Source organism: Podarcis gaigeae (genome assembly GCF_964106915.1).
Source record: "Podarcis gaigeae genome assembly, chromosome: 5".
Taxonomy (NCBI): Eukaryota; Metazoa; Chordata; class Lepidosauria; order Squamata; family Lacertidae; genus Podarcis; species Podarcis gaigeae.
In genome coordinates this window covers 4,155,374-4,298,312 of record NC_139681.1, presented here as the reverse complement: position 1 = coordinate 4,298,312, position 142,939 = coordinate 4,155,374, and the positions used below count along the sequence as shown (strand labels likewise).

Here is a 142,939-nt window from a genome sequence, read left to right as displayed (position 1 = left end):
AGGCATTACATATACGTCTGTAAAACAAGAAATTCTTTAATTAAAACAACAACAACAACAACCAACAACAGTGGAACAAACTCCCTTGGGAAGTGGTAGATTTGCCCTCCCTGGAGGTTTTAAGCAGAGGTTGGGGGCTCCTCTGCCATGGGTGCTTTAGTTGAGATTCCTGCATTGCAAGGGTTGGACTGGATGACCCTTGGGGTCCCTTCCATCTCTACGATTATATTCCATGATCTCCCATTCCAGTTTGTGTGGTCCTCTTTCTTGCTGGCTCATGTCCTCTTTTGGTATTAATATTAGTATGTGCACATTTTAAGGAAATCCAACAACAAACTATATTCCAAAATTTGGGGGGAGATTTACCTTTTGCAAAAGAAAAAAATCCTGAGCTTTTGCACTTGTATTCCTCTTAAAATTATCCTTCACCCCCAACAAAAAGTAAAGGTACCTGTATTGACCAATAAGAAAAACACCCACCCCAAGTTCCCTGTTAGGGCAATATATTTATCAGACCAATCAAAAATTCACAAACTGGTGTGCCAGCTTTCAGGTTCTTCAGAACACTTCATCAGGCTGGATAGAAAACAAAAGTTAATATTTAGTTTTTGTATCTCCAGAGATGGGGAGTCAGGCAACACATTTGAATTTTTGTTTTTCCTTCTATGGACATGCAGAAAAAGGCATGGCGGAACTTCAGTCAAACTTGACACTTCTAATTGCGATGTCTCCCTCCACTGAGAATATTTTTGCAGAATTTACCCCAAGGCAATTAGGGAACTTGACCAGTCTCCCCCTCCCCCTCCCCCGGGGCTCCCCACATCACCTGCCTTTACATGGCAACAAAGGAATTATCTCTTCAGGAGCTGATGGCGTAAGTTCCCTAGCTTGGATTTCTCATTCCTTGGGTAAAAATCCCTTTGCCTGTGTCTGTCAAGGCTCATGGGAGAGAGTCGGCAGGCAGACCCAATGTTGCTGCCTTTTGTTCCTTGCACAATTCCAAAGAATGGCCTCTTTTAAAAAGTAGGGGCTGACCAGTGTTAGAAACTGAGATGTGAAAGTGAGGAGCTAAATGGCACCGTAAACCTAGGTTATGGGCGCAGCAAGGGCATGTCTAGGCACATTTTTTATAACAAGAATACAAAGCTGAAAATGAATGAACTGCAGCTAAAATATTATGTTCGTTTTTCACGTGGTCTGGTCCGTCCCCTCCCCACCCCCTAATATTCTTAAGAGGATCTCTTCTCCAGTCTTCACAGTGTAGCTGAAGAAGAAGAAGAAGAAGAGTTTGGATTTGATATCCCGCCTTTCACTCCCCTTCAAGAGTCTCAAAGCGGTTGACATTCTCCTTTCCCTTCCTCCCGCACAACAAACACTCTGTGAGGTGAGTGGGGCTGAGAGACTTCAGAGAAGTGTGACTGGCCCAAGGTCACCCAGCAGCTGCATGTGGAGGAGCGGAGACGCAAACCCGGTTCCCCAGATTACAAGACTACCGCTCTTAACCACTACACCACACTGGCTCTCAAGCTGGAAGTGGGAAGGCAGAAAAAGGTCCTCCTTTCCTTCCACTCTGCAGTTTTAATCTGAAATCTTCAGCGCAGTACTGCGCCCAGAGCTCAGAAACTGCTTGTGCTAATGAAATGCCCTGTCGCAAAATGTGCCTAGAACAAGGGGTTTGGCAGAAGAACCCTCCCCCGTATGGACTGTGCATGCGCGGAAGCCCCTACAATCACCGTGCGCAAGAGTGGCAGCCTGTATGGATGGCACGCAAGAGGCGCCCATACGGATTGCGGGCGCCCTCAGCCGCTCTACAGCTGGGGAGAGGCAGGGGCCATCTTGTCACCCCTCCCAGAATGGCACCCGGGGTGGCCCTCCCCCTCTGCCCCCGCTTCCTACGCCACTGGCTCCAGTCACTATAAAAATTGATAGTTGTGGACACATCTTCCCATATACAGTCAAACCTCAGGTTACAGATGCTTCAGGTTGTGCGATTTCGGGTTGTGCACTGCGCCGATTCCAGATTTCGGCGCATGTGCAGAAGCACTAAATTGCGCTTTGCGCATGTGCAGAAGACCGAATCGCGACCCGCGCATGTGCAGACATGGCGCTGTGGGTTGCGAACGTTTCAGGTTGCGAACATGATCCGTGCGGGAAGCACGTTTGCGACCTGAAACGTTCGCAACCCACAGCGCCATGTCTGCACATGCGCGGGTCGCGATTCGGTCTTCCACTGTACTGTGGAAGAGTTTCTTCCCATTTTACTGATAGGAAATTTCAATGTAGTTAGCAACAGTTGCTATACTGTTTTAGATGCTAACATTTACAATAACTGCATCAGAAAGGCTCAGGCTCAGAATGAAGACAGACATATAATTTCCAGTGCTGGAAGTGGTTTTAGAGGAGAATAGGACATTATTTTGCAACCTGGGGTGACCTCTGGGGGAAAAAAGGGCCCTGTAGGTTTCCATCATGGATTTTAGCATCAGGACACAATTATGTAGGGCAATTATGCTGCCTCTTAACACAACTGCAGTAGCTAAAGTGAAATCTACACATATACCACAGTGACTTCATGTTTGTCAATGTATATATTGATTATATTAATATTAACGACAGATCTGCATTATTCAGTTCCAGGGTCAGAAGGTGTTCCTCTACCATTCCATTGTTTAATTTGTTTGCTTTGCATTGCCAGGAACCTTTCAGATTTATGTTGTTCCCTTTCCGGAAAACAGCAAGGCATGTGTGCTGGTGCCAATGTCAGGTCTTGTAGTTGCTAGAAGGATCAGGATTCTCAAACAATTGTAATAACATGGTCAGGGAGATGCACAATGGCTGAAGTAAAACATAGGCGAATCAGCTAAATGTGACCACAGCTTCTGGTTCTAAGCCGGAGTCAACATGAGAAAGCTCACTTGAAGGAACGGTGCCAGTGTCAGTATAATGGATATATAGTGTCAGGCTGGGATCAAGGAGGCCTGAGTTCAAATCACCGCTAATGGGTGAACTTGGGCCGATCGTTTCCTCTCTCTCAACCTTACCTGCTTCAGATTCCTCATGAGCACAAAACAGATAACTCAGGGATAGTCAATGTGGTTTCCTCCAGAGGTTGCTGGACTCCAGCTCCCATCATCCCGTGACCATTAGCCACCTGCTGTCTGGGGCTGATGGAAGATGGAGTCCAACAGCCTCTGGAGGAACCAGGCACCTGGGATAATGGCATGTAGGCTGGCCCTACTTCCCTAAGGGAACGCAGAATAATTAGTAGTAGCAATAAGGGGGGGGCGCATATGGAATCTACCAGGTACAGATGAACTAACTGAACTAAATTGTGGAAAAATTTGGAATCACAAAAAGAGTTAATTAATATGACAGGTCAGTTAGTATGACAGGTAAATAACTTCTGGTTTTAATGGTTTTAGAAATGGTTTTAATTACTTGATTTTATCTGGTTTATCAGTAACTCATAGTATTTCTTGTAAACTGCTTAAAGGTTTTCTTACAGTCAAGTAGAATGTACATTTTGTTAAATAAAAACAAAACCTAAAGATATCAGTTTTTAAAACATCAGTGTTATGAATGAAACTCTAATCTTGAATGTACCTCAGGAAACCATCACTAACTAGCAGAAAATGGTCATAATTTTTTTTATGGGCAGGAACAAAACCTGAAGTGGCTTGAAACATACCCTTTAAGACCAGTAAAAGATGGAGGACTATCCCTCCCTTGTGTTATTAAAAAGTATTACAAAGCAGCTGTGTGAGCTCATTTGAGGGTCTGGTTAAAATACAAAACAACATCAGTAATTGAGTAATAGAGTAAAGCAACAGATTTTTTTAAAAATATACTATGGTATTGTATCAGAATGAACTCCGCTAGATCCATTAATAATTTTATTTGGATATATTAAGCATAGTGTTACCAGACCTGGTAATAAAGATGCTAACAGCTACATTTATATACCCAGATCCTTGATAACATCCAGATAACCACCCTATTCCATTAGCCTGACAGTATGCTTTTTAATTAGGAATGAAATGCCTCCTTTTTCTATCTTTTTTTGCTTATTCTAGGCTTTCTTTTGCTTATATTCTGTACTATACAAACTTATTTAAAAGACATTGCCAGGTTAATATTTTTCTCTCTGTTGACACAACTGGAATACGCTGTAGTAAAAAAATATTACCTTGGGAACAATATTCATTTTTATTGCAGATATATGTGCTGAAAAAGATAATTAAAACCTTCTATATTTATATTTATGTGTGTGTCTTATTTACCGGTATTTATCTTTCTAGATTCCTTTGTTATCTTTGTAAATCAATTTTTAAAACCAACAAAAGCTGTATACTAGATAAAAAAATTACAGGGGCAGGAAACAAAGAACAAAAATCCCCAGTAATTATAGGACAAACAATTGTGAGCTGTTAAAACAAACAAACAAGAAGAAATATTTTACTGTAGCATTTTGGCAATGTAAGTGCCTGAAATTTGGCATGATTGTGGCAGACGCCGAGATACTCCAAGCCCCTAATTCTATGCAGTTTGTACAAATGGTCTGGATTGTATTAGTATCTAGAACCGCCATATTGGCTGCCATCATAGAGTTGAGGCAGAATCCCACTGTTAATGGATGAGCTGAGCAGGTTTCCCAGAAGATGTTGGACTCATCATCCCTATAGAATTCTCATCATCCCTGATCATTGGCCCTGGCTAGGGATGATGGGAGTTCTATTCAAAAAAAATATCTGGGGACCAAAATTTGAAGAACACTAGCTTAAAAGGTAAAGGTAAAGGACCCCTGACAGTTAAGTCCAGTCGCGAACGACTCTGGGATTGCGGTGCTCATCTCCCTTTTCTGGCTGAGGGAGCGTCTGTAAGTCACTAGCTTTCAGACCCCAAAATAGATAAATTCAGAATAACTGGACTCCAACTGCCAGAAACAAGAAATATTTTGACTTGCCTACAGAATGGCGAGGTCATATTTTGCCTTCAGATAGAGCGAGGAAGCACAGCACATGCAAACACCGCCAGGTTCAGTCCCTCCAGGTAGGGATGGGAAATTCTCCTTTCTGATACTTTGCAGAATCGCTGGCAGTCATTGTACATCAGCCTTCCCCAACCGGGGAACCTTGGATGTTTTGGACTGCAACTCCCATCAGCTGTGACCACCATGGTAAATGGTCAGGGTGATGGAGGTTGTAGTACACAGCATAACATTGGAGGAAGGCTGGTGGAGAACATTGAACCACCTGGACCCCTTATATGGCTAAGACAGCTTCCTCTGTTCTGGCTTGCCAGAATGAGGCGGCTCAGGGGCTATATGCAAATGTGGGACGTCACCACTTAACAAATAGTTGTCTATATCCACCCTTATGTATCACTTTTGTGAACCTCCAGCGTACTCTTGCCTGACGGTTATGTCATTTTTTTTCTTTTAATAAGTTAAGCCTGGACTCTGGGCTTAAGTAATGAATTGGTGTATTTACTGCCACAAGCTACATCTGTAATGCCGCTCAATCACTTCATGGCGGCAGCAGCCAGAGGCACTTGAGAAAGTGAGAACAGCAGGCCAGCTGTAGTTTGCATCAGCCCCGGAGATGCTTGCTTGCTGCTGACAGCTGATTCTTCCACAGACCAAAATCTAGCAAATAACATGTGCAGTGCCACTGAGAGAATGATGGCTTCATTTTGAACAGCTCTGCTGTGTCAAGCTGCCAGATTTGCAAGATGAAAAAAGCAGTACAATAATTTACAGCGTTGTCTCCAGGAATAAAACACATTCATATGTGGCAACCCTATGCAACTGCAGAAACATATAGTGGCAAATCTTTGCAGTTCATAGTGGCCCTAAACAAACAGGCTTAATTTTAAGGTATTTATATTATCCTGTTTCTGCAGTGAACTGTGGCTGGCATCTGTTTTAATGAGGTCAGATATTAATTTTTATTTATACAAATATTTATATACAGTTATGCCATTAAACAAAATCAAAGTGGTTTACAACAATGATATCTATATGCAATAGAAATGTTATGTTTGGCACCATGGCTGACACTGCCACAATCATAGTATCTAAATCACTGGAGCCAATCAATTTTACCCTCTAAGTGAGTGACCAACCTCCAGACCACATAGCATTGCTCCTCTGGGCAACTCCTGGAGGATGCAACAGAGACAACAAAGAATGATCTCTTCACTGCTCCCTCAGCCACACATTAGTCTGAGTGTGCTCCGTCAGCAATAATCCCAAAATTTTCAGCCCTATACTTGCTTCTCAATAGGCAAAGCAGGACTGGGGGCACATGTAAGGGGAAAGTGATGGGTTTGCCAAAGGGTGGTGCTGAGCCCTTCTCTCCTTGCAACTTCTACTGCTGCACTGGCCTCCTTTATTTTAGAAACCACATTCACCTCCACTTATGTGGTTACAGGGAAACAAAAAGTGTAGGTTTCTTTTTGGGAATAATATCTGCAAAGCTACTTTTGGAGAGATGTGCAAGTTTCTGAATGCAGAATGAATTTGTGCATGTCCGTCATGCAAGTCCCACCAGCAGCTTGAAAATAGGAAGAGCAAGCGCCATGTGCTTTTTGTTCTCTGCAAGTGAATAGAGTCTGAAGGAGATTAATGCTCAAGAGAGTGGTGTTTATAACATGTGCCTGGAGATAGCAAATTAGAAGAATTTTCGGGGGGAAGTCTCCATGTAATTATGCAAGGAAAAGTTGAAAGTGTCGGTGGAAGAAGATTGGAAAAAACTTAAAGACTATTTACAGAAACACTGTAAAATTAATGAATGTTAGAAGGATGCTGGAATGAAGTTATATGGCTTTAGCAGAATGTTATAAAGAATTAAGTAAAAATAGATTGTTAATGGGCCAAAGGGGAAAAAGTAAGGTTAGATTGTGTTAAGATAAATTATAGGACAAAAACTGAGAAAGATGGAAAGGATTTGCTGAAATAGCTAACTGAACTAGAATACAAAAAAGGGAGGTGTGAGGAGGTCGTGGAAACAAGTAAATGAAAGATAAGATATGGAAATATTGGATGTGTTTTTAATTGTTTCTGTTTTTGTTTCTGTTTTGTTAAGATAAATAGTGTTTTTTGTTTTTCATGTATTGTATTGTATTGTTTTGCTTTGTTTAACTTTTTTTCTTCTTTTTGTAATCTTTAAACTCTTAATAAATATTACTTTAAAAAAAAAGGAAAAGTTGAAAGTGGAAAAGTTGACAGCATTTCCCTTTCATCCAGCAAATAAAAACATCCTGGTACATACATGTAACAATTCAAAAAGTGCAACTAGAGCTAATGCTTACAAGGCCTAAATCAATTTTAAATTACGTAACCTCAACTGGGGTCTGTTCTGCTGTAATATCCAATCTACACAAGCACTAGAATCACAAATGTTACCACTTTTCTTGTTTTCCTTTGCGGACAAGAGAATCCCATCTTTGAATATTTCCCCAGGTCAAAAACACCTTGCGTCTGCTTATGGTGTGGTTAAGAGACACATTCTTAGCATACTTGCAAGGAATCAAGCCTTAAGAAAAATAACAATTAAGCAAAGGCTGCAACAGATATGAATCTAGTGCAGGATTCATAAAAGAGAAATGTTTTAAAAGACTTGGGAGGGGGAAGGAATCAAGTAGAGCTTTTAGTGCTTTGCTTCCTGCATGCCATAAATATTTCAGATGTACAGCAAAAGAAAGCAATAAAGATGTAGCCAGCCAATTCTAATGTGGCATTCGCACGCTACTGCTGCATCGGTGCAGTCTACCACATTCAATTGAACATTTCCCAGGACATGGCAGAATCCTTAACAGTAAAAATGATGACTGAATACTGTAATAAGCAGGTGTAAATAAATACTTCATTCAGGTGTGTGCCCTCTTCTCCTGAAGCTCTCCTACATTGTGCAACAAAGATATTATTTGTCCAGGGTGGTATCTCCTGCACCTTGAATCCATCTATAAGAAGCGGGGTGGGGTGGGGGCAAATTACCTGAACCTGAATCTGGAAACGGCAGCTGGAGGTTTTCAGAGGGGGAGTTTTGGCCTTCCAGCCACTCAATACATTTTCCACTCCAGTGTTGCAGGCTGTTTTAATTGGTGAATTAAGGCAAAGATAAAGGTTTAGGGAACCCTGACTTAGGTCCAGTCGCGGACAACTCTGGGGTTGCGGCGCTCATCTCGCTTTACTGGCCGAGGGAGCTGGCGTACAGCTTCCGGGTCATGTGGCCAGCATGACTAAGCCGCTTCTGGTAAACCAGAGCAGCGCAAGGAAACACCATTTACCTTCCCGCCGGAGCGGTACCTATTTATCTACCTACACTTTGACATGCTTTCGAACTGCTAGGTTGACAGGAGCAGGGACCAAGCAACAGGAGCTCACCCCATCGCAGGGATTCGAACTGCCGACCTTCTGATCGGCAAACCCTAGGCTAAGTGGTTTAGACCACAGCGCCACCTGCGTCCCTGGTGAATTAAACCCAGCTGAAATATGGGTCAGGAATCAATGCTGGGAGATGAAGCAGCCCACCAAAGCAATAGAGAAGAGGACCTCCTAATCTGCATTATGTGCCTGCCTTGCAATGGGTGCTTTCAACCAGGAGCTGGGAGTGGAGGGCTTGTGTGACTCTAGCCTTTTTCTGTCCACACTCAAAATGTCCTGTTCTTCTTGGGAGCAGGACAACATTCTTCCCTAGTAGAAACCAATCATCTGTCTGTAATCAAATCTTTCTGGTTCCAAGAGTCACATGTGGCTTCCATTCCAAGCCTCCTGGTTGAAAGCTTCCATTAAAGCTCATGCTGTTCTAGAATGGCACGTGCTTCTGGTCACTCTGTGCTCAAATATGGTTCCTGCCATCAGATCTTGCCTTGCTGCAGCCTTGTGAAAAGCCATTCTTGATGGCTGGGAGGACCTACAGAATGGCATGGAACGCGGAAAGAGGAGGAGGAGTTGCTGCAGGAATGGATAAATTATCATGTGCACTTTTACCACCTTGCATCAGCCAAAGTACCTTCACTTACAAAACAGCAGTTGTTGATTCAAGGCTGCAGACCAGGGCTTGATCTATACTGATTAAAAAAAACACTATATAGGAGGGGGGAAACTATAAAAGCCCTCAATGCAAAATCCCACTGGCAACAGATCACTGCTCTACAGTGCCATCTGCTGTCACGTGTTTATAAAGCAGTTATAACAGTATAATTGTCTAGTGTAGATGAGTCCCAGGTGTGAGGAACCAGAAACCTGTGACCCAAATTCAAACTGCAGCCTTCCAGACCTCTGTATGGCACATCACATGTTGGTTTCACTAGATCAGGGGTGGGAAACCTTTGGTTCTCCTGACGTGGGTGGACTCCAGCAGTCAGTACCTGCCCTGCCCTGCTCTGCCCTGCCCTGTCCACCCACAACAGTTCAGGATGATAAAAGCTGCTATTGTTGGCATCTGTCTATCTCAAGAGACAATGGAGTAATGTTATCACCTTCAGCATTGCTCCACTCTCACTCCAATTTATTGGCTAAAGCTTGCTGAGTGAGTGGGGAAATGCTGAATGCAACCAAGTCACATCATGGGATAGCTCAGTTGGTAGAGAACATGGGATTCTTAATCTCTGGCTCATGAGTTTGAGCCCCACGTTGGGCAAAAGATTCCTGCATTTCAGGGATTGGACTAGATGTCCCTCCTGGTCCCTTCCAGCTCTACAATTCTATGATTCTATGGGTTCCTTTTACTAGTATGGTGCTGGAGGAGACTCTTGAGAGTCCCATGGACTGCAAAAAGATCAAGCCTATCCATTCTGAAGGAAATCAGCCCTGAGTGCTCACTGGAAGGACAGATCCTGAAGCTGAGGCTCCAATACTTTGGCCACCTCACGAGAAGAGAAAACCTCCTGGAAAAGACCCTGATGTCGGGAAAGATTGAGGGCACAAGGAGAAGGGGACGACAGAGGACGAGATGGTTGGATGGTGTTCTCGAAGCTACGAACATGAGTCTGACCAAACTGCGGGAGGCAGTGGAAGACAGGGGAAAACAGGAGTGCCTGGCATGCTCTGGTCCATGGGGTCACGAAGAGTCGGACACAGCTAAACAACAACAGGGTTACAAAGTCAGTGGGAGCCATGCATCAGCCCTTCATGACATCCAGTGAAGTCCTCATTTCTCTGAAGAAAATACAGTGCATTCTCAACATATTTTTGATGGGGGATGGGAACAGCGCTAGGTTGACAGCGCACTGATCCTATCCATACATTTGGGTGGACAAAATACACTTGCTACAAAAGGTATAGCATGATCACAAGTTACTAATGTGATAGATGTCTAGAAGCTGCACTCCCATGCCCACTTTTGGGCTCTAAGCACATGTAAATTACAGAAGCAAGCTCTGGAAAATAATAAGGAACTGCCTGATTCAGCATACCTGAAACTGCCTTCTTCATGCACAGCCTACATGGTTGCAGATGTGTGTCAATATCTGCATCTATATTTCAATACTTATCTGGGCCTCACTGAATAATAATAATAATAATAATAATAATAATAATTTATTATATATACCCTGCCCATCTGGCTGGGTCCCGCCAGCCACTCTGGGCGGCTTCCAACAAAACACTAAAATACAGGTTAGATTTGTCTTTCAATATGTTGCTGAGTGAGATTAAGGTAAAGGTAAAGGTACCCCTGCCCATACGGGCCAGTCGTGTCCGACTCTGGGGTTGCGCGCCCATCTCGCTTAAGAGGCCGGGGGCCAGCGCTGTCCGAAGACACTTTCGGGTCACGTGGCCAGCATGACAAGCTGCATCTGGCGAGCCAGCGCAGCACACGGAACGCCGTTTACTTTCCCGCTAGTAAGCAGTCCCTATTTATCTACTTGCACCCGGTGGTGCTTTTGAACTGCTAGGTTGGCAGGCGCTGGGACCGAGCAACGGGAGTGCAACCCGCCGTGGGGATTCGAACCTGCCGACCTGACGATCAGCAAGTCCTAGGCGCTGAGGTTTTACCCACAGCGCCACGTGGAACTAGAGTCAAACCTGGGCCTACAGCTTCAAACAGATGAAGTAACAGAGAGCCTTCTGCACACACTAAGTATTTTTGAGAAACGTGCTTTGGTGCCATTCCTTCAAGATAATCCTGCCCATCGTAATCAGATTCCCCTTAAGTGAGTAGGATACGGGGCTAACTATCTACTTTTACCATAGGGGCTAGCCAATGGCAAGGGAAAAGGTATTTAATGGTTTCGCCTCCTAAAATACAGTGGTTCTGCTGCTTACTTTGCATATCAATCACAACCTTATGCAAATTTGGGGGCAGCACATAAATAAATAAATACATACATAGATACTGTATTTTTCGCTCTATAGGACGCACTTTTCCCCCTCCAAAAGTTAAGGGGAAATGTGTGTGCGTCCTATGGAGCAAATGCAGGCTCTTTGGCTTCAGTGATAGCAACGCAAAGTCTCCGAAGCTCAGAGGGAGAGCTCCCTCCGCGCTCCAGAGGCTTCGCGTTGCTTACGCTGAAGCCTGGAGAGCGAGAGGGGTCGGTGCGTTGAAGCCAGGAGAGCAAGACTCTCCTGGCGTCAGCAGAGAGGGAGAGCTGCACAGCACCCCTTCAGCGAAGTGGGAGGAGAAATGGAAGGGGCTCTGTTTCTCCTGCTGCTTCGCTGAAGGGGCGCTGAGCAGAGAGGGGGAGAATTCCCCCCCCTTGTTCTCCCCCTCTAAAACAAGGTGCGTCCTATGGTCGGTTGCGTCCTATAGAGCGAAAAATACGGGTAAATAAATATCAAGGAAGCCCCTCCATACCCTGCTTTCCATTTCTTTATTCCCTCCACTCCCCCACCACACACCCAGTGGGTCTTCCTTGCTTACAGGGCTCTGGGAGTATCCCAAGGAGCCCGCCACTTCGTGGGGGAGGGGCGCACGGTTCTGACATTGCTGAATTTTGCTTTTGCATGCGGATGCCCAGAATCAAACCCTTGTATAATTGGCGGGCCCTCTGTAGACCTGTTAGCAGAGCCATATTTGCAGTCAGGGTGGCCTACCCTTCTCCCAAGGAGACTCACTGGAGACAGTGAACATAGGAACACAACCGCGCCTTGCTGGATCCGACTATCCAGTCCAATATCCTATTTCCCAAAGCAATCTTCCTGTGCCTTCTGGTGCTTGTGAGCAGAGGGTGGTCTACACCATTTTGTTTTATTTTTTGTCCTTGGTACCTGGAATTCGATGGCTCCATTTAACTAGCGTGCCTTTCTTGATGGCACCTCTCGTGTTGCGGAAGTCGCCAAAAACGTGTGGTACTGAATCCTTTCAGGTCCATGCAATCACTTATGTCGTGGGAGGGGAGATTGTCAATAAAGATAGGTAATAGGTAATCTATTCTGCAATCAGTCAATACATACTGGGAAACTTGCAAGTCTCTTTCCTCCTCCTTGGCCACAACCTTAAATTAAAATTGGTCTCAGAGCCTCTGGGTTGCATAGTATCAAGCTTTCTCAGATTATTAAGCAGAGTGAGATGATCTGCCTCAGGCAAAGTGTCCAGAGGGACAGCTGATCCCAAAGTAGATATTAATTTTACCCCCCCCTTCCTGTTGTTCTTTTTTTTGGGGGGGGCTGCCATTTTGTGTTCACCTCAGGTGCCAACATGTCTTGGGCCTGTCCTGTGGGTGAGTATCCTTTGGGATTTCTGATTCAGGTCCCCAGATGCCTTGGGCCATTTCTGCTAGGATGCCAACTGCACTGCACTCAGGAGGACTTACTTCCGAGTAAACACATTGCAAATAAACAGAAACCAGGCGTCCAATCTTGCTGTTCGTTATTGCTCCACATATAAGGCATTGCAGGGAATCAAATTAAAAGGCAGCTGAGACACTTTAGACCTGAGAAAATTAATCCACCTATGCACACACACACACACACACACACACACACACACACACACCCTCGTTTTGGCACACACATTTGCAGCACTGAATGTACCTGCTCTATATTAAAACCAAGATAATGAGATAGCAAGGTATAAAAATGTGATTTACGTCATGCGCTTCTGTAGTAGGCCAGTTACAGCCCAACATTACATAGCATCCATTTGTTAGGAGTCAGAAAAAAAAACAATGCTCATTGCATGAACTTGTATTTTTTTTGGGGGGGTGACAGGTGAAATCTGGGAGGGAAAACAACCCATCCCTTAAATGCGGTGTGTGTAGGGGGGGGTGGAGAGAATGCGTGACCCCTCCCTTCCTTCTCAGCCCCTCTCCACCCAGCTCAGCCCTGCCCCTTACCTGATTTGGGATAGGTAACAATCCAGACATCATTGTCCCTGACGGGGAAATTGGCGATTTCTTCCATCTTCCCCCTGCAGAAAGGGGGCAGGCGCACCCCATTGTACTCGAAGTATTTGCTCTCAAACTCCCCGGGCGTGCTGGGGGTCTCGCACTCGCTCTCCGCCATCCTCGCTCCTCCCTGCAGCCCAGCCGAGGCCAAGGCGCATCAAGGATGCTCCGGGCGCCCCGCGCTCCCTGCCCACCTCTCTCTCTCTCGCCCCCGAAGCGGGCACGCCCGACGAGGAAGCCCGGCTCGAGCCCTGCAGGCTGGGGAGAAGGGCAGGCGGGAGGGGGCCGAGAGAGCGAGAGAGAGCGAGAGACCGGCCTTCAGCGAATGGGCTGTGGAGGTGGTGATGTAATGCAGGACCGCTCGCTAGGCAGGCAAGAATGGATCCTGCAACAACAAGACGGAGAGGCAAGCCTGCTCGGGGATTAACCCTCTGCCTGCCTCGCAGCTCTCAGGGTGCCACTATTCTGCAAACTCCCCTTTTCCTCCTTTGAGGGTTGGAAATACCTGTTTTTATTTATACTTATCAAAAGATATACAAGAGTTCATACCCAGGACAATGTCTCTTTCTGGAATACACCAGATTAAAGGAAATACTTTAAAAATCTAATCTAAGGAGGAACAGGAGCGAAAAGAAGAAGAGAAGAAGAAAAAAAGAGAAGAGAATGGAAAAAAGACTTCTGGTTCTCTCTCAGTTGAATATAGTATTCACTCGTTAACATCCAGTGATTCTGTTTTCTACAAGCCAATATTTGTTCAGTCTTCAAATCCAAATAATTTGCAAACTTCCCAAAATGTTATAAGAAACTGGCGCAACCATTGTTCCCATTAAATTGGGGGGGGGGGTGCCATTTCTTACAAATCCAATATTGTATGCTCCTTGGGGCAGAACCTTTCTCTTTCCCCCCTAGTCACGCCCCCCACTGTTTAGTTTGGGGAGTGTTTTGATGTTGCATGCATATGCATAGAATCCTAAACTGAACCCGGAATCCAGTTTTCTTGCATTGGTTTGCAAAGTGCCGCCACGTAACAAAAAATGGTGCGGCAATAAAACTGCTACAATATTTGCAAAGCTAAGCAGGGTGTGGTATGGTTTCAAATTGGATGGGCATGTGGAAAATGTGTGTTCAAATTCCTGTATTAGGTAAAAGTAAATAGATAAGGGACCCCTGGACGGTTAAGTCCAGTCAAAGGCGACTATGGGGTGCGGTGCTCATCTCGCTTCAGGCCGAGGGAGCCGACGTTTGTCCACAGACAGCTTTCTGGGTCATGTGGCCAGCAGGACTAAACCGCTTCTGGTGCAACAGAACATCGTGAAGAGAGCCAGAGTGCACGGAAATGCTGTTTACCTTCCCACCAGAGCAGTACCTGTTTATCTACTTGCACTGGTTTGCTTTTGAACTGCTAGGTTGGCAGAAACTGGGACAGAGCAACGGGAGCTCACACTGTTGTGCAGATTCAAACTGTTAACCTTCCAATCGGCAAGCCTAAGAGGCTTTTTTGCATTACAAGGGGTTGGACTAGATGACCCTCGGGGTCCTTCCAATCCAACAAATTATGATAAATTTAGGTTTGCAGAATCGAATTTCTATGTAGGTCTGGTACAGATCTCTGTCTGGAAGCCTGGAGAGCCACTGCCTGTCCAAGCTGGATTTAAGGTGGTGAGGGGGTTCCTCTGCACAGCTTGCCAAGCTGAGGGGGTGCAAAATGCTAATACTAAAAATTTATTTTTAAACCCCTATATTTATACAGGTACCTACTGAGAAGATCCATTAAAAAAGCAACTGTACTAAAAGGTGTCATTGTGAAAATAAATATTTGGGGTGGGTGGGTGTGCCAATTTTTGTTCTCTCTCGGGGCACCATATTACCAAATCTGTGCCTGTTGTCAGATCCAGCTATTATGTAATTTATACCAAAGTCTGCTCCTCCTTGGTCTATTCATCAATAGCCACAACTTCATGTGGCACAAAATAGTGCTAGAAATTTCGCAAGTGCTTTCCACTGTCTTTTGTGAAGCCTACTTCAGACAAAATGGAATCAGATTTGTACATGTGGACAAAGAGTTCGCCACTGGCTCCAAAGTGCTTTTTAGTGTTCTGTGTAAACAGGGTCATAGGGGAATCTTACTAGGCCCTGATTTGAGACTTACTCTGTGTACACGGCATTGTTTAGTCTGGTTCCAGGATGCTCACACTGCTGGTGTTTAAAGCCAAGAACACGTGATGTTAGCCGCAATCCTGAACTATCCTCAAACCAGCTTCTGCTGAATTTAAAAATGTAAGTCACTATTAAGCTGAGGTGTATACATTTGAGCTAGCTGTTGCAAATACACAGATGCCAAAAACAAATCCTGTAATGCATATTGGGAGAAGACACAATCCCATCCTCTCTCTGGTGTGTCCAGCAACGTACCAAAAAAAGCAACATTGATGAAAAAGCTGCTCCTTTCTAAATGTGTGTTTTATATTGCCCACCTGATGACCAAACACCTTCAGGTAATAGGTCACCATGTTCTACTACACAATCAGCTTCCTCTTTAAAAACAAATCTGCTTTAATAGATCTATCTCTGGTATCTCACTGAAAGGGCTCATTTGGACAGAACTTATTAAACTATTAGGCATTAGGCTTTTATTCTAATTGGTGGCGTTAACTTTTGTGTAATGATTATAAATTATATATATATGTTTTATTTGTTATTCCAGTGCATTAAAAAGAGCATTTCTGACTTTGAATGCATCTGCATAAATTCTGTATCATAATATTCTGTATCATATCATGCTGAAAACTCACACATCTTTCTGGTTTATGATTTGCTGTATGTGAGCTATTGCACTCCCAGCCTTTTTAGGCACAAATTATAGCCTGTGCACTGTTTGCGAGGGGGGCCTCCATGTTGGGATGCAGACATACTATTATAGAATATCTTATAAGGGTTCAACCTTGTTTTATAAAGGGTTCCTTCCAGCATGCAAGGTTCAGTTTAGTTCAAATACGGTGTGTTGCCATGACGACTTATAAATGCTTACCCTTATTACATACAGTATTTCTCAGGCTCATTTTAAAGTGTTCAGAACATTGTATACCTCAGCAATACTTGGAACAGTCCTGTCTTGTAAGGTAGGTCAGTATAGTAATTTAATTCACTGAAATTGTAAATGCTTAGATTACTAAGTGTTTAAAATTGGTTGGTAACTGAATTCTAGTAGTTCTCATGAGACTGGCTAACATTGGTCACATGGGAGATATCTAGTGAAGGAGAAACTCTTTTATGTGAAGCAAGAGGACTGTGTTTTAGAATCCACTGTGAATACTGCTAAGTTGAATAGAGTGTTGGAATGCTGCTTCTCTGCTGGGAAGAAAGAGAACCACCTGTCTCCTTGACCCTTGCCCATCCTGGCTGATAAAAGCGAGCCGGGAAGGGCTGGGCGATGGGCTTTGCGGGGTGGTGAATGCTTCTCTCCGTGAGGGAGCCTTCCCAGACCCGCTGAAAGAGGCGGTCATTAAACCGCTTCTTAAAAAAACATCTTTAGACCCGGTCAATTTGGCCAACTATCGCCCAGTCTCAAATCTGCCATTCTTGGGCAAGGTGATTGAGCGGGTGGTTGCTGAACAACTCCAAGCACGCCTGGAGGAAACGGACCATTTGGATCCCTTCCAATCGGGATTCAGGCCTCATCATGGGACTGAAACTGCCTTGGTCGCGCTGGTTGATGATCTCCAGCGGGCTAGGGACAAAGGTGAGAGCTGTTTCCTAGTTCTGCTGGATCTCTCAACGGCCTTTGACACCATCAACCATAACATCCTTCTGGACCGTCTTGAGGGGCTGGGAGCTGGGGGCACTGTTATACGGTGGTTCCACTCCTTCTTCCTGGGCCGTGTTCAGAAAGTGGTAAGGGGGATGAGTGTTCACACCCTTGGGCTCTCACTTGTGGGGTGTCTCAGGGTTCTGTCCTCTCCCCCATGCTTTTTAATATCTATATGAAGCCTCTGGGAGAGATCATCAGGGGGTTTGGACTGGGTGTTCATCAGTATGCAGATGACACCCAGCTCTACCTCTTCTTTAAATCAGAACCAGTGAAGGCGGTGAAGGTCCTGTGTGAGTTTCTGGAGGTGGTTGGAGGATGGATGGCGGCTAACAGATTGAGGCTGAATCCTGACAAGACAGAAGTACTGTTTTTGGAGGACAGGAGGCGGGCAGGTGTGGAGGATTCCCTGGTCCTGAATGGGGTAACTGTGCCCCTGAAGGACCAGGTGCGCAGCCTGGGAGTCATTTTGGACTCACAGCTGTCCATGGAGGCGCAGGTTAACTCTGTGTCCAGGGCAGCTGTCTACCAGCTCCACCTGGTACGCAGGCTAAGACCCTACCTCCCCGCGGACTGTCTCGCCAGAGTGGTGCATGCTCTAGTTATCTCACGCTTGGACTACTGCAACGCGCTCTACGTGGGGCTACCTTTGAAGGTGACCCGGAAACTGCAATTAATCCAGAATGCGGCAGCTAGACTGGTGACTGGGAGTGGCTGCCGGGACCACATAACACCGGTTCTGAGAGATCTGCACTGGCTCCCAGTACGTTTCCGAGCACGATTCAAAGTGTTGGTGCTGACCTTTAAAGCCCTAAACGGCCTCGGTCCTGTATACCTGAAGGAGTGTCTCCACCCCCATCGTTCAGCCCGGACACTGAGATCCAGCGCCGAGGGCCTTCTGGCGGTTCCCTCATTGTGAGAAGTGAGGCTACAGGGAACCAGACAGAGGGCCTTCTCGGTAGTGGAACGCCCTCCCATCAGATGTCAAAGAGATAAAGAATTACCTGACGTTCAGAAGACATCTTAAGGCAGCCCTGTTCAGTGAAGTTTTTAATATGTAATGCTGTACTGTTTTTAACACTGATTGGGAGCTGCCCAGAGTGGCTGGGGAAGCTCAGCCAGATGGGCGGGGTATAAATAATAAATAAATTATTATTATTATTATTATTATTATTATTATTATTATTATTATTATTATAGAGCAAAGCGGCAGGAGAAGGTGAAAGTGGAAGTTTCTCCTAGGACCTGCAAGGCACGGCCTAACTGAGATACAGAAGGCTGCAAAGAGCAGAAAATACATCAGTTTGGAAGCTAGAAGAAGAGACTGTAAGTCCATGCTTGCGGAAGCATGTGGCTTTAAATACTATGTTTTAATTCATCTATAAGTTTCTGCAAGTAAACTTTTTTTTGAATGTTAAAGTCTGGACGTTGCTTTAATTTCCAAAGAAGAGTATCAGTCATATATACATAATCTGAGCTTCTTAGCTGCATTTTCGCTACCCGGACTTCCACGAGTACATCTGTCTCTTGAACTGCAGAATGGGGTGGGGGAATGCGGCTAATAATAGCTTGGCCTGGCACCATCTAATGTGTCCATCGCTGCCACTGGGTTGAATGATGGACTTCTTGCCTCACAGCTCACTCTCTTCGCTACTAGACTGCCCTCAGGGAATAATTTCGACACTGACTTGTCTGTGAAATAAGCTAGTCATTGACCACAGAATCACTGGGTGTTTCTGGGAATTCTGGGCACACACAGCATCTGCATGAGGAAAGCGTGATGTCTGGATGGTTGGCATACTATATTATGTGAAAGGAAGGTAGCTGTAGAATGTGCTGCAAACTCCCCTGCGTTTCAAAGGAAATTTGGTCATAGTGGAAAAGCGATATTTTGGCTGTTTGTCTGCCCTAACTGATTTTTCTTATCACAAGTTGATAAGTTATGAGAAGCTCCAGAGTGGCTGAGGAAACCCAGCCAGATGGATGGGGTACAAATAAATTAATAATAATAATAATAATAATAATAATAATAATAATAATAATTCATAGGAACAAAGCCCCGAATGCCAATGAACTCATACCCTCTAAGTGTCCCTATTTTCCAGGGATAGTCCTGGAATTACAGAAACTGTCCCCCTCCTGCCACTGGAACTATAATCACCCCACTGCCACTTCCAGGGACAGATGCAGGCAGAAGTTGCAGATCCATTCCAGATCCATTCTAGCCTTTTATTCTGCCTGCAACTCTTTCTGTCTGCTTCCATTGATCCCCTGTTTGTTTGTTGGTTGGTTGGTTGGTTGGTTGCTTTAACATTAGGGTGTGCCTGGTACCTGGTCAGTGCTTCTTATGAGTAAACAGACGCTCCCACTTCCTCTTAAGTCTTTCAGACCAATTTCCCTTCATGTGCTGAAAAGACTGAAGAGGAAGCGGGGAGATCTGTTTACTCATGAGAAGCACATACTGGGCAACAGTTGTCATTGTCACACGGTGCAAGCTGAGTAATATTTCCATGAGTAAGAATCTTCACAAGAATCTTTCAAAATACAGCCACTTGCAGAAATGGAAGAAAATGACATAGATCTGGAAAGACAAGTTCTGCTACTTAGGTTGTAAACATATTTCATTGGTGAGGGAGTATGCTAAATGGTTAGTTCAGGGATGCTTTAGTTGAGATTCCTGCATTGCAATTCTATGATTCCATGATTCAGCCCTTCAAGTGTTGCTAGACTCCAGCTCCCATCATTCTTGATCATGCTGTGATCAAACAGGTGGGGCTTACCTGGGCCCCCCATATTTTATTCAAGTTGGCACTGCTGGGGAGCAAGATCTCTTTGTGTGTTAATGCTGTGAGTCCTTCCATCTTTTGCTCAGCTGAGGTCTAATCCACCTATGAGGCAAGGTGAGGTGACCACCTTGGAGATATGAGAGCCCTTTTCAAGGGCTCTCAAGGGCTGTCATATTGGAGAGGGAACAAGCTTGTTTTCTCCTGCTCTGGAGGGCAGGAATCGAACCAATGACATCAAGTTACAAGAAAGATTCCAACTAAACATCAGGAATAGCTTTCTGACTGAAAGAGCTGTTTGACAGCTCTTTGGAAGTTTTTAAGCAGAGGTTGGATGGCCATCTGTCATGGATGCTTTAGCTGAGATTCCTGCATTGTAGGGGGTTGGACTAGATGACCCTTGGGGTCCCTTCCATTTCCATAATTCTATGATTCTATGACCACTTCAGATGGCAGGATTCACAGGAGCAGCAGATCCAGCCCCCAAGGAATGCAGAGCCTGTGGATCTTTATTCCCTGCTCGTTTCTGATGTATATTTTCTGTCCTCCCTTGTTTCTGATGTAGAGCTTCACTCACCCCTTCTTCCCTGGGGAGGGCACCATTCTGTGGTTCACCTCAGGTGTCAAAATGTCTTGGGCCGGCCCTGGCTCAGCCTGGATAGATGTGTAAATAAAACTATATATCACCAACACCATTGTCTCCAGTGATCTTCGTTCAAAAGAAACAAAAGCTGAGGCATGTCTCGGCACCCCTGAAGTCACTCACCACTCAGAGATTTGGGTATGAATAATAATATTGCGGTGTTGTCATTTCCCATTCCCTTTTATTAGTAAGGCAGCAAAATTAAATCAGCTCTTCCAACTCTCTTCCAACTGACCCCTGCCAATTATATGACTGTATGACAGTCCAATGCATATTTGCTCAGGAACAAGCTTCAGTAAACATAGTAGAACTTACAACAAACATGCCTAGGACCATGATTTTTTTCTTTAAAAAATGTTTAGGGGTACTCTCATTTTCCTACGCATATTGTAATATTGCCCCTCAATGAGGCCAAACTTAGATTCACAAAATGTTTAGGGGTATGCGTACCCCTGCGTACCCCCAGGAAAAAAGCACTGCGTAGGACCAAGGTCTAATTAACTGAATGACCAATAAAGCAATTAATACTTTCTACCCTACAGGATACAGAAATGTCACTCACTTGTCATTAATAGCAACTTTCATTGCAACAGTTGAACCAGCTCCAGTTGTGATCTATTGTTTTGCTGGGCATTTGTTGCTTTTGAACCACACCTATTTAAAAGTCATTGGTTTTTTCCTGAAATTGCTGTAAGTCCTGCTTATTCACAGCAATTGGTTAAACCCCGGACAGGACTATATTGAGAGCCAGTCCTGTATGTGGCTGTGTGCTGCAAAACATTGCTTCTTTTGTTCCAGAGCTCATCATGTATGCATTGAGGAAATATTAATCCTCATCTGTTTGGGAACACAGAAATGAACCATGAGTATCTGGCACCAAATCAAAAAACATGATCTACCAACTCAATGTGTTTATCAGTAAGAACTCTAAGTTATTTCTAATCACAATGGGAGTTTTTGTAGAACCACCCAGACTCCTGATGTTGCCAATATTGGCACAAGGAGTCCCATTGACTTCCCTGTTTGAATGTGTCTATTGACAACACAGGAATTGAAGAATGGGTACATAAACACGTGCAGAAACTGGCACATGGAATAAGTATAAAGGACATAAGAGAAACAGAGAGCCCTTGAACAAAGCACTTTTTAAGCAGAAGGCCAGCAACGGTGCGAAAACATGACAAGGAAAGGATCTTTATTAAGGCAGAGTAACAGTACAGACTCAGCAGCAGAGCGCTAATCCAGTCCCAGAGCTCTAACAAGGTGAAGGCCTAACAATAGGGCTGGCCCACCAATGAGGCAAAATGAGGCAACCACCTTGGGTGGCAGGATCTACAGGGGCAGCAGATCTGGCCTCCCAGGAATGCATCACCCACTGCTGTTGCTGGTTCCACAGTGGCAGCAATGGCTGTGGCGCACTCCTTGGAGGCAAGATCTGCTCCCTCCTTGCCAGTTCCCTCCATGCCGCCTCTACAACCTTGTTCCCAATGTAGATCTTCACTTCTCCATGTAGATCTTTATTCCCCACCTTATTCCTGATATAGCTCTTCACTCACCCCTTCTTCCCTGGCACGTGGAGTGGCAATTTGTGGTTTGCCTCAGGTGCCAAAATAGCTTTGTCCAGCCCTAGTTGATGTGGTTGGGCCCAGTCTAGGAGCAAGAGCCAAGCTTCATGGCTTTGGGGTAGTTTTAAGATGTTCAAGGCTGTACAACAGGTGGTAAGTTGTCCCATTAGGTTTACCACACCCACCTGCCAAGCTGCAAAGGGCAGGTGGGCACAACCCTTACTCGTGAGAGTCTCTATTCCAGCATGAGCAGCTGGCTTGCAAGGGGCATCTGGCCCCTCCTCAAGTGGCGCTGCTGGGAGAGAGCCCCAGCCCTCCTTTGTCCCCCTCCTGCTTGGCCACCCCATGCTCAGAGGCCTCCCCAGATTCTGACAATGCTTTCTACCTTTGGGAGAAGTGGGAATAGGAAGTCCTGCCTCCACACTAGGGCGAGAGGGGATTGCGGGGAGGGGGGGACTTGCATCTGCCTCCCTTTCCCTCCATAGTTTGCCATTCCAGGTCTGAGCCCGAAGATGCCAAGGGAGTAATGACAAACTGGAAGTATAGCTGGTGTCATAGGAGGAGAGGGAATGCCAACCCAGAAAATGACCTGGCCTAGGCAACCCCTCATGAACCTCACCAGAGTGCAGTTCCCTGCCATGGTGCTTATTGCCTGGAGATGCATGTTGATTCTGGATTAGTGGTTTTCATGCATGCAAGATTTTTGCAGTATCCGCACAATCTTGTGGTCATCAGAATGCCAACCTATATCCCTCACCTGATTTATTCTCTCTGGGGGAAATCTTGTAAGTGAAAAACAATCTGTTGCTAACTACCCATTTGCAATCTTTCTGTCACTGCTTGCAATATTAAGCCCTTGTCTGGAACCATCCTCTGGCAGAGGGGACTACCTGGTTTGTGAGCAAACCCTTTGGTAATAAACCACTTTGTACCTTTGCCTGAATTCCAGCCAGTCAAGATGGGTTCTTTCAGCTGCTGTTTTGACTTGGACAGATACTATTAATTACTTCCTCATAAAACTTTTGAAACATTATTCCTGGATGTGGAAATGCCAAATCATGGTTGTGTTTGAGGCCAAAGAGAAGAGAGACGGAGTGTTGTTTAGTACCAGTAATAATATCCCAAACAGAGATTCTTGGTGGCAGAGCTTAAAAGGAATGCTGCCTTGACTAGTAGACCTACCACTGGTCAGTGCTAAAGGCAGGACTGACAGTTTCCCCAGGACTGATCAGGAAGGCTTCCTATTATTTACATTTTGTAAATAACAAATTCATTGGAAGTAAATCCTATTAGTTTCAAATGAGCCGATACCAAGCTTGCATCTTTACTTTATAAAGGAGGGAGGCCAAGGGTACAAGCGAAACAATCCCACATTGCAATCTTTACTTGGAAATACCAATTAAATCACTGACATCACTTGGTTTCATGAAAGAAAACCTCTGGTATGGCAGAGTTTAGTGAGAAGTGTGGCCTATCTAAAATCTCTGATGGGTCAGGCAGTGGGGTGGAAATCTTGTAGTCTTCATGTGCATTTTTTTCAGACACAGTCTTAATGAGCAAAATCCTAAGCCATTCACTTCCCCACTTACATGTAGCATAAAAACCTTTTACATACCAGGCTGCTGTGGTCTCTGTGTTGAGTTCTGTTTCCCTTTCTCCTACCACCAACATATCCCTGCTGTCTCAGAATTACCTTTTGTTGCTAATTTGTCATTTTGTTATGCAAAATGACCCTATTCCTTTTATCTTGTTGGACAACAGAGTTCTTGTTAATGGTCTTCAGTGGTCAGTGGCTACTCCATACCAGTGGGATCTGAATCACACTCCTGCTGTCTGTATAGAACTGAAAAGGATCCCATCTTGAACTGGGCCAGAGAAAAATATTTCAGAGTTGTCACTAGGATTCATTCATATGTCCATCCCACCGAATCAAGGTGAGTTCCTGTGGGCTGAATAAGAAAGTGAGGTTTGGCTGCAGTGAGGTTTGGAAGCTCTTTTTGCTTGCATCATAGTAGTAATCAGTAGTAATCAGTGTCCACACCACCTGGAAATGGGAGAAAGTTCATTAAAGGAAGACACTGAGACATCCTGGAGTAGGTTGCATGTGTGTTGCGCAAAATCTCAATGCAATGATTAATTGAAAGGATTATGGGAGCTGCAATTTAACAATATTTGGAAGGGCATGTTGCGCAGTCATCTTCAAAATATTTTTGTAGGAATATTTACATATGCACATAAAACCTGGTGGTGATTATCTAAAGAATATTGCACAGTAACCCTCAAAGCATAAATTATAGGAGTGTTTGCGCAGTCATTTTCAAAAGATTGTTATAGGAATGGAATATTTACATATGCACATTAAACTTGGTGGTGATTATCTAAAGAATATTGCACAGTAGCCCTCAAAGCATAAATTATAGGAGTGTTTATATAAAGAGGCAATTACTTATAGGTGTGTCACATGAGGGTTTAAGAATTGCAAGCACTCTGTCACAGTGGTTCCAATGTTTCCTGCAGGTTGTTTTCAGGAGGTGGTGCAATATGATTTCTGTTTGAAACCTTGCTGCTTGGCTGTCCTCCAATGCTGCTAAAAATTGATATTGCACATGCAAGGTGGTGGCAAGGAACTGGGTTCAGCTGCCTGGCCAAACCCTTCTGCCTGCCCCCCCCCCTGGGTTAGGTGTGACAAGCAGGCATTTGACAGGTGGGCAGGGTGGGCCCAAGCCAACCCACCTCCACTTGTCACTTGCTTCACATCACAATGCCATCAGTGAGTCTACTGCACAGTGTGCCATAAAACCTGTGAACCAGCTGATCCATGTGGCTTGCAAAGAAAGGTGCTTTCCAGGTGCTGACCATCAACCCTTTTTGGCATAGCCATGCCTTTCCCTGCTCCACATATGTGCCACGATCACATTCCCAGTTCAAGTTGGCTGCAACCCTCCCCCAGGTGTTGTTGGACTCCTGTCAGCCCAAGTCAGCCTGGCCAAAGAAGGGAATGGCTGCCGGGAGGAGCACAGAGGGGGTATCTGCAGCAGCACAACCAGGGCTTAGCCAGGGGGCAGGTGGGGGGCAATTGCCCCCCATCAAAACAAATCAATGCAAATTTCAGTTTCTGCTCTCCCTAACAAAAGATTGCCCCCCTTCATCTGCCCCAACTGCAATGAAACATGTACCTCCCTTATCGGTCTCTGCAACCACAGCAGGCGCTGTAACTCTGTACGGTAATGGTTTGACTTCACCCCCGAAGGTGCACTGCACCAGTGTCTCTGGAGACAGACGGGGGGGGGGGGCAAGAACAACAAATGGACAGATGCAAATAATAATAACCTTCGAAGGTGACCCGGAAACTGCAATTAATCCAGAATGCAGCAGCTAGACTGGTGACTGGGAGTGGCCACTAGGACCACATAACACTGGTCCTGAGAGATCTGCAGTGGCTCCCAGAACGTTTCTGAGCACAATTCAAAGTGTTGGTGCTGATCTTTAAAGCCCTAAACAGCCTCGGCCCAGTATATCTGAAGGAGCATCTCCATCCCCATCGTTCTGCCCAGACACTGAGGTCGAGCTCCAAGGGTCTTCTGGCGGTTCCCTCATTGCGAGAAATGAGGTTACAGGGAACCAGACAGAGGGTCTTCTCGGTGGTGACGCCCGCCCTGTGGAATGCCCGCCCATCAGATGTCAAGGAAATAAGCAGCTATCTTATCTTTAAAAGACATCTGAAGGCAGCCCTGTTTAGGGAAGTTTTTAATATTTAATGCTGTATTGTTTTTAACACTCGATTGGGAGCCGCCCAGAGTGGCTGGGAAAACTCAGCCAGATGGGCGGGGTATAAATAATAAATTTTATTATTATTATTATTATTATTATTATTATTAGGAAGTGAAATGAAGCAAGGAGATACACACACACATATATATGTATATATTTGGTAAGGGATGCGGGTGGCATTGTGGGTTAAACCACAGAGACTAGGGCTTGCCAATCAGAAGGTCAGCAGTTTGAATCCCCGCGACGGGGTGAGCTCCTGTTGTTCGGTCCCAGCTCCTGCCAACCTAGCAGTTCAAAGGCACGTCAAAGTGCATGTAGATAAATAGGTACCACTCTGGCGGGAAGGTAAAGGGCGTTTCCGTGCGCTGCTCTGGTTCGCCAGAAGCGGCTTAGTCCTGCTGGCCACATGACCCAGAAGCTGTCTGCGGACAAATGGCGGCTCCCTTGGTCTATAACGCGAGATAAGCGCACAACCCCAGAGTCGGTCACGACTGGACCTAATGGTCAGGGGTCCCTTTACCTTTTCCTATATAAATTCCCTTTACCTGTGTAAATTCCCCCGCAGCATGCACTTTCCAGCCTGTGCCCAACGCGGAAGGTCCCTTTCCAACCCCTCCATCCTCAATAGATCCAGAGATGGAGACCTCAGCCGACCCGGCGCCCCGCTGGAAGCTCTCCAAGACCCACCAACTTAGAGAGCGAGCGAGCGAGCGAGCGAGCCAAGCAGGACAGGAGGCCCCGCCCCCGGCCTCCCTCCGCCCCTCTCTCTTTTGCATATGGCCTCCCATTGGCCGGCGCCCCTCGGGCCACGTTCGTGGCGGCGCTCCCTCTGCCGCCGGCCTTCTTTATCAGCCAAGCGCCCGACCCGGAGATCTCGCCGCCGCTTCCCTTGCGCCCGTGCGCGTGCGCGGCTCCTGGCCGCCTCCTCAGCCGCGCCGGGTCGGGACGGGAAGGCGGCCGCCGGGATGCCGGGCGAGGGCGGCGGCGGCGGCTGGAGCGTGTCGTTCGCCGGCTGCGGGTTCCTGGGCGTCTACCACGTCGGCGCGGCCAGCTGCCTGCAGGAGAGAGCCCCGCACCTCATCCGCGACGCCCGCCAGGTGTGCGGGGCCTCGGCCGGAGCCCTGACCGGAGCCGTCCTCGTCGGAGGCGGGTCGCTGGGTACGAGCGAAGGAGGCGCGCCTGCTCACCGCTAGTCTCACGGCCTCATTCCCCTCATTGCGGGGCTTTTCTTTTGCAATTATTATTTTGTAATTCATATTTTATAATAATATTATTATTATAAACGAAACATTGAGCTTTGGAGGCAGTAATAGCCAGTCGTAAGAGCAGGGAGAACAACCTGGTAATTGCAATAATCGCAACAAAAGCTTTTTTTAAATTAAAGAACGAAGGAGCGGCCGTGAGCTGCATCCCGTAGCTTAATGCAATGTTTGCTTTTTTTTGCACCGGACGTACGGAGTGGTTATTTTAATTACGATTTATGTATCCGATTCATTGGGCTCTTTTATGTTGCCGGTGGCGACCCAGAGTGGCTTCCAACTCAACCAGCCCCTGGAGGGCGTGGGCGAGGGATACACTTTATTCAGTTTATTAGGCGCTTTTATCTTGCCCAGGGGCGACCCAAAGTGGCTTACAGCTCAAAGAAACGGACCCCGGAGGGTGTTCACCCTAAATATGGAGAAGGGGTGTGTTTGTTTGTTTGTTTGTGTTTGTGGTTGAGGCTGTTGAAAGGGGAGCAAGGCTGCAAATGTCGGAATGAAAGTGCCCAGAATCTTGATCTAGGATCCGAAGCTCAACTCAGGTCTGAATAATGATGGAGAGAGTAACTCTGAATATATGGTGAGGTACTTGTGCAGCACAGTCTTAGACAGGTGGGAACTTGTGACTCAGCCATGTCTTCCTTTAATACAGGATTGAGCCCAAATGCCTCTCATTAGAAATCAAACACTGACGTCTAATGGTGGGAAAAGTTATGCCTTTTTGTCCTCTGTTAACGGAGTCATTGGGCAGTGGCGCGGTTAATTTCATTGTACAAAGGTTGTACATTGACAATAAAGGTATTATTATTATTTTCTTTCTTGAATTGGCAGGCTGCCCTTTGTACCTCAGTTTTCAAACGTTTTGGAAGTCAAAAGGTCTTCCAGAACGGATTACGTTTGAAAACCGAGGTACACAAATAGTGAAGTCAGCTATGCACCTGCAAGCAGATAAAACGCCTGCTAATTTCCCATCAGATTTCCATTTTAGCAAAGTTTTCCAGCTAGACTTCCAGGATTTCCCTGCTCTGTACTCAGTCCTTTTTTCCCTCACTCGCGCAGCAGGTGTCTGTCTGGGAAACCTATCACAGTAACATACTATGACCAAGCCATTGACCATAACCAGTGACTAAGCTGACCAAACTTGCCACAAGATTATAGGGTAGGGTGGGAACCAATATAGATGTTGATGAGAAATGATATAGAATCAGTGACCAGTCGTTAAGAGAGTATATATTGGTGTGTACATATGAGGCTATCTACTGCTTAGGGATGGGGAATCTTTGGCCTCCAGATGTTGCAAGAATAAAACTCATCATCCCTAGCCATTGACAGTACTTTGGCTGATGACAGTTGAAGTCCAACAACATCTGGAAAGCCATAGATTTCCCATAGGTTTGACTAAGGGTCAAACACTTGTGACACTTAATGCAATATTAGAAACTTCCATTTATTTTAAAAAAAGTTTGTGTGATTTTCATCTCAGCCATAGGGAGGGGAAGTTTAATCCTTCCCATAATCCCAACATCAATCAGTACCACTACCACTCCACAGTATTATTAGTTTGTAGTCCTTGTAGACTGAAGGAACATCTCCACCCCCATCACTCGGCCCGGACATGGAGGTCCAGCTCCAAGGGCCTTCTGATAGTTCCCTTACTGCGAGAAGCGAAGTTACAGGGAACCAGACAGAAGGCCATCTTGGTAGTGGCGTCCGCCCTGTAGAATAGATGTCAAAGAGATCAACTATATCACTTTCCGAAGATAGGAAATACATAGGGAAGCTTGTTCATGCTTAATGGTATATCTGCAAACCACAATAGCCGGAACACATTGGATATTGGTTAGTTCTTATACTCAGCAAACTAAAGATACCAAAGATCCTGAAGGAAATGAAAGTTCTTCTTATTCTTCAATTGAGAACACACCTGTTGGCAAATATAATTAGCTTTATTGTTGAATAATTTAACATGGCAGTTCTTACCTGCTTAAAAGAATTGTGAAGATGAGCATTTGTCTATGTATAGCCTGTACAGGCTGTTCCCTGCTGTTTTTTAAATTTTGTTTGTAAATGTATTTCAGTATAATTGGTTAAAATACAAAACAGCTCAAAGTTTTAGTACAAAGCTTCTTTATTTACTCATTACTCTGTTTGCTCCTCTCACAAGAGGGGAAAAACCTGATATACCAGAAGGAATATGAAATCCTAACATTTACCAAGTGGAGTTATGCTGTTGTTTGAGGTTCTGGTCACTCTTAGGGCTTCCTATCCTGCCTCAGGTGGAAGTCGCTGTCAGCTTTTGTTAGTCATCTTTCACTCCCAACATCCAATATTTATTTCAAAGTGTGTAAGTCACATTGATTTTAAATGACGCAATACTGGAGCCTTATTTAGTTAGCTTTAACTTGATTTATCCAAAGCATCTCCTTCCTTGGTGTAGAGTTTAGAGTGTTGCAGTCAAGACTTAGGCTACCTTTAAAGTGCTTTTCTCTTTAGTCTATGCCCAGTAACGCATGGCACAGGTTACAAGTCGGGGTGGATTGATGTATGTGTATTTATGAGTATTTCATTTAGTATAAGTCTAGACATTGATTAGGAAAATACTGATACACCAGCTAACCCAAATGTGTGGACAAATATTTGTGGATAACACAAATGGAACTGATACATTTTCTTTGAAAGTTGTATTTTGTGCAGTGTTAACAACCTACTGCTACTATGTACATTATTAAATAACCACAACAGTTCTCACTTTGACTGGTTTGCCATGGAGCTCCTCCTGTAATCTGCAGAATTTTGGGACATGTTTGAGAGAGCACACTTGGTTCACATTGAGTCCTGGCTTCACTGCTTCTCTGCCTGGACTGATACTGCACTTTTAGAGCTCACTCCAAATACCCTATATACCTTACTATATAGATCTGACAAAAAGATCTGCCCACTTAATCAGAGCACCTTTTTATCCCATTAACATTTTAAACCAATTAACTGATTTAAATATTGTAGCCTAATTGTGATAGTACCAGGAGTATTGTATCTAGTACTTGTGTGTCCACCATGCCACATTATTCTTACTCATTTGAAAGAGGGCAGGCGTGGCAGACTTCAAGCTTCCGAGCTTTGCTTTGTTTTTACAAGAACCCCAAGGTTTATCGACCAGAGCCAACTGCAAAACAGTGGCATGAGGGGTTGGAGGGCAGGTATATACTTGGAAGTAAGGAATTAATTTCATACTCGGCCTAGAAACCAGTTTTCAGTACTGAGCTCACAGTCTTTTCATCCAAAATTCAATTCCCAGCTTCACTCCAAAGCTTTGGGTTTCAGCAGCCTAAATTTTTTGGGGGGTGGGGTGTGTGGGGGGAAAGCCTTTTTCATCTTACTAATATTATATATTTATTTATAGCCCTCCTTTTTCTTTGAGGGCTTACATGTAAAGACAAGAATCACTAAAAACATAGAAAAAAACAACAAAACATTAATAGAATCAAACTATATACATATATAAAATCTGCTTAAAACATACCAGTATTTACAATAAAAGCAGCATGGCACAAGCTCTTCCATTAAAAGCAGTCAGTTCCCAAAAGCCTTTTGGAACAAGGTATTCATCTGTTGGCGGAAGACAGCAAGGAGGCAGTCAGTCTAGATTCTCTAGGAAGGGAGTTCTAGAGTCTGGGAGCAGCCACCAAGGAGGCCCTCTCCTGTGTCCCCACCAAGCATGGTTGTAAGGGTGGTGGGACCAGGAGAAGGGCCTCTCCTGAAGATCTCAAAACCCGGGCAGGTTCATACGGTCTTCCAGATAGATTGCACCTAAGCTGTGTAGGGCTTTATAGGTCATAACCAGGACTTTGAATTGTACCTGGAAAGTGCCTGGTAGCCAGTGGAGCTCTTCTGACAAGGGAGTCAAAATATATGCCCTGTAACCAGCCCTGGTCAGCAATCTGACCGCAGGCCTTTGAGCCAGTTGAAGTTTCTGAGTGCTATTCAAAGGCAGCCCTATGTTACAGTAATATTTATTAAAATAATAAAAGTCAATCCCTTCCCTCTTGTGCTGTCTTCTGACATGAAATGGCATAATAGCATTTTTGTGAGTTGTAGCATGCTGAATTGTGTGTGAAAATCTTAGTTAAGTACCTTAGAGGATTAAACTCTTATCCGTTGAAATGTTGCCTTCACTTTTTAATTAGTGTTCCATTTAACTGAAAGAACATCCTTTCTCAGCGACTAAATATAAACATATGCATATTAGAAAACCTGCTTTGAGCTAAATTAGGTTTTATAGTTTGGGGAAGAGTGTTCAAATTTAGAGCTAAGCATTCCGAAGGACCTGTTCTCCACATTTTATTTTTTATTTGAGTTTTCCTGCATTAGTTAAGAAGTTGTGTGGGCAGATTCTCTTTCACTGTATTTTCCATTGCTAAGTAACAGTTATAATGGTCTCCCACATTTAGCTAGATTTTTCTTTGCGTCAGATGGCATGAGAAAAACTGAGCAACACCAGGAAGAAAGACTTGGTTGCTTATTGCATAGTGCACAGAATTTGATAAGTACCTCCACCTTTTAAGGGTGAAAGTCCATGGCCTTTAGTTGAGAGCAAACTATTAAACTGTTAAAATAACTTGTATGGCCCAACCATTTAGATGCACAGGTGACAAGTAAACAGTTTTCAAGCACTGTGTTCAGAACACAGGGAAATACAACCATGAGAAGGTGTACATTTAATTACTGGTAAAAACCGCACCCCCAGCACTGCTTCCTAATGCCACCCACTTTCCTTACCCCCAAGTAGGAAAGCAGCTGGTAGAAGTGATTGGTTTTTTATGGCTTACTGGGAAAGGATCAAGTACACCTTCTGTCACTGTTCTGATAAATTGTGCACCTTTTATGGCATTTTGATGATAGATATAGACAGACAGACAGATAGTTTGGTGCTTAATGGCTGCAGTGCTATACACCAGGGATTTGGAAAGTGGTTCTTTATATACCTTTGGGCTACAGCTCCCATCATCTCTGACCATTGGCCAATGTAGGTGGGGCATTGTAGGATCTCCAACAACACCAGGAGTTCCCCATGCCAGGAAGTTAGTCCTTTTGAGCTCAGTGAGGCTGACTTCTGAGTAGGATTGCATAGCTTGGTAAAATGTACATGTCAATTAGATTTCACCACCAATATCAAAATTAGTATTTTTTTGCATTATGAAATGAAATATAAATTCTATGCAAATCTACATTATAATCCAACTTTCACTGATTGGTAAAAAATGTAATAACTTATTATTTAATTAATCATATTCTGTCTGTATTGACCCCTTCAAGATGTTTCAGCTCTTTCTGTGCCCTGCATTAGTAGGTCAAATTCCTCTTGGAAAGCTGAATTTAACTTCCTTTCTGGACATGAAATTGATGAGCAAAAGATAAAAAGCAGCCCTCATAAACTGGTAGTAGTAGTAGTTCATTTGCTGTCTTTTGATTGGGTGAGGAAAATAAGCTGAGACTCAGCTGACATGTGGGACGATTAGTCCTCTCCCCTGTAGAGAAGGTTACTGCAGGACATTAACCTATTCCATTTATTGGGCAGCTCTTGGGGAGAGAGAGAGAGAGAAGGAAACCTCTGCTAATGCCTTTAGATTATCAAAGTACCAGCAATGACTGATCTAAAATACAATATTTAGAAAATAGTTTGGGAGTGTACTCTTTTCAGAATAGTTACACAAGTCCTTGGGCAGATAGCAGAGTTTGTTTAATTTGGAAAAGTATTATCTCTTCTAATGAAATGCTGTTATTAAAATGTATTTTCAGGCCACCAATTGCAAATAAATAAATCAGTGAATGGTAAAGATACCTAACATACCTTTAGTGTGTCATGGCCCCATATTCTTTTTTTCCTTATTTACTTATTATTAGAGTTTGGATGCTTGCCAGTTGACTGGTCAAATAATGTCAATTGACTGGTCAATTCATTGAGGTCAGATATTCCCTGACAGCGATGATGCTGTTGACATTTGAAGAACTGGCTTGCTGTCACAACTTAGCATAACTACATTTCAGAATCTATTTTTTAATAGTTGAAATGACTTTGATTTTTTTGTTTGTTTTAATCTTGTAACTTCAGGCTGACCCTGTCAAATATAGAAACTATCTGGGAAATTGTTCACTCACCTAATACAGATAAAAGTTGTAATAATTTGTTTTTTGAAAGGTTATAGCTTGTGCTCTGAACTCATGCTGAGTTTCAAAGGCACACCATGGTCAAGACCCCATGGCACATTCTGATCACAATTTTTTTCTTTTGTGACCCCTGACATCTGTTTTAACCAGTTTGGTTTCCACAATTACATGCAGTAATGTATCTTTCAGCTGAAGCTTGTGCAGATGTTCTGGGTCTAGCCAGAGAAGCAAGAAAGCGAAATCTTGGCCCTCTTCATCCTTCCTTTAACGTGATGAAGATTATAAGGGATGGACTTTGCAAAAATCTTCCTGAAAACACTCATCAGTTGATATCAGGGAAACTTTCCATTTCACTTACCAGAGTGTCTGATGGCAAAAATGTGATGGTATCCAACTTTAATTCCAAAGAAGAAGTCATACAGGTATATTCTCATTTTAACCATGTTAATAATGTTCAGAATATTTCACATTTGTCTCAACCTTATTTTTAATTTGTTTCCTCATATTCCTTTTTAGAATTTGAAAATGGCTGTGTTAGAGCTTTACTTTGGGGAAATGTTCCTATTAGAAATGCAGTATGCAACTAACCTTTCTTTTCTTTTTGACAGGCTTTGCTTTGTAGTTCATTTGTGCCTATATATTGTGGCCTCATCCCACCTTCGTTTAGAGGGGTGGTAAGTAGCTGCTCATTCTTCCATACTATAAACCAGCATGAGAAGGCTGCTGCTGATGATGATAGAAAAGGTGGGAAGATGTAAATCTTGCCATTCTGATGTCTTCTTTGCTGTGTGTCCTTCATATACATGGCAAAAACATAGTTCCAGGACAGCTTCATGTGAGAGATAAGAGACTGAAATGCTGTCTTTACAAAATTAGCATTACAATGTAATGTAACAGGTGTTTTAAGGAAACCAGATATTAATTCTTTAAAAATAAAATCTATTTGGGGCTTTTGTTTTTATTCTTCTTGTGCATCAATTTGAAGATGGAAGAACTAAGGAAATAGGATGCCTCTATTGGCACACAATAGGGTAGCGCTGTGGGTTAAACCACAGAGCCTAGGGCTTGCCGATCAGAAGGTCGGTGGTTTGAATCCCCATGACAGGGTGAGCTCCCGTTGCTCAGTCCCTGCTCCTGTCAACCTAGCAGTTTGAAAGCACGTCAAAGTGCAAGTAGATAAATAGGTACCACTCCAGCGGGAAGGTAAACGGCATTTCCGTGCTCTGCTCTGGTTCGCCAGAAGCAGCTTAGTCATGCTGGCCACATGACCCAGAAGCTGTACACCGGCTCCCTCGGCCAGTAAAGCGAGATGAGCACCGCAACCCGAGTCGGCCACATCTGGACCTAATGGTCAGGGGTCCCTTTACCTTTACCTATTGGCACACAAAGTATGTAGGGTGCCACATTGCATGATATTGAATGAAGCAGAAGGGTGTGCCTCCTGCCTGGCCATGTTGTCCTATTATTAGGAATCTGTGAACAATCCTTGGAAGTTCATTGTATGCAAATCTCTTTATTTGTGCACTCCATGGAGCACACATATCTGTACATGAATATGTTACATGGTACATATGCACATAGATTTAGCAATACTGACACACAGTAGTTTGTATCTGGGCTTGGGCTTGTATGTGTTGGTTGAGAACTGTCTTGCAGAGTGCCCGAAGAAGCGATCTTAAAGATGAGAAGCTAATTGTTATCCTCTTAATTGTTTTAAGGTCCTTTCTTAAGCAGTGTATTTCAAGGCCTTACGTAGAACTTGAGGAATCCTATTAAAGGCTGCCTGCATCTTAGTTGAAAGGAAACATGGAGATGTTGATCTTTGCTAGTGTGGTTTTGCCCTCCTACTTTAGTAATAAGAAAAGAAAAAATGATTCAGGTCAAGTATGTGCACATTCCAGATGTTTAAAAAATAGTGCTGATATTCGTGTGAAAGCTTCATGTGACTTTTTTTTTACTTCAAAATCAAAACTGTGAAGATTAACAGTCTGTGATTTAGTGATAATTTTTTTGAAAAGCCTGCTGATCTACATTTTTTTACAAGTCTTATATTCATCCATTTTTACTCTTTAAAAGCTGAAATCCTATACGAGGTGCAGAGTAGCATATTAGACTAAATCCATGGTTCAGGTTAATCTGGTTGCTTTGCCCTCGTGGCTGGACAATTATGTTACCTAAAAGGATTTAGTTGGGTGACAAACATGAGACATGCCTGAAGGCCTACTTAATTTTATGAATTGGCTTTGCCACTCAGTATTGGCATAGAAACAAAACTATAGGAGGAAGTGTGCAGATCGTGCAGAAGCCTGAAGTTCTCACGCGCAATCCTGACATCTCCTTTTTGGGATCTTTTGACGTAGAGGCCTGGACACTCTAGAATTTGGCGCCCTGAGAGTTAACAAGGACAACAAAGATAGATCTAAAGTAAATTTTATTGTATCAAAAGGAGAATTAGTAAATATGATAATCAGTAAACAACACACTAACAGTAGGCTAGGTTTGCAAGCGTTTGACATGAATAAAAGAGATTGAGCAGGAAAAGAGTGTGAGAGGAGACTGTTGCCTGGATGAGGGAAGAGGTTGGCTGAAAGGGTGAAGGTGGTACCAGATGGAAATTGGTGCTTCTTTGCTCTAGAGAGAGAAGGGGAGGTGGTAAGAGAAGAAGAGGTAGCTTGGAGGGGTTTGCGGAGCTTCAGGAAAGTTCTTTAGGTAAGAATCTGAAGAATCAGGTGGGATACTTTTGGGTGGCAATGGGTCACGAGGGAAGGAGAATATGAGGTTGTTGGTATGAGACGGCCAATGAAGAAGAAAAGGGCATTGCAAGAGGAAGAAAGAGCAGGTCTGGCTGGGAAACAGGGACCGATTGGGCTGGAAAGGGGGGGAAAGTAAGAATTTGGCCAGCTGGCTAACTTGTTAGGGAAGAGAGAAGGGGGGAGGTTCTGAGAGGCTGGGGTTTGCTATAGTGAAGGTGAAGAGGCCTCTTCAGCAACAGAAAGGGACTAGAGACAGGAAAGGAGAAGGGACAGGTAGAGTCCACGGGAATCTTCCTGTGCAGTGACATAAGGTATCTTTGAAACCTGAAAGATTTGTACCTCTTAAGGTGAAAAGCATCACCCTTTATGCTCAAGTTGGACTTAAAAATAAAAACAAGGACTGCAAATCCTGTCTTCCTGGCTATGACCAGAGGTTAAAGTTTTTAAGTGGCACCAGTCAGGAAGAAATTGTCCTAATTGTCTGAGAGATGGCTTCTAAAATGCATTTTCATTGTGCTTTCCAAGTGAGATAGGGAAAGGAGTTTAGCACATCTTTTGAGATCTTTGGCTTATTGAAATGACTTGATTAGTAATTGTGGGGAGGGGGAGGATGTGACATTTGGGGTTATCATACAGTCATTTAACAATTCTAGGAGTTTGATGTTGTTTTATTTAACTTTAAAATTACAAATGATAAAGGAGGGTGGCAGATAATTTACAGGAAAGGAGACAGCAGAGGTGTTTCCTCTCAGCTTGCTTGAAATGTGGTCTGCCTGAGTTGCTGTAATGACTGTAATGGAGGCTCTCTCCAGGCCGCTCCTAGCCAAAACCTAACAGCTTCCTTGGGTATAGGCAACCTTAGCAAAAGCTGGGTTTTTAAGGCTGATTTGAATCAAGAGTATGCCCTTTGCTCAAACTAGGGTGAACATTGGAACCTTGGTTGGGGAAGGGGCAGGGTGAGAAGGATGTGAGCCCTATGAAACACAAAAGAGAGTTGTATGTTTCCTTAGCTAATGTTTTCACCAGGGCTGAATTTAGCCTCTAAGTATGGTGCATGCCAAAAGAGAGCCCATAACATTGCTTCCAATGTTGCAGAAGCTGCTGGGCAGCATATAATCTGGGATGTGCACCTGCACATTTTCAGACATTACTTGCGATCCCGAGGTGCACAAAGCTCTGCTGCTGTTCTGAGCAATGGCCTGTGCTGGGTCAGTACCTGCTCACATATAATACTACCACTGAAAGGTGTGGCAAGTGGAAATACTAGGCTTCCTTTCTGAAGTTGCAGAGCAAGTCAGCTAAATTTTGCTTTAAGCAAATAGATTCCTTATCTTTCTTTCTTTCTTTCTTTCTTTCTTTCTTTCTTTCTTCCCTTCCCAAAGCGCTACGTCGATGGTGGAATAAGTGACAACTTACCTCAGTATGACTCAAAAAACACCATCACAATTTCACCTTTTGCTGGGGAGTGTGACATTTGTCCCAAGGGCAACTCTGCAAACTTCCATGAAATGAACTTCACCAACACCAGCATTCAGTTTAGCCTAGGGAACATCTACCGTTTAACTCAAGCACTTTTTCCTCCAGAACCCAAGGTATGTATATTCACTATTTTCTCTTACCCAATTGCTAGTTTGTTGGCATGTATGTTCCTACCATGGAATGCTAGACAAATGCTAGACAGATATGTTCCTACCATGGAATGCTAGACAGATGCACCCCTCCAAAGGTATAGTTGTGTTTAAATTTCTAATTTTTTGTATATATATAAATTTATAGCCCACCTTTCCTTCTAGAAGCTCATGGTGGCATACATGGTTTTCCCACTCCACATTTAATCTAGATATTAGAGGATGACCACGCGCTACTTGAGTGCATCTTAGGGGCACTTTTAGTAAATTCATTGAGAGCAGTTCCTACTAGCAAGGAACAATGTAAGTGGTGGTAACCCTCCTCAGTTTGCAATATTGGGGTGGGAGTTGAGCAATGATTGGGGCAGATTTGGTGCAGTTAAGGTTTGAGGAAGGAGGTGTGCAATGCTCTACGGTAGTGTAGAATTGTTTTCTTTCATTATGATAAAGTGCTTACTGAGCCTTTTGGTAATGTGTCAACAGAGTATTAACTGGTATGAGATGCCTTTCTGTATGTTGCTCTTTGGGAATTTTCAATATTCTCTATTTTTCTGTGAACAAGGTGATGCTTCCCCTCCCCACCCCAAAAAAATAGTCAAAAATTGGGGTTTGCCATATACACAGATTTATATGGTAAGTCTTGAGTGAGCTGGTGGCTCCTGGCAGCTCCTGAGTCCTGAGTCCTCAGAGCTGGCTGGAGAGGTGAGGCAGTGCCCAGGCAAGGAGGGAGCATGGCCACAGTGTGAGGCGAAGTCAGGCGCAGGTTGGAGAAAAAGCTCAACAGCTTTTTAGCTGATTTCCCACAAAACCTGAACAACTGTAAATACTGATTTCTTTATTTTGGGCTCCCAAAAGTAGGGGTTGTCTTATACATGGGGTTGTGCTATACACGGAAAAATACGGTACTTCCTCCTGTTTACTAGTTTTTTGTAACCTTATTTTCAGGTGCTAGGAGAGATCTGTGAACAAGGCTATTCGGATGCTCTTAGATATTTGAAAGAAAATGGTACGTCACTGTGATTTCAAATATATAATATGGTGAACAGAATGTCAGTCACAATGTCATGACAGGTCTGCGCATTTTTGTATACGGACAAAAGATGCTGACTATGGTTGCTCATATCTTTGTAACATCGAGTTCAGATTGCACACTCGTGTTGGACTGTTTTTCAACAATGTTCAGAAACTTCAGCTAGTTCAAAATATAGCTGCTAATATCAGCTGGAACCCAGCATATATAGATTCTACATTGTAGATGTATAGGATCATCTTCATTGACTCCCAAACTGTTCCTGAACCCAGTTCAAACTGATTATATTCTTTGACTTATTTATTAAATTTATATACTGCCTTTCATCCATAGAGCTCAGAGCGGGTCACAGCATAAATATTTTCTCCTAAGCAGTTGGAGACTTGGATATTGGAAGGATTCTGCCTTCCCATGTGATCCTACCTATGAACGTAGCTTATTATCTGTGTTCACACGCTGCAGAAAGTGTGGTCCAGGGAAAATTCAGCAATGACTATATATCATCTGAGGCAGTACAATTGTGGCTTCAACTCTACTTGTATAATAAAAGTTTGTGCCATGCAATGCGGACAGTGTTTTCTTTCAGAAGTGGGTGATGCTAGACTTGCCAGAGTCTTATCATTCCATCTGCTTAGTATCATGTTTTCTCGATACATGATGCAGCTGCGGGTATCATGAGCCATTTCCCCCTCAAGGACTTGGAAGACTAAGGTGACTTTTGGTTTATATAACTGTGGCCATACACTTTGGGAAATGGATAAATCTTTGTTAGAGAGTTGAGCTTGGATTTAAGTTTCTTAACATCATTTCAGTGGGTCTACTCTAAGTATAACTTATTTGGCATGGCACAATGGCCTGAGCCTACTTAATTTCACAGAAATTACATTGACTTTTACAATTACAATTACAGGCAACCTTGTGGTTTGTTCTTGAGAATCCAGTATTTTTTTCCTGAACACACATGGCTTAGACATTCTAACTCTTACCAAAAAGATCCAGGAGCAGCTGTAGTTTTGCTGTTTACTGTTTGTCAGTGATAGGATTCCACTTTTAAGAGATTTCTAAGCTGACTGTGCTCATTTCCATCAGTTTTTCTACTCTTGCGTTGCCCACTTCAGACAATATATGACCTTCTTTCTTCAAGATTTGAAAGTTTATACTAGAAGACTTTTCAAATTAGGAGTAGTGCAGTCTTTATGCCCTCTTCCAACTCTGTTTTGCAATATGGTGCCGGTCATGATCTTGAATACAGAAACACCATCACATTAGAAGCTGTTTTTATTCTGTCTTCCTCAGGTATACTGTATGATTCAGTTTTAGTTGACTTGGCCTTAACAAAGGAAAACCATCAGGAATGTGTTCAGACCCCAGATTATGCTGATAAAAAAACAGTTGCAGCAAATGAAGCAAAAAAAGAGATGAAAGATGAAGAAATGCTTATTGATCAGCTGCAATTAGCTGCCTGGCCATTGGATGGAACCATTTTTGAGAATCTACCTCCTAGACTCCGGAAAGGTAGAGATTTAAAGTAACCTCATTTTTATTGTAAAACTAAGTTTCATTAAATTACTCCAGTAATTAGTAATGATACTGTCAATGCATACAACATTGGGTATAGTCCAGCCAGAATTCAGCACTTGTAAATCCAACATGATTTCAGCGGGAGAACATTTAGCACATTCTTAAATTTCTCCCATTGAAATCCATGGTACTTTAAAGTGTTTGACTTGGGCTGGATCATGACCAGTGCTTTTAACTGCATCTGTAGTGCCTTGTTTCTGTAACATAGTGAATTGTATTAACTCTGGCCAGTTATTATATACTATGACAAAAGTTTGTTTTTCAGTTTATTTTTGCTAATCATCTTTACATACTTTAATCTTATGCATAAAATAACTGAGAAACCTACTGTTGCTACTTATCAGCGGCATAGCATAGGTTGCTGGTGCCCGGGGTGGGCAAGCCACCGATGCTGCCAGAGCGTCCCCCCAAACCAGAGCCAACAGGGGCTGTGTTGTGCCACCTGCCCGGCCGCACAGGGGGTAGCCTGGAGCCAGTGTGGCTCTTGGGCAAATCCTCTCGACACCTGCAGAGAAGAGGGCCAGGCCAGGCTGCGCTGGGGTTACCCCTTGCCAGCCTCCCTCTGCCTGAACCTGCTCTCCCTGGACTGCTCTGCCTCCTTCACCAAGCCGGGGATCACTACAGAATCTGGCGCCTGCATGGGGGTACCTGGTTGCGCCCCTCAGAATTTTGCACCCGGGGCCTCAGCCCCCCAGCCCCCATGATACTTATGGCTGGACAAATAATAAACATTCAGTACAGAAGTATCTGGAATACTGTGCAAATTGATTTAGTAAAACAGTTTAAGAACTTGGGTATATATTTGTGCATCACAGAAGAGTCTTCTTTGGCCACCTTTGAATGAAAGTTATTAATGTTGGAGGCTAACTAAACCTTAGTGCAGATGTGGCTTTTTGGATGCACATGGAGAAGGAGTGTACCTATCAGATAAACTGTAACAGAGCAGGTGGGGTGAGGAGGAGAGGGAATAAGCCAGGTGGACTACAGTGGTACCTCGCAAGACGAAATTAATTTGTTCTGCAAGTTTTTTCGTCTTGCGAATTTTTCGTCTTGCAAAGCACGGATACCCTGGGTATTAACGGTTTTAAGAAAAAGGAAACAAACTTGCAAGACGTTTTTGTCTTGCGAAGCAAGCCCATAGGGAAATTCGTCTTGCGAAGCAACTCAAAAAACGAAAAACTCTTTCGTCTTGCGAGTTTTTCGTCTTACGAGGCATTCGTCTTACGAGGTACCACTGTAATTCCTTTCTCTTCCTTGCTTGGCACTTGCCCCTCACTCAGCTTCCTGTCTTCCATGTTCAGAAGAGGTGGAGTTTTATTCTAAGGCTGTAAGGAAAGAAAAACAAGTAAATTGCAAGGAGAACTATCCAGTGAATAAGCGGTTGAATAGAAATCTTGGTTGAGTTGTGCTATGAGTGAGCAAGAAAATAAATGTTTTTTCAAAGCTTTTGAGGGCCAAAATGCATTGCTTTTTCTGAATTAAAGTTGTGGGAAAACATATTTTTATAATACAAAAAGGTTTTGAGTGTAAGAGAGTAAAAAAATCCTGTTCTTGGAGGATCCACCGCTGCCTTTTTTCACGAGTCTGTTCTGATTGAAAGGAAGGAAACTTAGAATAGTGATTCACAGAACAGTGACACAATGAGGAGCCTCTTCTGATTGTATATCGACTGCATGAGGAATTCTAGGATAATCAGATTCTACATGAAGCAGACTTGGTGGAATTACCTGTCCCCATTAGAAGCCGACTGAACATTACTGAAATTTATACCAGCCAGATGGTGATGAATTGGCCCGTATGTATATAGGAGAGTACTAGGTGCATTTAGTTGAGTTCTGTCATGAAAAAGCCTGTTGTGGGTTATCTAGCATGATTCCAGGCAATGCTTCATCACTCTTGCAGAATCTAAAAGCCATTATGTTTATGTTCAGTTGAGATTAATGACTGTATAAATGACAGCATTGCAGGAGGCTTGTAAAGAGAAATGTGGACTCTATGCTCAGCTTTCTAAATTTCTACCAATGCGACTGATGTCCTATGTGATGCTGCCGTATACTCTGCCAGTTGAGTCAGCATATTTTGTGGCCTTAAGGTGAGTGTTAAGAATGGAAGTCTGCCCTTGTTGTACTAGTGTTTTTATATAGCACATTTTCTAAGGGCTCAAAAGCCTTACAATAGTTCTTTTTTTAAAAAAATTCATATGTATTCCAATTTTCTTATAAAAATTAAATCCTGCTAGACAGGAAAGTATTAACCCTGCATTGCACTTGGGAAGGAATGAATGAGTCGAATACTGCTGAGAGGTACCAATATATTTAGGTAACTTTTGTAGTCATGGCTAAAGTTTGATTGAACTGGAACTTCCAGGCTCACAACTTAACCACTATATTATTCTTAAAACGATTAACTGAAAAATAGTAGATATATTTTCTTTTCCATGTGTGCTTTTTGGGTTCAGTTTCATAAACTTGGAATGTGCATGAAGCTTACTTTTAAACCCTATATTTTAATTGATGTGTATCTCCAGATTTAACTGAGAAACTGGCTGTGTAGGGAACTCTGTTCAAGGAGTTTGCAATGATAAAGGCCCTTTAAAACGTAGCAGTAATATTCCCAAACCTGCTGTAGAGAAAAAACTAAAAATTAAACACACACACGCGCTGTGGTGTAAACCACTGAGCCTAGGGCTTGCCGATCGGAAAGTCAGCGGTTTGAAACCCCGCAACGCGGTGAGCTCCTGTTGTTCGGTCTCAGCTCCTGCCAACCTAGCAGTTCGAAAGTATGTCAAAGTGCAAGTAGATAAATAGGTAAAGTGGCTTTAGTGCAAGTAGATAAATAGGTAAAGTGGCTTTAGTCATGCTGGCCACATGACCCGGAAAAACTGTCTGTGGACAAACACTGGCTCCCTCGGCCTGTAAAGCGAGATGAGCACCACAACCCCAGAGTCGTCTGTGACTGGACTTAACTGTCAGGGGTCCGTTATGTTTACCTTTTTATTGTGTTTAATTATAAACCACATTGAGACCTGTGAGTATTGGGCAGTATATAAATTTAGTCAATAAAGCAAGCAAGCCAAGTTTTAGGTGGGGCAGATTAGCTGATGTCCATAAGAAGCATTAGTAGAATGGCTCTCCTGTCTCTCTGCCTAAAGTCCTTCCCTCCCATATGGCATTTTCTCAAATCAGGGTTCTGCCTGAAATCCTATTATTTATTCCTTACAGATTAGTAGACTGGTTTCCTGATATCCCTGATGATGTACGATGGATGCAAGGTCAGCTCTGTCAAGTTGTGGGCACAGTATATTCCAAAGCAAGAAAAAGATTACTGAGTATTCCCAGGTATATCTTATGCTGCTACATGCTTCATGCTGCAGATTTGTCAGGTGCAGACGTAATATTTCAAATTGCTTAATCATTGTGAGTGTGCTATGGATCTATCCACTCCCTCTCAATCATTCCATGAACACCCATTCCTTCTCTTTTTGTTGGTAGCCACGGTTTAGTGTTACGTTTGCAATGAAATTAACACTGACTGTGGTTTAAAGTAGATGTGACATTAAATGTAAGCAATTCACATGCAATTGACTTTTAAAAAATCTTTTATATGGCATATGTAATCCATTTTATTCTGATTAACAGCTCTAGTATTAGTTTTTGTAAGTTGTACTTGCCCCTTGTTCTTGTGATTCACATCTTCATTTAAAGAAACTTCTCTCCCTCTGCATCTCTTACTTTTTAAGTAAGTAGCCTCCCTCTCACAACTTTAGCTCTATCTCACTACATTAGAGTATCAATGCTCTGACGCTCGTCTGTCTGCGCTAAAAAGCTGTAGGAAATGATGCAGAACAAAAGGCAGGCCACAAGACAGCAGTCATGCAAGTTTCACTGCCTTTTTTTTAAAAAATGGGGCTACTTTTTGTATAAGAAATGTGTGGTATTTGAGGCATACCCAAGAATAGTAATTGATGTGTGCATGCAAGCACTGTGAAATACAGGATTGCACACTCTTGGAATGTTACAATTACTGGTGTCTCTTCAAAACCCTCTTTCTACCCCTGTTCTCATCCATGGCTGGAGTATGTGTTAAGATGCCACCCACTCCCCATTTTATCCATTAGCAAAAACTTGGAATAGGTTTAGACATTTTTGCTAAGGAAATGGTAATTTGAATAAAATCACTAAACCAGGAATGACCACAGGAAAGAATTGTTTGGCTGCTTCCTCTCCCCATCCCCACCTCTCTCCTTTGCTAGCATAAAATGAAGAGTAGCAAAGAGTCGTGAATTACATAGAAAACTATTAAAGCTAATAAATAGAAACTTAAATAGCATGAATGAAATTCTAGTTAAATCAGAGTTGTTTAATTAATTGACACAGGGTAATCCTATATAGTGGTACCTTGGTTCTCAAACTTAATCTGTTCTGGAAATCTGTTCCAAAACCAAAGTGTTCCAAAACCAAGGCACGCTTCCCCATAGAAAGTAATGTAAAATGGATTAATCCATTCCAGACTTTTAAAAACAACCCCTAAAACAGCAATTTAACATGAATTTTACTATCTAATGAGACCATTGATCCATAAAGTGAAAGCAATAATCAATGTACCGTACTATGAAATAAATAAGGCAGTATTGTAGATGATAAAAAATAAAATTATTTTTTTTCTCAACTGCACTGATGATAGTCATTGTTAGCATGGGGGGCTTTTATCCATTTCCGCAGTCACACAATCAGTCAATCAATCAATCAATCAATCAATCAGTAGCTGAACTGGGTTCCACGCAGTCACAAAAATAGATTAACCGAAAAAGCCTCAAAAACGCAAAATAAATAAGAAAAACAAAAGCGCCAAACTTAATCCGTTCCAGAAGTCTCTTTCACTTCCAAAATGTTCAAAAACCAAGGCACAGCTTCTGGTTGGTGCAGGCGCCCCAGAAACAATAGCTGACAACTGCGTTGGATGTTCGGCTTCCAAAAAATGTTCGAAAACCGAAACACTTACTTCTGGGTTTTCGGTGTTTGGGAACCAAGTTGTTTGAGAATCTAGGTACCACTGTATAAATATGTTTTCAGTGAAGATTTGTTTTTTTTACAAAAAACCTATTCAGTCATTTACTGCTGATTGGATGAAGATGGGGAGCATATTCCATCTTTATATATGATAAAAATCAAAAGTTGCTGAAGAGTCACTGAGATTTATTCTTCTTTTTTACAGCAAGGAAAACAGTGCATTGATTAGAAAGTGTCAGAGTGGCCCCCTGAACACGAGTCTTCACTCTTCTTACTGCCCTCCTAAAATGCCTCATTCTTCCACACACCTTGAAGAGTGGCTTTTGGATCTTCCCTACTGTGAGGACTTGGTTAAGAAAGAAGCTGCAGTGGGTATAAATGAAAGCTTGGACTCCATGCCTCCCTTTTTTATGAGCTCTGAAGAATCTGGAGTGGAAGTGGATTTTGACTCCTCCTCGGAGAAGAGTTTCCAGACTGCCTGTGAGGACTAGCTTAAGAACTGTGGGATAGACAAAGAAATCTCAGTCTTGGAGGCATCAGTTTATCTAGCAGATTGCCAAACAGTCTTTTGGAAGACTGGCTTACACTAGATGACAAAATGCCTTTGAGGAATCTTTTGGGGAAAGAGAAATGTGCTGTTCTGGTCCGGCTTCCTGATAATGACTAAAGGATTAAGAAAACCCTAGTGCAATAGAACATGGTTTACCCAAACAAGATTTTCAGCAGGGAAAAAGTGATCCAAGTCTTCTGATTTCTATTGGGACAAAGCATTTTTAGCAAAACCACTTCATTTTAAAGTATTTAACTTTTATAATATTCTTCTTGTTTGTCTTCATATGTGGCGTTAGCACTTGAGCAAAATCAAACAGTGTGTATTCAGATGACTGTGGCATATAGGAATTTTTTGGGAAGGCCTCTATAATTTTACTTGCCTTATGCATGATACTTGTGGGAATTGTTAACATCAGTTACACTCCTTATCGTAAGGCTTCATTGTTTTTCAGAAATATAGTACTTAGGAGGCATTGTGTGTTCTAACAAGTGTGGTTCCCCCGCCCTCGCTGAGTGATTCTTTCTCCCTCATTGGGTTGGAGAAGCCGCAGATGTAGTTCAGAATTTAGTGCAATGCACATGTGCCACTCCATACCAGAGAATCCTTATGGGCTGAATTCAATCCCAATAAACAATACTTTTAACGATGTTTTACTGAAGGAATCTAATTGTAGACCATTTTCTCTTAGAGCAGGCAGTATGGTGTGGATCAATGGAAGTATCAGCTGCAGATGCCATCAAGTCATGGGCTGAATGATTTACCTATCCAAATAGCTGAGACATTACAGTGTGATTTGTAATTAATGAAGCTTAAAAGCTTCTTATTATTTCTTGTAATCAAGCAGCACTGGAAGCTTTTGAAAACAGATTAAAATCTGAAAAATGAACTGTATATGGCTTCCCTGAAGTAATCACAGAAAACATTCTGTTCTCCATTGCACTAAATTCAGACCATTTTAGCCCAGTCTTTACTAACCAAAAATGTGCCAATATGTTTTTTCAGTTTTATTATAGGTTAGGTCTTAAGTTGCCTAACACATGAGAGCTGACAGTAGTGCTGAATCATGAATAAGCTACTTTTCAAATTGTTTTAATTTTAGAAGTACATGTGTTAAGATAAATAGCCTCTCTGAAATCTGGATACCATATTTGATAGTGATGCTTTGAGTATTCCTTACCCACCATTATTCATCACTTTAAAGTGACAAGGATACTTATTTATGGCGCAGGATTTACATTGCATTCTCCAAAATGGTAAATGATTAAGAAATGCTGGTCCCATAGGCTGCTGATCACCCTCCCCTGGCATGGCACTTGGAGGACTTGGTCTGCAGTCTGCAGTGATGCTGTCTTAGCAGAATGGCCTAAGAGTCATTCAAATAGATTTTGGCTTTGGAGTCTATGTTAGGAATGAGGTGGCTTATATTTTGACAAAAATCAAAGCCTTCATAAGAATGGGAAGTCTTGTGTATTTATTTTAATTATTGACTATGGGCAAGTTTAATTCTGTCCAAGCATTTAGCAGTCTTTCAGCTATGACTTTATACAGTGAAAACCGAAGGAAGTGCTGTTTTTAGAAAAACAACAACAAAGCTACATTTTAAATTTTTAACATTGCGAAAACTTTCTTATTTATATCCTTGCTGGTGCTATTTCATTCAAGATATAGACATAAATGAGTTATTTTGTGTGATCACTGATTGTATGCTTTATTTTAAAAATCTTGATTGCATTTCCAAAGTGGGCCAGAATATTGTTCCAATCGCTAATGTTTATATAAAGCAGCAAAATAAAGAGACAAAAATGTTTTTGGTGTCTGCTGTTTATAATAGCAAACTGAATTTAAGATAATTGTGGTTGGAAGGAGGGAGCTCAAGGAATATATTGTATTGTAAAAGCAGCGGCTTCCAAATTTTGGGGGACCATTGCCCTCTTGGTGTCGCTTACCTTACCCTATATAAAGCATTATTCAGAACAGTGATAAATTCAAAACAGTAACAATTAATTGTACATTTGTTCACAATCCAATTATCACTATTTAGTTTAACTATTTCAACAAAATTATTGAACCTGATCCAATGATACCAACTTTTCAAAGACTATTAGTAATTTACATCACCAGAATCCCTCCTGCCACCCCCCCCCCCCCACATAACCCCACTTTGGGAACCACTGCTTTAAAGTTTTAAAGTCTTTTAAAGAGGTTGTATATTTAAGCTATGGAATTACAAAAACCGAAGCCTGTATTTCTGTTTCTACCATTGTACTGAAGAGCCATTGAAGCCTCTATGAGGCTTCGGAAAATATTTAAAGATTGGTCCCTGCTGTTGCTGACAAGACGTGCTTCTCCCTCTCCGTTCACTGAAATTCATAGTGAACAAATATCTTAAATGATTTCTACCTCCTGTTCTTATAAATTATATATTTTGAAAATGAATAGAAAGCTTAAAATTCAATATTCCAAGGTTTGTATTTCTTCTATGGAGTGGCAATATTTTTGAGATTTATATTCTGCCACATTATTACACAAGACAAGGACATCTTTTACATGGGAAGTATCTCTTGTAGCCTTTGCGCTCCATCTGCGGTGGTTGGAAAAAAATGTGTCTGGCAGGGATAAAGATAACAGGTGGAGATGTTGGGTGCAAAGTATGTATGTACACACCTTAAGGGATTATAGCTGTACTGCAATAGCTATCTCAAGCAGAGCCCTTGGGTCCAGAGTTCTTTTCTCAACTTCTCTAAAAGCTAAATGTTTTTATAGTAACAATGTAAATTCAGTGAGGCTATGGTTTTCAAAAAGTTTTTTTCGGTCTGTTTGGCTGGCAACATTAAACTACAATACTTGCTATTTATGTTATATTCTATTCAACATGAAGAACAATTGATAATAATACTATTATTTGTTGATCACTTTGTAATGAAAGAGAAATGTCCCAAAGCAACTTAAAATAGAAGCAAAATCAAAAGTCAAATTAAGAATGATGTACAATACACAGTACAGTGGTACCTTGGGTGAAGTACGTAATTCATTCCGGAGATCTGTTCTTAACCTGAAACTGTTCTTAACCTGAAGAACCACTCTAGCTAATGGGGCCTCCCACTGACGCCGCGCCGTCGGAGCACGATTTCTGTTCTCATCCTGAAGCAAAGTTCTTAACCTGAAGCACTATTTCTTGGTTAGTGGAGGCTGTAACCTGAAGTGATGTAACCTGAAGTGTATGTAACCCGAGGTACCACTGTATCTAAAATAATAATTGAACAATATCATAAGGACAACCTCCTATCCTCCAAAAAGACTAACACAGCAGTAGAGGCTAGCACAATCATAAAAGGCCTAGGTAAACAAAAAGGCCTTGCAGGTAGAAACTTAGAATTATAGCACCAGGCATGTTTCATGGGGGCATACATTCAGCTGCACAGAGTCACTCCTGAAAAAGCCTCTTCTCGTCTATTTCTTCTGCATTTTTCTCAGATGAGGCACATAGAGAAGCAACACTGATTAATATTGCTGGGGCTGGACCGGTTCATTTTAGCAGAGGCTTAGGATTCCTGAACTATGTGAGGTTTTGTAAGTCAAAACCACTCTTTTAAATTGAGCCTAGAAACTAATTGGTAGCAAGTGCAAGCAGGCCAGAATCAGTGTAATAAGCTGAGATCTTCTGGTCTCTGTAATCAAACGGCTGATTTCTACACTAGCTGTAGTTTCCAAACAGTCTTCAAAGGAAGGCCCCATGTATAACATTGCGGTAATCTAATCTACAAACGATAAGAATATAGGCCACTAAATCTAGATTATACCTGTGCAAATACGGTCAAAGCTAGGCCACAAACTCAAACCGGCAGAAGGTTTCCGTGCAACCATGTACACTTATGCCTCTAGCAACAGCAGTGGATCCAGGAATTAAAGAATGGCATGGTTGGGAAGGATCCCAAGGGTCATCTAGTCCACCCCCCCCACACACAATGCAGGAATCTCAACCAGCTCATACAGGACAAATGGCCAGCCAACCTCTGCTTAAAAACCTCTGCACATGTCTCTCTCCATGCTATATACCTGCTCCTTTAGCGGTAGTGTGATCCCTTCCAGAACAGGTTGGACACCCATGCAATCTAGGAAATTGCCCCAAAACTGCCTCAGTCAGTCTTTCCCAGATGGAGCTTCAGTTTATTGCTTCTCATCCACTCTTCTACCAAGGCGAGGCACTGATCCCCTGCCCGACTTACAGGTGTCAAGGAGGTAGAGCATAAATATACTGATGAGAGCACACGCCAAACCTCCAGTGACCCAACGTGTCTGTCTCTCCACCGTCTTTTCCTTTCCCTGTTCCCTCCTGTATTTATTTAGGGAATAAACCTGTGGGCAGGATTTTGCTTTTTCTTTTACAAGTATATTTTGAATAGAGCTTTTTATGCACTGCAATTTACTATTCAGCTTGATTTGCTTTTGTTTTGAAAAATTAGTGTTTGGATTCTAAATACTGCCCCCCCCAACTGCATGCATGGCCGGCTGCTATACATGTTGATGTGGAAATAAATCCCCATAAGTTGCATGCACTTAATCATTCATACATTTTATTTAGTAGAGAATAAATGAGGTGTTTCATAACATGGAGATAAAGGTAAAGGGACCCCTGACCATTAGGTCCAGTCGTGGCCGACTCTGGAGTTGCGGCGCTCATCTCGCTTTATTGGCCGAGGGAGCCGGCGTACAGCTTCCAGGTCATGTGGCCAGCATGACTAAGCCACTTCTGGCAAACCAGAGCAGCGCACGGAAACGCCGTTTACCTTCCCGCTGGAGCGGTACCTATTTATCTACTTGCACTTTGACGTGCTTTCGAACTGCTAGGTTGACAGGAGCAGGGACTGAGCAACGGGAGCTCACCCCGTTGCAGGGATTCGAACCAGCGACCTTCTGATCGGCAAGTCCTAGGCTCTGTGGTTTAACCCACAGTGCCACCTGCGTCCCTAACACGGAGATAAGTTGCCTTTAAAAACTATTAATGTTTTTACATATTAAGGTATGGGCTCATACCTGTTTTACACAGGTGAACAGGAACCTATGAGGACTCTCTCAGATGAAGGATATAATGCACCCAAACTTAGAAAGCACATGCTTAAATTGAACCAAACTCTGGCTAAATAGAATCTAAAAGAGTGGCCTAAAATGTGTGCATTTTCAAGCTACACATTTTCAAATGTGTGTATTTTTGCTTTGGGCAAGATAAAGTGATGTAATACATTTAATAAATAAAAGTAACAACAACAACAACAACAACAACAATGTACGAGTAGGTGGGACTGAAGAAAATCTTGGCTCTACACCAGGAGTCTGGAGTGCTTAGAGCCTGCTATAAAACTACAATTGCCACAATGCTTTGCCTGAAAGTTTTGGGTGGGGCAGTGAGTCATCTCAGTGGCTGGTATCTGAATACGGCATGGGTGTAAGTTTGGGAGCCTTTTGCCTTCTGCCAAGGGCCCAATCACAGGAGGATAGGTGGTTGTGAAAAGACTTTGGAACTTTATTGGGAGTCACCCAGAGACAATTTATTCCAACAGGCTGTTTGGGAACTGACTACATACTTTTAATTACAGGTCTGGTGCTGTGCTGTTTTTAATTGTAATGATCTGCATGTTTTCATTGGATTAAAAAATAGAATGGTTTAATTCTATTCATGTTTCATTGCTTTTTTAAAACGATTGTCCCATCTTTCAACTGTTATTATTTCATCTGCAAGCTGCCTTGACTCCATATCAGGGAAAACAGCGGCGTATGTATGTATGTATGAATAAATAAATAAATAAATAAATAAGGAATTTCTGCTTGTGAGTTCCAATTGCAAAGTCCAGCATACAATTCTCTTGCCATGGAGATGCCCGGGGATGGATTGACCTATGGATAATAAACGTTAATAGCAACTTTATCAGAGAAACATGGAGCTTCTTGGTACTTTTAGTACCCCAATTTCATTTTTGCCTTCGGTAGAAGTGAAATCTGTCTGTGGAATGTAGAAACGCACTGTTTTTACTTTAGGCAGCAGAAATAAGAAGGTAGCGGCACAGTAAAAAAAGCGCTTGCTCTTTCTAATTTTGTGTTTTTGGGAAAAAAATTGTGTTTTTATTTCAAGCAGTAAGGATGCAACGGAGAATTGCAACAAACAATGCAGAGTAAGGTGGCGAGTAAGTCAGATCTTTTCTTGTACTCCTGTGACAGCAGGAAGGAGAGGGACCCTGACCCACAGGGCGTGTGCAGAGGGTGCAATTCTCACGACAGGAGGTGCAATCCCTTCCATCGCAGGCAGCGCCAGAAGACAGATCGACACGTGCTTTTGAATCGTGCTGTTGGATGCGAAACGCGAGCGACGGATTGGGACCGCAAAGTGAAATTTTAAGTAGATTGGCCTTTGCCTGCTGCAAACCTGCGTGTGGCATGTCTGTCTTTTGCGGTTTGGGGCTTGGGATCCAAACAGCTATGTCTCAGCCACTCACCGCTAACCTGCAAGATGGCTCTGTGGTCTCATGGGGCACGACTCTCACAATCCTGTAAAGGCATTTAGCGTGGCAATTATAAAAGCGCTATTTAAAAAACTTCTCTTTTTAAATTGGAGCTAGACAGCACAGCAGGCGCTTTCGCGCCGGCTCCCACCTTTTTGCTGGAGCCGCTTCTTCCGGCGACACCAATCCGCCCAATTTCCACGGTCAGCTGCCCAACTAACCCGGGGGGGGGGGACAGACGTAGGGTTCAGACGTGAACCCGAGAGATGGGGGCACCGGAGGCGAAGCGCATATCGGAGGCGAAGCTCATCTGCAGAAGCGAAACAGGGTCCGCTCGGGTCCCATATCTGACGCGTGTTGGGATTCCTGCATGGCAGCGGGGTTGGTCTAGATGACCCTCGGGGGTCCCTGCCCACTCTTACAACTCCTGTGCGCCTACGGACCCTGCTGCCTCCTCTTGCCGCTAGCTAGTTCCCTCATATATCCCGGAAGCTGGCACCTATTCATCTCTCTTCACTTTTATCTACGGTTTCGGCGCCCTTCCTTTCCGTGCGCGCCTCCTCCAGTCCCCGCCCCCTTCCGCCCCGGCCTGGCCAATCAGACTCGCTCGGGAAGGGCGGGGCGGGCCCTTCTGCCGCCGACGCGCTTTCCTGTCATGGCCGCCGCCCCGCGCTGCAGCTTCTCCTCCTGAGGGACCGTCGCGGCGCTTCTTCCCTCGCCTGCCGCTCCCTCGCTGGCTCTCCCGCTCGCTCTGCCGCTCGGCGTCGCTGAGAGGCGGCCATGGGCACCGTCCACGCGCGGGTAAGGAGCGCCCGGCTCGCGGGCTTGGCGGGCGAGGGCGGCGACCTTGGGCGGGGGAGGGATCGGGGCCGCCAAGGTAGCGGAGACGCCCGCCGCCCCGCGCGCCCTCACATGCACGCGCGCACCGCTAAAACAACGCCCGGCGGCTCGGGACAGCGTTCCTCTGAGCATGTGAAGAATTCCTCCTCCTAGGATTATTGTCATTGGGTTTTTTATGGGCGTCACCTGAAAAGGATACTGTCTCTTCTGAGCTGCGTTCTTCTGAGCATGTGCAGAATGCCCGCCCCCCTTTTTTAGGGCTCTCCTTAAAAACAATACCGAACATTCCGAGCAGCGTTTTTCTGAGCATGTGCAGAGTGTGACCTTGAGAATGTGCAAAGGCATGAAGGCTGCTTTGGGTGCGCTGTGGAATCCGGTGCCTCCACTCCAGCCTGCCTTCCTTGGGTAGTGGTGGACTTTGCACATGCTCTGGTGCCTCAAGCCTTTGGAACAAGGAAGGAGGGGGGAGCGGAGGGCTTGCGGCCAGCAGACTTGGACTGGCTTGCGTGGAGCCTGGGAGGCTCCTGCTTCCCCTAAGGAGCCTTAATCGATAATTCTCCAAAGTGGTGCTGCCTGTGATGGCGTCTCTGGTGGGACTGCAGTGCTTTCCTTGGCAGCATAGTATTTACACACCTATTGTGAATGTAAAGTCTTCATGACACACCCACGTACATCTCACTGACTTGGAGGTGGCACTTACACTTTGCATCTTAAACATCAGGAGGATGTTTCTGGCAGCAAGAGCTGTTCCAACACCCTCAAAAGGTCTTGTTTTCCTTGGGGGTTTTTTGAAGCAAAGGTTGGATGACCCATCTGTCAGGGATGCTGTAGTTTTGATTCCTGTATTGCACAGGGTTGGATTAGAGGACCCTCGGGGTTCCTTCCAACTCTACAATTCTATGATTTCTAGTACCTGTGAGAATCCTATAGTAGCATAAGTATACAAATTAAGCAGAAAGTGAAATGCAAAAATGTAGACAGAGCAATAACAAAACAGCTACAAGTGAACAGGTCATTCGAGGTCTTAGAAAAATAGAACACATTGTTTATTAAAAAAATATGTTTTGTTATTTTATGCATAGAAACATGAAAAAACCCAAAAACTTAAAACATAAATAAATTTCTGACCATAACTTAAAATGTAAATAAAACTCAGTTCCAGAGACTATTAGACACAGCAGAACCCCCACAATTGCTCTATAACGTACAGTAGAAAGATGGCAAATGTTGCTATTCTTAATGTTGCTACAGGAAAAATAAACAGCTGTGTTCCACAAAGTAGCATAATTAGATGGCAGCATTACATCATTCATTTTCTTATTCATGTGCATTACAAAATGAAACCATTCTGATCTTAAACTATCCCTCTTTTTGGTCATCCTGGCCAATGTTGTTGCCAACTTTTCAACCAAAGCTCTTTTCCAAACATTTTTATATCAATATTGTTTCATAGTGTCTTCAAATTCCTTCAAAAAATTGGCAATCCCATCCCTGCATATTAGAGAATCAAAATGATACATTAACCCAAATGACAATTTGTATTTAATTTATTCCCCCACCACACACTGGATTACAAAATCCGAAGCTTCTCTGTTGCAGCATTAATAGTGTACCTTTATTTCAAAGCAGCTGTCTGAAAAGAATAGAGGTGGGTGAAGTTTTACAGGGCTATTCAAAGTATACATTTAAAGCTCACATTCAAAAGTATCTTAAGTATAGGGTGACAGTTTCCAGTGGTCTCATATTGAAATGAATTTAGGATTCTGGAAATCAAAGTTTTATGCAGCTTGTGTCAGCTGGTCAAAGAGGGACAACACAGCCAACACCATAGGTGTCTATAATGGAATGAGAGCCACATCCCAAACATAAATGACCAATGCAGGTTACGTCTAAAAATATATACCTGCTTAAAATCTTAAAATCATCTTTCTTTATTAAATAACCCTTCTGAATTCTGTGAGATACTCATTCTCTAAATAGCACTTATACTGACCAAGTGCATTGTAAAATAAAAAGCCAAACTGAAAAATGTAATACTGTGGAAGGCAATTAGAATCATAGCAATGTAAAGTTGGAAGATACCCCAAGGGTTATCTAGGAATATGCAGGAATATACAGCTGGCCTGGATGGGTTCGAACCCACAACCTTAGCATTATCAGCACTACATTCTCTCCAACTGAGCTGACTGACAGGCTTATCTTATGCAGTATACATTATGAGTGATATCCACTATTGAAACAACTGGATTTAAATAACGTAAGCCTGCCACTTTCAGTGAGTCTACTCTGTTTATGACTTAATTGGATACCATTCCGTTACCACTCTTTCATAATGAAACTGCATGGGAACTGGGAACACAACTGCACAAGACTGCATCCTTTTATGGTAAGGTGGATGGAATGGTAAGAGTCACTATAAATACTTGAGGACTTGAAATACTAAATCCAATTTAACTCAATTGATATATTTGGTGAATTTTTATCCTGTTCAGAGTTTGGAGCCTCTTCCAATGAGCGGACCTGATTTTGGTGCTATAGGGGAAGAAGCTGAACTGGTTGAAGTTGAGCCAGAAACCAAACAGGAAATACTGGAAAATAAAGATGTGAGTATTGGGATACCCCATTGTCTTTCTGTTTAACAGTGCACAGTCATTGTAACACAGTCATAATTTTAGTAGGAGCAGAATTCTTACCATTTAGCAATGAATAATTCTCAGGTATTAGTAAACAATTGTGTAAAGAAAATTCTTGGAGAATAGGTGATGTACCTGCAAACTAGAGGTGGGCAAATGTCCCCATCTTCAAAAGGGGGGAAAAAGAAGACCCAGATAACTACCGAATTGTAAGCTTGACATCAATACCAGGAAAGGTCCTAGAACAAAAAAATCAAGAATTGGTTTGTAAGCACTTAGAAAATGATGCTGTGGTTACTAAGACTCAGCATGGGTTTCTCAAAAATAAGTCATTCCAGACAAATCTCATTTCTTTTTTTGATGGAGTTACAAGCTTGGTGAATAAGGGGAATGCTGTGGACATAGTGTATCTTGATTTCAGTAGGGCTTTTGACAAAGTCCCCTATGATATTCTTGTGAGGAAGCTGGTAAAATGTGGGCTTCATCCACAAAATAATGTAAAAACCTGTTTAATAATGATGCTGTTTTTGCCACTTAAAATTCTTGACTTTGATTCATGATGAGACAATGTTCTGTGCTGTCTTGGAATTGTAATTCAATAATTCATTGGTTATGGCACCATTATGTTTTAGTTGAGTAGAAATTCTAGTTGTCCTTGGAATGTTTCCAGGGTTAACATTTTGATGAGAACCATCTTAATCTTTAGGTTGTGGTTCAACATGTGCACTTTGATGGACTTGGAAGGACTAAAGATGACATTATCATGTATGAAATTGGTGACGTATTCAAAGCTAAAGACCTCATTGATGTAAGTAGTGAAATTAGACTCACTTTCTGAAACCCTCAAAAGCTTGAAAATACTATGAAGTCTAAAAATGTCAGGATCCTTGTTTAATATTACTATTATGATATTGTTTAGGCAAACATGGCCCTACAGATGTTTAGGGACTACAACTCCTATGATCCCTAGCTAACAGGACCAGTGGTCAGGGATGATGGGAATTGTAGACCCAAAACATCTGGAGGGCTGAGTTTGCCTATGCCTGGTTTAAGTCACTTAGCACAGGGCATCTCTTGACAATTTACAATCTAGGTTAAGAAAAAGGTTAAAAATGACATTCAAAATATAACAACACCTCAGTACACAAAACACCAACACTAGACAGAAAAGCTTAGCAGCAGCTGACATAGGGCCTTGACGCAGCAGGTTTATAGGCTATACAAACTGACATGCCGAAACAATATTGCAAAACATGCTTTAACAGAAGCATAGGTATTCTTTATAAGCAGATATTCCAGTGTATAAATATGGTGCTAAACTGCAGTCTTGCTCTTGCAGACGTAAGCCTCATGAATTCCTGTTATTACTTTTTGAGTTTAGTTACTTATACATGTTGGGGTTGGATGCTAAACTGATTTATGTGAGGCCCACTCTGTGTCGTGGAATTCCCGTTTGTGTAATGAAAATGTACAGCAGTATGTGAGATAATGAATGTATGCATTTGGCAAATAACTGTTGAACATTTAGTCATTAAGGTGCAAAGCTAAACCTTAAATATTTTGAAGGTTATGAGGAAGTCCCATGAAGCTCGTGAAAAGCTCCTCCGTCTAGGAATTTTTAGACAGGTGGATGTTCTAATTGATACGTGTCAAGGTAATTATCAGTGTGTGTGATTTGTTTTTCCTTGAGTTTTAATATAGCTTTATAGTAGTTTAATATGTGTAATATTTAAATACTTTGAAGGAGGTTAAAATAAGTAACTCTTGCAGGAGAACCATTGAAATAAATGGGAGCTAAGTTACCTAAATCCGTTGATTCCAGTAGGTCTACTCTGAGTATAACTAAAATTGGCTATCCCTCCTTTGATAGGTCAGACTATTTTATACATGTGTCCTTCTCAATAGTTCTAGTGTAGCATAAATGAAAGGATTGCTTATTTTCAATATATAGATATCAGGCAGCAAAGTATCCATCAGGGTGACATGTTGTATTTGTTTTCATTGAGTTCTATAACTATTTGTGTAGTGCTAGCCTTGGCACTGAGCTTGCCCCCAATTAAAACATGGTGCTGGTTTGCTGCCATCTAGACCAGCCTTCCCCAGATTAGTGCCCTCCAGAGGGTTTGGACTGCAACTTCCATCAGCACCACCTACTATGACACATAATCAGGAATAATGGGAGTTGTAGTACAAAACCTTCCCAGGATAAATGGATAGTGAAGGTTGATACAGACTTTCCCTTATTAATCAGCTGAAATTGTGAGGGTAGAAGACCCAATACTAGAAAGAAGTACCAGGACTGGATCGGGATAGCTCGACCACAGTTGTCCATGCATTGGTAACCTCACAGTTGGATTACTCCAGTGCACTCTGTGTGGGGCTCCCCTTGGGGTTGGTCTGGAGGCTGCTGCTGCTGGAGAATGTGGCGGCTAGGTTGCGTTTGTGGGCAGACGACTGCCAGCATAGAACACCCTGCTTGTAGGATTTGCACTAGCTTCCAAGTCTGCTGCCAGGCTGAGTTCAGGGTTTTGATACTAACATGTAAGGCCCTATACAGCAGTATCAGGTTTTGTGGGCCTTTTGGTCTGTGGGGAAACTTCTGCAAGTTCCAAGATCTTAGAAGCCTTTTTTGCAGTAACTTGGAGCAGGGATTTTAGTGTAGCTGTCCCTGTTCTGTGGAATAGCATTCCTGTTCAGATATGACAGGCACCACTATTTGTACATTATGAAAACAATAAAAGATTCCCGCCCCCCCCCCGGCTTTCCCAGCTGGATGAATGGGTCCTTGCCATGAGTGTCTGTTCTGTATTGCTTTAGTTTTGTTTTAAATGTATCAGCTAGTTGTTGTTTTTTAAACCTTTGCTGCTGTTTTTTACTATTATACATCACCTTGGGATGATTGTGTAGAGAGTGATTAATTAGTTAATTATGATAATAAAAATAAAGGAAATGTTATAAGAGGCTAGAGGGAAGTATGGTAAGGCACACAGATCTCTGCTCCTGTCCTGATTTGTGAGGTTTGTGCTTAAATCTTCAATTCCACTGTTAAGTGCTCATAGTTTGAACCAAACAGCGTTTAGTATTATAGAAAGTCAAATGCATGGGATGAATCTATTTGGGGTACAGTATTAGCTTCTGTGAAGGCATTTTTCTGAGTGTATTAAACTGTGAGAACTTAATTTAGGTATTACATATGTTATTTAAAGTATTTTAAGAAGCTATTTAAGAAACACTGTATTTTAATAATTAGAAATGTCAAACTGGATTTAAAAAATTGTTTTCTTTACTAATACTTCTGTCTGTGTATTTAGGAGATGATGCCCTTCCAAATGGTTTAGATGTAACATTTGAAGTAACAGAACTGAGAAGATTAACTGGAAGTTATAATACTATGGTTGGCAATAATGAAGGGAGCATGGTATGACCTGCTTAACAACCTCCTGCAATCTAAGTTGTGGTGATATGATATATGCTAGTTTATCATAAGTGATTTAAATTAATTTTGGTAAAACAGATTTCCCTCTCCAGTCATAAATACATTTATTTGGAATGAGAGTTCCATTAAAATAAATGAGGTGTGTATGTGTTCATTTTTTTCTGTTTATTCTACAGTTGTCCTAGAAATCTCTGATCTCTTGACAGCTTTTATTGTGTAGAAATATGCTGAGACTGTAAATAATTGCAATATTTTATTCCAAGCTGAAAACACATTTTTTTAATTGAGTGCTTATTATAATATAATGTCATCTTGTTATGAGATTCAATGAAGGGAGGTTTCAGTTGAAATCAGAAGCTTGTAGTCAGGAGATTTACATGTTTTCAAAAACTGATGCTTCTGTAAATTTAGAACATGATTGACAGCTCTGTGTGAAAATTATAAAAAATGCTTTAGGGTTCCAATTTGAGAAACATGCAATGATTTATGTGTTTTCTCATCTTTCATACATTTGACAGCAATATGATCACTGGTACTTTACCTATGGTGTATAATATATTTATCTGGGGTTTTTTATGGAGAAGCTTGAGATAACGGTAAAAAGGGATATTTCAACTACTTGAAAACTGCAAAGTTTCCATGAAGGTTTGGGGAAATATGGGTTAGTAAGTCTAATATTAACTGGGTTTTAAAATTCACATAGTTTAAAATGTCACAAATAGCAATGGGCTGTAGTCACAGCATCTTCAAGGATGCTTGCAGAAGGTGAGTTCCTCCCCCCACACCTCCCCCCCCCCAGCCTCTCTCCATTGCAGCTTTGTGGGCTGTGCTTTCTGTGACAGTGGTCATATTTCTCTTCCCATGCCCCCAAATGACTTCTGGGACATTGAGGGGGACAGATAGACCAAGATGGCACCTGGAACCTGCTCAATGCCAGAGCCCAGGTGGGGTACCATAGTGATAAAAAACATTTAAAGGGGGGCGCAGAGCAGGTATCCTTTGCCGCTGGAAACATTTGTGTGCAGCAAAAAACTAATGAAAACAGTTAAGTGTGCAAGTGTCTTGGCAAAGTTGTAGATGCTTCAGTGTTTATTCTGACACTTGCAGGTACTTGGACTCAAACTCCCGAATATATTTGGACGTGCCGAGAAGGTGACATTTCAGTTCTCCTATGGCACAAAGGAAACTTCATATGGTCTCTCTTTCTTCAAACCACAGCCTGGCCACTTCGAAAGAAAGTAAGATACCTTCAGAATGTAGTAAGGTTTCAGTGTTATGTACATCTATTTAGAAAAACCCTAGACCCTTGAAAATGTATTGTAAGTGGTGTGCAGCAAAGGACAATAAAATCACCAGTATACACCCCATTTTTTGAAAGATGAGCTACTTAAGGTAGTGACCCCAATACACAGTACGTTCACTCTCATTTGCAGTTGGTCACACTGAGAGTAGTTGGTAACAGCTTTCACTGCTATGACCGTTAGCAAATATTTTAAGGCACGTGTTAACAGATTGGGCCATACCCAGTGCTTCAGCTCTGCTTATACAGTGGACTTAGTGTGAACAACAGAGCTTAGTCTCCTGTCTGCTCCACCCACTCACCCCTGTGTACCCTCACTCTGAAGGCTTGGGGGATCTGGAACAAATGTTGGGGTATGTGTGTTGTGGCTGGAGAGGAAACAGAAGTTCCACATTGGATACAACCCGATGTCTTGCACTTTTAGAATCTATGCTTCCTTAGTTCCAACAAAAGAGTTCTTAAGGCAGTTTACATGGTAGAATTTACTCCTAAGTTTTCATTCTCTCCTATGCTTTTCCTTGAATGGGACATTTCTTGACTGCTGTAGGTCTTACCAGGCAGATGGGCATCAGATGTTGCTGGTTCTCTGGCCTCCCAGCTGCCATTGCTGTTGAAGTCATGTATAAAGTCCTTCTTCTCCCTTCTATCTTGCCAGGCTTTCAGCAGCCGGGAAAACTCCCCTCTGGTGATGTGTTCCTGAGCACCAGGCCTCAGTAGAACATGTTAATGCCCAAATTGGGTATGGCTTTTTGGAGTTATTCCCATGGATAGAAAGTCGGTTTCACAACTTTATTATTATCATTATTAAAAATACTGTATCTAGCTTTAGCCCAGGAGATTTTTTTGAGCAAACATTTTGGGTGACACATTCAACTATATTTTTTACATGTATACATACAGGGCTGTGATTCCTCACACCATGTGTGCAAAGTATTACATTGGAACTAATTCTGCATTAATCAGGTTATATTTCTATGTATTTCCAACACTGGTGAACTTTGGGGAAAGTGAGCAAGATATCTTGCTGTTTAGCTTCTATCTCTTGTTTCAGCTAATTCTAAGACAAATACAGTATCATTCTGTTTTGACATGTTTGCAAGTAAATCTAGTCTGCGCTAACAGCTGTATGTCTGTCCACTCACACAAAGATAATGAAAGGCAGCTCAGTTTGTTTCATCCCTCCCATATGTTCTTAAGCTTTCAACAGTTTTTGTCAAATCCAAAACAGTAAAATTTCATGATAAAATGGTAAATTGCCTTTTCTCATCAAATAGTTCTGTTCAGAAAGTTAATGTAGATGTCTCGGCTTCCAGCACTTTAAGAGACCGCTGCTGTGGAGTGTCAGTGTGGTGTAGTGGTTAAGAGCGGTGGACTTGTAATCTGGGGAACCGGGTTCGCATCTCCACTCCTCCACCTGCAGCTGCTGGGTGACCTTGGGCCAGTCACACTTCTCTGAAGTCTCTCGGCCCCACTCACCTCACAGAGTGTTTGTTGTGGGGGAGGAAGGGAAAGGAGAATGTTAGCCGCTTTGAGACTCCTTAAAGGGAGTGAAAGGCGGGATATCAAATCCAAACTCTTCTTCCTCTTCTTAAGCTTGTGCAGCTCCTTGTACAACTATCTGCATTTCACTGTTAACACTGAAAGTAAATTAAGTTGATTAATGATGACATATGAGAATTATCTTCCATTTTCTGTAACCAACTTATTAATTGGTTTTTAAGCTATTAAAGGATTTTGTACAGTACTATTGTAAGCAATTCTTCTGTGGTTTAGCTATTTAGATCTAACTTAAGGGCTCCAGTTCTAGCTTGAAGGCATAGCTGGCGCTAGGCTCCTGTCCTGCTAGTGGCGAACCACCATTCTATCTCTGCCTTCCTGGCTCATTTAGTAAGAGACAGAGAGTGTCTGTGAGGCATATGGTGAATTAGGATTGTTGACCATACAGCACAGAAGGTTAGTTTGGAGGTCCAGGAACTTGAACCACGAGTGCAATCTTAACATCTTTCCTTTAAGGATTTTACAATGACAAATGTGGCAGAGCCATACAGCTTTGACCTGCTTGCCAAGTAAAGAGTTCTTTTTATGTGCTATAGGTAAAGTTAAGCAGTGCCATAGGTGTGATCTTATGAAACACTTGTTCTTCAGCTCCTTTCTTTGTTGTAGTAATCCAAATCTCAATGTTATGTTTCTAGCTTTTCTCTCAATCTGTATAAAGTAACCGGGCAATTTCCTTGGAGTTCTCTTCGTGAAACTGATAGAGGAATATCAACAGAATTCAATGTAGGTAAAATAGCACTACTTGTTTATGGTTGGCTGGGGAACGAGAAATCCACAAATTTGGTTACCTGCAGTGACAGTGCCTCTCTGTCTGGCAGCTGCCCCTCACTCAAACCAAGTTTTCTCAAGTTTTTTGAAGATTGCAGAGAACTCAGGAGGAGGAAATATTTGTGCTGGGCATGATAGACTTAACCTTTCCTTTTCCTCTCATCTTCTTGCTTCATCTTCTGCATTGCTAAAATTGAGGTGGGGGAGCAGAAGGCAATGGAGGCAGCATTTTAAAAATGAAGCAGATGCAGCAACTGAAAATTTTCCTGCTCTGTTGTTGCTCCAGTGCTGCCTCCTGGAACTGGCAAATTCTTGCATGGATTTCAACACCCCAGCATCTCCTTTCTGTGAGAATTCACTGAGTTACCTCATGTCTGCTGCTTGCCTCGGCTCCGGTCCAGCTGAGAGCCTAGCAACTCTCTTCAAAGGAGCTAGCAGCCCAGCACCTTCCTCACAAAAAGCCAGCTCACCTGGCTAGCACCTGTCCTCAAGAGAGAAGCCAGGTGAACCTGGGAGGAGACTGTCAAAGCAAAGTACCTTAGCAGCAGCTCCTATAGTCTGAGTTGGCTCTTCTAAGACTGGCTGCATTACCAGTAAACCCAGTGCTCCTGCTCATAAAGAAATATGTGAAAGATGCTGGAAATCTGTAAATGTTTTCTCATTCATAATTAAAGAAATTGTTTCTTTTACAGTTTCCCATATGGAAGACCAACCACACACTAAAATGGGAGGGTGTCTGGAGGGAGCTTGGCTGTCTTGCAAGAACAGCATCATTTTCTGTCCGAGAAGAAAGTGGACATTCACTCAAGTCATCTGTGTCTGTAGGTTTTTGCTATTTGGAATATGAATTTTTTAAGTACGACCAAATGCTGATGAATAGTACCACATTAATTAAGCCAAATGCAATAGTGCTGAAATAATGGTTCCTTATGACACCTGTTGTCCATTCTTGCCCAAGAGCAATAGAGATTCGAGTCTATACGGATATGAGGAAAGCTGATTTTTGTGCTGAATTATATATATATATATATATATATATATATATATATATATATGCAGGTTTTGGTGTCCTCGGGTGTCTTCCCGTGTAAAAGTTGGGGTGTCTAGGCGACGTTTCGACGAGGTCTCACTCGTCATCTTCAGGCTGGTGCTTTCGGCTTCTTGTTACTGGAACAGAGCGGGATCTCAATGTTTGAGTTCCTATAAATACTGTAGAGGGGGTGTGGTGTCTAGCCTCCAATGTTCTGGGCAGAGAGGAAGTTCCCAGGCTAGTGTGCCTTTTCTTCTTTTGTTCCTTAATTACTTGAGAGATACCTTGAGTGATTTCTTGAGTGATATCCTGAGTACCACTCAAGAAATCACTCAAGGTATCTCTCAAGTAATTAAGGAACAAAAGAAGAAAAGGCACACTAGCCTGGGAACTTCCTCTCTGCCCAGAACATTGGAGGCTAGACACCACACCCCCTCTACAGTATTTATAGGAACTCAAACATTGAGATCCCGCTCTGTTCCAGTAACAAGAAGCCGAAAGCACCAGCCTGAAGATGACGAGTGAGACCTCGTCGAAACGTCGCCTAGACACCCCAACTTTTACACGGGAAGACACCCGAGGACACCAAAACCTGCATTCCTGTACCCGTGAAAATCTACGAAAGCATATATATATATATATATATATATATATATATATATATCAGATTACAGCATCTTTATCCTTTTATTCATTTATATATACTTTTATATTCATATTTATCTACTTATATTATTGTTATAAGGTTTCACAACATACCTAATATTTTCAGTTCATTGTAAGGGTACATTTCCTAACATGAAGAGAGACACAACTTTCTTAATAGCAGTTGGTTTTTCACATGCAAAGGGAACCTGGCTTTGCTGTATGTCTTGCATAGTTAATAGCTGAAGTGGCAATTGTATATTTATTCACAATAAGAGCTGTAAGGTTCAATTGATCTATCAGAATGTTTACTTGGCTAAAAATATGCCATTGCTAATAAAAAAAAAATTATAATTTTTTTTTATTTAACATCTTGGAGGTCCCAGGCCACAGAGAGGTTAGACTGGCCTCAACTAGAGTCAGGACTTTTTCGACTGTGGCTCCGATCTGGTGGAACGCTCTGTCACAAGAGACTAGGGCCCTGCGGGACCTGACATCTTTCCGCAGGGCCTGCAAGACGGAGCTGTTCCACCAGGCCTTTGGCCAGGGCACAGCCTGACTCCCTCCTTTGGCAATCTTCACAGGGCTCTGGCCCAATGGTTGCCAGTGGTTTAATTTGAATTAATTTTATAAGGAATGATTTTAGAGTGTTGTGTTGTACTGTTGTACTGTTTTATTGTTGTTAGCCGCACTGAGCCCAGCTTCGGCTGGGGAGGGCGGGATATTAATAAATTATTATTATTATTATTATTATTATTATTATTATTATTATTATTATTTAGTCAGGGGAGCATCATTTTAAGGGAGGTATCCCCCCCATTCTCTCACATGGGAGGGGACTGAATATTGTAAGAGTTGCCTTTTCTTCCACATATCAGTAAGTACGCCTCTCTCTCTTCACTTGCTGAGACAGAGCTAACGTTGCAGTGGCTGGTAGTATCGCTGTGATCCAGCAAACTGCAGATGGAGAACAAATATCTCCTTTGCAGTTTCACATGTGTATTCATACTCAGTTGCCTGTGCACAGTTGGATAACTGGCAGTTGTCACAAGGAATGCAGCCACTCAGTGTAACGAATTGGATCTTGGCCACAGTTTCCACATAATGTGGTAGCTTCATGTTGAAATGCTCAGTGTACGCTTGGTCTACAAAACTACTCAGTAAAATTCAGAATTAAGGATGAACCTTTTATTGCTAGATAATTTTGATTATGCAGTATCACGTTAAGAGTTTAGTAGAATGTTTGCCCAAAAGAGGAGTGATGAATAATTTTTTCCTCTATCTCCAATAAGATTCTATGCAATTCAGGAAAAAAGAATGTCATAGTTGACTGTTCCTACATTATAACATTTCATATGTGTGTTTGTTTATAGCACGCAATGGTAATTGATTCTCGTAACTCTTCAATCTTGCCGAGACGAGGTGCTTTGCTGAAAATAAACCAGGTATTATCAGGTTCTGGAAAATAGCTGTGGGTGGGTGTTTTATATTTGCAATATGTATGCAAAATATGGCACTATTAGTTGAAGTCCTGTACACTTTGGCTCCCTGCATGATTGAACTAGCCTTCAAATCAGTATTTTGTTTCATATATAGTACAGTATAGTATAATAAAACAACAAGTGATTCGTGTGGAAATGTGTTTTTGTATTTATATTTCTGTCTTCAAAAGAGTCTGTTTGGTATTTTAGGAGTTGGCTGGCTATACTGGTGGTGATGTGAGTTTTCTGAAAGAGGACTTTGAACTTCAGTTTAATAAGAAGCTCTTGTGGGATTCAGTAAGTACTTGGTGCTATTGGGAGTAAACGATTCATATCATAGTACCTTTTAAAAAAACCCCAAATGAAATAATGTATCTTTTTAAAGTTACAAATTGTTTTAAGTACAGCATTTAGCAGTTCAATTTGGAATCAGTTCAGCTTGCATGTTAGAATATAGAAAATGTGTGCATTTTCCTAACAGGGAAAATGCAGGTGTGATAATTGTCATGTAAGTTTTGAAACTTGAGGGAGTTCCAGAAGCAGTTAGTGTTGTGGTGGGGAGGTTTCTTGTTCTACGAAGCCAGTTTGAATGTGTGTGTGTGTGTGTGTGTGTGTGTGTGAGAGAGAGAGAGAGAGAGAGAGAGAGAGAGAGAGAGAGAATGGCATAACCCTTTGCTCAACATTAGGCAACTCTTGGCTCCTGACCATAATTTGCAGTGTATAGGTACAATCTAGAGAAATCCATCTATTTGTGCCCTTTTGATTTTTTAAAAGTGCAATATAGAGAACTCTACCCTTTCTTTTAAAAGGCTCCACAATATGAAAGTGGCTTAGGGGTTGGAGCTGCATTATGTGGAGCCACACTGTCATTTATACCGCCCCAGACAGCCTTTTAATTTGTTGTGAATGTATTGAAAACTTAGTTCCCACTGGAAATGCTAAGATGAAAAAGGGGCAACATAACAAAAACTATTATTCTGGAAGGAACTGATGTTGCCTCAGAAAGTACATATTTTTATTTTTTACAAATTCAATAAATGTGAGCCATTTTACTCCTAAAATTCCCCCCTTTTCTTTTCCATCCTGCAGTTGAACCAACTGTGGGTTTATTTCCAAACTTTTTGCTAGCTATTTTTTCACTGTAAGTGGTAAATTGTTCTTCCATGTTGGGGCTGCTAACATGCAGGCAGCGACTATTAAGTTCCATACAGGTTCTTTGTTTTATTTAGTCATCTAAATAACACAACAGAATTGCTAAAGGGTCCAAAGTTACAACATAATGGGTTATTAGTGTGATTAATCTAGTTACTACTAGGGGTTCATTAATAATGAACAAGACCACAAACATGCCTCATACCTGCATTCGAGGATCCACATCTCCAACATTTATCTGTACACCTATCATATATTTTACTCAATCTATGATTGCCTGTCTCTTTAAAGGTTTTATCAACTTCTCTTTGGGGTGGAATGTTGGTTCCTATTGGAGACAAACCATCAAGTATTGCTGATAGGTAAGTAATTCCACTTGCTTTCCTTTGAGTTTGCCTATTGTCTGTCTGGCATATGATATAAATTGAAATGATGCATCTCTTGCATCAAGAAATTTATTTTAAGCATTGATTTTAATGGTACTCATTTGCATGGCTTCCAAACCAAGCTACTTGGCAGTTTGCTTTAATGGCAGCATTTCCTGCATCTCAGAAAAGTTTAGCAAAGGATGGCCAAACTAGGTGTGACAGTGGCACCTCTGTATGCTTAGACAGGGATATGCCCTGATCATATTGAAAGGGTGGATCTGGAGGTTAGGAGGTGGTTAAGTACAGTTCCTTCTGCCTGCTGTAACACACCTTGTCGCCTGCCACTTCACATGTAGTAATGGTTCTCTTTTCCTTGTAGATTTTATCTTGGCGGACCAACAAGTGTGCGTGGATTCAGTATGTACAGCATTGGACCACAGAGTGAAGGTTTGAGACATTTTTAGTAGGCTGCATCATTGTCAATAATTTTACTAGGACCCAGAAAATGGGCTGAGAATACTTGATGATGATGATGATGATAGGTGGTTGGTCTACCTGATTAGACGGTTTGAGCATATTACACCAATCCTGGCCTGACTGCACTGGCTGCCAGTTAGTTTCCAGGCCCAATTCAGAGTGCTGGTTTTGACCTATGAAACCTTAAGCAGCTCAGGACCGCAATACTTCCAGGGCTGCCTCTCTCCACTTGGACCCTGTAATCATTACCTGAGGCCCTTCTTCATGTGCCTCCTCTGTGAGAGGTCTGGAGGGTAGCAACCTGAGAAGGGGCCTTTTCTGTGGTGGCTCCCCATTTGTGGAATGCTCTCCCTAAGGAGGATCACCTGTCACCTTCATTTCATGTCTTTAGGTGCCAGGCAAAAACATTCCTCTTCAACCAGACCTTGGGCTGTTTAATATTCTATGGCAGAGGTTCCCAAACTTATCAGACCTACCACCCCCTTTTCAGAAAAAAGTTACTCAGTCTCCCCTGGAAATCTACCTTCTTTAAGTGAACAAACAGAAAGATGCATTGACAAAATTGCGTTCTTTATGTATCTGTATTTCTGCCTACGTCCTACAACGTAGTAAAGAAAGGTGTTGTTGTAATTAGGCAGGCAAGCTTCCCAGGCCTGGGTGAAGCCAAAAAGGGGTCACCCAAGCCCTGGAAACCCCTACGCCTCCAGCTTGAACCCCAGATACAGGGAAGGTGTTGTAGCCGTCCCACAATATTGTTCTGAAAGTTGTTCTGTGATCCATTGCCAGCAGGTGGGACCATCAATAAAGTTTTACAGTGTGTAGTGCTTCTATGGACAATTATGGCAAAAAAGTAGATTTAGCCTGAAGTGACGGAGGATACCTCTTTCTTATACTGAATAGTGTTCTTGGGATTGCTGATGGAGCAAATATTTTGTGCTGTGTTACTCTTCTAGGGGATTACCTGGGAGGTGAAGCTTACTGGGCTGGAGGTCTGCATTTGTACACTCCTCTTCCTTTTCGGCCTGGCCGGGGAGGATTTGGAGATCTATTCAGAACACACTTCTTTCTCAATGCTGGCAACCTCTGCAATCTTAATTATGGTAAGAAGCAAATACATTGGAGCCCCCCCCCCTTTTAAGGCATTTTAACTGTTTCTGCAAAAATTACATTTTTTAAATTGAGTGTTTTAAAATAGTTTACTGCCTTGTACCTGGAACAGAAGGGACGCGGGTGGCGCTGTGGGTAAAACCTCAGTGCCTAGGACTTGCCGATCGCATGGTCGGCGGTTCGAATCCCCGCGGCGGGGTGAGCTCCCATCGTTCGGTCCCAGCTCCTGCCCACCTAGCAGTTCAAAAGCACCCTTAAGTGCAAGTAGATAAATAGGTACCGCTTTATAGCGGGAAGGTAAACGGCGTTTCCGTGTGCTGCGCTGGTGCCGGCTCGCCAGAGCAGCTTCGTCACGCTGGCCACGTGACCCGGAAGTGTCTGCGGACAGCGCTGGCTCCCGGCCTCTAGAGTGAGATGAGCGCACAACCCTAGAGTCTGTCAAGACTGGCCTGTACGGGCAGGGGTACCTTTACCTTTACCTTTTACCTGGAACAGAACTTGGGCTACTGGCCATGAAAACATTTGGTTATTGTCTCATTCTCATTGGCTTCCTTTCCACTCCCAGGTGAAGGTCCTAAGGCTCATCTTCGTAAACTAGCAGAGTGCATCCGATGGTCTTATGGTGCTGGAATAGTTCTCAGGCTTGGAAACATTGCTCGATTAGAACTCAATTATTGTATCCCAATGGGAGTACAAAGTGGGGACAGGTATGTTCGGTTGTTCTAAATTGCCTTTCCACCTAATATGTTAAAAAAATATAAATAAGGTATTTTACAGCTTCAAAACTGTAAAATCCACTATATGCTCCTCTTTAATCGCATACCAACATAAAAGAGCTGATAGCATATCCTCTGTTCAGGGCCCAGTGACTTGCAAAGCTATAAGATGAAAAAAATACTAGAGAGCTAACCCCCCCCCCCAGTGATTCTCTTTTCTCCCCCTCCCTGCCAAGTCATCTAAAACTAGACAGATTTGTTGCTTAATTGCTTCCCTGGAGAAAATGTCACAGGGAAAGCCTTTCTCCTTAAACTTTCTGCAGAACCAGGATTCAGAGCATGACTTCCTCTACCTATCATAAAGAGGGTACACTGGCTGATATAGGGAAAACAGTAATGCAAGGCTTTATAGGTGCATTAGAAACAGCACTTTGAGTCACACTCATACTCATACTAACATCCAGCACAGCTGAGCAACTGTTGGTTTGGTCTTCTTTCTGCATCATCTGTCAACCTAGTTGTATGCTAATGATGATAGGGACAGTCTCATGGAACACACTAGAGTAATTTAATTTTCAAGAGAACCAAGACATGTTCCTTGTTCTCTGAGAAGGGGTGCAGTTAATATATGAGATGTACACCCGTGTGCAAATTACAGTAATTGAAACAAACAATGTAGTTTATTGTACAAAACTCACATATACATGTACAAAACTCACATATACGTACATTAGTAATGGATATGACCTCCACTATTTTTAAGCAGCATTTGAACAAGGTTTGCCATGGAGTCTACTAGTTTTGAACAGTCACTGTTGATTTTCGGATCCCTGTACCAGACTTGAATCAGTGCCTGAATGAGCTTCTCCATAGTCGTACAGTCTACAGCACGGAGGCGACTTTTGCCTATAGCCCACAAATTCTCAATGGGATTTACGTCCGGGGAATTCCCTGACTAATCAACGACCTGTATTTCCTGCTTTGTCATGAATTTCTTCACCACTTTCGATGTGTGATAGGGGGCTAGGTTGTGCTGCAATATCCCAGTACTGTCAGGATACCTCTTTTCCAGCTCTGGAATAACTTTTTCGTAGAACCTCAATATCAGGCATAGGCAACCTCGGCCCTCCAGATGTTTTGGGACTACAATTCCCATAATCCCTGACCACTGGTCCTGTTAGCTAAGGACCATGGGAGTTGTAGTCCCAAAACATCTGGAAGGCCGAGCTTGCCTATGCCTGCTCAACATATTGTGGTGAGCGCATCATTCCTTCTATTTGCTGCAGGCTTCCAACAGCATAATGATCCACTGACTTTTCGTGTTTGTTTTGAGTACAGTGGTACCTCAGGTTATATATGCTTCAGGTTACATACGCTTCAGGTTACAGACTCCGCTAACCCAGAAATAGTACCTCAGGTTAAGAACTTAGTTTCAGGATGAGAACAGAAATTGTGCGGTGGCGGCACGGCAGTAATGGGAGGCCCCATTAGGTAAAGTGGTGCTTCAGGTTAAGAACAGTTTCAGGTTAAGAACGGACCTCCGGAATGAATTAAGTACGTAACCAGAGGTACCACTGTACAGGATTACGAGTAAAATAGAAAACATTCTTTGTTTCAATTATTTTGCACAAGGGTGTAACTGATAAAAAGCTCTCTTGGCCATTGCTGCCACCTGGGAATCCAGGAGAATTTCTAGACTGCAAATTTCTTCTCAGAAAATGCATTTTTATAAAGGATGCACAGTTTCATTGGCTTCAGCTTCCAAGTTGAAGCACAGTTTCAGAAACAGAACCACCAATGTGAATTTAGGTGAAAACAAAAAAAAATGCAATCTGGTCTCATCAGCATATTTTAATAGGGTCCTATTTAATTGTCAAGCTTAATGGAGAAGAAAACTTCAGCATGCTCATATGCATGTTTGTTCAGAAGCAAATTACACTGTTTTAAGTGGGGTTTACTCCCAGGTAAGTGCACATAGGATCACAGCTGAAATCTATAATCTTTAATTAGTGACATAAAGCCAAGTAGTGAGACAAATATTCTGCTTAAAGGTCAGCAAAATGTAAAGCATTATCTCAAGCTAAAATTGCATTTAAAATGCTTATCACAGTACATTGCATATCATACTAATTATTTTTGTTTTTCCAGAATATGTGACGGAGTTCAGTTTGGAGCTGGAATAAGATTCTTGTAATGTCACAGTCGTTTCATAATATCACTGGGCCAAAACGAGCTCCTGAGTTCAAGAGTGGCACAAAGATGTCCCAGAGGATTTTACCGAAACATAATTATGTATGAAGGGTTTACTTCAATAAAGAAACTTGCTTTAAAAAGTTGCTTTATGGTGTGATTTCTTCAAACACTTAATTTTTTTAAAAAATCAGGACTTGGAAAACAGCAACCTGTAACTCAGTTTGAGGTCTCACTTTTGCTAAGGGAGACACAAATAAAACTTGCATTTGGTATAGCTGAAGGTGTTATCAGGGCAGGCCAGTTAACTCGTCCTTTGAGAAGAATGAGTGGAGGAGCCACATCTCTGCTGTGCATAATATTGTATTACTGTACTTGGGTTTGCATCTGTGATCCTACCTGGAAACAAAGCTCCATGGAAACATTGAATATGTTGATATGTTTAGATTAAAGGAGTAAAGCGGAAAGAACAACATTATCTAGGAATGTTATAAAGAGAGAAAAATCCAGAATCTAAAGTGTGCAATGATTATATCGAAAAAATAAGGAAGTTGTGGTGTGGTGGAGGGAGGTCGAGGGGTGTGGTGGTGGAAAGCGATTGTGGGCAGGAAGGATTTATGTTTGTGTAAATAATAGTGCATTTCTGTGTGCTTTTGTTTGGGTAGCATGTACCTTTCTTTTGCTCCTTTTTGTATTAAAAACCCCTCAAAAATTAAAAGAAAAAGAAAGTGAGGGTTAGGGTTGGCTCACACATGCATTTCATATCACTTGATGCCACACAGTTGAATGGACTCTTATCAAAAAGCACGGTGTTTGAGGCAGCATGAAAAGTTCTGCCCATGGCTATTTTTTTTTTTACTGCTATTCACAAATGTGAAGAAAATGCTGGAGGCTGTTTTTAGATACAAGTTAAACATGTTTAGGGTTTCAGTTACAGATAGGTAGCCGTGTTGGTCTGCCATAGTCAAAACAAAAAAAATTCCTTCCAGTAGCACCTTAAAGACCAACTAAGTCAGTTCTTGGTATGAGCTTTCGTGTGCATGCACACTTCTTCAGATACACTGAAACAGAAGTTTCCAGACCCTTCTATATAGTGAGAAGGTGGGGAGGGGTATTACTCAGAAGGGTGGTGGGAATGGGTGATTGGCAGATAGCTGTGATGAGCCTGTTGACGACTCTTAACTACTGCAATAGGTCTTACAGGGAGAAGCAAGGGGTGAAAAGGTGAAAAATGGCTTTGTCATGTATAATGAGATAAGAATCCAAGGTCTTTGTTCAGGCCAGGTTTCTCCATGGTTTTAAGTTTGGTGATAAGTTGTAATTCAGCAACTTCTCTTTCCAGTCTATGTTTAGGGTTTGGTATCCATATTGAAAGGGCTTGCTTTGCAGATGTGTGAGCAAAGACGGTTTTTCAGGGCGTATCAAAACATTTCTCGAGGGAAAGGAAACTGTTTAGATGACTAACAGAGCTTCTTCCTGCTCTGCTATTTTAGATCCTGACTTTGCTGCTCAGCAGTCCTGTATAGCCATAAGTCCCTCTTCCATTAAAGAGGAACTAAACGCTTGGTGTCTCGCCCATCTTCACTTGACACAAGCCCTACACTTTCTACGATGTGTGTGACTTGCAAAGAGAAGCAACAGCTAGGCCCAGCCTTCCACTGCTTTCAGTTACAGGAGCACCTTTGACTCTCTAAAGGCAGGGAAAGCTCGGTGCATTGTGTCTCATCTTTATACGATGGCAAATGCGCTCTTAAGCTTTTAATTATATCATCCAGTTATATAGTAAGAACATACTGGATCAGGCTAATGCAGTGGCGTAGCAGGGGGGGTGCAGGGGGTGCCGGCTGCACCGGGCACAACATCTGGGGGTTAGGGTTAGGGGGCGCAAATTACTTGCCTTGCCCCGGGTGCTGACAACCCACGCTATGCCACTGGGCTAATGATCCATCTAGCTCAGGAATTACGGGGAACGAAATTAGAAGAAAAGACTGTAAACTTTTCCAATATGCAGCCACAGCAGCAAGAATTCTACTGGCCCAGAAATGGAAACAAGAGGAGCTACCGACAATAGAAGAATGGAGAATGAAGCTGATTGACTACGCAGAGTTGGACAGATTAACCGGAAAAATTAGATATCTTCAAGACCAAAAGTTCATCGAGGACTGGGGGAAATTTGTTGAATATCTGAAAAGAACATGTGATGTGCAAACAACACTGGTGGGGTTTCAAGAAGCACTGTGAAAACAGATATATTGTTAAAAACACAAACAGGAGTGGGAGGGAAGCTGAATGGCAATATATACAGAGAAATGCGTAAACTGAGAAGTAAATATGGATGATTCTCAGAGAATCCGAAGGAAGTCCAAAAAAGCAACAAATTTGTAAAAATTTGTGAAAATTTGGCACAATTGTATTTTTTTGTTTTCTATTGGAAAATAATAAAAATTATTTATAAAAAAAAAATGATCCATCTAGCTCACAGATTCAAACCAGATATTTGTATTAGTCCAGTAATGATGCACAGTGTGTACATCCTTTAATTTTAGCAATAATTGTATAATTCCAGTTTATGAATTTCATAATTTACTGTGACTTTTCTTCTATTCATCACCTTCATTTATTTTCTGTTAAGTTGATCCTGAGGCCTGGGCAGTGGTCCCATTCAAACAGCCCAGGATGGCTAACACATGGTACTAGCAGCGATGGAGATGGGAGGTGATGGCGATTGGGAAGGAGAATCTTCTAAAGCTTGACCAGGAAGGAATCTGTGAAAGGAAGGCTATACACAGGTTTCATCTTTGCAAGCAATATACCTGGTATTAGTAGGTGGAGAGAAATGCATTGATCACCACTGGTGATGTAACACTGGTGATGTCCAATAGGTGCCCATGGCACACATGCAACTGCGTTCCACACAACACTCTAAATCTCATTTCCCCTACCAGCTTGGGAATGAGACTCATTTTCCTAGCAATAAGACTCTGGCGATATCCCAGTCACTTACTTGCCATAAGAAATTCGGATAGCTACATTTGTTGCATTCTAACGGATATTTTCCTTGTTCTGTTCACATTATCTACAGCTTTGGCAAAGGCAAGAAACGCTCTGTTGATAAGCATGCAGTTTCATGATGATCGTAGAGTTGGTAGGAATCCCAAGGGTCATCTAGTCCAACCCCCTGCAATGCAGAAATCACCACCAACCACCATGACTGATGGCCATCCAACCTCTCCTCCAAGGAATCACACACACATATAATGTGTGTCACTGCTACATATTGTGAAATGATATTTTGCATGGGTCATACCATTACCAAAAGGTGTGGGAAAAGGGTGATGGGAAGATTTGTAGAGGCTTCACTAGGTGGTGTTCCCATCCCCCCCATAAGTGACTAGACAACCTTAGAAGACATCTGAAGGCAGTTCTGAATAGGGAAGTTTTTAAATGTTTTATTATGTTTCTATATTTGTTGGAAGCCGCCCAGAGTGTCTGGGGCATCCCAGTCCGATTGGGGTGTGTGTGTGACAACAACAACAGCAGGGTGTCCCTGTTTTCATCGGCGAAATCCTGCTTAATAGTTTTGCCACTGTGGAAGAAGATAAACGTTGTGCGCGCGCAAGAGAAGTCCAGCATTCCTTTTGTAGGGCTCAGTCTCTGAACTCATAGAATCATAGAGTTGGAAGAGACCCCAAGGGCCATCGAGTCCAACCCCCTGCCAAGCAGGAAACGCCATCAGAGGACTCCTGACATATGGTTGTCAAGCCTCTGCTTAAAGACCTCCAAAGAAGGAGACTCCACCACACTCCTTGGCAGCAAATTCCACTGTCAAACAGCTCTTACTGTCAGGAAGTTCTTCCTAATGTTTAGGTGGAATCTTCTTTCTTGTCGTTTGGATCCATTGCTCCGTGTCCGCTTCTCTGGAGCAGCAGAAAACAACCTTTCTCCCTCCTCTATGTGACATCCTTTTATATATTTGAACATGGCTATCATATCGCCCCTTAACCTCCTCTTCTCCAGGCTAAACATGCCCAGCTCCCTTAGCCGTTCCTCATAAGGCATCGTTTCCAGGCCTTTGACCATTTTGGTTGCCCTCCTCTGGACACGTTCCAGTTTGTCAGTGTCCTTCTTGAACTGTGGTGCCCAGAACTGGACACAGTACTCCAGGTGAGGTCTGACCAGAGCAGAATACAGTGGCACTATTACTTCCCCTGATCTAGATGCTATACTCCTATTGATGCAGCCCAGAATTGCATTGGCTTTTTTAGCTGCCACGTCACACTGTTGGCTCATGTCAAGTTTGTGGTCAACCAAGACTCCTAGATCCTTTTCACATGTACTGCTCTCAAGCCAGGTGTCACCCATCTTGTATTTGTGCCTCTCATTTTTTTTTGCCCATTTTTTTTCGTCCCCTTCCCCTTTCTCAGGGCAGATGGGCACTCGGCACATGCCCAGAAGAACCACCGACCTGGCTTCAGTTTTCTTTTTAAAGAGAGCGGTGGCCCTTCTCGAGCCAGGCACGTGCTCAGAGCCACTCCCCCCCCCCCCCGTTACTCTTTGTTAAGGCGCTTGTTCCCCCTCGAAGGAGAGCCTTTGCTTCCAGGCTACGGAGCCGAAGGTGCCGGCGAAGGAGAAGCCTCGTCGCCTCGCCCTTCCAGCCCCTCCTGCCGCCGGACCCGCCCCTCGGCCTCCCACGCCATCGGCGGGCGCTGCGCTCCCTGGCCAGACCCTCCGGCCCCGGCGGGGATGCGCCCGTGCGCGCGCGCGCCCCGCCTCCCGTCACGTTGCGCTTGGCCGCGCCGGTGCGCCCCGCGGCGGGCTGCGTGTCTCCCGGGCCTCCGGGCGCCCTCCCTCCGCGCCTCGCCGCCGCCGCCGCCGCCGCCTCCGTCCCGGGCGCGCCCATGTCCTCCTCCACGCCGGTGCGCTCGCCCACCCTGCGGCCGCACAGGATGAAGAAGGACGAGTCCTTCCTGGGCAAGCTCGGCGGCACGCTGGCCAGGAAGAAGAAAGCCCGAGAGGGTGAGCGGGGCGCCGGGAGGGCGGAGAGGGCCCGGGGCGCCCGGAGGACAAGGAGGAAGACCAGGCGGGCTTCCGTGCGGGGTGGGGGGACTCGTGGCCGCCCCAGAAGGAAGCCTCTCCTCGAGGAAGCGGGCACAGGAGCGCAGCTTCGCGCTGCCTCTCCGCTCGGAATGCGGAGCTCCCAGCCCAGCCCGCCGCCCTCGGATTCTTTCCAGTTGTCTGGAAACTTTCCTCGCGGCGCTGCTGGTTTCTCGTGGAGGAAGCCCGGGACCATGAAGTTCCCCAGGAGTTCTCTTCTGTCTCGAGTGAGGCTTCCGTGGGGTGATGCGCGGGGTAGATGTGTGCCAAATGTCTGTGCCAGCTGGCGCAACGGGCTCCCATTGGAGGAGCAGCTCAGATCTCACTGGCGCTGCAAACGGGTAGCTCTCTTTGTAAAGCCCTGTATCTTCCTGCCTCTCTGCAATTTGGGAATACAGTGGTACCTCGGGTTACATATGCTTCAGGTTACAGACTCCGCTAACCCAGAAATAGTGCTTCAGGTTAAGAACTTTGCTTCAGAATGAGAACAGAAATCGTGCTCCGGCGGCGCGGCGGCAGCAGGAGGCCCCATTAGCTAAAGCGGTGCTTCAGGTTAAGAACAGTTACAGGTTAAGAACGGACCTCCAGAACAAATTAAGTACTTAACCCAAGGTACCACTGTAATGATGCCTTTCTCCCGCACATGGTTGTTGTAAAGATGATCAAGAAATGATATCATTGGTGATTTGCGAGGAGGGAAACAGGTCCCCACCCTTCTCTGGAGGGCTTCCATATCTTTGATAGGTGCAGTGCAGGCAGAAATGGCAGGGGAAGCTTTTCCTGCTATGGTATCATAGAATCATAGAGTTGGGAGGAACCCCTAGGGTCATCTAGTCCAACCCCTTGCAATGCCAGAATCTCAACACATGGTCACCCATCCAATGAAAAACTATTTTTTATTGTTGCTGTTAAAGGCACAGATGGAAGCACGTTGGGGGAAAGGAATGTGGCAACTTGGTGCTTCAAATATAGGTCATGATTAGTGCAGAGAGACAACTTATCAAAGTATGCAAGAGGTTAGCAGACTCGCACACATATAGTGTGAGGGCCTAGAATAAAAGGGTGGGGGAGGGGGGAGGGGTTGAGGGTTCCCACCCTCTCTTTAGAGAGAAGGGAAGCATTGAACAAGCCATTCTTTGAAATCTTTAGATGAATAAATCAGAATCCTTTGACTAATTTCACATTGTAGCCGAGACATATTTAAATGGATGTATTTCTTAACCACCCCAGAAATTGGAACAAGTGCTCAATAAACAGCAAATATGATTTACCCTCTGCACAGACTTTGTGCAAACAAATGGGGATGGATGCTCAACAAATTGCTTGTCTGAAGGAGCCCTTGCTGGAGGAGGATGCGGTGTTTCACAACTACAGCTCTCCTCACCATTGGACATACCTGAGGGCCAGAGATTTCCTATCCCTGAGCTAAATTTCATTGCATCTTACTACCACCTGATGGGGGTTTAAGCACGGGTGGAAAGGTTGCTTGTCAAAAAGATACCCTTGAGCTAAACCCAACTCCACAAAAATTGCTCTACTCTGTCTTGAAATGCACACCATTGCACACCAGTGCTAATTCACCACTGTATAGGCTAGTGGTATTTTCTCTCCAGGGCCTAGGACTTGCCGATCAGAAGGTTGGCAGTTTGAATCCCCGTGACGGGGTGAGCTCTGGCGGGAAGGTAAACGGCGTTTCCGTTCGCTGCTCTGGTTTGCCAGAAGCAGCTTAGTCATGCTGACCACATGACCCGAAAGCTGTACGCTGGCTCCCTCGGCCAGTAAATCGAGATGATCGCCGCAACCCCAGAGTCGGTCCCGACTTGACCTAATGGTTAGGAGTCCCTTTACCTTTTTATTTTCTCTCAACCTCCCCAGCTCCAGTTATTTATATGCAATTTTTTTCACAAGTAAATCTTTTCTCAAAGCAGTCCACAGGGGGAAAAGTGGCTTACACCTCCCAGTCCTATTCATGTTTATTTGGAAGTTCAATGTGAAGAAAGAGGGGGGCATTGGGTGTCTTTTAGGGCACATTCCCCATTCATACGGGGCAATTGTGATGCCAGCAGATCTGATAAGTGTCTTGCAGACAGAAGGTCGCAGGTTTAGTCCTTGGTCTATTGGGATAGACTCCTGCCTGAAACCCTGTTGGTCAGCAGGTAGAGTAGACCGTCCTGAGTTAGAAGGGGCAACTTACTTTGAGGGAAGCTGCCCGGAGTGGCTGACGCAAACCATTCAAATGGGTAGGGAACAAATTATTAATAAATTTCCAAGTCATAAGTTGAGTTTGTTGTTGTGCAAGTTGCACAGGGTTTAGAAAAATGTTGCAATGAACACAAGAGGACTAAGCTGCAGTCAACTGGCAGGAAATGCAGCAGTCACTTCCTTCAGTTGTGTCTGTTTTGATTTCTGAGCTGATCAAAAATGTTCTTGGCTTTGATGTAAAAGATTGGGGAAGTGTTACCAGCATTCTTTTGAATGGCTATTAAAACAACTCATTTTAAATGAACTTAACAGTGGAGCACTTGGGTCCTATTTAAATGTAATTCCTTGTAAGAAAACTCATCTGTTTCCTGGACTTCCTTGCCTACGTGTCGTGTTGGCGTGCCAGGGAGCGTGTGCCAGGGGAGCATGGCACCAGCATGTGACCTTTGCAAGCAGAACAGTTGAACTTTAAGCATGGAACCAGTTTCATGGCATGCACTAAGATGGCATCTGAATTAGGATATTTATTTGGGAAAAATTCTGCAGATTTTCCAGGGACTTGTTTAGGATGGCACCCTGATGGAGCCTGACCTTAAACATGTTCCCTTGGAAATTAAGTCCCACTGAGTGCAGGAGGACTTACTCCATTGTAAGCATGCTGAGAACTGTAGTTTTCACTGCCTCTTAATTTCAAGAAGATAAACACAAGCGCATAGCTTCCCAATGTGGATCAAAGGAAGTTGCTTCCCTTCCCCCTCCCTTTCCTGCCGGACTTCCTAGCTTGCCACGTTTCCTTTCATTATTAACATTTTGAAATGCAAAGGTTTGCAACTGTTTTCTCTAGATCATCTGTTCCCAAGCTGTAAAATGATGTGCTTAGAGCTGGGGCTTAATTTGATCCAGCGCTTGCCAGCAGTGATGGAAAGATCCGCTCAAGGTTATTGGCCATTAATCTGTTGTTCAGTTTCCCATACAGACCAATGCTGGTGAGTCACTTTGGCCTTTGTGCCCTTTCTGATGCCCCGGGCATCAGCAAACTTTTTCAGGGTCCACTGTCCCTCAGACCTTGTGGGGGGACCGGACTATATATATATATTTTTTTGGGGGGGGAGAACGAATTCCTATTCCCCACAAATAACCCAGAGATGCATTCTAAATAAAAACACACATTCTACTCATGTGAAAACACGCTGATTCCTGGACTGTCCGCGGGCCGGATTGAGAAGGCGACTGGGTTGGCCCTGGCCCCCGTGCCTTCATTTGCGTACCCATGCGCCTAGGTCGTAGAAAGGTGTCAGCTGAGGGTAGGGTGAGTGATTGTATGAACGCAATGGGCCTCATACACAGTTGCAGAGGAATTATTGGTCCTCAGTGGGAAGGCAGCAAATTGACCTGAGCAGTCAACTATGTGTGGATACACGCAAGATTCCTTAATGTTTGTTTCTCATGACCCACTGACTCAGGCTTGCGGGATCTACTTTGTGTTTTATTTGAAAGAACCTTATGATCCAGCAATAAGAGCCAGGTGCGGAAGATAAACACTCCGGATTAAAGAGCTGGGTGTGTTTGAGCAGCTGCTGAGCAGAGGGCTTTGAGTGTGAGTGCCAGGATGGCCCTGGGTCCACAGTCCTTCTGCCCACAAATCAGTTCCTTGACTTTTCTTTGTTTCAGCTGATTAATTTCCACTTGGGATTCATTTTCTTGTTGCCATTGTCAAACAATTGGGAGCCAGAAATCTTTGCCTATTTACTGTACGTTAGTCAGAGATCTCCCAGGAGATCCCTGTCTATGGCCTCCCACTCTTGTACTAACTGTTCTCCCATGTATTACTGTGGTGTCCATGCACATGCATTTAAAATTACTGTGCCATCACCATCCTGGTATCTTTCGAACCCTTTGTCTTTATAGAAGATCTTTCCTGATTTTTCCTTTCCAGAGAGTCCCAAGGCAGGCCATTCACACTTCAGTCGTCTACCTTAAATGTGACCTCTTGCTTGTAGAGTAAAGGTTTGTGTGAAACAGTCTAATTTGAAAGCTGAATGGAACAACAGGTGAATGTTGTGTTGTTTATGTGAAGGTCCTTCTTGGGTTGTAAAAGTTTGCCTTGTAACTGAGCACGCACAGTCCATAATGCTGGATCCTGCTTCCTGTGAATTTATTGCTGCACTCAGCAACTGCCAAGAGCCCTGGGTTCTGCTGAGTTTGGCTGTTGTTTTGCCAGGTTTTGCCAGGCTGTGTTACGAGCGCAGCTTTTTGGCTAGAGGAATCTTCTCAGCTGAATTGATGCCGCCTCTTTAATTAGCTGGGAACAAAGTGGACTTCCTTAGTAAGCAGCATTGTGCTTTTTTCTTTTCTTTTGATAGGAGTAGCTTAACCAACGAGGCTGAATTTGGGTTTAGGCTGTTGAAGTTGTTAAGCAGGGAAACACAAGGGATGGCAAAAGCAGAGAGGGGAGTGGCAATGGCTAAAGAGGAGGGTTTGCAAAGGGTGCATGCGAACAAAAGCAACTGCAGGCTTTGTTAGGCTTGGATGCTGCTGCTGCGGCTACATTTCTATCGCACCTTTCTTCCAAGGAGCTCAATGGGACGCCCATAGCTTATGTTCTCTTCATTTTATCTTCACAACAGCCTGTGAGATAGGATAGAGCAATGGAGACAATGTCTGGCCCGATGTCACCCAGTGGACTTCATGGCTGAGTGGGGAGTTGAGTCCTGGTCTCCCAGGTCCTGGTCCAGCACTAACCACTATACCTGAGATTGAGAATCATAGAATCATAGAATCATAGAGTTGGAAGAGACCACAAGGGCCATCGAGTCCAACCCCCTGCCAAGCAGGAAACACCATCAGAGCACTCCTGACATATGGTTGTCAAGCCTCTGCTTAAAGACCTCCAAAGAAGGAGACTCCACCACACTCCTTGGCAGCAAAATCCACTGTTGAACAGCTCTTACTGTCAGGAAGTTCTTCTTAATGTTTAGGTGGAATCTTCTTTCTTGTAGTTTGGATCCATTGCTCCATGTCCGCTTCTCTGGAGCAGCAGAAAACAACCTTTCTCCCTCCTCTATGTGACATCCTTTTATATATTTGAACATGGCTATCATATCACCCCTTAACCTCCTCTTCTCCAGGCTAAACATGCCCAGCTCCCTTAGCCGTTCCTCATAAGGCATCGTTTCCAGGCCTTTGACCATTTTGGTTGCCCTCCTCTGGACACGTTCCAGTTTGTCAGTGTCCTTCTTGAACTGTGGTGCCCAGAACTGGACACAGTATTCCAGGTGAGGTCTGACCAGAGCAGAATACAGTGGCACTATTACTTCCCTTGATCTAGATGCTATACTCCTATTGATGCAGCCCAGAATTGCATTGGCTTTTTTAGCTGCCACGTCACACTGTTGGCTCATGTCAAGTTTATGGTCAACCAAGACTCCTAGATCCCTTTTACATGTACTGCTCTCAAGCCAGGTGTCACCCATCTTGTATTTGTACCAAACCTGGTGAGAGCTACCTGGCCATGAAGAGGTGGCATGTAGAGAGTCTACAAAGGGGGTTGTTTTGATGAGTATTGATGAACCATGGACAGTATTTGAAATACTGCACTGAGGCATCTTCCATTTACATACAGACTTAGCAAATTGCTTGGGCTTCTTGGCATTGCAAACTTTTGCGTAAGTATAGCAGATAGAACGCTAGACTTGGACCGGGAGACCTGGATTCAAATCCTTGATTAGCTATGAAGTGTATATGGTGACCTTGGGCCAGTCTCCAAATCTCTACCATATTTACCTTGTTGGCTGTTGTGAGGATAAATTGGAATAACCTTACAAGGATATTACCCGGGATAATCCCCAACCATTAATGACAAAATTAGCATGGGTAGTTTAAGCTGTATATTGAGAGTTTCTTTCTACTGGACACAAAAATGTGCTTTTAAGTGTGAGTGTGTGTGTATGAGAAAGGAAGCATTTTGTCTCTGGTTTCACTGAGATAATTTTCTCTCTCCTTTTCTTTTAACCACATAGTGGAAAATTCCGCAGAAGTTCCTTGGCTATAAAACACACACACACACACACACACACACACACACACGTATGTTAAAATTCCACTATACTAAAGTGTGTATATTGTGGGAGAAGGCTAATACAGTAATTCAAATGCATTTTGAAATTTCATTGTCCTCTATCTTAATGCAGTTTTGGGATTGGGATTAGAAAGGTGTGGTTCAAAATTGGGCACGCAATTCGGAGACCTTTGGATAAACACCTGCCTTTGAAGAGTTAAACTACGAAACCCAAAGCACAGAAAGAGACTTTCCGAAGCTTAGAGAGAAACTTTCAGAAGCTGGCTTGGGCAGAGTCTTTCTGTGGCTTCCCCTGGTTATAGCAGAATACAGTGGCACCTCGGGTTAAGTACTTAATTCGTTCCGGTGGTCCATTCTTAACCTGAAACTGTTCTTAATCTGAAGCACCACTTTAGCTAATGGGGCCTCCTGCTGCTGCCGCGCCACTGGAGCACGATTTCTGTTCTCATCCTGAAGCACAGTTCTTAACCTGAGGTACTATTTCTGGGTTAGCAGAGTCTGTAACCTGAAGCATATGTAACCCGAGGTACCACTGTAGTGGAGAATTAGTAAATATGCCGCAGAGGCTGAACGTGGGAGCTATTCTATGTCACATCGCTAAAAATCCAATTCAGTAGAACTGGAGGAAGCCATTAAGTAATGGATGCTTACTCATAATGAAGTCTCATTGTGCTCAGTGGGGCTTCTTCGCAGGAGTGTGTTTAGGACTGCACCCATCAAATGATGGTTTGCTCCACATCAAGATAGGGAGCTTTTAATCCCCCTCAAGCGCAGGGAAAAGGGAATTGGGATGCTGTGAACTCAAGGCTTGCTTCTGCTCACTTGTTTTCTGAATAGACTGGTTGTGTGTACGTCTTCCTGGCTCTTCTGTTGCGATACAACTTTCACCCTTTTGCTAAGTCCTCAACTTCATCATCTGCTCACTTTGTCTGGAAATAATGCCTGGGCTTCATTGGGAAGACAGTTGCTGTTATGCCTGAAATAATTTTCAAACTGCTCTGCTGCATTTGGAGAATGTACTGCAGTGGTAATTTGCTCGAAAACTCTCCTGCCAAGAAAGGAACTTGGAAAGTGTAAGAAAGTAACGGTGTGTGTGTGTCCAGAACCGTGAAAGAAAATTCTACAGCTCTCTTATTTTATCCCAGGCTCAGTGAGATTTATTTTCTACATAGGCCCATTAAATTCCTACTAATGCCATTCAGACATTTGGGGATCTTGAGGAAATTAAATAACCCAGTTTACTAACTAGGGGAGCCTGTGTTTTATTGGTCTTGTCTTGGTTTTAGCATCTAGTCCGCTAGATGACATCGCAAGGGATTGTTGCCTTAGGAGAGTGAGAAAAATTCTCAGGGATGACTCACACCCTGGCCATCACTTCTTTAATCTTCTACCCTTGGGCAGGAGACATAGAATAATCAGCCGTACCAACAGGCTAAAAAATAGCTTCTATCCATGGGCTGTTGGGCTGCTGAACAAAAAAGAACATAGCGAAATTGACTTGCGAGGTGGTGTGTTGTTTGAGAAGAGATTGAGTGTTTGGGGGTGGGACGGAGGCTCGTTTAATTTCATTATACACAGGCATTATTATTATTATTATTATTATTATTATTATTATTAAAAGCTGTGCCTTCCCAGGTAACTAGCATAGCATAGCAAAACCCATGGCACAATGCCATTGCTTTCTTTTCCAGCTGCTGTAACCTGGTGAGCATCTCTGAGGCCAAACCATGGTTCAGTAAGGCTGTTGGATTTGGACATAATGCCAAGGCAATGTTAGAAAACAAGCCATGGCTCATAAGCCAACAGCAACCATGGCTTAACATTGTGCTTTGCCGACAGAAAGCAAGCCATGGTTAGCCTCTTGGATGGGTTCAGACATTCAGACAAATTACACTTTGGCTAAATCAGCCGTGGCTTATCATAGGTGCAAGCCAGGCCATTATTCCCAAACTTGCCAGGCCTAGCTGGTTGCAGCTTGCTGGGGGGAAATGTACATAAACAGGAGAAGGGCGGAGTATGTTTTATCATCTTCTGCTTAGCCTTCCTGCACAGTCACTTGTGTTTCCCAAACTGTGCCTATCCTTCAAATTCTTAACAATTACCCAAGATGTTGCAAGTAATGCATTGCAGTTGGACTTCTGCAAACTGAAGCAGGGGTGGAATCAACTCTTGTCCTTTCTCCCTGACCTCGGATTGACCATCCTTTTTAGCAGTGAGTTCTGTGGTCTTGTAATGATTTATTTCTCCTCCTTCCTTTTGCTTTTAAGCCGTTGCAGTGTAGATATGTGTTCCTTTGCAGCACATCTAGACAAAGATGTTCTGTTGGAAACATGGGGCTTTTCCAGGTTGAATGGGAACTTTTCAGTTCCTTTCTATTGCTGATTTGCTGCTTGATGCTGGGTCGGCTGCTGTTGCTGAACTGGTGAACTTGACCAAAACAGCTTATTTATAAGAGCCACCAGCTATAATCCTTGGGGAGAACTAATCCTAACATATGCCCAGCTTGTTGGGAATAAAAAAGAATAGGGAGCTGAGGTTGCTTACTGCATTCAAGATACAGAGTTAATTTGATAAAACCAGGCTGAATGTGCTTTGGGTTGTTAGCTGGTGCCATGGAGGAGCAGTTTGCTCATCATTGGCTCTCATTGTTTTGGAGGTTAAGAGGGGAAAATGAAAACGGGCAAAGTGGTTTGATCACTTTGTGGAGTTTTGATCTCTGGTAGTTTGTTCACAAATGGAATTCAACTCTTCAGTCATGAGCCAATGGATTTAGAAGTCTGAACGATGGTAACTGTTACCACCAACGTCCGCCGCAGTTTCCAGAGTGACACCCCAAATGAAAGAGCCCTGCCCTGAGGAGCTTACAGACTAGAAGATTTTGCCTGAGGGTTAGGCAAAGGGGGAAAGAAAGCAGCACAGGTAACAAGGGATGGATATGAGAAAGTGCCATTGTATCAATCTAAGCCTTATTGCAGGTGGCAGATAGGGATTGAGATGGCCATGCCAAGGGCCTCATGGGAAAAGAGGGGTTTGAAGAGGGGGGGGGGCATGCTATTGCCAGAATGGTGCCCTCCAGCTGCTGTTGGTCTCCAGCTCTCAGCCATTGTAGGCAGCATGGCCAGCAATGTTAGGATAATAGTCTGTCAAGATTTGGAGGGCACCAGGCTGACTCCCTCCCCCCCCCACATATATTTATTAAAGTTTTCACAAGCCAATAAAAATAGTTTCTAGAACAAATAGAATCAAAAAGATAAGAAAGAGAGGAGAGATAGAACAAGAAAGGGGAAAAGAAAGGAACAGAGAAATAAGAAACATAAAAACAACACCAGTAATAATCATAATAAAACACAAAATTATATGTATACAGTGGTACCTCGGGTTAAGTACTTAATTCGTTCTGGAGGTCCGTTCTTAACCTGAAACTGTTCTTAACCTGAAGCACCACTTTAGCTAATGGGGCCTCCCATTGCTGCTGTGCCGCTGGAGCACAGTTTCTGCTCTCATCCTGAAGCAAAATTCTTAACCCGAGGTACTAGTTCTGGGTTAGCAGAGTCTGTAACCTGAAGTGTATGTAACCTGAAGCGTATGTAACCCGAGGTACCATTGTATAGCCCTCTGTCATAATTATGCCTTGACCTTCAATCCGCATACAAAGAAGCGAGTCTTCCACTGGATGTAGCTCTTCCTGGATCTGAAAGCGCTTTGGAAGCAACGGCCAGCCAATTCGGAGACACAGAAAGGTGCAAAGAAGCACAGAAACTGCACTGGGTGTTGCTCATGTACCCAAGCTGCAATTTCAAGTTTCTCCAGGATGGAGATGGTACCTGTTTCCATTCTACAAAAGAAGAAAAATGAGGCAAAGGTTGTCAGTTGATGGAATTTACTGTTTGTAAAAATCTCAATTCTTCTGGTTACCTGCAAGGAGTAAAAATCTCCAGGTGATCAGACTGGGAAGCTTTTGAACATGGCAGATGAGCTGGTCCTTGCTTTCTCTCCTGTCTCCTGTCTGCCAGAAATGACTGACACATGTCAGCAGGTGGGCTGGAAAAGAACCCATCAGAGGGCTGGTTACTTTGAGGGACCTCTTTGCAAGACTCTCTTTGACACGGCTAGGAAGTTCGCTACTGCGACTCTCCAAGAGGACAGCAACTACCCTTTATGCTCTCCTAAAAGCCAAGCAGTGCACCATTGTGGCTTCACTTAGGCGGAAGATACTGTGTCCTCTGTCCCATAATTAGCCGCTCTATTCAACATCATCATGACAGCTGCTGTTTTCCAATACTGCGAGGTTCAGACCTTGGATCAGAAATAACTGCAGCTAAAATTAAATAGCAGTTATCATCCGGCTTCCTTTTCCAAGCAGCCAGACTGCTGATGGCCATTAAGAAGAAACTTGATTGTTAGGATATAGAAAGCGGCTGCAGCCAACTTCAAAGTGCTGCTGGCTTTGAACTTCAGGGTTTTTCGTCTGCTGTAGACAGGGAAATTGCAGCTTGTTTGTCTAAGAGTATTTTGTAAGGTGTGATTAAAAGGGAGGAAGGGGTTAAAAGCAATTTTTAAACATAGAATGGTAGAGTTGGAAGGGACCCTGAAGAGCCACTAGTCCAACCCCCTTCAATGCAGGAATATGCAGCCATCCCATATGGGGATTGAACCTGCAACCTTGGGGTTGTCAGCAGCACCCTGTAGCCAACTTCTCATATTAAGGGTATCTGAGGCCTAATTCCCTGTGCTGTTATGTTAACATAGAGAGGACGGAACCATGACAGTTGCCCCATGACTGCCATTCCTTCATCCATCTGTTACTGGAGCCTGGTGCGGTGGTGATGGCAAATAATTTTATTATCTATTCATTTTTAAAATAAGAAATATTGCCCTTCAATGTAAGTATTTCCAGGGGAGCGCACAATGTTAAAATTATTTAAAACTGATCTCCAAGAGACAGTTGCTGGTGTCATCAACATCTCAACCTCCAGATGTTGTTGGGCTCCAAGTCCCATCGCTTCAGACCATGGACCAGGCTGGCTGGGGCGGAGGGAAGGAGCCGACTCGGTTCCTAAGGGCTCCCACAGAATTCTGTGCGACATAATAAGCAGGCTGTAACTTGAACTTGGTCCAGATGGTGCTGAACCTCCTCCTTCCACCGAGGGACACCTGGGGCAGAGAGTAGGTTGGTGCCCTTGAGTGGTGTAATAGTTAGAGGGTTGGACTAGGACCTGGCAGACACGGCTTCAAATCCCCACATGGCCCCAAACCCTAAAATGTATTTTATATAATCGACTTCTTATTTTCATTTCTGTTCTTTGTATATTGTATTGTTGTTTTATTGCTATGGCCGATGGCCGACGCAAATAAAGATTCACTCCTTCATTCCCCACATGGCCACTGGGTGACCTTGGGGGCCACTGTCTCTCAGCCTAACCTACCTCACAGGGTTGTTGCCTGGATTGAAGGAGAAGGGGCAGACATTGTACACCACCTTGAGCTCCTTGGAGAAAAAAGAGAGAGATAAACGGAGTGAATGAATGAATAAAAAGTAGGTTTCTCCTACAGCAAATGGTTGATATCTCGGTGCATGTGGGTGGGGGAATAAAACGGGTTGCTATGGCTGGGGAGCGGGGGGACTCTTGTAGTAAAGGCACAGGCTCCCCTCAGTTTTTCGCACCCTGGGCAGCCTCCACACCCAGAAACCCCACGGAGGTGAAAGTGTGATGTGGGGCAGTTGCAGAGGCGCTCTTGCACCCCAGAGGTCTTTGCAACGCTCAGAGCCAGGCTCTCCACACAGCATAATGACAGACTTACCTCACAAACCGGCAGCAAGAGGAGAAGGGCCTCCTCCCTCTGTTCAGGCTCGGAGAAAGTGGTGGAGGATTTGGCTGTGGTGCTGGCAGCCCGTTCTTCGTGCGTTTTGCCCTGCCCTGCCATGTGCTTCTCTTCCACCCTCCTCTTCCCACCCCTCGCAACTGCTGCTGCCCGGCCGTCTCCTCCCATGTCACTGCGACCAAATTAACCCAGGCTTGCAGGTCAGTCCCTGTCCATCTGCCTCCCTCCTTTTTAGACATTTGGGACTGTCCAAGGCTGGTCTGCAGCAATACGTAGCCTTACATTCCAAGGGGCTGGAATGGCAGGCCTGCTTTGTAAAAAACGCAAGAAAACAGGAGGTAGGAAAATGTGTGACTCTCCACTAACACCCCCCCCCCAACTTTTAGAACTACCTGCATGGAAGAGGAATATTTCCTGGCGGTGAACTTAACTTTTCTGTCCCAGAGCAAGTGGTAATGTGATGAGGTTTGGGAGTTTTCTTCATTGGGACATTTGATGCTCTCCTTGCCAGCTTAGTGCTTAGTTCAGAAATAGAGCACAGCTCAGCAGTCTTGGCAAGTGGGATTTAAAAATAAAAATAAAATAAAATTAAGGACAGAGCATATTCTCTCTCTCCCCCACACCTGCCTGCTCTTTGTTGAATTGCAGAATGGGGAGGATCATTGGGCATGATTTATTTTTAGTTCCACATTTTAGTTCCTCTGCCAGCTTCCAAGTCCAAGGGGGTGTTTGGGAAATGCAGGACACGATCTGTTCCAGAGATTGCAAATAGTTGAAGGTGGGGCGGGAGGGGAAGAGAAACCGAGGCCATTGATTTCAACAATAGAAAATGAGCTTGCTGATAACGACTGTATCAAAATGCGCTGTAATATGAGCCTGAGAGCATGCTTTGCGGTGGCGCAGTGATGCTAGATTGGCTCCGTCCGCACTCTTTGTTTGCTGGCACAACAACAACACTTCAGGTTAACTAGAGCTGTGTGTGCAAGTCTGTCCAAGTGCAGAGATATCACTGGTGTTGGACCCAGAACTAAGGCTATTTAAACGTGCATCGTCATGATGTGATGATCACGTTTGCAGCAGTTGTTTATATTATATGCGTAGGATTGCCACCTGAGCAGAAAGATCTGTTCCCATGGCTCTGGACCTGAAAAATACAGCATTCTGGCCTTCTGATGTTGGCAGAACAAGGCATAGGAGCAGGAGTTGGTTAAAGAGTTGGCAAACACCACCTTGAAATCCTTCATTGGTCTTAGTTTATAGCCATAACATTTTCCATGTATTTCCCTCCTCAAGCAGTTTTTGGGCTTGAAGCAATTACTCTAAGGCAAAACACTTTTGAGGGAGCTAAAGTTAGACTTGCTAAGAAATCAGCATTGAAATCGGCAGAGTGGGATCGGTAAGAAATGGATATTTGCTGGGCCATTTTTGAAGTTTACAAACGTTTCGAACCCATTACTGGTTACATGCCAGGATGCAGTTTTGCTGACCAGTGCCATAAAATAATAGTTGGCAATTTTGCTTCTGTTTCTTTAGCAAAATTATGCTGTAGAAACAAGGAGCTTCATTTTATTTCAGAACCCCCAGTTGCAAACTTCATCTGGCAAGCTGTTTGGAGGCCCAGTGGATTTTAAAAGGCCCACATGCAAAGTGCAGGATTGGCTTTGTGGTCTGTGCCTCATTCTTGAGGAATCCAGATATGCTTCATATCCTGCCATAATTTGGAATGAGCTCACATTTGAGTACAGTCATGAGGAAACCTGCTGTTAAATCATTGTACGCTCATCCCCTAGGGACTTGGTTTTGGCGTCCAGCACAAACGTTGCGTGTCTGTTATAAGAATTATAATTCTCATCCATTCAGCATGTTGGCAAATGGAGGTGTTCCGTTATTGTTGGAGATGTTCTCTGCTCCCGAGTAATCCAACAGCAGGAAAAAGGCGGCGTATTTGCTCACTGCCCCCCTCCAGTGTCCAATATATGGGAGAGGAAGGTTAGAGTTGAGTGGATGTTTGAACGTAGAAATGGAAACATACAATTGTAGACTTGGAAGAGACTCCAGGGATCATTTAGTTCAACACACTGTGATGCACCAATCTCAACATCCATTTTGAAACCATACCAGACGCTGCTTACCTTTGTAAATGTGCTAGCAGTTTTATTGATGCACCACTCAGAGGAATAGATTGCTCTTCTGAAATTTTAAACCAACAAGCTTGCTGGACTCATACATGGCTGTGCGCCTCATTATATGGGCCAACTAGTCTCTCTTGTTTTCCCATTTAAATCTCCTTATTCAACTTGTGCTAATTAGGGCAGCAAATAATTGGTGTGAAGTACAAAGCACTGTGAACACTTGACAGCTCATGTTCTCTCTCCCCTTCCCACTCTGCAGAGCATCCTAGGAGACTTTTGCCCTCTTCACTCAGTGTTAGAAACTGAGGTATGAAAGCAAGGAGCTAAATGGCACCTTAAACCTCTGTTACGGGCGCAACAACGGAATGTCTAGGCGCACTTTTTAATAACAAGAATACAAAGCTGAAAATGAAGGCACTTAAGCTAAAGTCTTATGTTCATTTTTCACATGATCTGGTTCTTCCCCAGCCCACCCCCCTACTACTCTTAAGAGCAGGGGTCAACAAACTTTTTCAGCAGGGGGCCGGTCCACTGTCCCTCAGACCTTGTGGGGGGTGGCTGGACCAAATGTTTTTTGGGGGTGGGAAATGAACGAATTCCTATGCCCTACAAATAATCCAGAGATGCATTTTAAGTAAAAGGACACATTCTACTCATGTAAAAACACACTGATTCCTGGATCGTCCGCGGGCCGGATTGAGAAGGCGATTGGGCTGCATCCAGCCCCCGGGCCTTAGGTTGCCTACCCTTGCTTAAGAGGGTCTCTTCTCCAGTCTTCAGAGAGTGGGGCGGGGGGGGGGGGGCAGAAAAAGGTCCTTGCCTTCCACTCTGCAGTTTTAATCTGAAATCTGTGCCCAGAGCTCAGAAACTGCTTGCGCTAATGAAATTCCCTGTCACATAATGCGCCTAGAACAATGGGAGTTTCGAACACTGCCTTCATTTCAGCCTGAAGGTCTACAGAACTTGTAAGCACCTTTTAAGTACGGAAAGTAGGGTTTTCACAGTCGCTCTCACTCTGCCCTCCTGCTAAATAACTTTATTTTAAAAGGCGCTTTCAGACTTTCAGGTGAAAATGTGGAACAGTCCAGCCACTGCACTGATCCAGAATGCCCGGGAAGGAATTTCTTGTTTGAATGGGCTGCCATGCTGAAAATCAACCTGCAGGTGGAATGCGGGCCTGCCAGGGAGGAGGAGGTGATTTGTGACATGGGACGCTTTAAAATTATCCATTTCCTTATCGCCTTCTGCACACAGATCTCATGGAGATGTATGAGATACAATGGAAACAGTTAAAAGCAACTTAGAAAACTGAGCAGTTTCCCTACTTCCATGTGTTTTGAGGTGTACAGTTCTGGAACAAATGATACTGTACACTACACACAAACACACACACACATATACCCTTACTCCCTGGTGAGACTCAAGGTAACTTAGCAATAAAAACAAAAACTGTTCAAAACATAGAAAAACACACACACTTTCTTGTATGTTTTAATTGCCTTACTACAGAACTAGATGTGATGACACATAGTTGTCACTAACAATGGCAAGCTACTTTTATTTGTTTGTTTGTACCCTGCCCAGGGATGCCAACTTGAATAAAATACTGCGGGGGGCCAAGGTAAGCTCCGCCCCGCATAATCGATCCCATGATGCAGTGCACACACACTATTTGAATGGGAATGCCCATCAAAGCCACCCAGAGTGGCTGGGGAAACCTAGCCAGATGGGTGGGGTATAAATAAAAAAAATGTTATTAAATTATTAATTTTTTTATTGTGGGGGCCAAAGCCCCCATGGTCCTTAGGAGTTGGCTCCTATGAACCCACCCATCTGTAATAATTAGCTATGAAACTATGTGCTGTGATGTCCTCATGTTTTTCCCTATCCTAGTTCCAGGTGGAATCTAGATACATATAAAAAAAGGTTCTAAACATCGCCATCTAGTGCCTTTGCAGTTAAAACACACTTAAAACGTTTTATTTGCAGCTGTATAGCTGAGTCTTGTGCCGTAGTTAAGTCAACTTGATGTTTACTAAAGAACTGCTAAATAGCACTTACTTGTCAGCTTTGACCTCACTCAAAAGGAGCTTCAACTACCTTGTGTGTTGTGTGTTGTGACATCATCTCTCCAGTGCGTCATCTGATGGCTCCGGATCATGGGAGGGGGAATGAAGCGAAGGGAGAAATAGTCTCTGGCTGTGTACACACCATACATTTAAAGCACATTCCCCGCACCCCCGAATCCCAGGAATTGTAGTTTGTTAAGGGTGCTGGGAATGGTAGTTTTGTGTGTGTGTGTGGGGGGGTACGCTACAGTTCCCAGGGTTCTTTGCAGGTGGGGGTGTGTGCTTTAAATGTCTTGTGTTTACACAGCCTCAAAAAGGCAGCTGCGGATTAGGAGGGCTGCAAACAGCCACAAAAGAGAGAGAGAGTTTCTGTGTGTTTGTGTGTGTGAGAGCAGGGGAGCTATTCACTAAAACAATTACATTCCAGTGCAAAAATGAACCTGAGGAATGTTTGGCTCTACTCTGAATAAAAGTGAAGCAAATGGACAAACTGTGCATTTACTAATGTCTGTTGGGTTTCCCTTTTTTCCAGTGACTGACCTGCAAGAAGAGGGTAAAAATGCTATCAACGCGCCGATGTCCCCTGCTCTCCCTGATCTGCACCCGGAAGATACTTTACTCGGTACAGTATATAAATGCTACTTGTGGATTAAGAGGTCTAAACAAAAGAGCTTCAGTTACTGTGAGGAGGAGAACAGAGGGATCAGGCTTGACATAATCCATCTGGAAGAGTGCCAGTCAAGTGCTGGAGTTTTGTGGCGCAGCTTCGCTGACTTTTCCATCATTTGAGGTGGAGTCCCAGCATGCACTTCTTTCCCTCATTTTAAAATACAGCGCTGCATGGCAGTGTCTGATGAAAAAGCACTGCAGTTCCACAATCAACATGATTGACTGGAACAGGAGTGCTAGCATTGCGACCAGGAAAGCTAATGTAATGTCTGAACGCAGCCTGAGAATCAGGGGGGAAGCCCTGACAATACAATGGAGTGACTGGAACAGGAGACTATTGTCTGGGGAGGTCACTTCCTGGTTCACGCTGGAGAAGCTATTTTTAAATGTTTCCCAAGAGGAGCAGAGTGACACCAATGGTGAAATCCAGGATTTTAATCTGGCTGGGATTGGGCAACTGTGTGCTCATTCCACTCGCTCTCAAAACACTAGTAGTGGCAAAAAGAGCAACACTCCTTTTCTTTGCATCCCAGTTCTTATTTAATGTAAAGCGATTTAAAAAATAAAAACCCATGGCATTGCCTGCTAATGCAAACTCCAAGCCAAATGCAAAAGGGCCAGTGACTGCGGAAGAGCTGATTTACAACACCCCTGCAGTGTTGTGCAACCTCAGTGTGTTACACCTCTGCATTGTTATCCATGACTCTTATCTCCCATTTTTGTGTGTTTTGCTAGAGGAGAAGCATCTACAACAGCCCTTTCATTTTAAGTTTTCCCTGGCCCAGCTGAACAGTCCATCATTATTGTGAATTGTGATGTGTTAGGTTGTTTCTTTTGCATGCTGAATGTTGTACTGTTGTTTTGTTGTGTATTAACTTGGCGTTAATTTAATTAGTGTGGTGGCATATACAGTAAGTACTTTACATAGATAGATAGATAGATAAATCAATAAATACTGCATAGTTTGTTGGCATACCTCTATTGCAGGCTTGAGGGCTGGGCTAAGAGACAGTAGCTTTCAGCAGCCCTAGGATGCAGTCCAGTGTTGTTGTTTTCAGGTGAGAGATGGGGTTCCTTATATTGCCTCCCAGGCCAACCAAATAATCAGTTGCTTGACGTAGCCTCGTGCTCCATTGACTCACAGACTGGTTGCACTTTTAAATGTTCAGAAAAAGTGCACATGATGTTCCAAGATAGAGTAGGAAATCTTGTCCCTCGTGCTAACTCCCTGTCCCCCAGATAACACACGCATGTTGGGAAAAGACTGCAACTTTTTGCTGCAGGGCCCATTCATATAACTCTGAATAGATTCAGCATCATAAGGATATCAACTGAATGAGTCTGCTAGAACCATGCCTTGTGCCCCTCTTCTTTTAAAAAGAAGAAAGGGATATACATTTATGGACCTCTCTGGGAAGCATATTCTATGATACAGCAAATATTTCTTGCTCATCACCACAGAGCGTTGTAAAACATGGATAAGTATACATTTATTTAAGATAAGAACAAAGTTAAAATAGACACCCGGGAATTACACTTACTTTGAGTTTAATCAAATTAATGAGTCACCTTTATAGTCCACTGCCATTTGATTCAAAGTACTTGCTCGGATTTCTTGGCAAGAAAAAAACTCATTTTTAGCAAAAGCAAGGCTTAAGTGTCGAAGGAAGCTTCCTTGTGCGAACCCCCAGCCAGGTTTGGGAACGGCATGTGCACCTTGGCTTCTGCATTCTGCTGTGCTCTGCATCTGCACTGCGGAGGGGGGAAGGGGAGGCCCCTTGGCGCCCTGTTTCAGCATCCAGCTGCAGCCGTGAATCCTCAGCCATGGGGCAACACCATGCTTATTGTGTGACAGCCTCTGGACTAGAGCCACTCTGTCCAGGGGTATGTTCATTAGCCATGGTATTGGAAAGTGCCTTCAGGCAGATTCACTCTCACCCTCTCTTCTTCTTCTTCTTCTTCTTCTTCTTCTTCTTCTTCTTCTTCTTCTCCTTCTCCTTCTTCTTCTTCTTCTCCTGCTCCTCCTCCTCTTCTTTTTAAAAAGAAACAAAGATCTTAGTAACCCACTCCACAAGACTTTCGTGAGGACAACGAAATACAGTGGTACTGTGGTTCTCAAACTTAATCTGTCCTGGGAGTCCGTTCGACTCCTGAAATAGTTCGAAAACCAAGGCATGGCTTCCAATTGGCTGCAGGAGCTTCCTGCACTCAAGCGGAAGCCATGTTGGATGTTCACCTTCTGAAAAACATTCACAAACTGGAACACTCACATTCAGGTTTTTAAGTGTTCAGGAGCTGATTCGTTTGGCAGCCAAACCATTCAGGAACCAAGGTTTGACTGTACGGAAAATAAAACATGCTTTGTGAGTTTATTATAGGACTCCCAAGTCCACTGACACAGTAAGTTTTCCATTGGAGCAGAGTTGCAGTCCTCACTCTCTGCCATCTTAAGACAATAAAGAAAAGGGTTCTGGCTGGATGATGAAAAAGGAACTGATCACCCACTTGCCGCTCTGAGGAGCTGTGCCTTGAGGACTAGAAGGGTCAGGTCACTGTGTTGCAGGCCGTGTGATCGAAAGGCCCGTTCACAAAAGGGTGCAGCCAGTTTAACTTTGAGGAAACTAGCCCTGTGTGATCTTGCATCCTTCGACATGTCACGTCCCCGTGATGGCTTGATATTGCTTCTAACTTTGTACCATGACTGGGTTCTTCCGCTTATGAATCAGGCCGCATCTGGCTTTTGAGAACCCGTCTCCAAGGCAGTGTGCTTGTGTTTGTGTCCCCTGATGGCTCTAACTCAGCGCTTGTCTTCTAAACCGGCAGAGGAGAATGAAGAACGCACCATGATTGATCCCAACTCAAAGGAGGAAGCCAAATTTAAAGAACTCATCAAGGTAAGGGCTTCATTGATTAGTAGCTTTGCCTTTCTCTGCTGCGAGAACACACACACTTTTCCAAATTGGAGTGGAAAACTGGCTGGATTTGCAGCTGCTGCCTGCCTGGAGGTGGTAGAAAGGACAGTACTATTTCAGATTCAATGCAGGCAGGAAAATCACATTTTTAATGCACCCCCCCCATTAAAAAACAAAATTGCACAGACAGGAAAGTTGCAGCATTTCTGTGAATCATTCTCTGTGACTTTGGTTCCACAGAAGGAGTCCCCATCAAGTTGGAGATAAAAGTGCGTCCTGAGAAACGAAGCTATTGATATCTGGCGGTGATACCTTCCAAAGCAAGGTCCCCAAAAATGCAGCTTAGTCTGTACAGTGGTAGCTTGGTTTACAACCATAATCTGTTCCGGAGGTCCGGTTGTAAACCAAAACAGGTTGTAACCCAAGGTGCGCTTTTGCCAATGGGGCCTCCCCCCCAAAAAAAAGGGTTGTCATCCAAAAAAAGGGACACGCACTTCCGGGTTTGATGTGGTTGTATTCCAAAACGGTTGTAATCCAAAATGGTTACAAACCAAGGCACCACTGTATTTGTCTGTCGCCGGAGGAAGCAAGTGGGCGGTAGATTCAGAGCTGCCGGCACTGTGTGTGTTTGGAGATGATTAGAACATTAACTGTCATAGCTTTGGACAAGACCAACTGTAGAATCAAGTGCAGAACAGAAAGAGAATATCTTCTTAATGGGCTAAAGGAAGTTCTCCCTGGGGTTATCAGTAATAGCTGACTTGCAAGTTTTTCCATAACTTGGAAGGTAGCTCAGATGGAATAACAGGATCATTTTTAATTAAATAGCTTAGACTAGTTTGAAAGAACTGGTGGCAGTCAATAGAATGCATCTTGAATTAAGTTCTGTAGTGCACAATCTATTGCACAATGGCTTTGCAAATCTTTTTGGAATTATGCACACCCAAGTAATTTACAGAACTTCAGGACTGGCAAATCACCTTGCCTGAAAAATCTTATCTCTTTGCACAGAGCCATAACTTAGCCACCCATAAGCTGTCTTTTATTTAGACCTCTTAATCCACAAGTAGCATTTATATACTGTACCGAGTAAAGTATCTTCCGGGTACAGATCAGGGAGAACAGGGGACATCAGTGTGTTGATAGCATTTTTACCCTCTTCTTGCAGGTCAGTCACTGAAAAAAAAAAAAAAAAGAAACCCAGAAGACATTAGTAAATTCCCAGTTTGTCCATTTGCTTCGCTGATACTGATATTTTTAGTTGGTTCACTAGGGTATAGATCAGGGATGAGGAACTAGGTCTAGTTGGTGAGCCAGATGGTTATCTCCCCACCTTTTGTGGGCTAAGTTCTGACTGGTGGGTGGAGCTGCCCACCTGTCAATCACTTGATGTTGCAGTGACATCAGACGATCCTTTTTTGCCTGCATGGGGCTTGCAAGTGTTTTGCAAGGTGCTATTTTTGTGAAATGCAGCCAAAGAATTTAATTCCAATACAGGAAATCTGGCACCATAATAAATTTCTTAGTTTCCCAGAAAAGTCTGCTTGACTTGAGCCCCCCCCCCCTTAAAAAGATAGAAACGAAATAATTGTATTAGGACCAACCAAGTAACCAAGTAATGTCTTTTCTTTATTGTGCCAGGTTTTAATTGACTGGATAAATGATGTCCTGGTTGAAGAAAGAATCATTGTCAAGCAACTTGAGGAGGATGTCTATGATGGGCAGGTGCTACAGAAGCTCTTGGGTGAGTGGCGGCTGTAGGCAGGTGGCAGTGGACTGAGGGCTGGAGCTGGACCGAGGGGAATCTGGGTTTGAATCACCACTCAGCCATGTTGGTCGCTGAGGAAAAACAGGCTTTGCTAAACCAAAAGGGCTGTGTTTTGGACTTGAGACTAATGAAAAGGAGGTAACCGTAATCTTTTGCTTCCATTTTTGATTGACCGTAGTTCGACGTTACAGTATTTCCATAGCTTCAACTGGTCAATCTTAAGTATGTTTTTTGAGGCAAGCCAACTGCGCAAACCGTGGTTTGAGGTTAAACATGGTCTGTCGAAACGAGCCAAGATGGGGCAAGCTTTGATTAATCAAAAAGTGGAAGCAAAAGACTTTCCCTGTGGCCATGCCAGGTGAGGAGACAGATGGTTCTCATAATGCTAAACCAGGGGTAGGCAACCTAAGGCCCAGGGGCCAGATCCGGCCCAATCATCTTCTAAATCTGGCCCATGGACAATCTGGGAATCAGCATGTTTTTACATGAGTAGAATGTGTCCTTTTATTTAAAATGCATCTCTGGGTTATTTGTGGGGCATAGGAATTCATTCTTTCTTTCTTTTTCAAAATATAGTCCAGCCCCCCACAAGGCCTGAGGGACGGTGGACTGGCCACCAGCAGGGAACCAAGCCAGGAAGTTGCAGTTAACCATTCCTTGGTTAATGTATTTCAATCAAGCATGTGCATGAAGCCGCAGCTTATGATTCTTCGCTTGTTTGAAAGCCTTTAACCACCATTCCCAGTTCACGGGTAATGGGAAGCTATAGTTTACTGCCACTTGACTCTCATGAAGGGATGAGCAAAGGGGGCTTCCAGGTGCAGATCCTGGTTTATGAAGCCAGGATTTGAGTGGTGTGAACCAGGTGAATGAGACCACCTTAGTTCCTGGTCTATGACAGCTTGACCTCAGTGGTCCATGACTGATTACTGTAATATGCTTTATGTGGAGCTGCCCTTGTATCTGGTCTGGAAGCTTAACTGTTTGCAGAATGCAGGAGCCCAAATGCCTTAAGTACTGTCTGATCCCTTACACTCCACCTTGATCACGGAGATCCTCTGGTGGGTCACTCCTGGCGGTTCCCCACATCCCTGGGGTTTAGTTGGCCTCTGCTGGGGACCAACCCTTTAGTACTGCAGGCCCTGTCCTGTGGAACTCCCCAGCACTGGGCATTTGGCAGAAACCACCCCTCCCTTCTTTCAGACATGTTTTGGAAACCATCTTTGTTTATGAAATATGAATTTTCTCTTTTTAACCAATCAGATTGGATTTATTGATGTTTTTACTGGATACTTTTGTTGATTTTATTCTTATTAAAATATAAGTGTGGCTTATAACCATCTTAAAATATAAATACATTTTAATTTTAAAAAGCTGATGGGTTTGTACTTGGCCAGGTGAGGAACTGGCTGCAGGGGGTCCATGTCCCCCATCCCTGAAGAATCTTGTCTCTGCTTGTCTGTTTTCCCAACCCAGAGAAACTCGCTGGCCGTAAGCTCAACGTGGCCGAAGTGACACAGTCGGAAATAGGCCAGAAACAAAAGCTGCAGACTGTCCTGGAATCTGTCCACGATTTGCTGAGACCCCACGGCTGGGCTATCAAGTGGAACGTTGACTGTAAGAAGCTCCTCTGGGTTGGGTTTGCCGTGGCTCCAGGGCAGAAGTGCTCCCCTGCCAGCCCCTTTTGTCTCCACGCAGATAGCAAGACTGGGGAAGATCTTTGCTTGAGACCCTGGAGAGCAGCTGTCAGTCAAAGTAGACAGTACTGGTCAGGTAGAGGCACATCTGTGTAAGGCAGGCTGGTGTGATCACAGAAATCCCCCCCCCCGCCCTGGCATTGGGCAGGTTAGCAAAGGCAAAGCAGTATTCTGCAACTCGTGTAAATTATACAAAATGACTTGATTTAGCTCATTTTGCCACTCATGGGGAAGAGCAAGTTGCCATACAGGACACTGAGCCCCCCCCTCACTGCTCTTATTGAGACACCATTCTGATGTCAGTTTTCATCTGCTGTTCCCCATATGTTCCAGCATATTTTTGTAACCTGCTTTTTTCAACTCCTTGAGTGGTTTAACAGTCAATCCCTCTTGGGAATTGTAGCTCTGAGAGGGGAATAGGCACCCTTGATAAACTACAGGTCCCATAACTCTTTGGGGGAAGCCATTAATGTTTAAAGTGGTCCCATGGCGCTTTCGGTGTGTGGTTTGAATGTGAGAGAGACCTGGGGATGCAGGCAGAAGGAATCGGGGAGAAATAAAGATGCCCCCAGGTAACTTGCAGTTGCCGTGGGTGGGGGTTGGAGTGCAAAAGATGTGCCGTTCTGAAGAAGAGGCTCTGCAGAAGACTTAGCGGAGAGGCAGAGTTCTTGGGGGCCCCTGGAAGCAGAGGGTCAACCCCAGATCACCGATCCAAAACTTACCCAGAAAATGTTTTCCCTTAATTGCCTTTTAAAATTTGTGTGTCTCTAAATACCTGTGTTTCCCTCCAAGCAATCCATGGCAAGAACCTGGTGTCCATTCTCCACCTGCTGGTGGCTCTGGCGATGCACTTCCGGGCTCCCATCCGACTTCCTGAACATGTTTCTGTGCAAGTGGTTGTCGTCAGGGTAAGGGCTGTTGAAACCTTATGTATGTATTTCCTGCAGATATTATCCTGTTTTCTGAAAGTTGGTTGCACTTTTTTAGAGATCCTTCTTTCCTGAGATTGACTTGGGAAATGTGTTTTCCCAGTGGAAATATGGTACACACACCCGACTCCCAGCTGGGGAAAATGACCTGATCCCTTAGATACAGAGTGCTTTTTGGATTCCAGAAATCTGGGAGCAAAGTGGCTCTTCTGATTCTGCAGAAATCAAGGAAGGGAAAAGCAGAAAAGCAAGGGTTGGGTGCCCTTATCTTCCGTGCATGGAAGCACCCCTGTTTTTCTTGCCTGTGGCTGTTAAGAGCTGCGTACATTTCATAATTGATGAAGGTCTGTGCTATGTTTGGATTTTTTTTTTTTTTTTACTTCTGTATTGATAACAGCTGTAGCTGCAATATGCTAAATAAACCATTTGCTGATGGTGGTTGTTTTCTGTGACTTGATGTTACTTCTTAGGGACTGTGGGAGAAGAAAACAATTTGCCATAAACAGCACCAGTAGATAGATTGATGTGTAACTTTGCAAAGTCCCCAAAGGTGCAGGGCAATTTCCTTGCATCTATAAACTCTCCACAGAATGTGAGAGATTAATACATCTCCCTGTCTTCAGAGGTCTGTCTTTCATTTAAAGCTGTGGTCACTTGGGAGTGGGATGAAATTGTTTTGCTGAAGGCAAAGGAGAGTGCGCCTGACTTTGGCCTTTGCATTTTCAAAGATGCCTCCTTGCTTGATTATCTCCATTTGTTGGAGGAGGGAAAAATAAAATACTTCTGACAGGAGAAACAATCCACATAGCAACATGGTGCAAACAGGGCGTCAATCTCCTTTGTTGCTTTTAAAAGTGCAGTGTTTTAGAAAGGCACCACTAGGTGGCACAACTTTTAGGTTAAGCAGGGATTTCAGAGCCTGCACGAATGCTTTCTCTTGCTCAAGAGGAGCAAAAGAACACATATTTTAGAATGCTTCTTGGATGCATATGTATGGTAATTCGCCATGGGCCAATACAGATTCTGACAGAGAAGAAGAGTTTACAAAGGACTTTACCTTAATTTGGAACACTACTTTTATCTTTTTCTTTCTTCTTTGGAACCATCAGCTAATAATCAAGGCTGTCATCTTCTTAAGGAACTCCTGTTTGTTTTAACCAACTAACTGTTTGTTTCAGCTGTATGTAGATTTAATCAGTCACTTTGAAGAAAAAAGGGTGTTTTGATTTTTAAGATAATGCAGGTCTGATGATGTGGTAGACAAGTGGTGCGCCTCTTCTGTTTGTGAGAGAAGAGGGCCTTTTCAGAGATGGGCAACGACCACCCATAGCTTTCATTTGAATCATCATAGAATCATAGAATCATAGAGTTGGAAGAGACCACAAGGGCCATCAAGTCCAACCCCCTGCCAAGCAGGAAACACCATCAGAGCACTCCTGTCATATGGTTGTCAAGCCTCTGCTTATTTTTCATTTGTACTTTAAATGAAAAATAATGGGCACTGAGATGCTGTTATTGCTTTTACATGATTGACACCTACTTTTGTGATGGTGGCAAGCAGCCTTTTCAGTCACAGTTCAAGCAGAATTTAGTGTTGTGCCACAAACATTCTCCTTTCTGTCTTCCAGAAGCGGGAAGGTCTTCTCCAGACAGCCCAGGTCACAGAAGAGCTCACCACCACCACAGAGTAAGCCCTTCTCCTACACCAGGGGTCCCCAAACTAAGGCCTGTGGGCTGGATAAGGCCTGAGGGACTCGTTTATCTGTCCCGTGGTGACCCCTGCCGCCTGCTGCTGCCGCCCGCTCTTACCGGCGCTGCCCTGCATGGCTGCGTACTTCCGGGTCAGAGGAGCACCAGAAATAGCTTGTACACATGCGCAAGCATTATTTTCTCATGCGCAAGCATTATTTCTGGTGCACATCTGAGTTGGAGGAGGCCTGTGCAAATGCGCACTAGCTATTTCCGGTGCTCCTCTGACCCGGAAGTGTGCCGGAAATAGCGTGTGCGCATGTGTATGGGACACACTCCCGCCCCCCTGGCCCGCCGTGCGATCTGCGCTGGAGACACCGGCCTGAGGCGTGGTAAGTTTGCTGACCCCTGTCCTACCCTGAACTCATGGGGAGTGCTCAGAAAGTTCTCGCCTGGGATCATCTGGGACAGCCCCTTCCATTGTGCCCCCTAAACAGTATCTGGACCTTTGTAGACCATTGTAGTATGCACACCAGTGGTTTTCATGCTTCTCTGCCTTGAAGGAACTCCTGTGTGCTGCAGACGTTTCTGCAGACATATTCTAGGGTGTTCCCTTGGTTCAGGTGGGGCATCAGACAGGCCTGTTGGGCCTCACTGTTGCCTTGTATGAACGGAAAATAAAAGCTATGATACATCTAGTGGCCCTCCTGCCGATCTATGTTGTGTTGTTGTGGTGGGCAACCTGTCTCGGGAATGGGGGCACTTGTCCATAATTATATACTTATATAGTCATTCATTGAGTAATGCCAGGAAGACATGAAATGAAGGAGAATTCTTCAGGCATCAGAATTTCAGAGAAGGCAGAACTTGATGCCTGAAGGATGCAATCCAGCTTTGGATGCTTTGATTCAGGCAGCGATACATCTTGGGCCAGCACTGACACCCCCCCCCCCCCCCCCCGCGGAGGTGCACAAGGCCTTGGAATTCCCATGTCACCCTCCTTGGAGCTCAGATTTTAGTATAATGATAGCGGTATATAAGCAAATTGTTCTCTGGCATTATGGGGTAATAATTTTGCCTTTCATAAAAGATTGTGTAGCAAGATTGATCTTGGTCTGGGGTGTGTTGGGGGGGAAGATACCTGGGTTTTCTTATTCAGTTGTGGGCTCTTAGGAGCCCATTATTAATGCACTAACTGAGCATTTTCTAAAACTCTGATTTGCAGGATGATGATGGGTAGATTTGGTAAGTACAAGATTTTAACCCATAATAATGATCCATGTGCAGGTTTCAAAAAGCAGTAAAATAAAGTTGCATTTCAAACTAGTAATGCTGTCTCTTGTTTAGTTTGTCTCCCACAATTTAGGAGTTGCCCTTAAACCTGTTTTTGTCCAAGGTGGCACATTAAAACAATTCTCTCATTCTCCTTTTGGGCTTAGAGCAGCCTGTCTTCTTGCATCCCATTTTGCCAACTAGGACTGTACGGGACATTTTTTATGTACAGCCAAACTACAGTGTTCAGCTTATTTTCTGTTGCTGTTGATAGCTCCCACCTTCTCTGTGCTTCCAGCAAGTCCTGAAGGGACCCCTCATTCCTGCCTTGCACATGAGCTTGGGGCAATCCCACAGCTGTTATGATCTTATATATCTTGCTGGCCTCCCCTGTTCCTTGTTGCAGCAGCTTCTCTTCCTTCTTTTGCCCTCTTTGTTCTCAGTCCCAGTGCAGCTTGATCTCCACTTCCTATTTCCCATGGAACACCGTCATTTACAGTAATGGACTGAAAAATCCGGTGCAACTCCTCAACAACTGGGATTAACTTCTCAGAAGGCTATCTACGCTTGCACTCTGTGCTTATTTTCATTCATTCATTCATTTCATTTATATCCCAACTTTCCTCCATGAAGCTCAAGGTAGCATACTTGGTTCTCCCCCTTCTCATTTCATCCTCACAGCAACTTGGTGAAGTAAGTTAGGCTGTGAGTTTCATGGTTGACTGGTGAATTGAACCTTGGTCTGCCGCATCCTAGTCTGCTCCGCTAACCACTGCATAACACTGGCTTTCCCCTTGCTCAGTGAGTCCATTACTTAGATAAGTATGGAATAATGCATATCTTGCTTCTGTGAATTTTCACTAAAGCGTTTATTGATTTGTTAAAACCTTGTTCCCTTTCTCAAACCAGAGCGAGATGCTTTTGACACACTCTTTGACCACGCTCCAGATAAACTAAGTGTCGTAAAAAAGGTAACATGCCATTTGTATTTAATGGGCCAGTGGGCATTTTTTCCACTCTCTTCAGATAGCAAGGGTCTTGCTTTCACCAGGGTTCGTCTAAGGACACGAACCAGGAGCAAAGGCTTTTTAGGTGCTGGGTGATTATTGCAAGATGCCTACTCCTCACGATTACAACTTGTTTGCAGCTGCCACATTAAGTTGCTGGCACAAAAATCCCAGCCTGTATTTGCCCTCTATTTACTGTTTCTGACAAAGATCTCTGTCATGTTTCTGAGAATGGGTGTTTTTCCTGGGATGAAAAACTTAAAACTGACCAGCAACCTGGATGAAGCAAAAAAGTGCCTCTCGCTCAGCTGATAGCCCTTCCTTTGCTGAACTCCACTTCTCCGTCCTTTCTGCACTTTGACCCCTGACCACAAGAGGGAAACCTATTTTGGCCTGAGGGCCACCTCCCCTTCTGGTCTTCTGGGCAGCCACTTGCCAAGGGTGGCTGTGTCCAAAGGAAGAGGGGGGTGGAGCAGCAAATGCAACTTTTACATTTTGTACAGTAGGCGAGTTTCTACGCCCACTCACTCACTCACTCGCCCCTCCATCCTCACAAGCAAGAGACATTAATCAAAGGACAGTCAGGCAAAAACACTCAAGATCCGAGCTGCAGAGGCGTGTAATAAAGTTTTGCCTTAGGCAGTTTGTAGAGTCCTGAGGATTTACATTCTTCCTCCCTCCCTGTTGCTTGTGGATGAGTCTGTCGACTAAGGAACTTTCTTGTGCTTAAAAATGTTTAAAAGCAAGCCTCCTCGGAAGGTCCAGGTTGCCTTTCATCAGACGCTTCCAGAGCACGACATTTCCCCACGGGAGCAGCATGCTGGAGAATGCCACCAGAGGCTGCTTGCATGGGCAAAAGACACTTAATGTGAATCAGTCCCCGTTCCATTGAATTCCAAATATAATAAACCTGCCAAAGTTTCCTTCTGCATGAGCACAAGGTTTACAAATGGGTGGTTTTGTATTGTGAATGTGTTTACGTTCCTTCTTAGAAGTGTAAAATGAATAGCGGTGCGGTCCTAGGCATGCCAGTAGATGGGCTTAGGGTTGCAGCCTTAGTCTGCATATCGGTTGCTTATTGATTTCCTCACCTGCTGTGTGTCCTTTTTCCTTTTCAGTCCCTGATCACTTTTGTGAACAAGCACCTAAATAAACTTAATCTGGAAGTGACAGAATTAGAAACCCAGGTAAGAGGCATTACTCAGCACCAGTGTCGACAGTCAAACCATGCCTTCAGATATTTTAAAACATCTTCCTTTTTAAAATCAAGAAATAAATCAAAGTGTCTGCAGGAGGCTGTAAATGTTATTAGATGACTGGGTTTTAAACACGTAAACTTTTCCTCCTGTTTTTGCTGATAAAAACCTCTCTCTAAGCTGCTTTCTCACTTAAATATCTGAGCCTAAATACAGGACCAGTTTAAGCTATAGGTAAATATTACATCCCCTTGTCTTTCTCCCCTGGAGAGTTTCCCCCAATTTCAATCCGATTTCCCTGTTATATGTAGCTGAATGGAGCAAAGGGGAAGGACTGAAGTTACATAAAATATCCCTTTCCTTGGTCTTGAGGCAACATGGTCTGGAAAGGAAATGATCCCTCCTCCTTTCTGAGTTTTCAACTCCTTTCTCTTTTCCACAGAAGCAAATGGGAAGGTTGCTCCGTTTACTTATATGGAGGGCCTGTAAGGGGGCCACAGATGTCTCCACATCTCTCACTCCTTTATTCCAAGGGTCTAAGGTGGTCATATATGAGGAAACTGGTGGTTGTTTTTTAAGAACAGAGTATAGCCCATATGAAGCTCTCCAGATGTTGTTGAGCCCCATCTCCATCTAGTTTAGCACATCTGGTTTGCACTGCCTGGGGTGCAGATGGGGAAGCACTAACCTGTGGCCTTTCAGAGACTGATGCACCGCAACTGACATCAAACCTGACCATTTGGATATATTGTCAGGGCCTGATGAGAGTTGGAGTCCCTCAGCACCTGGAGGGACACAGGTTAGCTACCCAGGTCTAGACAAAGGCAGAAGTAATGTAAGTGCTTAATAATAGCAACAGTAGTGAAACTCACCTTCCTGTGGTGCTCCTCCTGTTCTTTTTGGGTCATCAAAATTTGCAGCCAGGTGGTAGAAAGGATATGCACAGTTGAGACTCAGCAAACAGAAAAAACCTTAAACTGAAAATGAGTGCAGGCTTATTGGTCTTAGGATTTCTTGGCTATAGGGTTTACCAGTTTTGATAAGGGGTCTGTAAACTTTCATTCGCACTGCAGCAAATAAACTCACCTTGCCCATTTTAGTTGCTACACCAGCCCTGGCTAAATAGCTCTAATGCAAGGAAAGACTTCTTTGGCATTGAAACCTAAGCATGGGAACCATCACAGTCTTGCCCAAAATGTATTTATCCTAAAAACAGGCAAGCCAAGTGCCTATTTGTCCTGTTGTGTTCTGTGTCTCTTGCTGCAGCATGAGGAATTAAATTTGGCTGCCTTGGAAGGAAGCTGGGGTTCAGTCTGATTCTTTTATTTCTGTATAAGAACAAGCATTAAAGAGGCCTCCTAGCCCCCTCACAGGTCCTTTATAAGACCAGTGGTAACAGTTGGCTCTGGAGAATATTAACCACTCTCAATTTTACCCGTGGACTGCCATCTGTCCAGATTTTAATTTGCTCTGAACTAATTTTAAGATGTATTTTAACTAATCAATTGCCTGTTTTTATGTTCTTGGTATACTGTCTTAGTTTCATGATGTTAGCTCCAGGTACAAATTTATTTATTTATTTATTTATTTATTTATTTATTAATTATTATTATTATTAATTATTATTATTATTATATAGATTGGTCCCCACCCCCAAACTCAGCACACTTGGGAACACTCCTCCTTGTTTCACTAGCATTTTTCTTCACCTCGATCCTCAGTGGGGTAATAATAAATCATTAAATCCCTGCAACACGAATTGATGCCAGCAATTCCGACCACGGCTGAAGTGCCCAGGATAAATTGATTATTGATTCAGCGTGTAGTTTGCGGCACCTCTTGTTTGTCTCCTCCTGGGGTCCCAGCAGGGGTGTCACTCGTGTTTCTCTTCAGTTTGCAGATGGCGTCTACCTGGTTTTACTGATGGGTCTCCTGGAGGACTATTTTGTTCCACTCCACAATTTCTATTTAACGCCTGAAAGTTTTGATCAGAAGGTGAGTAGAAATCCCAGCCAAGCAACTCTGGTTTGCTGCATTCAAACGAGCCTTCCGTCTTTTATTTGCCACTAAAGCCAGAGTGAAAACAGCACGTTTTCATAATAGCGGCAGATAAGCTGCACGGTTAACATTTTATAATTCTGTGAAAAGGTTCTGAGAAGCTTAGCCATGAATCTTACTTGGAAAACCAATTAATGCAGCATCTAATGTGCAGCCCACAGCTTTACAATGATGTATTAGCCGCAGGGGTGTGTGTGAGAGAAATCTAAAGATAAAATGGCCTGCAAATATAATTTGAAGAGAAAGTAAAGTCTGTGGAGTCACCCTTATCTCACAGACGGTGGGCCAAGAGAGCAGCTGGATCTGTGTGCACAGGGCACTTGAAATGGCCACGATCCTGATGATCCTTTGGGAGGGACAAAGGGCAGGTGAAGGGGACAGAATCCGCTCTCTCACACAAATGGCTGGTGGGGGGGATCTTGGCTGCTCCTCGAAGGGTTGCACGTGTTTCTCCTTGGATGTGGCCGAAAAATCTCATAGACGGTGCCTGTTGCTCCATCCTGCCCCCTGCCCAGCTGCTTCCACAAGGACATAGCTCCTAACTGAAGAAGAGGAGCAACCACAGTTGGTGTGCTCCGTTTATTTTATTTTTCTTTTGAGGATTTATAAAACCGTTCCTAAGAATTCCTAAGAACAGCAATTCTCACCAACAACTTGCATAGTAAAAGTAAATCTATACATTGCAATCTAAAAAGCAGAATTTGAAAGTGTCCAGTCACAGAAATACCACATAGTGTACACTATAAAATGGCCGATCCACTGAGTCACTGTTCAAAGGTAAGCTCTTATTGGCCATCTAAAAGCACTTGTCTGAATTCTATTCATTTCAGTGTCGGGGAAAGCTTTGCAATTCTGTTACTGTTAGCAAAGAAGTGTGTCATAGTATGCCCTTTTAAAATATGTTGAGGGAGGTGTTATTGGGTTGTTGTTTTTATTTTGATTATCTACTTTGTAGTTTTATATTTTGATTTTCGTCTGTGAATGACCCTAAGATGTACAGGTATAGGGTGGTATTATTATTATTATTATTAAATTTATATACTGCCCCATACCTGCAGGTCTCAGGGCGGGTAACAGAGTAAAATCAAAATATAAAACCACAAAATACATAATCAAAATAAAAACAACAACAACAACAACAACTCAATAACACCCTCCCCCCCAAAAAACCCACATTTTAAAAGGGTATAGGATAACCTCAACCCTAATAATAGGGTATAATAAGAATAGTGAAGTCTGTAGCTCACTGAATTCTGTGTGCTGAACCAACCTAGCCTTATAAAAATATTGAAATTCCACTACAACATGTATGAATGAGTATTAATTCATAGGTTGACTTGCATAGGAATACTTGGAGCCCCTGATGGGAAGTTGTATCTGTATCTGAGGAAGGATAGAACCTCAGTTTGCACTATTTTGTGATGGCTTATTTACAGGACTTCTACACTGATTTGCCCACAGTGTTCCAGGCGCCTCTCAGTCAAGTAACATGTCCAACCATAAAATCCCTAAAAACAGAACACCAATAGGATTGTGCTTTTGACTATTAGAGTCAGGGGTAAGCAAGAATTAGGAGGAATAAACTCTTTTTTAAAAAACCCAATTAACTTCAAAGGTGGGGAAGTGTTTCCTTGTTTTTACTGCCCAGCTCACTGAGCTGTGAGTAGTTTTAATTAAATCGCTTCCTCCTGCGTGTGGTGTAATATTGCAAGAATTGGTCATTTCAAGGTAGATGGCAGCAGGGAAGTGAGCTCTTTTAATCTAACTGCAGAAAGAGATACCCCACCCACCGCGGTGCATTTGCGAAAACAAAATGTTCCTCCAAAGCTTGCCTTATAGACAACTTACTCCAGCCTTTAATCAAAGAGAATATTCTTCATGTCCCATTTGCTGCACTTTGATCCATATATCATGAATGAAGCCTGTTTTCATCAGAATGACGCTGACGTGTCATTTACAGCTTGGTTCATATATGAACCCCTTGCACAGGCCAGTTAATGGCCAATAACAGTTATTGTGGCTCCTATCACTTCTGACTGCTGAACTAGTGATAAAGCGAGATATCAAATCCAAACTCCTCCTCCTCCTCCTAGAACCATAGAATCATAGAGTTGGAAGAGACCACAAGGGCCATCGAGTCCAACCCCCTGCCAAGCAGGAAACGCCATCAGAGCACTCCTGACATATGGTTGTCAAGCCTTTGCTTAAAGACCTCCAAAGAAGGAGACTCCACCACACTCCTTGGCAGCAAATTCCACTGTCAAACAGCTCTTACTGTCAGGAAGTTCTTCCTAATGTTTAGGTGGAATCTTCTTTCTTGTCGTTTGGATCCATTGCTCCGTGTCCGCTTCTCTGGAGCAGCAGAAAACAACCTTTTCCCTCCTCTATGTGCCATCCTTTTATATATTTGAACATGGCTATCATATCACCCCTTAATCTCCTCTTCTCCAGGCTAAACATGCCCAGCTCCCTTAGCCGTTCCTCATAAGGCATTGTTTCCAGGCCTTTGACCATTTTGGCTGCCCTCCTCTGGACACGTTCCAGTTTGTCAGTGTCCTTCTTGAACTGTGGTGCCCAGAACTGGACACAGTACTCCAGGTGAGGTCTGACCAGAGCAGAATACAGTGGCACTATTACTTCCCTTGATCTAGATGCTATACTCCTATTGATGCAGCCCAGAATTGCATTGGCTTTTTAAGCTGCCGCGTCACACTGTTGGCTCATGTCAAGTTTGTGGTCAACCAAGACTCCTAGATCCTAGATGTACCAATCACAGAATCAAAGAATTGCAGAGTTTGAAGGGACCACGAGGGTCATCTAGTCCAACCCCCTGCAGTGCAGGATTTGCTTGCCCAGTGTGGGGCTTGAACCCACCACCCTTCATGTGACATTTCCTGGATTTTAGCACTTCCAGTTGTTGTGGGAATGAGGAGGGACGTGTTTAATACTTCCGCACAGATATAAAAAGTCTCTGTTTTTGGAAAGCTATCATTTCAGGGAGAGTGTTCCTCTCTGATGTGCAAATGTTCACATGTGCAGGGTTTTTGCTTCATGACATTTCTATGCTTGGAATTCAATTCCAGGCCCAAAAATGGCTGTGGCTGAAATGAATGAGCTTCCAGCTGGCACATTGCATTGATCTGTGTGGTCACCTGAACAAGTCCTAAAGGGTTTAAGCAATGTAATTTTTCTTGAAAGAAGATGATACATTAAGAACGTAGACTGACCTAAGAATCCCGGGGTGCCTGCACCCAGGGATAAGCTAAGCAATATGAGGGGGGGAATGGAGGGAGGGGGTCTTTTCATCCCACTTAAAATTTAAGAGGTTTTTTGTTGTTGTTGTTTTGCAGGTTCACAATGTTTCCTTTGCTTTTGAACTGATGCAGGATGGAGGGCTGAAGAAGCCCAAAGCTCGACCAGAAGGTATCGTGCGCAGTTCTACTGAAACAAGCACATGCTCAACTGGGCATGCATGCTGGCAAGCATGGGAGGGATTTAAATTGTTGGTTTTCCCAAGTGTAACAGCATCTCTAGCCATGTCCACGTGGGCTGTTTTTCTGTAGCTTTCTCCTAGGCTTCATTCTCAAGATGGTGAACAGCCATAAAGTGTGGTCTAAGGCTGAATTTCCATGGCCATGTTTTCCAGGCAGTGTCACTAGCAGAGGCTGGTCTATCAGGGCAAATGAGGCTCTGTCCCACCCATCTCATCCTTCATCTCCCTGTATTCATGCTGACAACCAGCTTAGAGGATGACGCAGTTGATTGTCTTCCTGCTCCTTAGTCTCGCTGTTGCTCTTGTAGAAATCAGCAGGGACGAGGAAGGCGAGAAAGCTGGAGTTAGTGGGCTCCTCTGCCTCCATCTATTGTTGGCCTCCTTGCCTTCCACCCACCAGGCAAAATAGGCACCAGCCACCACTGAGTGAGCCCCATGGAACTCAGAGGTGCCCCCTTGGACCAAATATTGCAGGGGCCAACTGCTGCGTCAGGAGGAGGCCTTGCCGAGCACTGTGCAGCTTCAATGGCCATGTCTCCTCTCCTCTTGCCTGGCTTGGATGCGGCCCTTCGCTCGGCTCAGCAGTTTGGCCTCCTCCGCCCCCTCAATATTGGGGGAGCTGAGTCGCCTGCTAAGGAATATTGATGGCACCTGAACTCAGTGGAATTTACAGTGGTACCTTGGTTCTCAAACTTAATCCGTTCCAGAAGTCTGTTCCAAAACCAAAGCACGCTTTCCCATAGAAGGCAATGCAAAACGGATTAATCCATTCCAGACTTTTAAAAACAACCCCTGAAACAGCAATTTAACATGAATTTTACTCTCTAATGAGACCATTGATCCATAAAATGAAAGCAGTAAACAATGTACTGTACTATAAAACAAAACAATAGCCAACAGCCGCATCGGACATTTGGCTTCCGAAAAACGTTCGAAAACCGGACACTTACTTCTGGGTTTTTGGCGTTTGAGAACCAAGGCGTTTGAGAACCAAGGTACCACTGTACTTCTGAATAAATATGTCCAGGATTGCACTGTTAATCTTGCATCAAATATCATTTGATGCCGTAACATTTAATGTGCTTTATGGACACCTTCTGCTGAGTTATGATTTGTGGACAATGCGGAAGTTTCGTGCGGTGGCTGAGACAACTTTCTGTCCCTCATGCAAAGGAATTAGGAAATCAGTATAATGAAGGCAAAGTGAATGAGCCGTGTTGGGAAGGGTTCCTGTGCTATGGCCCACAAAGGGACTTGTTTATAAAATTCCCTCATTTAGGAGGGAAAGCATGGACCAGCACTTTCTCCTGTTTGCCTACAGAGGCCCATCGGCCTCCAAGATTGCCCAAATAATCCATCCCCTACAAATTTGGAAATTTCTTCCCAAATAGTTTCCAGGAGCATTGTAAATACTTTTCTGTTTGGAGCAGGCTTGTGTAGGTGCTGGTTTAAAATATGAAGTTGCCTTCAATTGTCAGGCGGTTGGTCCAACAGTTTAGCCGCTTTATTAGAAGAAAAATATATTCTGTAACTTTCTAAAAATTGATTATTTTCTCACATGTGCTTATGTGTTTAAACTTCCCAGTGAGTCTCTGGAAAAGACAGTCTTCTGAAATTTCAGTCCAGTGTTCAAATAAAATTCATTCCTAAGAGAGTTGTTTTAATGGGAGTTTTTATTGTTGTTGAGGTTTCTCATAATTTTGTATAAAGGGACTTGCATGGGGGCATTTTGGTATTAAAAAGCTTGTTTAGCAGAAGACTATTTTTCATTTTTTTAAAGTCAAGCTCATAACCTAAAAATCTCTCTCTCTTTTTTAAATCCCTCAGATGTTGTCAACTTGGACCTGAAATCTACCCTAAGAGTTTTGTACAACCTGTTTACAAAATACAAGAATGTTGAATGACTTGGAGACCTCCTGAGACTCTAATCTTCGCAGCATCTTTTTAGCGGGGAGAGGAGGAAAGAGACCTTCCCTTTTTCTTCCTTCTGTGCCATATGCTGTGCTCCCTGGTGCACGATGGTGCCTCTTCTTTTATTAGCATTATCTGCCTGTAACTCTTCTATGCTTTGAACCCACTTTGAAATGTAGCTTTAATTCCTTGAACTACCCACAGTGTGCTTGTTTGTTCTAGAAGGCTCTCATGTGTTGCATTCACACAAGCACCTTCTTCCATTAGTGTAGATTGCAGTTAGGGTGAATTCTGGTGATGAGAAGATTTGTAGTGGTTGATGAAGGAGTGCTAGGATGCTTTTTGTCCAGGTAATGGGCTTCTGGGTCCTTCTCTCTATTTCAACTCTCCAGTGAACCCACTAGGAGGCTTTAGGCTGGCCACTCTCAGGGTCCACACATGCAATAAATAAATAATCATAGTCATACTTACCGGGTCATTGTACGTATACACTGAGATCATGAATGGGAAGCAACTTGAACCCTCCCAATGCTATAGGAATGCTAAGCAGTAAGTTGCTGTATTTTCCTGTCTCCAGGGTATAATATTGACACATATAATATAGGTATGGGTGAAACCGATGTTGGTTGGAGTATTGAATTTAATTCATTTTCAAATGTGTGCAGCTATGAGGTAGGAAGTAGCTGTAATCCATTTGCGAAAGGACCATTCCCTCCCTCCAGACTTTCAGAGAGGGGTGTGTGCATCTCCTCTGCTTCCTCCTTTACACCCTGATTTTAGACATATATACCCCAGCCCTATTCATTGAGCCACTGCACGGCTTATTTCATAATATGATCTCTGTTCAATTATATTTTGTTATTTTGAGATTGTGCCCTGGAACTCTTCTATGTAACTTTTGGAGTCCTTGTCGACCTTTATGTCTTACCCTCCTACCACTCAGTATTATTGCCACTAAATACACTGTGAATCTCAGATGGAATGGCTGCCTGGAGTTTTTGTTGTGCTTTGGTTATGTCCGATGAATCGCTGGTCATGCATTGATATGGTGGGCGAATGTATCGAAAACAAACCTCCCTTCTTTGCTGGTTTTCAAACAGGGTTTTGGAAGCTTATGAGGGGGTTTTCAGTGATGGATGTGATTCCCTGAAAAGCAGGTTGCATACCATTTAACTGCTCAAATCTGAGGACGGTTTGGGGTGTTTTCTGGGTGCACTTTCAATAAGCTCAGTAGGCTGGATAAACTGACTGCACTAAAATATACCCTGGAATCACTTCAGAAGTGTTTATTTGCTTTGAAAATATTCAGCTCTTGAAACATGGACTGTACATTTTTTCAGAAATAAGTTGTTCCCTGAGGTAAACCGCTTGAAAATTGGTGTCACAGAGCAGTCTCCCCCAACTTTGTGCCTTCTGGATATTTATATACTGCAGTTCCTGCCGGCCCCAGCTACTGTGGCCCCTGGTCAAGGAAGTAGGGGGATGCAATCCCAAAACATATGGAGGGCACCAGGATGGGTGAAGACCCACACAGAGCATTGTGGGGCTGAATGAGGTGCTGTCAAAAGCTTCATACTTAAGCTAATACAGTGTTTCTGAAGATAATGAGTCATTCTATGGCAATTGTATTATGCAAACAATCTCTGTCTTGCTCCATACACAAATGGTGTGAATTTCAAGCCCTCTTGTTTTCTAGATGATAGAAAAGCACTTTGCTTCCCTTCGCACGCTGTGGGAAGCTTGTTCCATTCGGTTTCCTTCTCCAGCTGGTATTTTGTCACTTTTTTAAAAAGTGAGCTAGATAACATTTCTGCAGAGCTTGGAGCCCCCTTGGAACAACTGGTGGGTTTCATCACAGTGCCCAACAATATTAAGGAGAGCTTAGTAAAGTTAAATGTACAAAGAGGATTGTGCTGGCATGTTAATTTGGATGAAGGCTCCTTGAGGGACATGGCTGTTAACAGGGGACGGGATTATTGCATTGAAGCTGTTACTAAGCATGTAAATGGTGAGGATTTCCCTGCCAAATCCTTGCCTTTAGGCTCTCTTTTCCTTCACCTCACTAATGTCAAGGACAGGCAGGAGGCTGATGAGTGCGCCAAGAAAAGGGGGCTGGAGTCTGACTTGGGAGAGGCAGCACAACTTCCAGGCAGGAGACAAGAGTCAAGGCAGGGGAAGCTTCGGAGATGGAGGGTGGAGCACAGGATGGGACAGAAGAAGAGGAGGAAGAGGCAGGTCAGGCAAGGGAAGGGGGGCCGGGGCTTCCCCACCCTCTCCTGCACCACTGTCTCCCAGAACCAGGAGGGGATCAAAATGGGATGAGCAGAGGAAGTTGTCACGGGGGAGTAGTCTCCCGCTGTGTGTGTGCAGCCCGTCAGGGGGAGGTACATACCAAAGTGAGGGAGAGAGAGTGGTCCCCTGTTGCTGCAGTCGCTGCATTGAGCGTGGACCTGGGAACAGCTGCCCAGACACTAGATGGGTGTGTGGGGGTCTTCAGAACCATAGAATCGACTGTGTCAGCTTGGCAATAAAGAGGTAACTTATCTGCCGTGTGCATTACTTTGGCTGGGAAGCACCCTTCACAGCTAGCTTCCTAGGACCTCTGCCCGTCCTTGTGCAAGGCTTTAAATCCCAGCCAAAAGAATACTTTTCCGTTTTCAGGCTGCTTTGGGAATTCAACATTTCTGGCCGTTGCAGCAGCACAGCAGCACACTGCCGTTCAATACCTCTTCCTGAAGGGCTGAGGCATCACGGGCCCTAACTTTTTCCCTAGGCAACACCTGGGGAGGGGAATAGGCCATTGCCAGGTATCCAGTTTCCACCCAACCTACTTATTTAAATTGCTCCAATTTTAATCTTACAGCTCGGACATATTTTACGAGTTGACCTGTTTTAGAACGAAGCTTTTCACAGAATGTTAAAATATTTGAAAAGAAGTGTGAGAATCCATTGCCTGGCCCATTTTGAAACTGATGGAAAGCCAATGCTTGGAGTGATCTGAAGCTTCTGATGCTGGGTCTCATTCTGGCTGACTGTGTTAAAGGGCAAAGGACCAGGCCTCTATCTCAACATAGGGAAATAATAACCTTTGCTTTCTGCACCACCATCTATGGTACTAAAGTGAGGCCTGAAGAATTTTTCTTTTTGAAAAAACACCCCCCCCCCCAACTAAACTCAGGAGTTTTCCTGGATGTTCAAGCCACATCAGCCTAGGTACTAAACTTCAGGAAGACATAATGAAATAGTGAGTGTATTGTGCAATGCGTATTGTGAACCTGAACAAAGACGGGCTTCAACAATGAGCTGAGATCCAAGTCAATAAGCAGGTTTGTACTTTTTCTGAATAGTCTCTCTTGCTTCCTCCACACATACATATATGCATTCCCTTTTTCCAAACAAGCTGCTTTCCACCCAAGTATGTATGTGTATGCATGTCACGTCTTGAAACTGAGCCAGAAGCCCCTTGTATTTGGCTAATCAGAGGCCCCTTTTATGTCTTGTGAAAGCAGAATTAAATGTCAAGTTCATGGGTGACCAATACGATTGTCCCATGCATATGACATTTTGCCTTCACCCAAAAGCTCATAGTGTTCAACTGTTGAAGGGAGGTACAGCCACCAAACCAGCCCTGTTAGACAGCTTGTATGGGTAAATCTCTGAAAATTCAGCAGAGCCTTCATTTGAACTCTTTAAGAAAAGAAGTATATGTGAAATAACCAGGATGTTATAAATTTATTACCCATTTTGTTTCAGATATTTGTTTCAAAGTTGTTGCTTGTTTTCGCAGTCATACTGTCTAGCTGCTGCCAGTCTCAGGAGTCTTCCGTGTCTGAAGGACCTGGAGGGACCTGGAGCCATTTCCAGGGCCTTGCAGGGAAGCCTCTCAGTGCCTCAGCACCTTTTTTTGTCTGTCCTTTGGCTACTCTCCTGGGACAAAAAGCATTCTACTGGTCCTATCCTGAGCATTATATGAGTCTACTAATTAAGGGGCTATATACTTAATGGGGATGTCCACGTAACGGTTAAAAACACAATTTCAGTATTTGCAGTGGTGAATTTAAAGGTAAAGGTAAAGGGACCCCTGACCATTAGGTCCAGTCATGGCCGACTCTGGGGCTGCGGTGCTCATCTTGCTTTATTGGCCAAGGGAGCCGGTGTACAGCTTCCGGGTCATGTGGCCAGCAGGACTAAGCAGCTTCTGGCGAACCAGAGCAGTGAAGGAAATGCCGTTTACCTTCCCGCTGGAGTGGTACCTGTTTATCTACTTGCACTTCGTGCTTTCAAACTGCTAGGTTGGCAGGAGCAGGGACCGAGAAATGGGAGCTCACCCTGTTGCGGGGATTCAAACCACCGACCTTCTGATCAGCAAGCCCTAGGCTCTGTGGTTTAACCCACAGTACCACCTGCGTCCGTGGTGAATTTAAAGGTAAAGGTAAAGGTACCCCTGCCCGTACGGGCCAGTCTTGCCAGACTCTGGGGTTGGTGCGCCCATCTCACTCAAGAGGCCAGGGGCCAGCGCTGTCCGGAGACACTTCCGGGTCACATGGCCAGCGTGACATCGCTTCTCTGGCGAGCCAGAGCCGCACACGGAAACGCCGTTTACCTTCCCGCTGGTAAGCGGTCCCTATTTATCTACTTGCACCCGGAGGTGCTTTCGAACTGCTAGGTTGGCAGGCGCTGGGACCGAGCAGCGGGAGCGCACCCCGCCGCAGGGATTCGAACCGCCGACCTTTCGATCGGCAAGCCCTAGGCGCTGAGGCTTTTACCCACAGCGCCACCTGCGTCCCTGTGGTGAATTTAGCCTGTCCCAAATATTTAAGGCAACATCTAGCAAGATGTAGTGAGGCACTACCAGAAAGTACAGTGGAAGTAGCTCTGGTATAATTTCTTTCTTCTTTTTCACTTTTAAAAATTAAATTATTTCAAACATATAACAACAATACACATATACATAATAAAATAGCCCACCCTAACCCAGAAGCTAATGTTTAAGCAATACATACAAAATAACAACCAATTATGATAAGTTCTTATCCCAGGCAACGAACAAGATACCCACAACCTAAGAAGCGCACAACTTGCTGTGCTTCTCCAAAGGACACCAAAATCATTTCTCACCACCTGGTCCCCCGTCAGCACCTGCTGTGATGGGGGGGGGGGGAATGAAGGCAGGTCCCAGAGCGTGGACCAGAGGGAAGCAGCTGCAGCTGCTATCTATGCTACCTGTGGATCCCGATGTAATTCTATGCTGCAGTCACTTGGCTTGCCCTCCTCTGCTGCCGCCTTGCCAGGTAAGTTTCCAAGGGGTGAGGCAGGTGACCTAGGCCCCCGGCTAAGGGCGGTACATAAATTCAATAAATAATAGTAACAATGTGCTATGCTAGTGTTTGCTAGCACAACCCTTCAGTGTGGGAGACTCTTGGATGCATCTAACACTGCTGTTCTGCTTGCGCGGGAGACAGAAGTGCCGACTGGGGCCCCAGACTGTGGGTCCCCAGCACATGCTCGCCACATTGCAACATCATGACATCGAGGTGCGATGTGACATCAACGATGTCATGTGACATTATGACGGTGCGGCATGGGGCGTGTGAGCACTCTGGCGACGACTAGGCTGGGGCCTGTATGGCAGGGCCTCTCTTGGGGCCCACTGTGGCTGCATCCCAGAAGCATGTCCAGGGCCACATCAGGCCCCAACAGAGGCCCCGTGGTGGAGGTGCAGACCCCGGCCCAGTCACACCCATGGTGCTGGAAAGCCAGAGGTAAAGCGGCAGCTGGGGACATGCAGTGGCAGGAGGGCGGAGACTGGGCACCCACAGCAAAATTTTTGTGGGTGCCCAAGCCCCCAGGCCCCCCTGGAGTTGGTGCCACTGGCAGGAGATTTCTGTTGGTACAGCAGAACGTGTCCCTCCTCTACAGCCACCCCCCTCAGGAGCAGTTTTTTTGGGGGATGTGTGATAGGGTAGAGGAGAAGGGGAATTCCTGTTGCACAAGCAGAATTTTGCTCATACAGCATTAGATACAATGCTCTGCCTACAGGAGACCAAATATTTTTTTTTATATAAGTCAATTACACACACCAGAATTATTGACCCCATTGTAATATGCATGTTTAATCCAGATCCATAACTGCTGCCAAATTTTTGTTTGGGCCATTGGAAGCAATTATAATGTTTCTGAATGGTAGGAATGTGTATCCACCAATATTCCCATAGCTGAAAATGATATATTTTTGTCTCTCCATCTCCTGCCTCCCCCTCTCCTCCCCCCCCCCCCGCTGCAACAACACATTGTTGACGGCTCACTGTTGTTTTCTGTTTGTTGCATTAATTTATTCCATTCTAGTCTGCCCTTTGCTTTCTTCTGAAATGGGGTGTGTTGGCAAAATGACAGTAGCTCTCTTTTAAAAAGGCAGAGCATTGTTTAATCTCACATTAGCTCTGGTTGAATTTACGGAAAGTGTTTCACTTATTGCAGAATATGTACTTAGAACTTATAAGCACTTATTATAAAAAGAAGCAGCAGCTTCACAATTGTTCTCAAAAGCTAACTAGAGACAGCAATTTCCAGGGATTGAGACACACGGATGCCAGCAAGACCAGTATGTGTGAATAGTGACTCTTGGACGATAGGGGAGTGCATAAGTTGCGCTAATGTGTGAGGAACGGTGGTTTTGTTTTTGAAATGTCACCTATAGGAAGGATGTGCACCCCACTTCCTCTCCCTGGTTGCGCGACACACAAAGGCAGCGTTCTGAAAGCAAAACTGATCCAATGGGGTCAAAATAGATTGCCTGCCTCAATACAGCTCTCCAAAGATCTTGCTTGGGAATTTAGGTTGGTACTTAAAAATATTTTCTTGAGTATTTTTCTGTGTTCCTGTACGTATAAATGCAGCCTCCTTGCCAATGAATGTTGCTGCAAATTTACAAACTTCAGTCTCGAGGACAGAATAAAACAAGGAAGTTGCTTTCAGCTGGCTGCTGATTTGCTTCTTTTAAGCATCATGTCTGAAAAAAGTTGCTATGATTTGGATGCTGGAGGAGTTTTTAATATTTTCCCCCTAAAATGTCCATGGAGCATTTCCCCCCCCTTTGGGACAATTTCTGAGTCTTTTGTCTCTCTTTGCTTTATCCTTAGCAGAAAAGAAAAGAGTGAGTCCACATTCCTCAGTGGAATCTGCAAAAGTAAGTAGTTTTGATCTATTTCTCTGGGGTTTATAGTTAATAAAGAACTAACTCAGAAACTCCTATTGAACACTAGGGAAAATGATAACAGTTAGAACTATGAGTAGAAATTGAGCCTTTGCCATAAAGTTCATCGGTTTTCTGATTTCAGTAATGAAAGTACAGCTCAGAGTGTCATATTCTGCAAATGCCATTGGCTATAAATAAAATGTGACTGACTGAAAATATTCTGCAAATCCGCCCCCCCCCCCAAGAAGTGATGTTATGGATGGTGTTTGCTCTTGTTTTGTGCCAAAGGGATGGCTCTCTCTGTCTAGGTTCTTGCATGGCCTTTTTGTTGATGCTGAACTATAGGAATCTCTTTATTTATTTCCCAATTTGAGTGCTCAGATAGCATATGTGTGGTTCTCCCACTTGACCTTCACAGCCCTGTGAGGCTGGGTTGAGAGAGAACGAGTGGTGATTTGAACTCAGGTGTCTCCAGTCAAAATCTACCCACTGCACTTCACTGCCTCTCCAGTTGTTACTCTAGTTGTTAAGGATCCACCATCAGGGTAGTTTAAAAATGTCCTGAAGCCACACCTGTCTGCCAGGTCCAGCACAGCTGAAAAGAACAGTTTGTAAAGTACAGTGGTACCTTGGGTTACAGACACTTCAGGTTACAGACGCTTTAGGTTACAGACTCCGCTAACCCAGAAACAGTACCTCGGGGTAAGAACTTTGCTTCAGGATGAGAACAGAAATCGCACGGTGGCAGCGGGAGGCCCCATTAGCTAAAATGGTGCTTCAGGTTAAGAACAGTTTCAGGTTAAGAACAGACCTCCGGAACAAATTAAATTCTTAACCAGAGGCACCCCTGTATCCGAATGTGGGAGGGGGAAGAAAGTTTTGAGAACTGGCTACAGAAGATTGCTGAGAAGCAAGGGTTGTTTTCTCTTCACCTGTTCAGCCTGGGCATTTCTAAATGGTGGTTCTTACAAAGTTCACAGTAAGTCTTCAGTACTTATCTAAAAAAGAAAAAGAAAAAAAAAGTGGCCTTGTAAAAATGCTGCCCTGTAACTTCCCACCACTTAAGTTAGGGGAAGTGTGAAATACTTAGAACCTTACAGAGGAAACATCTCAAACTGAGCTTCCTGTGCTCAGATCACACATCTGGGCAGTCTGCAAAAAGCCAATTACTGTGGTGCCTCCCAAGGTTGTAAGGCAGTAACTGCTCTGCACATTCCTATTTTCACGGGTGACGGGGATTGGTTTGGTTCTCATGTTAATGCAAACCTACCTAATTTGCACTTCCCAAAACAATGCATGAGCCAAACCAGAACTATCCATTGAAATCCATTCTTCTCTGAATTTTTGATGGCACTCTCCAACCAAAAAAAATATGTACAGAGGTGTGCATTAGAGGAAAGTGTGCCTAAATGCATACATTTGCAAAAATAGCATATGAACATATTAGAGAAAATTATTTGCAATTTTTTATAAGGATGTTTGCAAACTGATGAGGAAATATCCAGACTAAAGTTTCTAAAAATGAGGAACCAAGGGGAACCAAAGCTCCATCCATCCCTGCTACGGATATGCCAGCGCCTTCCCTTCCAGCTGCAGTGTTGAATGAAGGCTTCCTAGATTTCTCTGGGAGCCTTGAAAACTGCAGTTGAAGGGACGTGTAAGACATGCATGTGTCTGTGTGCATCATGGTGTTTGCTGAGCTCTGAATTGGGAGCCTTGAGCTCTGGATTCAGAGTTTAGACATGAGCTCATTCTCCTCTATACTTCTTCTTAGGACTTCCTTTTATGAGCATTTTTATATTGAGTTAAATCAGAACTGGAGGTTCCAAAAGGTGGCTGGTATTAATATCAAAAGGTTAAGAGAAAGTCGTTGTGTGGGTTACAGCATAATTGTAAAAAAAAGTAGATATCATGTCTCCCCTTCCCACATCTCCCTGTCCTATTTATATTATCTTTCATCAGGCATTTCAGGCTTCAATTTATACCAGATGGTCAATTTCCTCGTTCTTCTCAATTATTTTCTGATTGTCAAGTCCATTTTTAAAATCCTTGCTTTCCCCAGGATTTATACTTGTTTTGCTTTGTGAGCCTGGTGTGACAGCCTTTCATCAGTTTTGCAGTGCCCCCCCCCCAATTTGAATCCCTGAATAGTCAAAGGTTGTTCCCAGAAGAGCCCCATTTTACTGGAGGTAAATGTTTCAAAAGACACCTTGGGGTCTGGAGTCTTATGTCATCAAACTAAGATCCCATCAACACATTTGCTTCACTTACATAGATATTATTGCCACCGCTTTAGAATTGCTCTCCCCTGGGAACAGCTTGCTCACCTGTATTTTTCTGCCATGGTTTCTAGGGGAAGTAAAGCCAGACTTCTTGTTTGCAAGGGGAAGGAAACCAACACAATGGAGCCAAGCTTAATCAAAGCTTTCCCAGAGTTTCAAGTCAATCCATTCTCAGAAGAGGAGGACATTGCGCAAGGTATGTTGTTAAGAGGCGCCATAGAAAGTGTGACCAAATGTGCAAAACAGATTCATTAATTCAATATTATTTCTAGACTTAATCCAGTCCGTTGTTGGATAGGTTGGTGCCTCCACCACCACTTGCCATTTCCAGTTTAGGAAATGCAAATATGCTTGATAAATTAACCTAACTGAGAAGATTCTCTATCACAGTGTTAAGTCAAACAAATGTGGCATCATTTTTATGATTTCCTTTCCTTTCCTCCTTTATCACCCTTCAAAAAAGATGATGTCACTTTGTATTCCCTTAATTATAATTTCGAATTTGTAATGTTGACCATTTGCCTTCTGCTGTGCTGGTCTTCCTTCACGGGTCCAAATTATTAGACTTTTTTTGCTTGAATTGGCAATTTGGTGATGAAATGGTGATGGTTGTTCTCAGGGCCTGGGTGAGTTAGACTGTATAATTGTAACTGCTGTTTGTTTGTATCTCTTTTAGGAGAAAAGAGGAAATACATAAAGCCAACTTCTCGAAATGACCCTAAACTAGAAGCTCTACAAACAGTAATGCACTTTTTCCTTATTTTAGTTAGCTTATGGTTTTTTAACAACCGCATTTTCAAACATAAAATTCCAAGTTGACAAACAGTATACTTGAGGAATATTTTGTTGGGCGGGTAGTCCTTCTTCCTAACTGAACTCACGTGGGGGCTGGGGGTAGCAGTAGGGCTCCATCTGCCCTATACCTTCTAAACAGCCATGGCTCCCTGCAAGGAAGCCTGGGAACAGCAGTTTGTGAAGGGTGCTGAGAGTTGCTGGAGAGCCCCATTTCCTTCACAGAACTACGATTCCCAGAGTTTCCTGGGAAGAAGGATTGACTGTTTACCACTCTGGGAATTTCAGTTCTGGAATGGGAATGGGCTCTCCACTTCAACAGTGTTGAAGTGACCCATCAGGCCTTAATCTGAAGTTGAGCATTTTATGTCACCACTCCCATCCTGTGAAACCCTCTTCCAGCAGAGACACGGCAGACATCCTCTCTTTTGACTTTCAGGCATCTCTTCAAGACAGACCTATGGGGTTGTTAAAAATGTTCACGAACAGCCTTAGCTGGTCATTTTATTGATTGTTCTGTACCACTTTCAATGCTTCATAAAGCTTTCATATGCCACTCTGATATTTTATCAGAGAGCTGTATAGAAATACCAAGAGACTGCGATCTACTCACAGAGTTAAAAACTGGCAATGATCTACCCCATTTTGTGGGGTTCAGTTCAAAGCTGTTGAGCTTTTTTCCGAGAGCCAAAGTTGTTGAGCTTCTTTGGGGGGAGCCAGTGATCTACCAGTGATCTACCACAGACGTCCACTGGCCTACTGGTACATCACGATCTACCTGTTGGACGTGCCTGAAATAGCCCATCTCTCTCTCTCTCTCTCTCTCTCTCTCTCTCTCTCTCTCTCTCTCATTCCCCAAGCAAATGTGGGGTGCAGGTGATAAGGAGCACTTGCTAGGAAAACTATGGGCTCCTGGGCAGAAAATGATGTTTGGGAACCATGGGAACCGACCCACACATAAGACAAGGTGAGGCAGCTGTCTCAGGCAGCAGAATCCACTGGAGCAACAGATCCCAATGTAGATCTTTATTCCCCCCTTGTTCCTGATGCAGATGTTCTTCTCTGGTGGGGAGGGGGGCATCATTTTGTAGTTCATCTCAGGGACCGAAATGTCTTGGGATGGTCCTGGGAGTTGTAGTTCTCTCTGCCTCACAATTTGATTTAGGAGGCAGAAGACGCTACAGATCCCAAACTCCCTGACAGGAAATGACACCCCTGTCCCTAGCAAGCCACATCCTTGTATGTAACCATCTTTGCTTTCTTAAAAATAAGGGTTCTTTCTTTCTTTCTTTCTTTCTTTCTTTCTTTCTTTCTTTCTTTCTTTCTTTCTTTCGCTTGGGAAGAGAGGACTGGCAGCCCAGAGCTGTTTCAACCATTTTTTAAGCTTTCATGAAAACACTCGAGGATTATTAAAGTATTCTGCAGAAGAGCTGGAGACACCCCCACCCCCTTGGGTGTCAAAGCCAGCTGAGAGGAAACTGCTTATTGCTACTTCAGACTGCCAGTAGCTTAGCTCTCCCACATACAGAAAATATCTTCACCTCCAAAAATAAAGAAGATTCTAGCTTAGCCCTTTTACTGACGTGTCCATTTTCAGCGTGCAGAGAGACTGCTTGTTTAGAGGAGCATTCAATAATGTGAGCTTCATCCTCTGCCACTGGTTTTTTGGCTAAGTGTGGACTAGACTGGGCCTTCCTCTCTGCAAGATGCTGGTGTGACGGTTCAGCAATTCGGGGATAATATGCCAGCAGGATAGCTCACTCGGTACAGCATGAAACTCTTAATGCCAGGTTTGTGGGTTTGAGCCCCATGTCAGACCAAAAGATTCCTTCATTGCTGGGGGCTGGACTAGATGGCTCTTGTGGTCCCTTCCAACTCTGCAATTCTATGATTCTATGAACTTTTTTTTTGTTAAAAATATATACTGCAATGAATTAAAATGTTAAAATATATCTTTTATTTCTGCATTTCAGATACTTATATGCTGATTAATATTCAGAATTTCCAAGCAGTGTACAAAAACATGCCACTCTTGTCAAGTGCATGAAATTTAACTAGAAACACACATATATGCTAAATTTAGGGCTCTTCCATTTTACTTTTACATTACAGTAACAACCAATTACAGCATTAGGATACTTTGGCACAGCTTGTTGAAGTAAATCTGATTTCTATCTTTTTTTTTTTAAAAAAAGTGAGAAAATACCCAAATGCTGTTATTCAAGACAACATTTCCCCCCACAGTTCTTTATGGATTGGATTAACACAACTCTGAAGCATGAACACATTGTGGTGAAAAGCCTTGAACAAGACATGTATGATGGATTAATACTTCATCATCTCATAGGTAAGCCATTTTTGTTTTAAATGTGGGCATTTGGAAATACCTGTATTGTGGAATAAATCTCATTACAGAGTGACCTCCTATAATTATTTATTGCCAGTTTTTTTTCTTAGTTTACATGCAGATAAACCAGATAACTGAAATATTCTGAAGCCTGAATGGCATGTTTCTCCTCCCACACTCTCTCTGATAATTTAGCTTTCTATGTATTGGCTTTCTTGCAATTTGTTCCTGCCACAACTTAGTGTATCCTTGAAACACTTGCACACAGAATCAAGATCATCCTGTGCAGAAATAGCATGCATGCACACATAATGGTAGCATGTTGTTCTTGTGTGACCATCACGAGCAGATATTGTGGGAGCCTGACAGGAAGGGAGCAGCAAAAGAAAATAATTTTGAAGAATACAGAATGAAGAAAGAGAGGAAGGCCTTGCCAACGGCAGGATTTTATGCAGAAGGGGAAAAGCAGAGACAAAGATTAACCCTCAAAAAAGGAAAAAACATAAGCACTGCTAGCCTTCAGTGACTGATAATTCATACGGCTTCGTGGTTCCTGCCACAAGTCCTTTATTTGCTGTTACCTTTTCTTTGTGTGTGTTTAGAGTTAGGGCAGGAGAGAAATGTGGCTAATTTGCTCTTCTTGAACCAAAGAACAGCTATCCTTCAACATTCAAACTGCTTCAAATTTTGCAGTACACAAAAGTGTGCATGCATATATTAGTAAAAATAACTTGCAAAATGCATTGTTGGATAAATTGCTTGAAAAATTGTGTAGATTTGGCAAAAATGCATATAAAAATAGGTATTTGGATAAATGTGGAATCATAGAAATGTAACAATACAGTATTTACAGTCCAGACCCCTGAGTGTTCTATAAGATACACAAAGGGATCTTTTGTCAATGACCTTTCCCTTTCATTTCAACGGTTGCCCTGAATGCCCTAAGCCTAAGTGAATGAAGGACACACACCTATTAGCTGTTAGGTGTTTCTATACCTTTTCAGGCACAAAATAGCCCTGGAAGAGGCTCACACCACTTAAGATTCAGTACACAATGCTGGAGGTTGGTGTTGTGTGAATTAAAATAAGACACTTTTGTACCAGGGCTTCCTGGAGGAATTAGAATACCCTGCAATAAATTGCTGAACCGGAAGTTAGACTATATTCTGCATCTTTCTTTCTTGTCTTCTTTTCAACTCCTAGAGCAACTTGGATCCCTCAGTCTGGAAGTAGAGGAAATTGCATTGACAGAGAAGAAACAAAGGCTTAAACTTGAAATTATTCTGAAATCTGTGAACCAGTGTTTACAGCTAGAGGAAAGCAAATTGAAATGGAGTGTAGACTGTATGTACAAATGCAAAACACAAACTGAATAATAATGTATCTCCTTCCTTTTTCTTATCTAGGGAATCTAGTGGTGTAGAGGCAGAAGATCCTCTAGACTGGGAGTAAAAGAACCAAATACCCCAAACAAAAGTTGTAACTCATGGCTAGGTTTCTTATAACATTTGCAGGAGAAACACAAAGGCACCCACCCACAAAAATATGTCAGCATAAAAGTAATATTTTATATAAAAACCAGTCACCAGCACCCCAGTCTTCCCAAGAAACAAACCCAGGTCTGGACTATACAGATAAAAACAGCATTGATTCTTAATTGCTGGAGTCCCCAGGTGCTAAGTGCAAGTTTAGCCTTGCAGCAGATATTTCCTCCCAGATAAATGAGTGGTGAGCATTAATTCCTGTGGAGGAAAGTTACTGCAGCACTTGGAGACAAGATGGAGTGTGGGTGGAAAGCGACTTTCCATCTCTGCCTCTCTGTGGCCTGGCCCTTGCTGATAAGGCGTGCATTTTATACTGCCCCAAGCGTCCTCCAGATACACACTTCTGTCATAAGGACGACCATTTTGCTAACTAAAACAACAAGGGTTCCATTGGTGAGGGATTCTGAGGAACAGAGACTCAGGGCCAGCCTAAGCATGCATTTGTTTAGGACATCTTGGCCCACTGGGCTATAAAGCCCCCTCCTCGCTTCTTCCAGTCGAAGAGCCCCCCACCCCACCCTGGCGCCACCAGGAGCAACATACCCCCGCAGCTTTAGAAAGAGTACCATTGTACCGAAATCTGCTAGCATTTAATCCATTTCCAGATACGGTTTATTTATATGGGATTTCCAAATATTAATTTGTTTACACTTCATCCGTTTGCCTCGTCCTCTTATTTTAGCCATCTTCAGGAAGGACTTGCTGTCCACGTTGCATCTTCTGGTGGCCATTGCTGGCCACTTTCAACCAGAGCTCGCTATACCTCCGAACGTTAAGGTGGATGTAATAAACGTAGAGGTAACGGAACAATTTTCCCTTTCTTTCTGCTCTCTGCTGAGCTTGTTAAGATTGTCTTTGCACCCTGAGCCAAGCATCGCCCCAGTTCTCATCCACACACCGACCTCAGAGAGGTGCTGTGGGGTAGGGATGGGTGGGTGGGATTTGGAGACAGTGCTTTCGCTTGCACTGTGGCAACCATGTCACCATTCTGCAGCATAGTGTTAAGAGTGGTACCACCACGATTTGGTGAAGAAGGCGTGGGACCAGGATTGGTTTCGTAGGTCCACACTTCTATTTCTCACTTGCCTAGCTGTAGAGTGGCTGGGGAAACCCAGCCAGATGGGCTGGGTATAAAGAATAAATTATTATAAATTATTATAGAATCAGCAGCCCACATGACAGGCTGCATGGCAGTGGGCAGTGCCTGGGAGACCCTGTGTCTTCCATCTCAGCTCCATCAGAAGTGTCATGGACCCTAGGACAAGGTGGATTGTAAACAAATATCCTCTCTCAGGGCTGTTTCTAGAACTCTGATTAATATCAGGATTATTAAAAACATGGATGCAAAATGTCAAATTCAAATGTTGAAAACAAAATGTCAAATTCAAATCCTCAAATCCTTAACGTGAATTTTTATAACAAAATTCAATTACGTTGGACTTTGCAGTTAGTTAGTCTTATAAGCCAACCGAAGCCCTATTTATTCACCCAGACTTTGGGCTATGTCTGTGATGCTGCACTTTATAAATAGTTGTTTGACTGTGTTTGTGCTCTCCCCTTTTAACTGTGCTCTATTGTTTACTGGTTGTATGACTTGGTTGTGTTTTATTGATATAGTATCTGCTTTAGAATTATTTGTATAATGAAAAGCAACTAACAAAAAGAAATGGATAATCTTATGATTCTCTTGACATTTTATTATTAGATGTGAATATTATAAGCTGTCCACTCTGAAGCAGCACCACATACTAAATACCATTACATATAATGCCATATCTGTTAAATGTTAAATACCATTGCATACCAGCAATTACATTAAATTAAACGTTGCATGCTGACTATCAAATACTGTCAAATGTTCACTGTCAAATAACTAATTCTGAAATCAAATAATTGATGTTGAGATATCAAATGTTCACTGCATATATAGTAAATATACTGAGATAATATGCAATGAGTAATTGACATCAAAATTTGCACTAATTCATCATTTTATCACACTGTTAATAAGCTCATGTGTAAACCATGGCTCCAGTAGCGTTGCGTGGGTTGTCAGCACCCGGGGCAAGGCAAGTAATTTGCGCCCCCTAACCCGTGGATTTTAGCACTCGAGTGCGAGTGCACCCCACCAGATGTTGCGCCTGGTGCGCCCGGCCCCCCCTGCACCCCCCACGCTACGCCACTGCATGGCTCCGAGCAAACGTACAGGCTCCCAGAGAAGAGATTGTGGCCCCTTTGCTTCTTCCTGGCCTTTCTTCTGCTAGTTTGGCTTAATGTGTTGTCCAAGCCCAAGCTCAGGGTTTCACTGTCTCCAGACAAACTTTGTCCTGTGGTTTACAGCTGTTGCTTTGTCTGGATTACATGCTAAACCAAACCATAACTTAGCTCAGTGCAGTACTGCAGCAGAATGAATGGGGAGGAGCAAATTGGCTGTGATTTCCTATGTCTGAATGAGGACTATTTACTACTAACTTACCAGTACTTGATCCAACCTTTTCCCCAGAAAGGGACTCAAAGTGGCTTACAGATAAAAGAGAAACAGTTAAAAACATTTTTTTCAAACCATTAAAAAGCAATTAAGCACTAACTTGTATAAATACTCAAACAAACCATATATCCTATAGGAATTCTGTTGGCAGAAAACGTGTGACGTTGCAGTGCCAAAGTATGCAGAGCAGGGAGAGTATTGGGCAGAGCTACATGAGCAGAAGCAAACCCAGGATTCTCCACTCCATGTTTGCTGATGCCATTCCAAGGGGCATGTTTGTGGTTGCAGCGCCAGGAGCAAGGTCCCCAGCCACGGCTCCCACTTTATTAATTTTACTTATTAAAGCACACATTCTGCCTTTCTGCCTTGCAAACCCTCAAGACAAAAGCATCTCAGAACCCATAGCTAGGGATGGGGAGTGGCAGGGGGAGAGTTGCTGAGGGAAAGCTTATGGCATTTCTCCTTTTGGCAGAAAACACAAGGTTGGGAGTCTTTTTGTTGAGGATGCTCTGTTTGACCCCAGAAAGTGTAGAGTTTGCCTAAGATTTTGCTATAATTAAGATGCAATCCTATACCTGGTTACCGGGGAGTAACCTGGTCAGTCTTCCTTTTGTGTAGGAATGCCCAATATTTCACTATAAAGAAATCTTGCACAGCACATGCCTGAGGTATATTATTCCCCTTTGCTTCTTTTTTTGCAGTTAGTAGTTGATACCTTCTTTCTTCATCCTTTCATTCTATTTCATAGCATACAGCGAACGGATTTAAGACAGAAGATTCAGTTGAGTACATCACTGGGAACAGGTAAAAGACAAAATTTGCCTTGAACTCTGAATGGAGAAGTACAAAGATGGAAATTACATTTGTCTCTACTTATGTGTCAGTTTCATTGTGCAAATAAAAGTTAACAAAGAATAGAAAATGTATTGTGTTTGGTACTGGTTTTTGTAAATCCCATAGAGTTCTTTATTTAGGTGGTTTTGGAAATGAATGCCAATTCATCTCTTATTTGCTGGCTCCTGACTCCTTCTGCACTCAGACCATGACACCAGGCAACATCTTGCCTCTTTCCGCCTTGGCTTCAAACATCAGAAATGCCATTTGCCTTCTATGGCTTTGTTCTTACCAATGTCTTTTATAATCTGTTATGTTAGACAATTTCTAATATTAGAAACTACGCTTATAAGATAAACCTTTATTGACTTTTGAGCCAGAGGCTCAGGTAACAGCTACATTTTATATTTCAGTCTCTTATTTCATAGTGACAAATTCTAGAAAGGCAGGCATGTGAATCTGTTGCCACAAAATAACCGAGGTTGGAGTGCTGTGCAATTTTATGTCCAAGTAAATATGGGTCGGCTTCTGCCCCATGAGGCTTGTCGCAGCCCAGAGATTAACTATTCAACCTGAGATACTGTGGGCCGCAACCACCTACTACTTCAGATGCCTGTTTGCTTGTTTTCTAACTCATCTTTCCTTTTGTTGGGTATTTAGGGAACCTGACGAAAGTTCTTCACGTAAGTTCCAGAACTAAGGACTTATTCCAGTGTGTCTCCACCATGATCTGTTTTGAAAAGCTCTGTGACAGTTATTGTTCTCTGCAAAAAGCCTCATATCTTCATCATCAACGACAATCTCCTGATGCTCTTTCTTAAATATGAAGAACTACCATTGTTTTACTAAACTTCTACGCATAGCAGCAGAAAATAATTGTTCTGAGGTTAGGTATGAGCTGGAAAGTCACCTAGGGGTGTTGAGACTTACAACGTTATAATTGTAGCTGTGCCCATGTAATTCAGATGAGATTGAATAAATTGCCCACTTATACTGCCTGCTATACTATGATAGCTGAAAAGATCTAATTCAACCTTTATTAAGGAAACTAACTACCTAGCCGCTCATAGGAAATACATTCTTGCTGACAAAGACATGAATGAATATTGATTTTAGACTCTGGATCTCAGACTTTAGCTGATGGAGTATTCCTTTTAATGTTAAGAATGTTAAGAAGTATATATGACATTTCTGATTTTGTCTACCGCTTCTGCCCCAGGTGCTGATGTAGTTATATGTGTTATTATCGTTCTTTCTGTTGTCTTTGACTTTGACTGTAATTCATATGGATTGATTGGACTTTCAACTCCCGCCAGTCCCAGCCACTATGGCCATAGTCAGGGGGGGATGATGGGAGTTCAGCAACATCTAGGGAGCCCCCCTCATAGATTTGATGCTTTATTGAATAAACATACAGGAAGACAGGTTCCTGTCCCAAGGAATTTCCAGTCTAAGGGTGCAGTCCTAAGTAGTTAAAAGTCAATCTTATTGAGATCAAAACAGCTTTCTCCCAGATAAATGGGTATAGGATCGCAACCCACATTTCTGTAGTACAGAATGACAGCATTGGGAGGAAAAGGCAATTGAGAGGATGGGATGGCGCATAGACCCACAAGCCCACAAAGACGCCATATGCAGAGCACTCCACCTCCATCCTCCTTTGTTATTGGGCAAAGATATGGGTTATTATGACCTGCATTGCAAAACATAATACAGAAGAACTCTCATGTGGTGAAATATATTGAAAATAATCAATTTGGTACTGTACTTTACTGCAGAAGCTGAAATGTTTGATGAATTAATGACGTATGCGCCAGAGAAAGTGGATGCAGTGAAAGAGGTAAAACAAACACCATCAGGTTTTTCCCCCCCTTCCAGACAATTTATAATGTGACATATAACCAAGAAACAGTGATTTAATGCCATTCTCTGTTCCTTTAGGTATTTTTGAAGTTTGTCAACAGACATGTTGGGAAGTTAGGACTAAGTGTGAAAGATATTGACTCTCAGGTAAAAATATCCTGCTCGTGAGAGTATGTTGCATTTAATTTATGAACTGCTTTATGGTGTTTGCCCTCACATCCACCCTTGGAGGCCTATCACTAAACATTTCCCTTTACAGATGGGGAAACACAGGTTGGGGCTGCAACTTGATGAAGGCCACATCATAAGTCAGTGTGGAGCACATGTACACTATGTAGCTGCATCCTTCATGGGCAGGACTGTCAGAACCGGGGATGAATAGCCAGCTGGCTTGGCCCCAGCCGAAGTGTCTCCCTTCTCAGCCTTGCCGCTGCGGAGATCCATCAGTCATACTCCTCCGACGTGCGTCTGCGACTCAAGCTGCTGTGCATGCAAGAGCACACATTACTCAGCAAAGTAAACACACAACAGATCAGGCTCGAGGCGTGGATACTGTACTAAACTACGCATTTATTCTACATAAATCAGGACAAAGAAAAACATGGCCTCTCTCCTTGTCGTTCTTCTCAGAGAGAGAGAAAACAAAAGCAATGCAGAGCGGAACTTCTGCTCACAGGATTCCAGCAATCTGTGCTGGAATGTAAACAGACATGTGACATATAACAATCCCACATATCTGCAGCAAAGGGTGGAATGGAATTCCCAACAAGGACTACTTCAAATGATGGGAAATCAAGTTTAAACACCTGCCTCACGTGGTTAAAAAATCAATTTATAGAGAGTAAGCACAATTTATAGAGAGTAAGTGAGGGCTTCCTTGATTTGATTCTTCATTTCAATATCTCAGATGCTTGCAGGAAGCCTATTTTTAAAATTTATGTATGCCATTATTATTCCTTCCTTCTATCAGGGAGCTCTGGCTATGCACATAGTTTCCTTCTCCTATTTTATCATTTCCATGAGCCAGTGAAGTAGTTAAGTTCCAAGATAGTGACTGAAAGGGTCACTGAGTGAGCTTTGTGGCTGAATGGGGATTTGAACCTGCACCTCCCTGGTCCTAGTCTAACCACTACACCACATTGGTGCACAACTAAGGTGTTTTTTATTGCATGCATAGAAATTAAATGGATTAATTAGATATGCATGTGTTTGGAAGCATGTGTATCCTACATTCATATTCATTGAACTCGGGATTTGCTACAGCTTCCCACCAAATGTACATCTGGTGGCAAACCCAGGTTCACTGTGGCCTAACATGTGCAGTGGCCCAGCACCTGCAGCCAAGGTGGGACTTGAATTGGTTCTTGCCAGATGCAAGTCCAGCTTTCTGTTCTCTGCTAACACACATTAGTACCCTAGAAAGTGAAGCGATGCAAAAGGTTTTCATATATTCCACCTACAAAGAATTTTTAATTCTTGGCATAAGATCAGCACTAAGAGAAATCCTTATCTGGATTCTGTCTTTTGTCAAAATAATAAGCAACTTTAAAACTTGATCTATATAGTTGACATGATTCTTTCATTCAAATGGCACTGGAATCTAGTCAGAGATAAATGACTTACCTGTCACACTAATAACCTATGAACTGGACCTAAAGTGCTGAAATTTGGATTCAGACTGTAACATACAGATGTGGGTGATATATAACATATAGTATTGTAGCACTTCAATAAGGTTTTGCGTGACTGTTTTTGGTTGCTGCAGACAGAAGCTTTGGTAAGCTTTGGGGGGCAAATATGAAGAAGCTTTTGTCCGGCAGGAAAGTCCTTTAAGTCATGGAGGTCTTGTGGATTACAAAACTGACCCTGCGATCATTTTAATAATCTTTAATGTAATGCCTCTGTTCATTTCCCCCCAGTTTGCAGATGGGGTTATTTTACTCTTGCTAATTGGGCAGCTTCAGGGCTATTTCGTGAATCTGGGAGATTTCTTCCTGAAACCAAGTTCCCCTGCAGAAATGGTAAGTTATTCTTTATGCACCCAATTGTGGGTACAGGGCATTTGGAGGCCCAACTATGAACTATAATAGGTGGGACACACAGATAATTTCCCCACATTATTTCCAAGCTTCTTAGGTGCCCCATGCAAAGGGAATAAACCGGCCTGTAGCAGATCCCACCGTTGTGTCACTAAAGTGAAGTGGATCCCACCTCTCTGGCTACCAACTGTGGCAGAACCCACCAACTTATATACTACATGTAACCTCCACAGTTTATCTTCGTGGTTTTTGTGTGGTGGTAAACTTAGATCCTTGGAGACTCAAGCAGAAGTTGAAAAAATAAGACATATTAGTTTTAAAGAACAAAGTTAATAAAACAAAGGATGTGTCAGGAGATAATGTTCTTTCAGGAAACAGTTAACTTATTAATAATTATACTTACCGTATTTTTCCTTCTATAACACGCAGATTTTTTCTTCTAAAAAGGAAGGGGAAATGTCTGTGCGTGTTATAGAGCGAATGTGTGGTCCCTGGAGCCGAAAAATCATGCAAAAATCAAATCGCAGCGCTGCACGCTGCAAGGAGAAGCGAAACCTGAAAAGAGGAAGTGGCTGCTTTCCTGCATTCTGCCTCAGGGTCTTACTGCCCACCCTCCTCTGTTTCGTTGCTGTGTTTGCTGAAACGGAACAAAGAGCAGGGAAAGCCCCTCCCCTCCAGGCAAGCTCCGGTGCTGCTGGGGGAGAGGGAGAGAGAGGGGAGAAGGGAGAGAGAGAGGGGGGAGGGGAGGGAGAGAGAGAGGGGGGAGGGAGAGAGAGAGGGGGAGGGAGGGAGGGAGGGAGGGAGAGAGAGAGAGAGAGAGAGAGAGAGAGAGAGAGAGAGAGATATGGCTGGCTTGGGTGGGGGGAAACTTTTGCCTTTCTTTCCTCCCTCCCGTTAAATCCCTCTCCAGCATTCTTAGCCAGCTGCTTCTCTGCACACCCCTCTAATGTCCCTTCTTTGTTTTTCCTTCGCTCCCCACTTAAAATGTGGTTACAAAGCATGGATCCTCAGGATCTTTGCATTGGGTCACCCCAAATTCACCATCAGATCACTTAGCATGTCCATGGCTACAGCCTGCACCAAAAAAATCACGCACCCACTGTTGCCTGGGGCTGCAATGGTGCAAAAATGTGGTTAAAAAGCATGGATCCACAGGGATTCTCAGGATCCTTGCATTGGGTCACCCCAAATTCACCATCAGATCACATAGCATGTCCATGGCTACAACCTGCCCCCCCAAAATCACGCACCCACTGTTGCCTGGGGCTGCAATGGTGCAAAAATGTGGTTAAAAAGCATGGATCCACAGGAATTCTCAGGATTTTGGCATTGGGTCACCCCAAATTCACCATCAGATCACATAGCATGTCCATGGCTACAGCCTGCCCCCCCAAAATCACGCACCCACTGTTGCCTGGGGCTGCAATGGTGCAAAAACGTGGTTACAAACCATGGATCCACATGGATCCTCAGGATCTTTGCATTGGGTCAGCCCAAATTCACCATCAGAGCACATAGCATGTCCATGGCTACAGCCTGCCCCCCAAAAATCACGCACCCACTGTTGCCTGGGGCTGCAATGGTGCAAAAACGTGGTTACAAACCATGGATGCACAGGGATTCTCAGGATTTTTGCATTGGGTCAGCCCAAATTCACCATCAGATCACATGTCTGTGGCCACAGCATGAAGCACAAAAATGATACATCCACAGTTTCATTCAGAATGTTTTTTTCCTTGTTTTCCTCCTCTAAAAACGATGTGCGTGTTATGGTCAGGTGCGTGTTATAGAGCGAAAAATACGGTAATCTAGTGGATGATACAGGCTTCTAAACAAGGTAATAAATGCACAACTTCTTTTAAATGTCAGCTGCTTTAATTCGGTTTTTACTCCTCAGTGAGATGTTACAGGTTTCTAGACAAAAGTTTATTTCCACTTCTTTCACTTCAGTTCCTAAACTTAGTTGTTGTGTAGGTGTTACAGCTTAATACTTTGGTTCTTAAACAAGGAGGTGGTACTTTCTGTCTGTTTCCCAGCCTTTGAGATACTCCTTTCCCATACTCCTGAGATGCCTCTGGCAGTCTAACAGACCCAGGGGATCCCCACGCCCCCCTTTTGCCTGGTTTGGGAGTCTTCTCTTTCTGGAAGATCTCTCCCCTCCTGACTGGAAGGAGACCCAAGGAGACTTTATCCTCACAGCTTCTGCTTCTCCTGCCTCCAACTCAGTCTGAATGCTCTCCCAAGACACTCAACACCGTCTTCCTATCTAAGCTCAGAGACTCCTTTCTCTAGCTGTAGATATTTTTCCCAGGGTGGATGTTACACACGCAGACCAGGACCAACCCTCTTTCTCTCCCTCCTGCTCTCTCTTAGACCATCTCCCCATCAGAATCCTCTCTCTGAAACGGCTCCTTTTATTCTCCCTCCCAAAGTTCTGGCTCCGCCCACCTTTGTCTATCTGTCTAGGTAGCCAATCAGAGAGAGGCTTCACCCCTCTGGTGGAATTCTGAGGCACTGCGTCACCAGACTCTGGTCTGGCTCAGCTGTCCGTCACATAGCCCTCTTGGGGTGGTGTGCATTTTGGCGTTCACCTGACTTTGCCACGTTGGCCACAGTGATCGAAGATATCTCTCTCCTCTGCGCCTTTCTCGTGGGGCATTCCCAGTCTGCCTGCTTCCTCCCACTCTGCCCATCCTACAGGCAGAGGCTGCATGGGGAAGGCTGCCTGTGTGATATGTTTTTTCTGCGCAATGTCTTCACGCGGCTCCATTTGTGCATGGGTGGCACAATGTTACACAGGAGGAGCGCAAGGTGCGATGTTTTGCTAATGTTAAAGGCGCAGAGGGGGGGTATTACTTCAATCGCTGCGCTCCTCCTGAGTAACGTTGCACTGCCCCTGCACAAATGGAGCCGCGCAAAGACACCACATGGCAAAAACAGACTGCCCACAGCCTCCCTCCCAGCTGTAGGGCGGGCAGAGTGGGAGGAGGCAAGCAGAATACCGTATGGAGGCTCCGTGGGGAAGGCGAAAAGTGCTAAAAGTAATTGGAAAAAAAGCTTCACCACTCCCCCCCAAAAACAAGCTCAACTCTGTCCCCCCCAAAAGCTCAGTTATTGCCGGCGAGGGAACAGCTGATAGGTGGCCTGTTAGACGTGTGGGGCTGTTAGCCTCTGGGCAATCCTCTCCCCCGAAATTTCACCAAGTCAGGGCATCCTATACATGGGGGCGTCCAATACACAGAAAAATACGGTAATATGTTGTTGTTTTCCATTGGTGATCATTTTTCCAGAATTGACACCACCTTTTCTTTTCTTGACCCTTCTCAGGTACACAATGCAAGCCTTGCAGTAGACTTGCTAACGGACGGAGGCCTCCTGGATGTTCCTATCAACCCTGAAGGTTAGTCATTGTACAAGAAGGGGTGCGCTTACACTTCATGTTTCCACATCACCTTAGGGGCACTTCTCAGATGTGTGGAACTGTTAATCATCACATGTCTGTATACATTCCAGCACTAGCTTGTTGGAGTACGAGAATGGATGTTTTGACTTTCACTGTTCTGTTTTGGTATTGCTTTTGTTCCCTTCTCTCCGAGAGCAAGAAGGAGAGGAGACATGTTCCTTTTGTTCTGAACTGTCAATAATAAAGAGCTTTAGTGCCCCCACCTCGGGCCTGGCTTCTGCTGATGATTTGTTTACTCTGCTAATGTGTGCCTACTGTCGGAAGACGTGGGTCACGGAGTTCTGTCGGGGAGACAGATGATTATTCCGGACATCACGCAGGAGGGAGAACTGGGCAGACACGCATAATGGTGATTGGCTGGATGCCCATCCTCCGGTTCAAACGAAATCACAACTGTCATCTCTGTTCCTGAGCTTTGGGTTTGTGGTAGCTGCCTTGGTTCCATTCTAGGGAATGCAGATTCAATGTGTTATATGGGCTGTTCCTCTTTAGCTCAAGGATGTATAATTTACCCATTCTACTTTTGTCTGCCTTATGTTTTCACAGATCTCGTGAACCGAGATATGAAGACCACGTTGCTCGTCTTGTACTGCCTGTTTTCCAAATACAAGACCAAAGAGGCATGAAGTACAGAAATCAAAAGGCCTATGCCATATTTGCTAGTGAATAGCCTATTTTCAGTGCCAATAATTGTTTGATGCTTTGCATCTACATACAACTGATACATATTGTATGCGTAGATGAGAATATGTTTCAGTAACCTAAACTTGGTGGATGCTGACATTTACTGGTAATTCTTAAGGTTTTACGAGGGTCAGAAGGAAATGGCAGGTAAGACTTAAAAGAAATCAGCATGGCATTTGAACATCTACTGAACGCAGTTTGTATTCTTGTTGGCATCCGTCTGTCTTGAGAGAGAATGGAGTGTTCCTCTGGGAGTGAAGTCAAACTGGTGTGTTTGCAGCACCAAAGTGACCTCCCTGAGGCACAAGCCTGGGCAGCGTGTCTGGGCTGCTCAGATGACAAGACCACCCTGATGTGGTCCAAAGGAAAGCAGAGCAATATGTTTGGCACCAGCTTGGCTGCAGGAGTTGCTGGGAGGGGACATACAAGACACCATTCAACAGTCTTAGGGATGCTACTCTGGATTTGTATAGGGTTTACTCCTTGGTCTTTTCTTCCTATGAAGATATTCTGCAAGGCAGCAAAGGTTTAGAATCAGAGTTTTCCTTCTCCTGGAAGGGCTACCTTCCAGGTTGACAAGCCCCACCTGCCCCTCACTTCCCTCTATAGCATGTGCAGAAACCACCTTCTTGACCATTGGATCCACTGTTGGTCTCACCTGCTCAATCTGCTGGAGCCTGTCTCCGTCATATGTTGACAGCTTTTAGGAGTGCATGGTGGGGACCAAAGGTGGACAAACAACTGAAGAAGGAGCATGACATATCTACCCCACAGAGGAGTACCTCCCCTCCCCTAACATCCCCATATGCCCCAATGCACTTTGTAGTCTTTGACATTTAGTTATGCACATTCCCCTGTGCACATTTTAAAATCTTCAGAATTACCAGTAAATGCCTGTATTCACAGTTCAGTAATATGTGCGTTTTTGTTGATGCCAGTATTATAGCCTCACCGATTTTGATGTCCTTAATAAGATTCAGATTTGTATAGCTATAGAGTTCTTAGATGATGTGCAATCTCCTGGCCAGAGCTTTTCCTCCAAATTTAATTATTCCCCATAATTTCTCCCAAGATGTCTGCATGTATATCAATAAAAAGTTTCTGGTGCACGCAGAGGATTTCAGAGAAGAAAATTATTCAAAGGGGAGCTTTTCAGTACAACCAAAAATGTTTATGAAAAACGGTGAATAGTTTCAGTGCTTTTGTTTTTGCCTGTCATGTTTCTCCATAGGTATTGTGAATCAAGATATTGCAGGTTTTGAACTGCTTGTTTTACAAATACAAAACTATAAAAAGGAGAAATCAAATAACCGTATTATGAATTATTTAGCTTTTTAAATATATTTATTTAGTACTCTTTACAGCAGGGGTGGTAAATCTGTGGCCCTCCAGATGTTGTTGGATTCTGGCTCCCTTTGGCCCCTCTTGCCATGAGTTGTACTACACTAACATCTGGAAGCGTACTAAATATAAATTTTTAATCTCTTCCAACCTCACAAATGTTCTTACCAGAAAGGGACTACTAGAGAGGTGAATTAGTATCCCACTCAAGACCTCTAGGAATTTTGCAAAACCTGAATTAATGGGTCCTGATTCTGAGCCACACTTCTTGGACCTACACTTGATTACATTGATTCCCATTGTGTGATTGCCATTCTGCATAATTTCTTGTTGCGCGTTATCCTAGGGTCAAGAGATCAGCTAAAGAATTGTTTTAATTTATTGGCTTTGCTTATATTCATAAGAAAAACTAAATTCTGTTTAGTAATGCCTGAAGGATAAGTGGGCGCTGTGCAGAGACAGCCAGAGATGCTCACCAACCACAAACTCACTGAATGCCCAGCTGTGGTTTCCTTAGCATAATGGCTAATAAAGACTTCTGGTATCCCAGATAATGCAGTAGTGACATGAAAGGTAATTTGTGCAGTAACTGCCTTTTCAGTGAATGAAAAATAAAAAGAATTAACAAACAGAACAAATGTAGAACTGAATGTTTCTCAATGTTTCTGTGGTGCATTTTAAGCAATCAGAAGGTCGGAGGCTTGCCAATCAGAAGGTCCCCGCGATGGGGTGAGCTCCTGTTGTTTTGTCCCAGCTCCTGCCAACCTAGCAGTTCGAAAGCACACCAGTGCAAGTACAGTGGTACCTCTGGTTACGTACTTAATTCGTTCCAGAGGTCCGTTCTTAACCTGAAACTGTTCTTAACTTGAAGCACCACTTTAGCTAATGGGGCCTCCTACTGCCGCCACACCGCCATGCGATTTCTGTTCTCATCCTGAAGCAAAGTTCTTAACCTGAGGTACTATTTCTGGGTTAGCGGAGTCTGTAACCTGAAGCGTATATAACCCAAGGTACCACTGTAGATAAATAGCTACCGCTGTAAAGGTAAAGGGACCCCTGACCATTAGGTCCAGTTGTGACCAACTCTGGGGTTGCGACGCTCATCTCGCTTTACTGGCCAAGAGAGCCGGCGAACAGCTTCCGGGTCATGTGGGTTTGGCAAACCAGAGCAGCGCACAGAAACGCCATTTACCTTCCTGCCGGAGCGGTACCTATTTATCTACTTGCACTGACGTGCTTTCGAACTGCTAGGTTGGCAGGAGCAGGGACCGAGCAATGGGAGCTCACTACGTTGTGGGGATTCGAACCGCCGACCTTCTAATCAGCAAGTCCTAGGCTCTGTGGTTTAACTCACAGAACCACCTGCATCCCTAAGCTCCCATCACCCACAGCGGTGGCGGGAAGTAAATGGTGTTCCCATGTGCTCTGGTTTCCGTCACACTGTCCCGTTGTGCCAGAAGTAGTTTAGTCATGCTCAGGGCTGGATTTAGGTTTGATGAGGACCTAAGCAACTGAAGGCGATGGGGCCCTTTATATGTCCAGCTGTTCTTCGTCAACAACAAATTGCCGCTGTTTTTCGTGTTGAATATATTGCTATATGGTAATTTATGTACCTAATTACGTACATCATAGGAGCCTACACAACACAAAATACTTGCTGTATGTAGGTTTTATTTTGTTTTTTTTATCTTATATTTTGGAAATGTACATCTTTTTCCCCCTTTACATTTTTGGGGGCCCCCAAGAGAGTGGGACCCTAAGCTATAGCTTGTTTAGCATATACGTAAATCCGGCCCTGGGTGGGGTCTCGGAGGGGCTGCCTTGGCTGGGGGGGCTGGGGCGAGGATGAGGTCCCGAAGAGCGTCCCGAGGCGGAGAAGAGGCGGGGAGGGAGGTGGTGGTGGGTGGGGCGGGGGCCATTGCACCTCGGGCGCCCTTGCCCGGCAGCAGGAGGGGAGGGAGGAGCCGAGCGGGGGGGGGCAGCTGCCTCCACGCCCCCTC

General features: G+C 43.7%; 5 protein-coding genes across 15 annotated transcripts in view; 4 read left to right on the top strand and 1 right to left on the bottom strand.

The window, feature by feature from the left end:
- Positions 1 to 13,726, bottom strand: part of SULT4A1 (sulfotransferase family 4A member 1) — a 30,286-nt gene extending 16,560 nt beyond the window's left edge. Inside the window, exon 1 of one of the 2 annotated variants that reach the window (XR_014564205.1) lies at positions 13,279 to 13,726. Coding sequence is in view for 1 of the 2 variants with exons in the window: in XM_083738938.1 (XP_083595064.1) it covers positions 13,279 to 13,447 (169 nt within the window). In the remaining variant the exon portion in view is untranslated. The remainder of the gene's footprint in view (positions 1 to 13,278) is intronic. The other variant, XM_083738938.1, reaches the window with a different exon arrangement.
- Positions 13,727 to 26,732: 13,006 nt separating this feature from the next.
- LOC310844593 (1-acylglycerol-3-phosphate O-acyltransferase Pnpla3-like) lies at positions 26,733 to 47,681 on the top strand. The gene is made up of 9 exons (XM_083738789.1): positions 26,733 to 27,054; positions 33,510 to 33,742; positions 33,929 to 33,994; positions 37,456 to 37,665; positions 38,647 to 38,707; positions 40,028 to 40,246; positions 42,272 to 42,404; positions 43,534 to 43,650; positions 45,527 to 47,681. Exons 1-9 carry the CDS (start codon positions 26,862 to 26,864, stop codon positions 45,810 to 45,812), a joined length of 1,518 nt encoding a protein of 505 aa, XP_083594915.1. The 5' UTR covers positions 26,733 to 26,861; the 3' UTR covers positions 45,813 to 47,681.
- A 5,316-nt stretch (positions 47,682 to 52,997) lies between these two features.
- Positions 52,998 to 72,213, top strand: SAMM50 (SAMM50 sorting and assembly machinery component). The gene is made up of 15 exons (XM_083738832.1): positions 52,998 to 53,169; positions 55,701 to 55,811; positions 56,548 to 56,649; positions 57,408 to 57,495; positions 59,153 to 59,259; positions 60,385 to 60,515; positions 62,770 to 62,857; positions 63,595 to 63,723; positions 65,951 to 66,022; positions 66,269 to 66,355; positions 67,502 to 67,572; positions 67,958 to 68,025; positions 69,009 to 69,155; positions 69,728 to 69,869; positions 72,027 to 72,213. The coding sequence occupies exons 1-15, from the start codon at positions 53,149 to 53,151 to the stop codon at positions 72,070 to 72,072; spliced, it is 1,410 nt and encodes a 469-aa protein (XP_083594958.1). The 5' UTR covers positions 52,998 to 53,148; the 3' UTR covers positions 72,073 to 72,213.
- A 4,330-nt stretch (positions 72,214 to 76,543) lies between these two features.
- On the top strand, positions 76,544 to 115,042 carry PARVB (parvin beta). Of its 3 annotated transcripts, none has more exons than XM_083738901.1 (13): positions 76,544 to 77,084; positions 93,999 to 94,088; positions 96,959 to 97,029; positions 98,689 to 98,791; positions 100,292 to 100,432; positions 101,305 to 101,420; positions 103,070 to 103,128; positions 104,356 to 104,375; positions 105,312 to 105,373; positions 106,528 to 106,596; positions 108,499 to 108,600; positions 112,014 to 112,086; positions 113,984 to 115,042. In XM_083738901.1, the coding sequence occupies exons 1-13, from the start codon at positions 76,967 to 76,969 to the stop codon at positions 114,058 to 114,060; spliced, it is 1,101 nt and encodes a 366-aa protein (XP_083595027.1). In that variant the 5' UTR covers positions 76,544 to 76,966; the 3' UTR covers positions 114,061 to 115,042. The 3 variants fall into 3 exon arrangements, with proteins under 3 accessions (XP_083595027.1, XP_083595026.1, XP_083595028.1); XM_083738900.1 differs by lacking the exon at positions 76,544 to 77,084 and adding an exon at positions 85,515 to 85,654; XM_083738902.1 differs by lacking the exon at positions 76,544 to 77,084 and adding an exon at positions 89,488 to 89,603.
- A 4,644-nt stretch (positions 115,043 to 119,686) lies between these two features.
- Positions 119,687 to 141,577, top strand: PARVG (parvin gamma). Of its 8 annotated transcripts, none has more exons than XM_083738880.1 (14): positions 119,687 to 119,829; positions 121,207 to 121,253; positions 123,647 to 123,740; positions 124,221 to 124,285; positions 126,581 to 126,683; positions 127,887 to 128,027; positions 128,910 to 129,025; positions 131,464 to 131,519; positions 132,210 to 132,232; positions 133,328 to 133,389; positions 133,491 to 133,559; positions 135,332 to 135,433; positions 138,779 to 138,851; positions 139,461 to 141,577. In XM_083738880.1, the coding sequence occupies exons 1-14, from the start codon at positions 119,739 to 119,741 to the stop codon at positions 139,538 to 139,540; spliced, it is 1,122 nt and encodes a 373-aa protein (XP_083595006.1). In that variant the 5' UTR covers positions 119,687 to 119,738; the 3' UTR covers positions 139,541 to 141,577. The 8 variants fall into 8 exon arrangements, with proteins under 8 accessions (XP_083595006.1, XP_083595013.1, XP_083595012.1 ...); XM_083738884.1 differs by lacking the exon at positions 119,687 to 119,829 and adding an exon at positions 120,546 to 120,903 and having other exon boundaries at positions 121,210 to 121,253; XM_083738883.1 differs by lacking the exon at positions 119,687 to 119,829 and adding an exon at positions 120,546 to 120,903.
- Positions 141,578 to 142,939: the final 1,362 nt, after the last annotated feature.

Bases quoted from the DNA above. Each gene is read 5' to 3' on its own strand.
- PARVB (XM_083738901.1), top strand. From the start codon at position 76,967: ATGTCCTCCTCCACGCCGGTGCGCTCGCCCACCCTGCGGCCGCACAGG. The intron at 94,089-96,958 runs GTACAGTATATA...CTAAACCGGCAG, and splicing joins CCCGGAAGATACTTTACTCG to AGGAGAATGAAGAACGCACC. The intron at 103,129-104,355 runs GTAAGCCCTTCT...TCTGATTTGCAG, and splicing joins GAGCTCACCACCACCACAGA to GATGATGATGGGTAGATTTG.
- PARVG (XM_083738880.1), top strand. From the start codon at position 119,739: ATGTCCAGGGCCACATCAGGCCCCAACAGAGGCCCCGTGGTGGAGGTG. The intron at 126,684-127,886 runs GTAAGCCATTTT...TTCAACTCCTAG, and splicing joins AATACTTCATCATCTCATAG to AGCAACTTGGATCCCTCAGT. The intron at 132,233-133,327 runs GTAAGTTCCAGA...ACTTTACTGCAG, and splicing joins ACCTGACGAAAGTTCTTCAC to AAGCTGAAATGTTTGATGAA.
- SAMM50 (XM_083738832.1), top strand. From the start codon at position 53,149: ATGGGCACCGTCCACGCGCGG. The intron at 63,724-65,950 runs GTAGGTTTTTGC...GTTTGTTTATAG, and splicing joins CACTCAAGTCATCTGTGTCT to CACGCAATGGTAATTGATTC. The intron at 69,156-69,727 runs GTAAGAAGCAAA...TTCCACTCCCAG, and splicing joins CCTCTGCAATCTTAATTATG to GTGAAGGTCCTAAGGCTCAT.
- LOC310844593 (XM_083738789.1), top strand. From the start codon at position 26,862: ATGCCGGGCGAGGGCGGCGGCGGCGGCTGGAGCGTGTCGTTCGCCGGC. The intron at 37,666-38,646 runs GTATGTATATTC...CCTTATTTTCAG, and splicing joins TTTTTCCTCCAGAACCCAAG to GTGCTAGGAGAGATCTGTGA. The intron at 42,405-43,533 runs GTGAGTGTTAAG...TATTCCTTACAG, and splicing joins GCATATTTTGTGGCCTTAAG to ATTAGTAGACTGGTTTCCTG.